Source organism: Trichosurus vulpecula, chromosome 3 (assembly GCF_011100635.1).
Source record: "Trichosurus vulpecula isolate mTriVul1 chromosome 3, mTriVul1.pri, whole genome shotgun sequence".
Taxonomy (NCBI): Eukaryota; Metazoa; Chordata; class Mammalia; order Diprotodontia; family Phalangeridae; genus Trichosurus; species Trichosurus vulpecula.
This window is the reverse complement of record NC_050575.1, coordinates 17,976,545-18,113,480: the sequence shown is the minus strand read 5'-3', so window position 1 is coordinate 18,113,480 and position 136,936 is coordinate 17,976,545. Positions and strand designations below refer to the sequence as shown.

The following is a 136,936-nucleotide window of genomic DNA, read 5'->3' as shown; positions in this document are numbered from 1 at the left end:
GGAATGGGGGCGGGAGTTGGGGTGGGGGAGAAGATAGCTTGATAGAAGCAAACTTTTCCTAGACATTAGAGCTCACCGAAGTGGAATGGACTGGCTCAGGAAGGGGATGGTTGTGAGCAAAAAGACTGCTGCTTGTTGGGGATGTTGTCAAGAGCATGTTCTTGTCCCAATAAGGTTTAGACTAGAACAGGGGTGGGGAACCTGCAGCCTTGAGACCATATGTGGCCTTCTAGGTACTTGAGTGCTGCCCTTTGACTGAATCTAAACTTCACAGAATAAATCCTTATTAAGGGGATTTGTTCTATGAAGTTTGGACTTAGTCAAGAGGCCACACTTGAGGACCTAAAGGGCCATGTGTGGCCTCGAGGCTGCAGGGTCCCCACCCTTGGACTAGATGGTCTCTGGCATTTCTTCTAACTCTTGGATTTTAAGAACCGGCAGACCTCCAAAGTGGAATGGGAAGGTTGAACTAGATCCCTAAGGTCTGAAGCTCTAAGGTGTATCACTCTTACCCTGGAATGTGCGTACTGGTTATCCCCAGCACCTTCACAGAATTGCAGAATTTGAGATTTGAAAGGGGTCTCATCAGCCACCTAGTTCAGCCCACGAACCAAAGGAATTAGCAAAATAATAAAATGATAATAATAATAGCTAGCACTTACATAGCCCTTGAAGGTTTGTAAAGCACTTCAAAAATATGATCTCATTTCATCCTCATGGCAACCCTGGGAGCTAGGTGCTTTAATTATCCTCATTTTACGGATGAGGAAATGTAGGCCCAAAGATGTTTGAGCAGGGGCTATCTTCTGCCTTTCTTTGTATTCCCAGTGCTCAGCACAGAGCCTGTCACCTAGCAGACATTTAATAAATGTTTGGCTGAGCTGACTGATTTGCCCAGTCATATGGCTAGTAAGGGTCTGAAGGCTGGATTTGAACTCAGGTCCTGCTGCCTCCAGGACCAGCTCTATACATTGAAGGCTTCCAAGGAGGGAGAACCCATCACCTCCTGAAGCAACCTCTTCCACCTTGGGACACCTCTGACAGTTAGGAAGTTCTTCCTGACATCAAACTGAAATTTGTCTCATTGCAACTTCTACCTGATTCTGTTCTCTGAAGTTAAACTGAATGAGACCAGTCCTGCCTCCATATGATAGCCTTTCAAATACTTGAAGATAACTATCACATCCCCTCTGAGTCTTCTCTGAGTCTGACTAAACATGACCAGTTCCTTCCACCAATACTTACCTGATATGGATTCCGGGCTTTTCCTCATTCTGGTTGCCTCCTTGGTTGCCATGTTCTAGACAATCTTCGGCTTATCCATTTCCTTAAACTGTGGTGTCTAGAGCTGAACACAGTACTCCAGGTGAGGTCTGATGAGGGCAGAATACAGTGGGACTGTCACTGATCCATTCCTAGAAGCCAGAACTCTCCTAATTCAGCCACAGATCACATTAGTTTTATTGACCCACATCCTACTGCTGATTCATATTGATCTTGCAGTCCGTGAAAACCCCTAGATCTTTTCCAGAACAACTGCTTTCTAACGATGCCTTCCTCATCTTACATCTGTGAAGCTGATTTTTTGTGCTCGAATATAAGACTACATTTATTCCTTGATGGGTACCCAGAGTCTCATCCAGTCAGATCACATGACACTCTTCCAGCGAGTGAGCCCCAAGCAAAATGCTAACCTCAGAGTATACATACACTTCTTCAGGGTCAGAGGGTATCACAACCATGAGACCCATGTGACCTAAGCCTTCCCATGACTTAAGCAGGTCGTCAAAGACTCCCGATGTCAAAGACTCTTGATTGAAACAAAGGCAGGACTCAAAGGCACTTGGTTGCCTTAGTGCTGAGAAGCACTCTAAAATAAAAGACAACAAAAAGTCCCACTTTACTTGCCATTATACTCTGTTATACAACAGATGAAACACGTATGAATGGTTTTTGAAATTTTCTTCTCTTCTCTTCTTTCCTTGTGCTTCCACTGTGCCCTTATTTTTATTGAACATCTCCCAGTTGCACCTGAGGCTACCCACCCCCAATGCCCCCTGGAGGGTGGTATCACCCACTTTGGGAACCTCTAAGACTATTTTATCTAGTGTGATAGATATCCCTCAGGGCACCTAGATGGCATAGTGGATAGAGCACTGACCCTGGAGTCAGTAGTACAAAGTTCTAATCTGACCTCAGACACTTACTAGCTGTGTGACCCTGGGCAAGTCACTTAACCCTATTTGCCTCAGTTTCCTCATCTGTGAAATGAACTAGAGGAGGAAATGGCAAACCTCTCCAGTATCTTTGCCAAGAAAACCCCAAATGGAGTCATGGGGAGTTGGACACAAGTGAAATGACTCAAGAACAATATTCTTCCCTGTGTTGTGTCCTCTGCAAATTTGCCTTTATCTAACTTGGGGTGCTCCACCGGAGACCTCCTGCCACCTCGACCTTAAACCATTTACAACTTCTCTTCGAGTGTAGCCATTCAACCAGTTGTGAATTGATCTAATCATAATATCATCTAGTCCTCATCTAACTACCTTCTCCACCAGAATAGCATCAAACAGTTTATCAAATACTTTGCTAAAATCAGGGTAAACTATATCCACAGCATCCCCCTCATCTGCTAGTTTGGTTATCCTATCGAAAAAGAAAATGAAATTTTGGGACTCGCCACATCTCTTCCTCTCACCACTTCTGTCATACTCAAACTTGGGTCCTTGGCTCCCTAAGCTGACTCCACTCCAGTCAATCAGGATCAATCAGAAGTTGTTAGGTGATTCCTATATGTCTCGCTTAGTGCTTGATGGCTCCGATAGGAGACAGAGCTGGACATTTCCCTCAGGGAGGCTATCATGACTGGAAAGATAGGACTCAAACACAAAAGAATTAAAGAACATTAAAGTAAAAATTGTGAGACACACACTTAATACACAGTGGTCATTGTGGGCTGAGAGGATCATACAACCTGTCAAAAACATCTCCCTGAGGCACAGGTCTGACCGTGTCAATTCCTTGCTTGGTGGCTCTCCATTTCCTGGATGATAAAATGCATACGCCTCAGGCCAGTATTTAAGGTCCTCCACAATCTGGCTTCCACTGACCTTTCCATTATTTTCCATCATATTCTACCTTCCAGCCAAACTGGCCCACTTGTCACTCCCTGATTTTGATGTGCGGTATCCTAATTTACAGATGAGGAAACTCAGGCGTGGGAAAGAAAAGCAAGTTGGTGTCATATCTGGGTTGGAGTCTGAACTCTGTGATCCCAAATCCTCCTCACTCTCTGAACTGTTGGTCTGAGAAAGGAACCTATTATGATCTATGATCCTATGACTAAACCTCAGGTCTCCAGACTCTCAGCTCAGGGCTCTTTCCATTGGCCCTAAACTAAGCCTAGTATGGGGGAGGGCAGTGAAGAGGACAGCCAGAATGGTGGCATGGATGCCTGGGTGGCCAGAAGTAGGTTTGGCCACACAGGGAAGATCCTTGAATGCTTAGGCACTGCTCAGCCTGAGTTGAGGACGCACAGATAAGGCTACTTCCACATCTTTTCTCTCACTTTGAATAGAGCCCTAGCACTCTCTTACTACATGGGTTGCACTTGTGCCTGGCCTTCTCTGCCACTGGGCTCAGAAGCCTGGAGCAGTTCCCTCTGAGAAATGACTTGCATTTCTTTTTCTTCCTTGCCCCCTATTACATCAACTTCCCTTCTTTCTTTTTTGTTTGGATCTAAATTCTATGCTGTAATCAGCAAAGCTATGAATTTTGAACCAAGAGGATGTAGATAAAATCTTGGCTCTTTCCTTTACTAGCTATGGGACCTTAGACAAGTTTTCATTTCTCTCAGTTTCAGTCTTATCATCTATGCAAAGAGATTTTTAAATCTTGTTTGAATCCCTCCATCCGAATTCACTTCACCTCAGTTTCTTCATCTGCAAAGTGGGCAATGATATTGCTGATACTATCTTTCTAAAATGATTCTTAGGTGGATTTTTATAAAGCTTTTATTTCTTCCATGTTCATCCCAGCCACGTTTTTTCTCCTGACTTACAGTTTATAGCTTCTAGAGTAGCAGTACACGTATGTATGTGCACATATATGTATGCATATATTATATATCTATTGTCTATATTATACATATGCCCATATAATATTCTATGTTTCCATATGTGTGCGTATGCTCATATATCTATGTATAGGAGGAAGTTGTGGTGGTGGTGGTGGTATATGTGTGTGTATCTAGACCTGCGACTTCATCATGGGGAGTTCCAGGTGAGGAAGCTCTCTCTCCCAGCTCAGATTAATACCTTCTCTTCAACTGAGAACTGAGAAAAACTCCTATGGGTCACTGAGAGGTTAAGGGACTAGTCCAGGGTCCTGCATCAAGTATGTTTTAGCAGCAGAATTTGGACACACATCTCTGACTCCAAGGCAGGCCATCTAGTCTCTACTCCACATGGCATCTAGTAATGATAGGAACATTAATCATTTGGATCAAATCTGAAGGAGGGGCCCTCCTTCCTTCAAAGCTCGGTTCAAGAGGCATCTTCTCCATGGAATCTTCTTTGACTCTCGCCCACCCCCTCAGATGAAAGCAATCTCTCTCCTTTGCCCTCCCCTCATTTTCCTATATATTGTATACACTAGTTATTTGTGTACTCCCTTCTTGTTCAAATGTGAGCTCTTTTGCATCAGAGCCTTTGTGGCATCTATCTTTATATCCCCAGCACCCAAGGCAGGGTTTTGCACATAGGCATAGGGATTAGACCTGTAATTTCATTGGTAGGGAGATTTTAGATAGGGAAATTTCCTCTACTAAGACAAGCAGTTAACATTTTTTTTCCCTTCCAATTTATAGTCTTAGAGAGTTGCCCAAAGCATGGAGTTCAGTGACTTATCCAGGGTCATATAGTCCATATAAGTTAAAGCAGGACTTGAACACAAGTCTTTCTGGCTCCAAAGCCAGCTCTCTATTCATTATGCTAAACTACCTTTTACTGCAGAGGATTAAATTGAATTCTGATGTCCTATGTGTTTCTTTTGCTCCTTCTTCTGAGCTTCACAGAAAATAATCTTCCAGCCCCAGCAGGGAGGATAAATAGCATGTCCTAATATTATAGCACCCTAAATTTTCTAGTTGTGAGTAACCTACTACTTCTTGAATTCCACTTTCTTCCCATGGCAGGAATTCCTTCTACAGCTTTCCTGATTAGAGAGTCATCCAGCCTCCATTTGGACACCTCCTGTGATGCATCTCCTGAAACAGCTCCCTCTATTGTGAGACAACTCAACATTAAATGGGTCTTTCTCTCATTGAACTGAAGTCTGCATGTTTGGAATTTCTCTCCATTGCTCTTAATTCTCTTTGGGTTAAGCAGAGCAAGCCCATGGATACCTAAAGACAATAGTCACTGCCCTCCATCCCCAGCCACATTTTTTCTCCTGGTTAAAATGATTCTTCCTACTAGTCCTCATGTGGCATGGTCTCTAATCTTTTCACCATCTCAGTTTCTCTCTTTTGGACTCATTGCAGCCTGAAGGCTGTTTGGTATGTCTTCCTCCTGTCTGCATGGTGTGACAGAGAAAACATTAGACACAATAACACAATAGAAAACAACATTGGGAGACATCAGATGTAGAGAGGCTGATCAGCAGAATAGAATAAGTGCACACCATCCAGAAGCAAGCAAATGGAGAAGTATAGTGTTTGATAAATCCAAAGCCCTCGGTAACTGAGATAAGTACTTCAACAAAACTTCTCGGAAAACTGGAAAGCAGCCTGGCAGTAATTACAGACAGACTTACAAGATAAGCTCCAAATGGATACATAACTTAGAGTTTAAAAAGTCACATTAAAAACAAATTAGAGGAACAAGGAAGGAAATACCTTTCATAATTAAAGAAAGGGGGAGAGCTCATGATCAAACAAGTTATCAAGTTACAAAAAAAATAGGTTTGATTAAATAAAATTTAAAAAGTTTTACACAAACAAAGCTAATATACTTAAAATTAGAAGGGAAACAGTTAACTGGGAACATATCTTTGAAGTATCTCTGAGGAAGATCTTATATGCAAGATATATAAAGAGCTGATTGAAATTTATAAAAACAAAATTCATTCCCCAATAGATAAATGGTCAAAGGATATAAACAGACAGTTTTCAAAGAAAGAAATCCAAGTTACCAACATGTAAAAGGCTCCAAATTACAAATTAAAGTGGCTCTGAGATTCCATCACACATCCATCAGATCGACAAAGATGACAAAAAAGGAAAATAGTAATTACTGGAGGGGTTGTGGGAAAGCAAGAACATTCATGCATTGTTGGTGGAGTTGTAAATTGGTCTAACCATTCTGAAAAGCAATTTGGAACTATGACTCCAAATAAAAGGTGTATTCCCTTTGAATTAGCAAAACATCTACTAGACCTATGTGATCAAAGACACCAAAGAAAGAGGATTTACAGGTGCAAGGAAACTTATAGAAGCTCTTTTTTTTAGTGGCAAAGAACAGAAAACTAAGGAGATACCCATCAATTTGGGAATGACTGACCAAATCATGGTATACAGATGTAATGAAACATTATTTACCGCCATGAGAAATGATGGAAGAGGCAGTTTCAGTGAAATCTGGACTTATTGTGAAGTGGTACAGAATGAAGTGAGAAAAACCAGGAGAACAATTTATGCAATGACTACTGTAAAGAAAAACAACTTTGAAGGACATAAGAACTCTGATCGATATAATGACCAACCCCAATTCCAGAGGAGCGGTGAAAAAAAAAGTGTGCTATCTACATCCTGGCAGAGACAGGTGATGGACTCAAGATGTAGAATGAGATGTACATTTTTTGGACATGGCCAATGTGGGAATTTGTTTTGCTTGACTATGAAGATTTGTTACAAGGCTTTTGTTTTTCTTTTTTCATTCTTTTTTTTTGAGGGAAGGGGGAATAGAATAGAGGGTTGAAGTATTAAAGTTGCTTTAAAAAAGTAAGAAAAAGAAAAAAGCCTATTGAAATTTATTTTTTTAAACGTAGAGAACAGAAAGAATCACAGACAAGCAGGACAGCTTTGAAATTTGCACGCTTTTTAAAACAAAAGCAAGCTCTACATAATAGAGATTTGCAGGTTCAAGTACAATCTTCTTTTTATGTATGTAAAAATGCCCATTTTATTTAGTCAGAATAAAAGAAAACAAAAAGAAATTTTGAGAAAGACCTCAGAATCCTACTTAATGCAGTGACTAATTATGTGTAAGACTGATAATAAAGCATGTTGCCTTCCTCTCTACAGAGGTGGTAGACTGCGGGAGCCGAATAAGACATTCATTGTCAATAGTATGTATGCATTGTTGATTTGTTTTGTTTCATTGTTACAAAGGAGGATTTTGGGGGGAAAATGGGGAGTCATAGAGAAGTGACAGCAATATTTTAAAAAAACTATTGATAAAATATTTATTTCCAAAAAGTTAAAAATAAAAAAGCACTGGCCTCGGAGAGTCCTAAGTCTGAAAGCTGACTCCAACATTTATTAACAACCTTTGACTTTCTTTGTAGCCTCAGAGCTTAGCACAGTGCTTAAATGCTTATTGACTGATTTTGTGATCCTAAGTTATCTTCTCTGGGCCTCAGTTTCCTTATCTGTAAAGTGGGAATAATCCTTGCACTATGTACCTCACAGGGTTGTTTTAAGGAAAATGCTTGGTAAATTGTAAAGGGCTTTCCAACTGTACCCTGAGTTCCAAAGTCCATTGGTATGGGACGCTCTCTTTGGGACTTGGGGTACATAAATGTAAACCCTTATTGCTATGATATCTAACAGAAATTCTCCACCTTAGTAGTTCTGGCATTTTGAAGCACTGAAGGAACAACTTCGGCCCTCTGCCAACTTCTCCCATGTAGTTTCCCAACCTACTCCCAAATACTCCCAAACTGCAGTTAACAGAGTAGGAAAAAGATTGGCCCTGCTTTATTTGGATTACTGTAATACCATTCAATGTGATTACTATTTGTTCAGTGCCTATTGTCTGTAGAGCTCTGTGTCTTTGTTCCAACCACCCAATTATACGCTCCTGAGCCAATGCCTTTGTGGAAGACCGAGACCCAGTCTAGCCCTTCAGGAGGCTACAATTGGAGGCAGACAAAGAAGGAGCAGGTGGGACCTCTTTTTGGTTAAAGGCAGACCCAGGACCCCAAGCAGACACTGAGAGAAAGGAAGCTGAGTTATTAGAGGCCCAAAGCAAAGGATAATCTCCCTGGAGAGAACAAATATTTACTTCTGTATTATGCCAAGCTGAGGAAGTATGGTATCATCAGGCGTCTGTTTATTTTGGACTTAACATCTCTCCAAGGGTTTCCCAATCTAAGAATGGATGTGGTCCTCATGATAATCCTGTGATGTAGGGCCAGGGTCATTAACCTCATCCTCTAAGGAGAGGAAAACAGCTTCAGAGACAGGAAGTGATTTATGCAAAGTCACACATCTGGTTAGGTGTAGAGCTGGGTCTAGAACCTAGGTCATCTTACTCCTAACCCAGGGCTCTTTCCTCTTCACTACCTTGCCTATTAAGAGTAAGAACATTTCCTCCTCCCAAACTAGTAACCTCAGCATCATCTTAGGCTCTTCCCTTGCCATCACCTCCCCCTCATTCCCATACCTATTTCTGAGCCCTATCTCCTCTCCATCTTTATATCTCTTGAGTTCTTGCCTTTGACCCTTCTTTCCATTCACACAAGTACCACCCAAATTCAGACCGTCCTCACTTGTCCTGGGTTGTTGTGATTACCTCTTTTCAACCTCTTCTTTGTCCGATTTTCTGCCTAGCTGCCTAAACAATCTTCCTAAGGCACAGCTCTGAAGCATATTACCCTCTCACTCCCAAACCTTCGATGACCCCTCCGACTCCAACCTAACATATCATATTGCCTCTACATTCCAATCAAACCAGACCATTTGGTCTACCTCCATTCATTGAATCAAACATTTCCCTGTGCTTGGAACACAATTCCTCTTCAACTTGATTCTTGAGAGCTAAGTTCTTATTTTCCTTTGGGATTCAGACCAGGTGTCACCTCATCCCTGAAACTTTCCTTGCTAACTCTACTTCTTCCCCGCCCCAAGATATTAATTTTCTTTCTGTCCTCCAATTATACTGTCTACATTTCTTGGGACATGTTGCAACCTTTGCAACAGGATATAAGCTCCTTGAAGGTATTTCATTTTTGTTACTCTAATCCTAATACCTAGCACAGTGCCTGCTATTAGAAGCTTAATAAATGTTAAGTTGAATTAATTAAATTAAATGATGGACTCAGCTAATACAGAGAAGTAGGAAGGGCAAGAGTAGGGGAAAATGTTGAGATTTTGGTCTTTAAACAGAGTGGGACGGAGGACAGATACAGCCCATCTCAGGCTCAAGCCAGGAAGACTTCCTAGAAGATGCAATTCTGCTCCTGTACATTTCCCTCCTCTAAGTCATTAGAGAGAAGTCTCCTTGTCTTATGCAGAGTTAGATGGTCATAACATTTAGGATTTAGATCTGGAAGGACTCTTAGAGATAGTCTTGGGGCAGCTAGGTGGCGCAGTGAGTAGAGCACTGGCCCTGGAGTCAGGAGGACCTGAGTTCAAATCTAACCTCAGACACTTGACATACTTACTAGCTGTGTGATCTTGGGGAAGTCACTTAACTCCAATTGCCCTGCCTTCCCCCTTCAAAAAAAAAAAAAGAAAGAGATAGTCTAATTCAGGACTTCTTAAACTTTTTCCACTCATGACCCCTTTTCGTCTGAGAAATTTTTACTCGACCCTTGGTATATAGGTGTATAAAATAGGCATGCAAATCAAATGTTTACTGATAATAAATCATAAAGAAATTTATTTTAAAACAATACCTTGTTATACATATAATTTTACCCTTTATTAAAGACAAAAGCAAGTTTGCATACTAATGAGCTGGATCTGCTCATTTGTTTTTACATAAAGAATTAAATATTGGCAGAATATTTGATACTGCAGGACATCAAGCATCTTCAACGTTTGCTCAGAGTTGGTCGATATTTTGATTTTATAATCGTCAATGCCGAGAAAGCTGCTTTGCATAAATACATAGTACAAAATGGCAGAAGTACGTTTAGGGTCATTTCAGAAATTGTTGGAAATTCTATCCTAATTCCAAGCCAAAATTCATTTAACGATTCTTTAGGAAACCCAAGTTTTAAATTTGTGTTGCTAGATAACTCAGAAAATTCTCCTTGAACTTTTAATGGCAGATGACTGACTTTCTTTAAAATTTCAATGGATATGGTTTATGAACCCAACTTAGCTTTTTAGAATAAAAATTTGAAGGGAAGTATTTCTGAAACTGTGTCTCCAGGCACTTCAGATGACCAATTATAACTCACAATTAAATCTTTGGAAAGATAATGTTCAATTATAAAATCATCTGTAGCTGTAAACATTTCTAAGAAACCATTTTCCACTCTATTCTGCCATATGTTAGGTTTTTTAGTAAAATATGTTACAATTTTTTCCTTGAAGTGACATGTTTAAATATTGAGTTTTTTTGAAAATATCCAACAAATAACAGTTTTGAAAGCCATGTCATTGTGAAAAAAAATAACAAAATTGAATTTCTGCTCAATCAAAAATATGACAACTTCATTTTTCAATTTCAATAATCTGTTTAAACTTCATCCTCTGGAGATCCACCTTACCTCAGCATGTAGCAATAAGCTTTTGTAGTCAGAGTCCATGGCTTTCCAAAGGTTTGACAACAAATGACTGGTAAGGCATGGCTTTTAATGAAGTTAATGATTTTGATAGTATCACAAAGCACATCTAACTCTGGTGATATTTTTTGGCTACGCGTGCCTCCCAATGGATCATGCAGTGAGTAAAAGTGCTATGTTCACTCCCACCAGCTTTAACTTTTGCTACAAATTCAACATTCTTGCCCATTTTTGCTCCAGCACTATCTGTACAGACTGCAATGTAATTTTTCCATTGTAAATCATTTGTGAAAAACCCATCAGCTTTAGGATATATATCTTCCCCTCTTGTGTGCCCTTCCAAAGGACAAAACAATAATTCCTCATGTATGCTTTCTTCGTAAACATATCTCACATAAAATAACAACTGTGCCATGTTAGAAATATTAGTTGTTTCATCTAACTGAATTGCAAACTTTGGGCTGCCATTAAGCCTGATTAATAGCTGCTGGAATTGGTCATTACTAATTTCAGAAATTCTTTTGGAAACTGTATCATTCAATAATGGAATTTTACTAATTTCATGCCTGTACTTTTTCCCATGAACTATTTCTAACATTTTAATAGCCGCAGGTAACATGAAATCTTCTCCTATCAATAGGATTTTTTCAGTTTTTGCAATTAAATAAGAAGTTTCATAAGATGCAAGTCAATGCTTTTCATTGACAGTAACAAATTTCTCAAAACATTGTTTTTCTTTATTTGAAGATTTTAAAAGTTATTCAAAATATTCCTTTGGTTTATTGTAGTGTGCTGCATGCTTGCTATTAAGATGTCATTTTAGTTTGGCTGGTTTCATGCTCTCTGCAGCCAAAACTTCATTACAAATTAAGCAAAGACATTTTTCTACACCATCATCATTATTAGAGGTAAATCCATATTGCAAAAATGATTTGACATATTTTCTTTTTCTTGTCAATTTAGGTGTACTACAACCTGGTAGTGAAGACTCTGCTGCATTGTCATCAGTATTTTTACCTCTTTTGTCTAAATTTAGCCACTTATCCATAACTGAAAAATATTTTTGTCCTAAAATATAAACAAATATTGCTAAGAATTTCTCAAATCAATACTAGCTTTAGTTTATGAAATTACATTTGTTTGTGCTTGATTTAAAAAATTAGTGTTCACACATACAGCAGTGATGGTGGAGAAATATCATTAAAGAGCTTTTGTCTTTACTTGCTACAATTAAACACTTACGTTTCTATAAAAGGAGATAACAGCAATTTTAAAAATTAAACATTCTAACACAATATAATTCAAAGAAATACTAATTTGATACTTACATGCTGAGGAATGATAACGGGAAAATATTAATTAAAGTATTATGTTTCTGTAAGAGCAGAGAGCTTTTTATTTACAGTAAAAACATTATAATTCATAACATATAATAGCCTCAAATCTGAGCTGAGGTGTTTCTGGCAGTGTTTGTTGGCACTGCCTGGTGGGATGGCATGCACAGTTCAGAGTGCTCATGTGTGTTCGAATTGAGCCTGCAGTGAAGTTGCTTGATGCGACATAGGAAAGCACTGCCAGAAACACCTCAGATTAATTACACGTTTGATTTTGGATTAATTTTTGGTCGTTGCTTGTTCAGAAACCTTTTACTGTTGCCAAATTTTTTGTGATCCTCACATCCAGTTACATGAACCCATATAGGGTTGAAATCCACAATTTAAGAAGCTTGGGCTAATTCACTTGCTCATTGATAAGTGTGAGATATCCAAGATATAGGGAATTACCAACATATGAGACCAAGACTGAGTTGTCCTGATGAATATCTGGCCACTGGACCCAGATGGCTCTGGAGGAGGAAGTAAGGCTGGTGACCTTGCACAGCCCTCACTCACTCAAATCAAAGTCATGTGCAAGTCATGTCTTTGTGTCCAGGCTCAGAGTGAATGTCAATAGTAAACTGTTTCTCTTTTGACCAGCAACCTTGATGGTCTTCCCCTCCCAGTGTGTTTTTTTTTAAGAGGGGCTATCACTTAACTCACTTCTTAAAGAGGCTTATTCACTGAATGGGATGGTCTTCCCCTCCCAGTCTGATTTTTTTTTTTAAAGGAGCCATCCCTTAACTCACTTTTTTTTTGAGATTTTTTATTTTTAATTTACAACACTCGGTTCTACATAATTTTGAGTTCCAGGTTTTCTTCCCCCTCTCCCTCTCTCTCCCCAAGATGGTATGAATCTGATATATCTTCTACATATAACACACTAGTCAAGTTGTGAAGAATTATGGCCAATGGAATGAATCATGAGAAAGAGGAAACAGAACCAAAAAAACCCCAAAAACAAAAACAAAAGAGAAAAAAAAGGGAAAGAAAAAAAAGGCGAGCATAAAGTATGCCTCAACATGCGTTCAGACTCCATAGTTCTTTCTGTGGATGTAGATAGTATTCTCCATCATGAGTCCCTTGGAGTTGTCTTTGCACCTTGTGTTGCTGAGAAGAGCAAAGTCTATCAGGGTTAGTCATCACAGAATCCATATGTCTGTGGTTGTGTATAATGTTCTCCTGGCTCTGCTCCGCTCACTCAGCATTATATCATGTAGGTTTTTCCAGGTTGTTATGAAGTCTGTATCATCCCCATTTCTTATAGCACAATAGTATATTCCATTACCTTCATATACCACAACTTGTTCAGCCATTCCCCAATAGATGGGCAGCACCTTGATTTCCAATTCTTTGCTACTACAAAAAGAGCCGCTATAAATATTTTTGTACATATGGGTCCTTTTCTTACTTGTGTGATCTCCCTGGGATACAACCCTAGAAGTGGTATTGCTGGGTCAAAGGGTATGAACATTTTTATAGCCCTTTGGGCATAGTTCCAAATTACGCTCCAGAACGGCTGGATCAGTTCACAACTCCACCAGCAACGTAACAATGTTCCAATTTTCCCACATTGTCTCCAGCATTTATTATTTCCCTGTTTTGTCATTTTAGCCAACCTGACAGGAGAGATGTGGTACCTAAGAGTTGTTTTGATTTGCATTTCTCTAATCAGTAGTGATTCTGAGCATTTTTTCATATGCCTATAGATATCTTTAATTTCTTCCTCTGAACACTGCCTGTTCATATCCTTTGACCTTAACTCATTTCTTAAAGAGGCATATTCACTGAATGGGCATTACCTCACTCAAGGTGAGAACCTGAAAAGGTCTTTGCCTAAAAGGGCCAAGGTCTCTCATTGCATCCTGGGCCATCTTCATTTTGCAGTGGATGGCTTGGTGGGCAGAACTAACAGGAGGGTTAGGGTTAGGGCTAGGGATATATTCAGAAATGAAAGTGATATATAAACGAAGTGTATCAAGAAAAATCAGACTGAATCAGGGGGTATGAGTGTATTATGATGAAACAAGCAATGAATTTGCAATTGGGGGGCTTGGATTTTTAATCTAGTTCTTCTGCTCTGTATAAACGAGCTACTTCAATTCTCTAGGCCTTAGTTTTGTCATCTATAAAGTGAGGGGTTTGGATTAGATGACCTCTAAGGGCCCTTCCAGCTCTAAATGTATGATTTTAGGAATGTCGAAACATTTCACAGCCCCCTCTTCTCCAGTAGTATAGCACCTCCTGTAAGCTTCTGTGGACCGATAAAGAAGGGCCCTGAGAGTGAGGATTGCCTATCCTATCTGTTCACAGTTTGGGTCAAGAGGGGCTGAGATCTTTTAGCGAGATCGCACCTGGGAGTCTATCCCTGGCAGCGGATATAGACGGCCCTTCCCTCAAGTAGTAGCATTGTTCTGTAGAAACTGTGGGAGAGGTTACAGTGGCTGTACTATCAGCATTTATTGATTAGGAAGATAATAATGACAAAATACTTAAAAAACCATTTAAAATGGACAGCACGGTGTAGTTGATAGAAAGCTAGCCCTGGAATCAAGAAGACCTGGGTTCAAGTCTCCTGACATGTACTGGCTATGACCCCTGGGTAAATCTCTGAGTGTTTGGCTCTCTAACCAACTCTCTAAGACTAAAATTTGCAAAGAAGGGGTAAAGGAAGTTCTTTCCCTGGAGCTTCCAATACAAGTTAAGACAAAAACAAACAAAAACCACTCCCCCAAACAGACTTCCCCAAAAGACCCCCCAAAAAAACCAACAACCAAAAAACCCCACCCCAAAACACTTTAAAATGAATTTTTATTTTATTAATCACAATAGTACCTACATGTATTTGAACACTAGTAATACGTATATGTGCTGACATATTACCAATTCAGTCAGTCAATAAACATTTATTAAATATCTACTATGTACCGCATACTGTGCTAAGCACCAGGGATAAAAAAAAAGAGGCAAAAGACAGTCCTTGCTCTCAAGGAGCTTACAATCTAATGGGGGAGGCAACAAGTAACAAATCTACATAATCAAGCTATATGAAGGATAAATAGGAAACAAGGAATTATTATTGTTGTTAAGAATAAAAAGGAAATAATTAAGAGCCATTGGGAAGGGCTTCCTGTAGAAGACAAGAAGGTTTTAGCTGGGACGTAAAGGAAGCCAGGGAGGCCAAGAGGCAGAGATGAAGAAGGCGAACATTCCAAGCATGGGGGTTAGTTGGTTGGTTGGTTGTTGTCCTTCATTCTCGAAGAGGACCAAAATGACATCATTGTGTTAGAGTTAAGGCTCAGTGTGCCTAACTGTGGCTGATCGGACCAATACGAGCTCAGAATGCTCCACCAGAAGTCAGGCACAAATAGTCCATATGAACATTAGGAGTGGAGATGTCTCTAAATTCATGTATCTCATGCTTCTTTTGAGCTACTGCAATTCTGCTTCACTCATAGAGCACAGCTGCTTTGATGCAGATACACCATGCTAGGCAATCCTTTACCAGCATCTCCCAAGTCAAGCAATTGATTCCAAAGTTCTTCACAGAGGCCTTGAGAGTGTCCTTGTATTTCTTCTTCTGACCACCATGTGGATGCCTTCCTTTGTGTTAGTTCTCCATCAAATAGTCTTTTAGGCAAACATATGTTTGGCATTCAAACAACTGGACCAGCATGGGAGATGGCCAGAGGAGATGCCTGGAGCCAAGAGATGGAGCATCTTGTTGGTGGAACAGCCAGGAGACCAGTTCACTGGATCAAAGAGCATGTGGGGAGTGGGTGCGGGAAGGGAGAATATTATAAGAAGTCTGAAAAGGGGCTGGATTATAAAAGTCTTTGAATGTTAAGCAGAGGATTTTGTATTTGATCTTGGAGGCCATAGGAAGCCACTAAGCAGGGGTGGGGAACTTGCAGCCTCAAGGCCACATGTGACCCTCTAGGTCTTCAAGTGCGGCACTTTGACTGAATCCAAACTTCACAGAACTCCCTGCCCTAGAGTTTATTGAGTAGGAGGTGACATGGTTGGACCTGGGCTTTAGGCAAATCACTTTGACAGCTGATTGGAGGATGGACTGGAGTGGAGAGAGATTTGGGCCAGGCAGACTCATCTGCAGGCTATGTCAACAGTACAGGTGTGAGGTGATTAGGGCCTGCACTGGAGTGATGGCAGTGTATGAGGAGAGAAGGGCGATTATTGGAGAGATGTCACAAAGACGAAATCAACAGGCCTTAGCTACAGCTTGGACATGGAGGGTGAGAGCTAGGGAGGGGGCCAGGATGACTCCTAAGTTGTAAGCCTGAGGGAATGGAAGGTTGGTGTTGCCCTCTACAGTGAGGAATAGGGAAGGTAGGAGATGGACAGGGAGACATCACTTTCATACTGGGAGGGAACTGGAGGAGGAGAGGAGCAAAGGAGGGTTTCATAAAGGAAGTGACTGTGGGATTGGGCCTTGAAAGAAGAGCAGAACTGCCACAGATAGAAGAGCTGGAGATTAGCAATGAATGGGTGGAGCCATTCTAGCTCTTACATTATGTGGGTGTAGAGTCCAATACATTCACATGTTAGAGATCTCTGATTTCATCAGCTGAATGGCCCCTTTCCCTCCGTAGGTCCCATCTCCTTTATACTTTATATCTTAATAGACTCAGGGAGTTTCTCAGAACCAAAGTCTCATATGAGAAAAAATGTTGCTCACAAGACAATAAAGCCATCTAGCTTTATGAAAGGGAGATAGTCACACTATGAGGGACAGCCAGGGAGAATGATGGAAACAGGTCAGGTCCACTAGGGCTTTGGTTGGAACTAGGCATCCCGCTGGGACCCTGGAGAGAATGGGCCATCTTTCTTCAAACCAGCAAGTCTGGTGGGTTTTTATAGGGTATTTATCTGGGTCTAGCAGCACCAGGCATTGGGGGAAGGGAGTAAGGAGCCTGGACCTGGAGGCCTGATACTGATTCTTGCTAATAGGAGGAGGGAAGACTATGGGGGAATGGGTGACTGGTCGATAGTCATACTCCTGTTGTCTGGAAATGGGTTTTGGGCCTTCCCTGCTGGTCTTACTGGGGCAGAATAACTCAGGATAGGGCAGTTAGGTGGTCCAGTGAGTGGAGCACCTTCCCTGGATTCAGGAGGACCTGAGTTCAAATCCGGCCTCAGACACTTGACACACTTACTAGTCGTGTGACCTTGGGCAAGTCAGTTAACCCCAGTTGCCCTCCCTTCCCCTCTCCAAAAAAAAAAAAAAAAGAATAACTCAGGAGTTTCTAAGCTTACTTGAGCTTTCTTTGTTTAGTGGCTAAGAGAGAGTACAAAGGTCATTATGCGTAAATGGCCAGTGGGGTAAGTTTCTGTGGCTATAAGCATTCATTCCCTTATCAATGACTGGCTGGTGATCAGCCTCTCCATCTCTCCTTGGTCTGGTCCTTAGATAACATACAAGCCATTACATGACTCTTATTCAAAGTCTTTTTAGAGGGATAAACACCTAACAGAACCCAGGTTCTGCTGGGAAAGCTTTCTAGTGTACAGGGGTCACCTCTATGCCACAATGAGGCATAGTAGGAAGTTGTAAGGTGAGGAATCTATAAATTTTAAAATTTATAAAGCTGTTTCCTCACTGTAGCCTTGTGAGGCAAGGAGTATAATGTTGGGGAAACTGAGGCTCAGATCTAGAAAATTGTCTTGTCCAAGGTCTAAGATGAAAACATGGCTAAGCCAGGACCTGAACCCAAGTCTTCAGACCTTGGGCTCTTCCTCATTTATGGTGCTTCCCCTGGCCTCAGCACAGCCAGAACTTTCACAATTTCTAGGATTAAAAACAACTTCTTATTTTTGCAATCATAGGCATCCCCATTGGGCAAGAACCCTTAGAAACCGCAAACTACACCAGGGCATTTCCACTAAAGGCTTCTTGGGTCTCATTTTGAATTCCTGGAAACCAAAACTAGCTTTTGTCTGTGAGAGCATCTTAGCAAGTGGAGGACAAATCCCTGCTGGCGATAGTAGGAGAGAATTCCTGCTCTGAGGAAAACATTGTATTAAAGACATCTGGGGGCCTTCCCTAACTCATAGATTCTGGAATTCTAGAATAACCTAGGAGCCCCTCCTCCTTACTCCAAACTCCAATTCTACCACTAGGAGCTCATGCTTCTGGTTTAAGCTTTGCTTTTTTCAGTTCTTTTTTTTTAAGGAAAGGAGGGAGGAAGGAAAGAAGGAGAGGAGGGGAGAAGGAAAGAGGAAGAAAGGGAGGGAAAGATAGAAAGAAGGAAATAGCATTTATTAAGCATTTACTATGTGATTGGCACTGTGCTACATGCCGGGGATACAAATACAAGCAAAAAAGGAACATGGGAGACCAGATGGCAGAGTAGCAGGAAGCAGTGCAATGAGTTCCCTCTAAAACTCCTCCAAATAAATCTAGAACATGTACTAGACTGAATCCTGATGGGGACATCCAAGAAAAAATCTCAGTGTCATTTTTCTAGCTCAGATTGGCATAGGGAGACAGACAGAGTAATCTGAGGACCCTGGGGACAGAGCACAGAGCATGCCTGTGGAGTATAACAGCACCCAAAGGCAGTCTGTGACCTAGGGCAAGAAGGCATCCCAGACCATACCCCAGACCCATACTGGGGCACCGCAGTGGGGACGGGTATGAATTGGCAGCTTTGTTATCTATTACCCAGTTCTGGGTCACGGGTCTAGGGAGAACTGAGGAAGGGACCAACTCCCTTGTGCCAATTCCCCTGCCTTCCCACCCCACCTCCAACATTTTCAGGCCCTGGAAAGTATTAAGAGAGAAGCAAGTTCATACACAAATAGCAGTAGGGTGTCTCAGATCCCAGCAGCAGATCAGATTATCCATTCTAGCTTCCAAGTGTATAGAGGAATAACCAGGGTGGGAATCCCAGACCCAAGGGAGCCTGCAGTTCTGTTATTCTGAACCAGTAAAGGTATCCAGCAGGCTTTTATTTTTTGACTAGGTAAAGAGGCCATTCTCTGCTTCATTTCTTACCTAGCCTTAATCACTGAATGGGTGTTGCCTCCATCAAACTGAGACCTGTTAAAAACCTTAGTTTAAAAAGGCCAAGGTCTCCCACTGAATCCTGGGCCAGCCAGATGGCTCCAGAGGAGAAACTGGGACTTTGCACAGCTCTCCCTCACTTAAATCCAATTCACTTGCAGGTCATGGCATCACTTCCCTGATGTCATGGTCCTCTTTGAGAATGAAGGGCAAACAACAGCAACCACCTCTGTGAGTGGCTAAATCCAACAGCAGTCTACTGTTGGTCAGACCCAAACCTTGGTAGGAATTTGCAGAGCACCGAGGGGCAGGGGGTGGGAGCAATAATCAGACTTCTCCCCAGATCAGAACACTTAGGAGCACTAAAATCTTGCAGATCTCCAGTCTGAGCTGTCCCTGAGACACTGGAATAATGCAACACTCAATACCCCAAAGCAGTAATGGGCCTAGCCTACACCTTCCCTTCAGAAGTACTTAGAATCTGGACCTAACCTTGAGTCCAAAGTCAGGAAGTGGACTGAGAAGAATGAGCAAATAAAAAAAGAATACTGCTATTAAGAGTTGCTATGGTGATAGGGACACCCAAGACACAAATCTAGACAAAGAGAATGACTCCAAAACATGTACAAACAAAGCCTCAAAACAAAACACAACTTGGGTATAAATTGAACCACAATTCCTGGAAGAATTGAAGAGTAAAAGTGTTTTTTAATCAATGAAATGAGACCTAGAGGTTAAAAAATGGAAAAGAAATGAGAGCCACAGAAGAAAGAATTGGAAAGGAAATTAATAGCCTAGCACAAGAAATACAAAACCTTGCCTAAGCAATAAACTCCACAAAAATTAGAAGAGAATAGAAGTCAATAATTACATGAGATAAAAAGAAAGCTAAAACAAAGTCAAAAGATTGAAAAAAATAGAAAAAATGTAAACTCACAGCAAAAACAATCGACCTAGAAAACAGATGGAAGAGAAAGATTTAAGATTCATTGGACTACCCAAATATCATGACCAAAACAAGAACTTAGTTATCATATATCAAGAAATCTTAAAGAAAACTGCCCAGATTAATTTGTACCAGAGGGCAATGTAGAAATAGAAGTGTCAGTTGATTGTTATCCCTTGTGCTCAAAGAGGACCAAAATGATATCACTATGTTGGGGGAGAAGTATAGTGTGTCCGACCAGTACAAGCTTGGAAGGCTCTACCACAAGTCAGACGCAAGTAGTCCATATGAACATTTGAAATAGAGATGTCTCTGTATTTGTGCATTCACATTTCTAGAAGTGTAACCACAGTCCCAAAGCCCATTGATGTGGGACTCTCTCCTCATTGGTGGAGATCAATGCCTCCATACATGTGTCAGAGGTGGGGCAGAGTTGGTGATAGCAGGGGAACTCAAATCTCTGCAGTCTTTTTTGGGTCACTGCAGGTGCTTCTGCCTTCAACCTTTCATTGAAAAAATGTAAGAAGCCAACCTCACTTTAGGTTGCTAAAGGAAAAGACTCTGAGAAAACACAAGAGGAGCTAGCAGTCTCCTTCATGTCCTTATGCCTAGCTTACTGCACTAGAGACTTTGGGGAGTTTCCTTTTGGGTGAGATCTAGAACTCTCTCTCTCTTTCTCTCTCTCTCACTGAGTTACCTTGCTCCCAATGAAAGAACTCCTTCACTCTGTATTGTTTGGTATATATTCTCCTATGTATACTTTCTCTGATTTCTATTTTTGCTACCAAATTGGATAAATGGGCTTCTTTGATAAGTGCTATGTATGTTCATTGTGGAGCTGGTATTTGGTAGGAAGGGTGTAAAGCCTTCAATATAAAACCTAACATCCTGCTTCTCCCCAATAATGAACAGCAATCAGAAGCTAGTGTGAACCTGAAAACCAGATGGATTTAATTCTAGTCTGGTACTCCCTCTCTCTGAGGAGGGCAGAGTAGCCTCTGGCCCCAACCTCCTGCTTCCCCTCCTGGCAGGAATTAAAGTCTTCCTTGGAGAAGGGGGGTGGAGAGGGGTTAAAGATGTCTATTCTGTCTTCCTTTGAGCCACACAATGACAGTCCCATGCTACATATGGGTGGGAAACCCCTTGCTACAGAAGGAATCTACCATTCACCTCCTGAAAGTCCAAAATGAAAGTTCCCAGGAACATTATGGCAAAAATCTAGAACTTCCAGGTCAAAGAAAAATAATGAAAGTAGGGATGATTTAGCAGCCACCACTATAAAGGAGCAGAGAGCTTGGAATATGGTATTCCAGGAGGCAACCAGTATAGGCTTAGATGCAGCAGGAGTGTAGGGTGTGTTCAGGGAAGACTAGTACCTCTGGTATGAAGGCTGCTAAGCCCTTTCCAGAGCTGCTTTCCACCTTTGCTGTTCACCTATTCCACCTAACTCTTACCTATGGCTCTAAGAAGCTGTAGCAAGTACAGCGGCCACACCTCGGTAAACCATTTTAGCAGATGAGCTTAAACCAGGTTGAGGGTAACCAAGCGGTCTCAGATCTGTTGGTGAGTTGGGGGGGGGGTGGTGTCTGCTCCAAGCATGTGAAGACTTCCGCTGGTGGAATGGACAGATGACAACAATCTATTCCAACAGCCATGAAGGCAGCTGAAGCAGGCACTGGGGAATGCTTAGAGCTTGATTTGGTCATCCACTGCATCTTGAGCCATCCCCAGTCATCTTGATTCTGTCCTGCCACTGGACTGTGATGACTCTGGAGGAGAGAGTGAGGCTGATGACTTCATGCATCTCTGCCTCACTTAAAGCCAATTTAAGCACAAATTGAAAGACATCACCCATACCAAAAAAAAAAAAGGAAGAAGAAGATGTAGTAAAATTGAACATAATTCTACAGGGGGAAGATGGACCTTTCTCTATTTCATTAAATAGAAGATTTCTAAGCATTGCTGATAAAAAGGCCAGGGCTGTGTAGAAACTTTGATGCTCAAACACAGGAATTAGGAGAAACAAAAAGTAAATAAACATGAATGAACAATGAGGAAGGGCTAAATAAGAACAAATGGCTTAATTCAGATATGGGAAATTATATATCTTTGAACAATATCGTTACCAGAGGTCATAGAGGGAGACTAGTTAAACGGAAGGCCTGGAAGTCTTGATCTTAAAAGAAGAGTGGAAAAGGAAGGGAAGAAGAATCCGCTTGAGGGAGAGGAAAAGGAAGGTTTGGGAAAATTATCTCACATAATCGAGGTATACAAGAAGATGTCTAGTTTGACAAGGATGAGGGTTGGGGGAGGAGTGACTGACGCTTGAATCTCACACTCATCTGAACTGGTCAAAGGAGAGAAAAAAACACACACAAAGTTAGATATAAAAAATAAATTTTATTCAATAGAGAAATAGGAAGGAAAGGGGGGAAGAGAAAGGGGGAAATTATAGGGAAAGTAGATTAAGGGAAGAACTAGTCCTAAGCAAAACAAACCCTAAGAATATATGGAATATTTATAACTCTTTTTTGAGGTAGCAAAGTATGGGAATCTGAGAGGGTGTCATAAATTGAGGAAACAAGTTATGGTATTTAAATGTTATGGAATACTACTGTGATGTTAGAAATGATGAAGGGAATGGTTTCAGAGAAACCTAGGAAGATTTATACGAATTGAAGGCGAGTTAAATGAACAGAACTGGGAGAACAATTTAATTTTTAATTAATTAATTTTTAACATTTATTTAAAAAAATTTTGAGTTCCAAATTCTCTCCTTTCCAGCCCCTCCCCACCCACTGAGAAGACAAACAATATGATACCTATTATACATCTGAAGTCATGCAAAACATATTCCATATTACTCATGTGGGGAAAAAGCAGTAAGAATAAAGAAAGTGAAAAAAAACATGCTTCAATCTGTAATCAGAGTTCATCAATTCTAGGAGAACACTTTATACAAAGACAGCAATATGATAAAGACAAACAACTTTGAAAGCATTAGGAACTCTAATCAGTGCAATCTCCAGCCATGAATACAGAGGATTAATGATGAAACATGCTGCCCACTTCCTGATACAGAGGTGAAGGACTCAAAATGAGAAATATTTTTTGGACATGACTAATGCAGAAATTTATTTTGCTTGACCAAACATGTTTTTAATAAGAGGTCCTCCTCCCATATTCTCAATGAGGGAAGTGGTGTTGGGTGGAAGGGAGAGAAGGCAGATTTTTGCTGATAAAAAAGTGTGTGTGTTTGTTTATATATATATATATATATATATATATATATATATATATATATATATATTTATATAGTATATACACATACATATTGTGGAACATTTTATACCATTTTATATCATTTTTGTAATTTCAATAAGACTCAGAGCCTGAACGAATTAACCAGAAGAAAAGCCTGATCCTAACAGTCTCTTTGTTCTCTGAGTAAGCTCAGAGATGCCTCTTCTTATGTCAACACACTCAGATAGAGCATTCCTTTCTCTGTCTGTGGCCATTAAGGGTGAATACCTTGACCTCAGACATTATCTTGAATTATGTGACTTTTCCTTAGCTTAATATTTTATGGGTATATACTATGTTATGGAATGTTAATGGCAAATTAAATACAGAGATCCTGGATTGTCATTTCAATTGACACTTTGTCAACTATCTGAATTGTTGTATTTGCAACCTATTCTATTAAGGAAAATCCTTGTCTTGTATCATAATTAACATACATGGGGGTCATAAAAGTGATGTAATGCAGGCTGCTGTGTTGGGACTAAAAAAATGTATTTAAGCTTTCTCATTTCTTTGTTCGGGGAGTCAGACTTAGTCTGGCCCCCATGCATGCCTGTATCTGCTAAGTTTAAAGGGAATGAATGAAGAAATATAAGTAATATGAATTTTTCTATCACCTAGCCTGTTGTTTCCTTTAACCAACTTTCAGGTTTAACAATATATACATACATTTATTTATATACACACATACATATAGACACATACATATATGTACACACACACGTATATGCACACATACATATAGACACATACACACACATATGCATATATTTTTTAAAACTACAAACAAAAAGAAAGACAGTCCCTCCCCTCAAGAAGCTTACATCCTAGAGGGGCAAGACAACACACAAAAAGGAGCTAACTAAAAAAGAGTAGATGGGGAGTAGTGTGGGGATGAAGGTACCTAGGCAGGGGCATGGTTTTGAAGTAAGGAAATCAAGAACATAGATAGAAGGGGAACGAAGGCTGGCTGGCCTCAGCCCCTCTACAGAATGGAGGCCCCAGGAGACACTTACCGAGGAGAAGACAGCCCTTCCCCCAGAAGCGTGAATACTTTGGTCTCTAACGTTCGAATGACCATAGGATTATAGAAATGGAAGGAACCTGAAATATCCTAGGCCCAACCTTCCCATTTTAAAGATGAGGAAACTGAGGTTCGGAGGAATTGAATGACTCCCTCAAAGTCATACAACTATTATATAGCAGATCCAGGATTCAAATTCAGATCTGTTGGCTCCAAATCCAGGAATTTTTCTGTGACACCAATCAACACTCCCTGGTTAGGGAAGCTAGTTAAAGAAGGTAGGTTAAGGAGGTCCAAAGGGTGAAAGGAAGATAATTTTTATTATATTATATATTTATTTATATAAATTTATATTATATGTGTATATATGTGTGTGGATATCTATTTACATAAATTTATATTATATATATGTATATATATATATATATATGTATACACACACACACATACATGTATATATTACCTCTGACTTAGACCAGGCAGGGACTTGGAAATATCTGTAGAACAGGCACTAACTATTGGCCATAGAGCTCCCTGACCAGCTCTCTCTTCACACTACTCAGAAATGCCTTGTCTCTTTACCTTGCAAAGAGACTTGCCCATTGACGTGCTAAAAGCCTCCTTTCCTCCTCCTGGCTTCTCCATGGCATCTACCACTGGCCTAGCTCCAACCTAGCCCCTGGTGGAGGGACCAACTGGACAACATCTGTCACAGTAGCAATCAGTGCCCTCTGGCAATGGGAGAGTGTTGTGTTTGGATAGAGGTCCCTCTTGAGTAGAAGGAAGCCTTATCCCACCCCTTACCTCCTGCCAGGACAACAGCCAACAAAGACTAATGACCTGTTGGAGCCATTCCCTGGGCCTCTTGAGCTTTTAATAGTCCTTACGTCTTAGAACAACACTTTTTTGGTGACAACAAATAGAGGAAGTGCTTTCAGGAACCAACCCAGAATAATATTAATAACAATAACTCATATTTCTATTAGGGTTTAAGGTTTAAAAAGAGCTTTCCTCATGACAACTTGGTGAGGTAGATACTAGAGTTCTTACTATCTCCACTTTACAGATAAGGAAACTGAGTTTCAAGGAGCAGAGTGAGTTGAGGCAGCCGTTGTAGATGTACGGTGACAAAAGCACTGGATTTGGGGTCAGAGGACTAGAGTTAGATTATCAGCTATTATTTACTTACAGAAATTTGTGCTGTTTCGCCTCATTTTAAAGCTCATAAAGGAAAATGTCATTAATTTTAAAAATTAAGCTCAGTTAAATTTTCGTTTTCTTAATTTGCTTGATGAAGTAAAAAATGTCCTTCATAGCAAATGTTTGCTCTGAAATAGCTAAGTAACTAAATAGAAATCCCCTGGGTACAGAGTCTAGTGAAATTTGCCGCTCTGTGTTCTTACTTAACCGCGTGACCTTGGGCAAATCACTTTTCCCTGGGCTTCAGCCGCCTCATTTGTAAAATTGGAGGGGTTGTGCTAGATGGTCTCTAAAGTCCTTCCCGGCTCTAAATTATTTGATCATATGCCCAAGGTCACACAGCTGGTAAATGTCTCTGAAGCCCAACCAAGCCACAGAGTGGAACATCGTCTTCACTTCTCCTTTTAATGAGAGGGTCATCTATTTTGGGGATGGGCCCAAGCTGGCCAGGCCTCATTCCCCTCTTCTGCTTCTGACTCTACCCTTCACCATTGGCCCCCTCCTTTACCTTTTTCCTCCCACTCCCCTCAGCTTTCTTTTATATATTGTCTTTCCCATTATACTATAAGCTTCCTTGAGTATAGGGACTAACTTTCTTTTTGTTTGTATTTGTTGTATCCCCAACTCTTAGCACAATGCACTTAAAAATATACTTCATTTGTCACAGTGGCTCTACTTTCCCCACTATCCTCGATACCCTCCTCTGGATGTACTCTAATTTGTCAAGGTCCTTCTTAAAATGCAGACACAGAGCTCACGTTTACATTCCAGGAGAAAATGCGGACAATCTGTTTCTGATTCAGGATATTCAGCTGATAAGGACCTGGGGTGATATTTCCTTCGGGGTCATTGGCCCCCATCCAACCTGGCTTGATTTAGGTCGGTTCCAGGGCTTACGGACCTGTTTGAGGGAAAGGGGATTCGTATACCTGCCCTTAGAGAGTCCCTATGCGTCTGAGGGGAGAGGCCCTTGATTACAAGTCGTATGAAATATAGTTGCCTGATCTCCCCGTCACGGGATGTTATTTTGGATCTTTCTTCGAGGCCCAGACAATCCTGGCCCAATATTCAGGAAACCCTGACATTCCTGATTATCATCCCTTTCCCTTCCCGAATGCCAAGCCTTGCTCCCTTGTCCCAAGTCACAGCTGGTAAGATAACAGGATGAAGGAACAAAAATACTCCAGCTTTATTTACATAACCCACACCCCAGGGCCTCTCCAGATGAACTATTTAAAAAAAGAGAGAGAGATGGCAGTATCAGAGCCTGGGATGGAGTCTGTGATTCTGTGGCTTTTGGTTTGATTAATTCTTAGCCAGTCCAACCCAAATATTCCTCCTTTCTAGACGTTAATATTCCCTCGTGTCTGTCCAGGTTCTTCGCACAGCGGGGTAGTCCTTCTCCCTCCTAGTCCTTTAGTTTGGTCCCAAAGACCTCCTCTTTGATCCTCAAAACTGTTACAACTCTTCTTATCACGGCTTCCTTATAGGTCTGATCTGTTTAACCATCACAAACACAAAAGGGCTTGTTTTCTACACCATCAGGGATGCCATTTCTGATTTTCCAGGTTTCCCCCTTAGAATATAAGCTCTCTGAGGGATGGGGACAATTTCTTTTCTTGCCTTTATATCTCCCAACATGTACCACAGTTTCTGGTAAATGGTAGGTGCTCGATAGCTACACAGTAATTGTTTCCACGTCTCAGGTCGTGTGGGGAGAACTCCCGCCTCGTCCATGAAGCCAACACCTACTTCTCCATCCTGCAAAGAACTTCCCTTTATTTGGCTTCCCATGGCAAGGACAGGAAACCTGTAATTTACAGTTTCAACATTTGTGTTTTCCAGAGTCCACGCTTCTGAGGCATGGGGTGGGGGTGGGGGTGTAAGGGTGGGGTGCGCTGCCAGCACGCATCAGGGTTTTCCACCTCAAACTTGTCAAAGGCCCCCTACTCTACCTGTGGGCTTCTTATACTATAAATCCCAAACAGGAAGTTCTCAGACTCTTACCACATAACGTGGTCTTGATTATTTCATATCAGAGATGGAAGATATCTTAGAATAGTGGTGTCAATCTTAAATAGAACTGGATTCCTGTGGGCTACATATTAACTTAGAAAGCTAAATATGAGAAGAAAATGACAAACGTTGGAGGAGATGTGGAAAAATTGGGACACTAGCACACTATTGGTGGAACTGTGAACTTATCCAACCATTTTGGAATTATGCCCCCAAAGTAATAAAACGGTGTATACCCTTTGACCCAGTAAGTAATACCATGACTAGGCCTGTTTCCCAAAGTGATCAGGGAAAAAGGGAAAAAAAAACCTGTAAGTTCTCAAATGTTTATAGCGGGCCTCTTTGTGGTGGTAAAGAACTAGAAAGTGTGGGGGTGCCCATCAATTGGGGAATGGCTGAACGAATTGTGGTATGTGCTTGTGATGGAATATTATTGTTGTAGAAGAAATGATGAGCTTGGTTTTAGAAAAACATGTGAAGACTTGTGTGACATAATGACGAGTGAATGAGCAGAACCAAGAGAACATTCTAACAGCAATACTGTTTGAAAAATAACTGTGAACAATTAGGCTATTCTGAGTATTATAAATACTCAAATCGACTACAAGGGACCCATGAAGAAACGTGCTATCTACTCCAGAGAAAGAACTGAGAAATAGAAGTAAGCATATGGTTTTACATAAGTTCATACATATGCTTGTATATGCCTGTGTGTATAGGTTCGTGTGTATATGTATGCGTAATATATATGGGTATGTGCTTGTGTGTGTGTGCATGCGTGTGCATGAAATAGTACGGGGGGGAGGGAGGGAAGGAGACAGTTCAAAACTTAAAATGTATTAAAAAAAGAAAGCCAAATATTATTTTCATTATATTGTATTTTAATTTATTTTGTTAAACGTTTCCCAATTACATTTTAATCTGGTTTCAGCGGCACTCTAAATCTCATGTGGCCTGCTGGCCCTGCATTTCACACCTTGGCAAAAGGCAACATGTTAGAGCCAAAGTGGTTCTTAGAGATTATCTAATCCTACTCTCCCATTTTACAGGTGAGGAAACTGAGTTTCAACCAAGGTAAGTGATTTGCCCAATGTCACAGATTCCTGAATGATTTTGCTGCCTCCAGCCTCTCTCCCTTTAATCCATTTTCACAGGATGCCAGATATTTTCTTAATTCACAATTCTATCATGTCACACACCATCCAAGAAACCTCTGGGGAACGGGCAGGAGGGGAGCATGGTGTTCCCAATGTAAGTGCTTTAAAAAAAGTTAGCTAAATTTTGATTGAATAAAGTCCAGACTCCTCAGCCATATATTTAAGGGCCCTCACAACCCGATGTCACCTTACCTTTCCAGCCTTAGTTTCTCCTCCTACCCCTCTGTGTTTGCTATATACTTCCACACTCATGATGGTCTGGTGAACATGCCTTTCTCCTTCCTTTCTCTGGGCCTTGGCTTGAACTGTTCTCCATATCTGGAACATCCTAATTCTCTGCCTGTTGAACTCTCTGCCCATCCTTCAATAGCCAACTCAGGTGTTATTCCTTCCCTAAAGATTTCCTTCAAAGAACCCAGGAATCTCAGAATTGCTGATTACCCGGACGGTGGACATCCTTCATCTCTGTGTCTGTCCCTTGATTGTGACCCTGGAGGTAGGTGTGTCCATATCCTAGCTCCTTAACAGATTGCGAGCTGCCCTTCTACCTCTGCCTCCTAGAATCCTTGGTGGCTTAGCTCAGCTGTCACTTCCTACCTAAAGTCTCCTGATTCTCCCTATTAGTGGCTCCTGGTCCCTTCAAATAATTTAATAATTGAGGACCAAGGATTCTTTCACGTTTCCCTTGTCTCCCATTACTTACTTGCACAAACCCCAGACTTAATTAGTGCTTGTTGATTTGAACTGAATCTACTGATATCAGGGACAGGGCCTCAGTTGGTCCTGTTACCGTTTTATGGATGAGGGAACCAAGATCCAAAGCCACTTGTACCAGATCTGGTACTCAAACCCAGGATTCCTGGCTCTATAATAATTTCCCCTCTTCTAGAAAATTCCTCAACACTGCTTCTGAAAAGGTAGTGTCCCTTCTCACCTACTTTGGCCTGGAGAATAGAAACTTTGAAAGAGTTGGGAGAGAGTTCTGGGGGAAAAGAGCCAAAATCTAGAATTATGCAGATGGATGGAGAGCTGTCCCCTGTGACTCAGGGCTCTGGGTAATTAGAATTTGCCGGGTAAGATTCCGTACCCCTAGACAGCCCAGGCCTGAGCCAAGGGGTTAGTAGGGGCTGGGGAAGGGAGGGTCTGCACCTCTGGGACGGCTCCTTTGGTACAAAGTCTCAGGAAATGGGGACTTTCAAAATTCATTTTCAGGAAATGTCCAAGGAAACCTGGCAGCAATCCCCCCTCTCCTGGAGTCAGGTAAACAGTACTAGCAAAAGTGCTCTCTGAGCAGAGTCCCTGGGCCCCTAGCTATCCCCTGCCCCAGAAGCTCAAAGACAGTCCATGGCAAGCAGAGAACGTCACAGTTTTCCTCCTTTTGCTGGATTAGGATGGGGAAATGAGGCCCACAAAGGCCGAGTGATTTGCAATATCTAATAAAGGAAACCGACGGCAGAACTGGGTAGAGCGCCCGGACTTCCTGCTGGCCAGTCCGCTAGGTTACCCTGGCTTTCTCAAACTGAGCCCCTTGGCCTGTCTCACCAGCTACCAGGTTTCACGGGATATGTCCCAAGACTAGATTTTGAAAGCCCCATTTTCCCAGAATCTGGGACTTTGAATACCAAGGAGGCTGTAATAGGGGTCCAGAGCCTGCCTTCCCCCAGCCCCTCCCTAAATCTTTGCCCCAATCCTATTATTCAACGAGGAATTGCGAGCAGGCCTGGGCTTGTCTAGAGGCCACATACTCTGACCAGGCAGAAAATTACTTTGTAAACCTTAGAGGCGATGTGAAAGAAATGTAGTGGGATTCTTTTTTCTTTTCTTTTCTATTGGGCCCTAAGCCTCTTCCTTCCAAAGAAAGATAAGGGTATGGCTTTGAGGGTAGGGTTGGAACTGAAGACTTGGCCGTGTTTTGTTTAGCATAGGACTGATTCAGAAAAGACTCAACAGACTAGGCCAGGTCAAATCTAATAAAATGAAATAGAATAAAGATAAATATGAACTTCTACAGTTCAGTTTATGTAAGAGAGGCCTGCCTACAGGTCGCCTCTATCTACCGAACCCTGCTAGTTTCGGTATTCCCAGACAGATGGCTTTGTTGGGGAGTGGGATTGCCCCAATTGGAGGCACCTTCACTTACCAGACTGATCCCCTAGGATGAGAAGATGCTGAACAAGCCTTCTGTGACTAGGCAGCCCACTGAGTTCAGTTGGAGTGTGTGTATGTAGGATGGTGACGGTGGTGTGGAGTGGAAGGGGGTGCTGCTCCTCTCTCTCAGCTCCTTTTTCACCCTGGCCAGAGGAATCAGGAGAGTCCCAGGTAAGGTGAGGCCGGGCCAGGCAGAGAAAAACGATGAACTTCAAAGACGATTCTTAAGTTTCTCCCAACCCTTCCTGCTGCCATTTTGCAAGTGAGTAGGTTGAGGCCCAGAAAGGAAAGAGAACTTGCCCAAGGTGACATAGAGAGTTAGTAGTAAGGGGAGTAGGCCAAGCCCCTCATTTTACAGATGAGGAAATTAAACACCAAAGACCTGGGGCAGCTGGGTGGCGCAGTGAATAAATAGAGCACTGGCCCTGGAGTCGGGAAGACTGGAGTTCAAATTCGACCTCAGACACTTGACGCACTTACTAGCTGTGTGACCTTGGGCAAGTCACTTAACCCCAATTGCCCTGCCTTCCCCCCTCCACAAATAAAAAACAAAAACCAAAGACCTTAAATGATTTGTCCAAGGTGACACAGATAGTAACTGTCAGAGGTGGGATTTGAGTTCAGGTCCTCCGACTCCACAATCAGAGTTTTTTCTATTATATCATTCTGCCTCTCAGATTCCCCTCCTCTAATCCAGACTCAAGCTGCTGATTCCCAGTCAATCCACCATTCCTCCATCATCTTTGGACCCTTATTGTCCTATCCTGACAATCCAACAATTGTTTGTATTGTGTTCAGTTCTGTTCTTTGTCCTCTCTGAATGAGTCTTCCACCCGACGAATATGAGATCCCCAAGGGCAAGACCTAAATCTGATCTTCCTCCATTCTCTCCAAAAATGAGACAGAACACAAGGCTAGGCACACTGTAGGTTTAACTTTTTAAAAAAAAGTATTCCCCATTGACTCAACAAAAATTCCAAAACTCACTGAGTGCTTGGGGCTGTGGGCAGGTAGGAGGACTGTGATAGTGGAAACAGTGATAAGAGATAAAATCTCTCCAGGGACTCCTCCTCTAGTTGGAGCATCACATAGGCACATGTCTAATTATAATACAAGAGCCGGGGAGGTAGTGGGGGAGGAGAACGAGACAAGAGCCCTTTCAGCTAAGAGGGATTTGTGGAGCAGCTTCTGAGGCGAGATGATGCCTGACATAGACTTTGAATGAGGCTTGGTGTGGGATAACTAGCAGAGTCTGTTGAAATGGTCTTCAGCCTCTCCTCTTTGTCTTCTTTCCTCCCACCTCTCCAAATCCGCCTTCCCCCTATGCCCATAGCTCGACTCTGCTCCCTTACGCAGGCTCTCTTGTCTTTCAGCCCAAATTACTCCTCACGTAGTCAATTCTCCCCAGCAAGGCCCTGCTTGAAGCTTCCCGTCACGGGGCCAAATAAATGATAACTTAATGCCAAAAAAAACATGAATAATAAATAACAGTGTTTGTCCCTTGGGAAGATGAGGGTCACTTTGAAGGAAAGGAGTCTTGGGGTTGATCATGCTGGAGCCAAAAGAACATTTTAAAAATTCCAGGCACTGTGACAGGCCAGTGGGGCAGCTATTTGTTCTTTGGAATTAGTAACAATTTCCTCTCCACTGATTTATAGAATCATTGAATTTGAGGGTTGGGAAGATCCCTGCAGTCATATAGTATGACCCATAAACCAAAGGGATTCTCCCTATAACATACCGGGGTCACCAGGCTCTGCTTGAAGACCCCCAATGAGAGGGATCCCACCACCTCTTGAGGCAGCTCATTCCACTTTTAACAGCTTGAATTGTTAGGACGTCCTTCCTGACATCAGGCCTAAATTAGTCTCTGTGAAACTTATTGTTCCTCAAGCCAAGGAGGATGAGTCTCATACTTGGAGACAGTTATCATGCCTCTTTCTCCCACCCACCTCTCTTTTTCAGGTTAAACTAGAAGACCTGAGTTCAAATCCAGCCTCAGATACTTACTAGCTGTGTGACCCTGGGCAAGTCACTTAACCTCTGTTTGCCTCAGTTTCCTCAACTTTAAAATGGAGATAAAAATAACACCTATCTTGAAGGGTTGGTATGAGGATCAAGCGTGATAATATTTGAAAAAGAACTTAGCACAGCACAGCCCAGAGCTGAGCATGATACTCCAGGTTAAGTCTGAGCAGGGCAGAGTGTAGTGGGACTCACTTTCCTCTTCCTATAAGTCACGTCTCTTAATGTAATACAGGATCACAGCTGCCTGGCAACTACGTCCTACTGCTGAGTCAGCTTACACTTCTTCCATACTGCACTGTTCAATTAAATAAGCCTTTCTTCAGTGCCTGCTTTGGCTAGGCACTGTAATTGGTGATGAATATTCAAATTCAAAATGAAAACAGTCCCTGTCCTTATATTCTTCTGGAATGTTACATTCACTACAGTAATCGGACTTTTTTTTTCCTTTCCTTTTTTTGGTCCATAACTGTAATTTCATTAAGTAAGGCAAAATCCTGGTGTGGCAACTGTCTCTATTGTTGCAAGAACTTCTCTGAAATATGTAATTTTAGAGAATTGTCTGGAGTACTACGAGGTTAAGTGACTGGCCTGGGTCATACATCCAGCATGTGCCAGAAGCGGGCCTTGAACCACCGTCTACTTGACTTCATGAATAGTACTCAAGCCACTTTCCCAAAGCTTATACCAAAGCAACGATATTGTACACAACAAACAACTTTGAAAGACTTGGGGCCTCTAATCAACATAATTGCCTACGTTACAATTCCAGAGGACCTCAAAATGAAACATGCTGCCAACCTCTTGCTAGAGAAAAAATGCTGGGTGTGCCTCAGCTGGTTCTGATTTTCAGTGGGAGCATTTACCCCTTGGGAAGTGGCAACTATTTCAAGTCAGGACTTAATTTATTGTCTTTGTTTGTTGTCTAGATTTTAAAAAGTGTTAGAACTTCTGGGTCACATGAGCAACAAAATGGAAAACTAGACATTTCATCTGATACCTATGACCTCTCAAACCTGTCCAAAACAGAAATTGTTCACCAAAGATAAAGCAATTCGAGCTGTCTCAATGATCCAGGACACCCAAAATCCAAAAGATTATTTTAAAAACACCACCTAAACCCCATGAGCTGACACTCACTGACCCTAAGCTCACTCAGCAGCCCTCCTCCACATTTCATATTACCAGCATCAAAGCTGCCCTAGCAGTCCCAAGGACCCAATACATGGATTGGGGCTTACAACAAAACCCAACCCTACACCCTGGTCCCTTCTACTTCTTTCCAGTGGTGTGGAGACTCTGGCTCCAAGCTATGAAAGTTTGGTTGGGCAACAAAACCCAACCAGCACAGGAGGCTGCAATTGTTTAGGTCCACAAGCCTGCTTGGGGTCACAATCCCAAAGAACCAGTGCTGCAAAGTTCTGAACTTCTGGTGCCAGAGCAGACAACAGCAACATGGTAGCCCTCTGAATTTCAAGTGCTGGACCAGAGAACCAAGGAAGAAAGGGAGAGAGATGGGACACTCTGTGTGTGTGTGTGTGTGCGCGCGCATGTGGTGGGGGAGGAGGGGTTGGGGAGGAGGTGGATGGAGAGGCCACTAAGCCTTAGGGAAAGAGCACAGTATCCAGCTGGGGCCAGTTATGAGCTCCTAAATGTCACTTGGGGCAGAGACCTAGGTTGAAGAACTATAAATTGTCCAGTGTGGGAGGAGACTGAGACACTTTGAGATCCAGGCCCAAAGGAAACCACTATCAGAGAGAACAGAGTCAGAAAATAAAAAATGGAAAATTGGGGGTGGGGGAAGTGAGGACACTGAAATAACTAAAGAGCTCAGGAAGAAGAAAACTCAATGACTTTGAACATATGCAGATAAATCAACAGGAAAAACATTAACAACAGAAGGAAATATTGCCTCTAGATCTAATAAACAAGTGCAGGCAACTTTGAATAAATACTGTACCACAAAGCAAAATGATCCAGTGCTTGATGAGATAGAGGACTCTGTGGAATCTGACAACATAGAACCATGATATGCTGTTTCTGAGTGCTTCAAAAGAGAAATGAGAATTATAAGAGCAGAGTGTATGGCCTGCACAGCAAAAGCAATGAGTAGTATAGAAAGACTGGAATCTACAGTGGCAAGCTTCACCAAAGAAACTTAAGACAGAGAACAATAGATTGGGAATATAAATACACAGAAGTGAAGGACAACCTAGAAGAGAAGCAAAAACCAAAATATTTTAAAATATGATTACTATGCAGCAAAACATACTGAAACACATGGTGGGGCAGTAATCAGGGAAGGGTATAAATCAATGGTGGACTGTACAACTCCGGTTGTGGTGGAGCAGGGGCCCTACCCAACCAGTGAGCAGCTTCATCTCTGACACCTACAATAATTGGCATTGTTCTGGGAATGAGGCACAATGAAAAAGGAAAATCCATGGGGCGAACTCTACAATGCAATGGCAGAAATGGCCTGGAGGGGAGATCCTAGAATGAAAATGTTGATTGCATGAGGAATACAGAGAGAGAAACCAGAAAATTGTAGGGGTAATGAATCAGAGAATGACAGTCTAGAGTAGACAGAAAAAGAGGCTGAGTGATGAAGAGAGTAAGAAAAATCCTTTTTGGAAAGAAAAAATGGTATTAAAAAAGCTAATAATGAACAGGAGTAATTGAAGGGGAGGAGAGGAAGAGAGAATCTATTTGACTAATTGAGAGGAAAAAAGCAGGGAGCAGAATCATATAACCAGATAAGAGCAGCAGATAAAACAGAACTAATAAACAAAATCTCAAAGGAAAAGTGTAACAAACAAGAGGAGAGGGTCAGGATTGAGGGAAAGAGAGCTAGTGGGAATAGGGTCACCTTAAAAAAGATTAAAGTAAAGTACCTGAAGAAATATGGTATTGTGTTTACAGCAAAAGAGAGGGAAATCATAACTTAAAAAAATATTAGAGATAGATAGAGGAAAATATAAACCTAATTCTCATAACTTTAAATGTGAATGGATTAAACAATCCAATAAAATGAAAAAGAATGAAAGATTGGATAAAAAAAACTACAGTTTGCTGCTGACAAGAAGCACATTTAAAAAACAAAGACATACACAAAATACAACTGAGGGGCTGGAAAATTTTTTTACTATACATCAAATGAATGTAAAAAAGCAGAAGCTGTCATCATGCTACCACACCAAAAAAACAACAATAAACATTCCAAAAACAAAAATAGATAAACAAGGAAATTATATTATGCTTAAAGGAATCACAAACAACAAACCAATATCAGTCATAAATTTAGATGCTCCAAATGGCTTAGCATCCAAATTCATAAAAGAAACATTGAGCTACAAGAAAACATAGACAGTAATAATAGTAACTTCAATCCCTCTCTCAGTTCGGGATAAATCTAACAGAAAGATAAACAAAAAGGAAAATATGGAATGGAACAAATTCCTAGAGAAACCAGAGTCAAAAGACTTAAGACATCTTCTAAATGGGACAGCAAAAAAATATACAATATTCTCAGTATCACACAAAACTTTAACAAAGAATGACCATGTACCAGGGCACAGAGAATTGTAAATAAAATAAAAAGGCAAAAATACATGTCCTTTACACCCCATAACACAATAGAAGCAATTGGTTCGGGGGCTACAAACAAAAGTTGCGGACCTAAATGGTGATTTAACAATGAAATCCTAAATAATGAGTGAGTCAAAGAACAAATCATAGAAACAATTAGTAATTATGTAAAAGAATATGATAATGATGAAAAATATACCAAAGTTCTGGGATGTAGCTAAGGCAATTATCAGGGGAAAAAAATCTTCTCCTTATAAAGTAACAAAATAGAAAAAGAGAGGATTAATGAGCTGAATATGCATTAAAAATTAGAAAGCTGACAAATAAAAAAAACTAAAATAAGAACAAAAGAGAGGATTTTTTTTAAACAATAAAAGGGAAATAGATAAATTGGTAACAAACAAAGCCATAGAAATACAAATAAAGCTTAAAGCTGGTTCTTTGAAAAGACCAATAAAATTGACAAGTCCTTAGCTAATCTGATTTAAAAAGAGAGCATAAAATTAAATCAATTAAGTGGCAGTTGAGTAGGGTGAAAACATAGCAAAACCAGAAGAAATAAAAAGAATAATCCCTAACTATCCCTATTTGCTGACGCCATGGTAGTCTCATTCCAAATGACTACAAAATGCATTAAATATCTAGGGTTCAATAGCCCACCAAAGTACACAAAAGCCTTGTATAGAGTCAATTACAAAATGTTCCTTAAAGAAATAAAAAACCCAACTTAAATAGCTGGAGGAATATTCAGTGCTCACGGCTAGGCCACGACAACATAATAAAAATGATAATATTACCCAAATTAATGTACACTTTTAACACTGTACCAATTAAATTACCAAAAGAATACCATGTAGAACTTGATAAAATGGTAACAAAATTCATGTGGAAAAACAGGAGATCTAGAATGTTAAGGGAAATGATGAAAACAAGCAGGGGCGAAGAGGGAATAAATAGCACTTCCAGACCTCAATCTATATTCAAAAGTAGCAGTCATCGAAGCCATCTAGTATTTGTTGAAAAATAGAGAGATAGATCAATGGAACAGACAAGGCAGAATCAGAAATAACAGAACTCAATAACCCAGTGTTTGGGAAAACAGGCAACATAAATTAGCCAGGAAAAAACTCTGTATTTGATTAAAAAAAAACCGGTAAAAAAAAAACTCTGGAAAGTAGTCTGATAGAAATACATTTAGACCAACACTTTGCACATACTCCAAATATTCCACAATATATTCTAAAATGGATATGTAACCTTAATATTAAAGATCACACTATTAAAAAATTAGAAGAGAAACAGATCATATCAATCAATCATCCAATAAACATTTATTAACTGCCTACTATGAGCCAGACACTACTCTAAGCATGGGAGATATAAGAAAAAAGGCAAAAGACAGTCCCTGCCCTCAAGTTGCTTACAGTCTAATGGGAGAGACAACATGGAAATAGATATACACAAAGCAAGTTGTATACAGGATAAGTAGGAATTAATTAATAAGGGGAAGACACGAGAATTAAGAGGGATTGGGAAAGGCTTCCTCTACAAGGTGGGATTTTAGCTGGGACTCGAAGCCAGAGAGATCAGCAGTTGGAGAGGAGGAGAGAAGGCACTCCAGGTATGGGAGACAGGTAAAAAAATACCTGGAGTCAAGAGATTGAGTGTCTTGTTCATGGAACAGACAGGAGATCAATGTCACTGAATTGAGGAGTACATGTTGGGGACTGAGGTGCAAGAAGACAGGAAAGGTAAGGGGCTTGATTATAAAGGGTTTTGAATGCCAAACAGAGAATTTTGTATTTGACCCTAGAGGCAATAGGAAGCCACTGGAGTTTATTGAGTATACCTCTCCCTGCTATGAATAGGAAATGTATGTTTTTTCAACTAATTAATTTTTAGCTTTTGACTTTCACTTCCATAAGATTTTTTTGTGTAGCAAATACATTTAAATTTTTTAAAATTTTTTTTAAAATTTAAATTTATTTATTTAACATATTTAGTTTTCAGCATTGATTTTCACAAGAGTTTGAATTACAAATTTTCTCCCCATTTCTACCCTCCCCCCCAACTCCAAGGTGACATATATTCTGGTTGCCATGTTCCCCAGTCAGCCCTCCCCTCTGTCACCCCACTCTCCTTCCATCCCCTTTTCCCTTCCTTTCTTGTAGGGCAAGATAAATTTCTACGCCCCATTGCCTGTGTATCTTATTTTCTAGTTGCATGCAAAAACTTTTTTTTTGTTTTTGAACATCTGTTTTTAAAACTTTGAGTTTTCTCCCCTCTTCCCTTCCTACCCACCCTCCCTAAGAAGTCAAGCAATTCAACATAGGACACATGTGTATCATTATGTATAACCCTTTCACAATACTCATTCCACAAGATTTTGAGTTCCAAATTTTCTCCCTCTCCCTCCCCTCCTCCCACCCCAAGATAGTGTGGATAGGCTCAACTTATACATTCATATTAGACATATTTTCACATTAGTCGTGTTGTAAAGAAGAATTAGAACCAGTGCGAGGAACCACGAGAAAGAAGAAACAAAAAACAAAACAAAACAAAAAAGGAAAGCAAATAGCATGCTTCAATCTCCATTCGGACTCCATAGTTCTTTTTCTGGATGTGGATAGCGTCCTTGCTTTGCTAAGAAGAGGTAAGTCTATCAAAGTTAGTCATCGAACAATGTGGCTGTTACTGTGTACAATGTTCTCCTGGTTCTGCTCACTTCACCCAGCATTAGTTCATGTAAGTCCTTCCAGGTTTTTCTGAAGTCCGCTTGCTCATCATTTCTTATAGCACAATAGTATTCCATTGCATTCATATACCACAACTTGTTCAGCCATTCCCCAGTTGATGGGCATCCCCTCAGGAGACTTATGTTTTAAAGCACAGAGACTTTAAAATTCTTTTTATTCCATTCTAAATTCTCTCCCTCTCTTTGCCCCCTCCTACATTCATTAACAAAGCAAGAAAACAATGAAACCTCTTTAAAAAATATCGTAAATATCGTAATGGAAAACAAATTTCTGCATTAGCAAGGTTCAAAGGAAAAAAAAAGCACGGAACAATCTATATGAGCTGATGCTGAGGGAAGTATTGAAAGTCGAGGAAAAAATTATACCCAGTAATTAGGACAATGCAAATTGAAAGAGCGACCACACATAAAAAAAACCTAAAAGTAAATGTGACAAAATTATAAAAATCAAACAGACTCAGCTAAAGAGATATGAAAGGACACACCCTCAACCCAGCTCTTTGAGGAGGTGAGAATTGCACAGGTTTTATACGTTGCACATGTTTTCAGACTTTTTCAATGTATTCATCAGCGGTGCTGATTTTTTTCCCCTCTCTATACTATATAATACTATAGAATGGCTCTCTGGCAGGGGGAGGAGGAAGTATACTTGGGATAACTGTCATGATGTAAGAAACAGAAGATATCGATAAAAATTTATTAAATAACAGAAAGTGACAGAGAAAATGTTAATGATGCAAATTAAACTTAAGAGAGTGTAGGACCCATTAAGAGAGTCGGTTGTTAAACATCTACTAGAACACCCCCAGATGATGGATTCAAAGTGAGGTTGTAACATATTGTTTTAGACACTGCCGACATGGGAATTTGTTTTGCTTGACTATATAACTTTGTAATGGGAGTTTTGTTTTTCTTGCTTTTCTATTGGGGTTGGGGAAATTTGGAGGTAGAAGGGAGAGATGGCAGATCTTTATTTGAAAATAAAATGAGATTGAATTTTTAAAAAAAAAATTTTGATTTAAATGTTTGCAGAAAATTAAAGAGAAATTTCAATTCAAAGAACTTAGGAGTTTTGCTCTTAATTCGCTATGATGGGAAGGAAGGAAGGAAATAAGTTTTAAGTGCCTATTGTGTGTGAGACACTGTGGTAAATGCTTTATGCATAGTATCTCATTTGACCCTCACAGCATCCCTAGGAGGTAGGTGCTGTTATTATCCTTATGTTACAGCTGAGGAAATCGAGGCAGATAGAGATTAAGTGACTTGCCCAGGGTCACACAGCTAGTAAGTGTCTGAGTCCAGATTTGAATTCGTCCTCCTGACACTACCCACTGTGGCATCTTCCTAGTATTTTGCCCCGGACGATGTGACTGCAAAGAATACAGACAGAGCTTGAGTTTTTATGTAGTTTTGTTATGTTATGTAGACTCAAACACAGAGTGCTTTATGCATTGTAGGATTTCCTTTTGAGACTCCAGTTTCGAAGAGGATTAAGAAGCCGAATCAAAGTTTATTTGCTCCTGATCCCCAATTACTCGATACCTTCAGGAAGCTCAGGGCCAGAAACAATGGGGAGGAGGCTAAGTTTTTGGTGGGGGTGGTGCAGTAGGACAAGAGGGCAGTTAAGTGGCATAGGGGAAAGAATACCAGGATTGGAGTCAGGAGAACCTGAGTTCAAAGCCAACCTCGGACACTTACTAGCTGTATGACCCTGGGCAAGTCATTTAACCCTATTAGCCTCAGTTTCCTCATCTGTAAAATGAGCTGGAGAAGGAAATGGCAAAGCACTCTAGTATCTTTGCCAAGAAAACCTTAAATGGGGTCACACAGTCAGACACAACTGAAAAGTGACTGAAATCTATCGACTCTATGACAAAATATAAACTTCTCTATTTTGCTTTTGAAATTCTTTACAACTTGGCTCCAGATTTTTCTTTCTGACTTCATTATAAGTCACTATAATTTATTCCCCTCACGGCATTCGGTTATTTCTAGTCCTCACACATGATACTTTCAGTTCTGTGTCTTTGCACTGTCTCTCTTCTACGCCTGGAATATGTTCTCTTCACCTTCACCTCATAGAATCCCTCTCTTCGTTCAAACCCAAGCTTGAGTACCACCTCCAGGAACCCTACCCTGATCTTCCCACCCGGCAGTGCCCTTCCTCCCAAACTACTTTGTATTTAATTGTTTTGTGTCTATTTTGTATTTCTTTTTCATACATCTACTCTGTATCAAAGTCCAGTGGCAAGACGAAAGTCAAGACCACTGGCAACGGCTCTGGATGTAATAATGTTGGGTATGTGGAGTGTTCAAGAGAGGACTAGCACCTCTGGTATGACCTTTGGTGTCCACTTGGCACCCAGCTCTCACCTGTGGCTCCAAGAAGCTGTAGCATGCACAGAGGCTAAAACCTGGTAAACCATCTCAGCAGATGGTCTAACCTAGGTTGAAAGTAACCAATGGGCCTCAAACCTGTTCGTAAGTTAGAGGGGTATCTACCCCAAGCATACGAAGACTTCCCCTGTGGAATAGGCAAGCGTGAACATTTTGTTGGCCTTGAAGGCAGCTGAAGTGGGCGCTGTGGAGCGGATAGAGCTTAGTCAAACACCAAAGATGCCAAGGTCATCCACTGCATCCAGAGCCGTTGCCAGCGGTCTTGACTTTTGTCTTGCCACTGGACTTTGATTCTGGAAGAGAAAGTGAGGCTGACAACTTCACACAACTCTGCCTCACTTAAATCCAGCTCATACGTGAATCAAAAGATATCACTCAAAGGATTTTTACTGTTTTATTATTTAACTATTCAATAATTTTACAATTTTATAATTTTATTAGTTTACTGTTATTATTTTACTATCTTACTCACCTCAAGGTCCTGTGGCTATGGGCTAGTGATGAAGCAGCAGGTGTAGATATACTAGGAGGTGTAGTTGCAACCCTGCATAGGTGCCTCAGGCCGTAGAGTTGTCTTCTCACTGGATTGAAGCAGCAGTGGGATTTGGCAGTCCCCTGGGTGTCTGAGCAGCTTTCTTAAGGACTGCACTGCTCACCTCCTGGCATGAAGAGGGTCCTTAAAAAAGTGCCCTAAAAATTGTCTGCTTCAACTAACCCTGGCCTGTTTACCATGGCAGGTGGATCCCACCCTGTGATCAAAACAAAATCACGTACAAAAACTTTTGTGAAGATGATTCCATTCACCACTGGTACATGGAATGTGTGCATGCTTATGGACAAGACGAAATCCAGTAGACCTGAAAGATGAACAGCTCTTGTTGTGAGAGAACTCAGCAGGTACAGCATCCAATAATAACTCTGAATGAAACAAGGCTGGCAGATAAAGGCCAACTTACAGAAGTTGGAGCTGGATACATGTTTTTCAAGTATGGCTGGCAGTGGTGGAGAGCTCCATGAAGCTGGTGTAGGTTTTGCAATCAGATCTAATCTAGTCAACAATTGTATGCCTCCCAAAAGGATTGAACTAAAGGCTGATGACAATGTGATTGCCACCTACAGAAAACACCAAGCCACCATCATCAATGCATATGCTCCCACCATGATGAACTCTGATGAGGTCAAAGAAGAATGTTATGAAGATCTGGAGACCCTCATTATCAATGTGCTGAAAGAAGGACAAGCTTGTAATTCTGGGTGACTAACGTCAGAATATGCACAGACTATTAGATATGTCAGGGAGTCATTGGGAGGCATGGAGTCAGAAACAGGAGCAGCAACGGTCACTTGCTTCTAAAGATGTGTGTCTCATGATCTCATCACCAATACTGTCTTCTATTTACCTAAATGCAATAAAATTTCATGGATGCACCCTTGCAGCAAACATTGTATTTAATAAACTATATCATTGTAAGGAGAAGAGACAGGATGTGAGAGTGACAAAAAGCGGCCGCAGAGTGCTAGACCCATCAATCATAGACTTATCCTCTCCAAGCTAAACATTTGGCATTCAACAAAAGTGGTGGCCCCAAGGCATGACAACTATTAGAAGACTCAATGTAAACAGATTAGAGTACTTCTCTGTGTGTGAACAGTTTGTTGCTAACTTGGAGGGGAAGCTGAGCCAACACAACATTGGTAACGATGGAGCAGAAGAGGAGTAGTTTTTAGATATGTGGTGTACATATGTGATACACATTTGCTTATCTGGGCCAGAACACTTGCAAGCATTGGGATTGATCTGATAAAAATGTTGGAGAAATTCAGAAGAAACTAAATTAAAAATGAGAACTCTATGGGGTCTACTGGCAGGATAGTTCGTCTTCTCTCAAAGACAGCATTTAACTCCATCAAAAGGAAAGAGCAAGCAAAGCTTAGAGAGATGCAGGGTTCTTGGTTCAGTAAGAAGGCAGATGAAATTCATTTTTACATTGATAAATAATAATAACAATCCAAAGTATGTTCACGATGCCTTGAAGGCTATTATTTATGAGCCAAAGACCTACTCATGCTGATAGAGCCACACTAGTCAGTGATAAAGTCGTGATCCTGGAGAGATGGCCCAAACGCTTCCATAGTGTTCTCAACAGACCATCATCAACCAATGCTGAAGCCACTGACTGTTTACCTCAGCTTGAAGTCAATCCCCTTCTAACTGAACTTCCAACTGGTGAAGTTCTGAACGCCATGAGACTCCTTTCATGTGGCAAAGCAGCTGGTGCTGATTTCATTCCAGCAGAGATCTACGAGGCAGGGAGCCCATTGCTCACACAAAACCTGACAGAAATCTTCCGGGCTATATGGCAAGAGGGAGTTATCCCTCAGGAGACCAAGATGTCTCTACTGTCCATTTACATAAAGGAAAAGGAAATAAGCTGTCCTGTAACAATCATGAGGGATTTTCTCTCTTGGTCATTGCCATCGAGGTTCTTGCCAGAGTTGCCCTTAATAGGCTGATCCTTTGCCAGTAGATGGTTAACTACCCGAGAGCCAGTGTGGCTTCAGAAAGGGCCAGAAAGGAATGGTTGACATGGTGTTTGCTCCAGAAGAAATGCCAGGAGTAGAACAGAGGTCTGTACACCATGTTTGTCAATCTAACCAAGGCCTTTGATATTGTCGGTTGTGAGGGCCTGTGGAAGATCACAGCAAAATTTGGTTAAGTTCATCAGTATCATTCGTTAGTTTTCTGATGACGTTTGCACAGGTTTTGGATAATGGATGATGCTCTTGTGCTTCCCTGTCACCAGTGGTCACCAGTGGTCACCAGTGTAGTGAAGCAGGGCTGTGTGCTTGCTCCCATGCTTCCTAGTATGATGTTTTCAGTGATATCGTCAGATGCCTTCGACAGAAATGAAGATGGCGTCAAGGTCAACTACTGCACTGACCATCAATGATTTAACTTGAGAAGGCTACAAGCCAAGGCTAAAGCTGAGGGAGAGCTGGTGCATGACTTTTTGTTCACAGATGATTGTGCACTCAATGTAGCCTCTGAGGCTGAGATGCAGCAGAGAATGGATTGATTCTCTACCACTTGTGCTAATTTTGGCCCAACAATTAACATTAAAATGCATTAAAGTACATCAAGTTGCAAAGAAAATCCAGACTAGTGAAAATAAAGATGTAATTTTTTCCCCATTTGAATTTACAGACACCCTGAAATCTACCCATGGACCTCAGGTTTAAAGCCCTTATCCTACCTATCCTTTGAAGTTGTTGGTTTTTTTGTTGTTCAGTTATTTCAGTCGTGTCTGACTCTGGGACCTCCTTTGGGATTTTCTTGGCAAAGATACTGGAGTGGTTCGCCATTTCCTTCTCCAGCTCATTTTACAGATGAGGAAACTGAGGCAAACAGGGCTAAGTGACTTGCCTAGGGTCACACAACTAGTAAGTGTCTGAAGCCAGATTTGAACTCAAGAAGATGAGTCTTCCTGACTCCAGGCCTGGTGTTCTATCCACTGTGACACCTAGCTACAAGACTATCTCTGCCACGGACTCTTCCCTGAGGAACCCTCTTGGTACCCATCTTCCCCTTCAGACCTCACAGATGACTTTGTTTTATACCTTTTTACTTAATCACATATTACCGTATATTATAATTATCTGCATTTGTGCCTTTTCCCCTAATTAGAATAATAATGTGAGATCCGCAATGGCAGGGTGCCATTTTATCTAAAGTCTCCTCCCCACCACCAGTACTGAGTATTTTGCATTATAGCAGTTGTTTAATAAGGATGTGATGAATTTAATTAAGACAGAGAGGAGGGGTTCGGGATTTAATGGAGGTCTGGAGGATGGAGAGAGCAGCAGTAACATAGAGATGAGGATGGTGGAGATCACATTGATGAAGATAAAGATGAAAGATGGTGCTCACCCACATCTGACCTTCCCCGAACTGCTCAGTCTGTTTCTCGGAGGTCACTGAACCTCAGAGGTACTGGGTTCAGGTTCCCTCCTGCTCCCTGGTACAGTGGAAAAAGCATTGGCAAGGGAGTCAGAGGACCTGAGTTCAAACCCCACTGCTGGCACTTGCTACTTTTATGAGTTGGAGCAAGTCATTTAAGCTATGTAGGCCTCAGTCTGTTCTTCAGTAAAATATCAAATGTTGGGCTATATGGTTCCTGGGGTCCCTTCTAGCACTAGATTTTTGATCCCTTTCCGTAGCTTCTCCTTTTCATGGCATGAAGACACTCTCTGTTCCAGTGTATTTGCCACTAAAACTGGCTCTTTGGGGGAGTGGCTAATAGCACAGCTTTGTAGGGGGAGGGAACTTGGGGGACACCAGGGACTCTCCAGCACTACTCTGCTTCCTTAACCACAGCCCTGAAAATTTCCCAGCCTCTCTGAGTCTTTTATGTTTTTTTTCAGACAAGAATCTTACACTATGATTGACATCAAAAGGCTTGGCCAGTCCTGTGGAGTGAGTCATCCTGCCCTCACAAGGGGGTGGTAGCCTCCAAAGGGGGATTTCAATCATCCATTCCAGAAAGCCAGTGTTACCCTAGGAACCTTGGCAGCATGAACAGCAGCAGCCTGTCAGACCCCCTTCTCTCAAAAGGGCCTTTCTTCTCCCACTTACAGCTCATAGGCTTGGGGCATTTCCCAGACCTCCAAGTGTGGCCAGGGGAGACCTAGTAAGATCAGTGGAACATTTACCATCCTCACGGCTTCCTCATTTCCTGGACACCTTGGCCCAAGGTGAGGACAATCTCAGGGGAAGAATAATAATAATAAAACAGGTGACATTTTTATGGAGATTTAGGGGAGCTGCCTGTCCTATCTTGCCCAAATCTGAAGAAGGAATTGGACCCAAGGTTACGGTGTTTATAGCTGAACTCACCCTCCCTCCTGCTAGGCCCCATTCTCTCTACACAAATAAACACCTGGGTAAGAAGGCAAGGGGATGGGGATGGGAATCCTTGTAGTCTAGGACTGGAATAGAACAGGACAGGATAGGATGGGATGGATGGGGTGGGATGGGATGGGATGGATGGGATGGATGGGATGGGATGAGGTGGGATGGTGTTTCAACAATCGGCCAGCAGCTTCTGTGGGGGTGTAAGATCCACCAACAGCCAGCACCCAGAAAGCTGCCAGCACATTGCAAAAGCACAGGTTCTTTTGGTCTGCTTTAGTAAGGAAAGCAAGGTTAAAGGGGTTGACAAGCTTACTTTAATTCAGCATACAAATATCATTCACTTAGTTCAGGGGAAAATGCCAATACAATTCGTAGTTACCAACATCTAGGTTCAGCCCAGGAGCTCATAACGTAGGCTGGCCCAGAGTCGCGTGCATCACCACTGCTATGGTAAGAATTCCTGCACAAATGGCCCTGTCATCCCTTCTTATAGGGCTTCAGAGTCATCAAGCGTCGTCTGAATGACCAGAACTTAGGCTCTGGTGATTGGTTCTTGAGTTGGCCCCTCCCCTTAGGACCCTGGGAGGTTCACATCCACATAGGTTAGGTTAACACCTAATAGGGGTTAGAGCCTGGGGCTTAGCACTTAGTAAGACTCAAGACAGATATGGCTCTGGAGTTAGCACCTCCCCTTAGCCAGCCCCATCTTGGGCCCCACCCCAGTCACCAATCCACATCCACATAGGTTCCACACCTAATAGGGGTTTGGGCCTGGAGCTTAGCACCTAGTAAGGCTCAATGAAATACACTGAATTACTCAAAGGAAACAAAGGCGAAACTCTTCAAGGGCACTTGGTCAAACTAAGTGTTAAGGAGCCCATTTTGCTTACCAACACAGATGGGATGGGATAGGATGGATGGGATGGAAGGGATGGGATGGAAGGGATGGGATGGGATGGATGGGATGAGGTGGGATGGGATGGAATGGATGGGATGGGATGGAATGGGATTCGATGGGATGGGATGGACTAGAGTAGAATAGAGTAGAAGAATGCCAGAACTAGAAAGTACTTTAGAACAGGGTAACAAGTAATACTAGTGGTGTCAAACTCAAATAGAAAGAGGGTCCACTAAACTGTACATGATTATTCTTGTAGGCCAGATATTGACTGAAGTATTGACAGTATATTGCTATATTGACAGACAATATTATTATTATCTGTGTTATTATATTTTATTTATTTTCATTAAATATTTCTCAATTATATTTTAATCTGGTTCAGGCTACAACTGGGAGTGTTGTGGGCCATAGCTGACACCTCTGGGATAGTGGAAAACACATGAGGACCTGGGTTAAAAACCTAGCTATGATACTTACTGGCTGGAAGACCTTGTCCTCTTCAAGGCTCAATTTCCTGATCTTTAAAATAAAGGGATTGGACTGGACTATGCCTAAGATCCCTTCTTAGCTCAGCATCTATGATCCTCTGATAGGACCCAGAGCACAAAGAACACGAAACGTCAGAGCTGGAAGGGAACTTAGAGATCATTAAACTCCCTCATTTTACACGGCAAAAATCTGAGGCCCAAAGAAAGGAAGTGAATTAGTGCCTGAGCCAGGACTAGAAACTAGGCCTCCTGTTGTTCAATTGTGTCCGATTCTTCGTGACCCCATTTGGGGTTTTCTTGGCAAGAATGCTGCAGTGGTTTGCCATTTCCTTCTCCAGCTCACTTTACAGATGAGGAAACTGGAGCAAACAGGGTTAGTAAGGCCAGATTTGAACTCAGGAACGTGAGTCTTCCTGGCTCCAAGCCTCACACTCTATCCACCCAGCTGTCCAGACCACACCTTTATAATTACTCAGATGATTAAAAGGTACCAAGAACACAAGATTCCACAGCGTCTATCATTTGTTTATTACAAAAGAATATTTGATTCACCAGAGTGAAACATTGCCTTACACGCTCTCCTCCAACTAGGGATCTCCCATGCGTGTGTTAAAATCTGACAAGATTCCTTGAAAGATGCCGCAAGGGTAAATTTGACAACTCTCTGGATATTAAAATCAAGTGAAGCATAGCTATCTGCCTGGCAAAGGTGTCTGCAGGGTCATGGTGGGGGCCTCGAGAAAAGTCCAGGTCAAAGAGGAATTTCCTATAGATGGGAGATCCTCCAGACCTCTGATTGGTAGATAACATTGTGCTGATTGCATCATGCCCCAGACCAAAGCAGAGCGCACTCAATGAGATCCATAATCACTCAAAAGAATTTGGCCTAACTGTTCACACAGCTCCAAGTGCACAGAGCTCTGGGCCCGGAGTCAGGAAGACTCATCTTCCTGAGTTCAAATCCAATCTCAGACACTAGCTGCATGACCCTGGGCAAGTCACTTAACCCTATTTGCCTCAGTTCCCTCATCTGTAAAATGAGCTGGAGAAGGAAATGGCATAGCACTCCAGTAGCTTTGCCAAGAAAACTCCAAATGGGGTCACAAAGAGTCAGACAAGACTGAATGACAACAATCCACACAGCAAAAACAAGTGGATGAGACTGCCTATTGTTGGATGGAGGAGACTGGGGCTCCACTCTTGGAGACTCAACCAAGTGGAACAAGATGATGTGTGATCCCTGGCTAACGAGGCAGCGTATAATGTCGGGGGAAAGTGTTAGAGCTGGAGCCATAGGTGAAATAAAATACAGCTAACTTTGAACCTAAGTAACTCCATCTTGGTTTTAATCCACCACAAGACTGCTATAGTTTGGTGAGAAAGCAATTGCTTATTTGTGGGTTAAAAACTCCCTGTAGCTTGTAGCCTGTTCAAATACATGTTTTTAAATTAAACTATGCTCCGTGTCACCTCTATCCTACTCTAATCATCTTGTTTTAATTATCTGAATCCTGTATCACCTGTCTTGTTAAAGGAGAAGTATCTTAGTGAGAATACTTTGACTCCTCTATATTTCTAATGGGTTTTTTTGTATTGAGAATATTTTTACTCCCATATTTTCCCGTATCCTATTAGTAAAATATTTTGCTATGACAGAACACCTTGTTAGAGCCAGTTAAAAGGACTGGAGCATCGATCAAACAAAGGAATATCTTGAGCATTTCCCCTTTGATTTTCTGGATTTTTTTCTGTATAAAAGGTGCTCTATAGGAAAACCAAAGTGAATTTGCATTCAGAGATTCTGATTCTCTCAAGGCTGCTCCCTTGCAAAGTTAAATGTCTTTGAACTTCAGTGATCTTCTTGAAGGTTTTTTTAGGTACCATAACATAGGACATGGGTTTGAATCCTGACTCTTCTACCTCCTACTATCTGTGTGATCTTGAATAAATCACTTATGCTCTCTGGGCCGCAATCTCTTCATATATGGAAGGTAGGTCCTTTCCTGGTCACAATCTATGGCCCTATGATCCTAAACCTATGATCCTAAGTGAGATGGTTAACACTGTAAAAACCTGGAAAGGGGTGAGGTCATTGTGTACTGCACATCACGGAAAGCTTTGTGGAGGAGGAGGAACCTGAAATGGGTCCTAAGGGATAGGGAATGTTGGGATTGGTCAAGAGAAGGGTGGGGGTGTGTGTGCACTCGCATGTGTGTCTATGGGTGGAGGCAGAGAAGGGGTGTGTGCTGGTGGAAGGGGTTGAAGCATAAATCAGACTAGAATAAAAAGTTCATGGAAGGGGTGGAGGTGGGTTAAGTCCAAAAAAGGGTCTGGATTCTAGAAGATCGGTATTAGGAGGCTGCCCTTGATCTTTCAGGCAGTGAGACTCCATTTCGAGGTCTCTGACAAGGGAGAAACTGAGCAACAATCCTTGGGTTACAGGGAACTTGTAGGAGGGCTAGAGAGCTGACACAGAACTTAGAACACAGATCAGGGAAGGCCCTTAGAACATGGGGCACAAACTGTCAGAGCTGGAAAAAACCTTTAAGGGATTGCCTAGTCTAATTCCTATATTGTATAGATGAGAAAACAGGCCTAGAGAGAAATGACTTTGTCCCAGGCTACACCCTGCAGAAAGCACAGTAGATGAAGTGTCAGCGAATGCACGTGATCGTTCATTTCTTGCCCACGCTCAGCTCTCCCCTCCTCTTGCTAAGTCCTCTGTGTTTCTGTTTTCCAATCCCTTACCTCTCCCTTCTTTTTTCCAGGAGGGTCTCAGTGGCTCTTGAAGCTTAATGATTAATAGTGCTGATGGCCCATTGGGGTAGGGGGTGAAGGGAGGGGGAGTCTGGGGCTTCCAGGAATCTGGCTCCCTTCTCCAGCTGCTGACCCCAGCTTCCCAACCAAGTCTCTAAGTGAATCATGTCACAGCTGGAAGGAACCCTGAGACTTTGGGTTCAGAGAGACTGGGGTGGGTGGCGGGGGAGGGGAGTGGGTTTTCGGGTGAGGGGACAAGGGGACTGTTGGTGCCAGAACTATGTGGTATCATCAAAGGAGTCTATCATCACTTCCCCCATCAGCTGGCCCCCAGACATCTAACAGAAGGGGCTGGGCCGGACACACAAGCCTGGGGGTGGTGCGGGTTCCCTGCCCCTTCCTGCCATTCTCCGGTTAGATGCAGAGGGCACCGGGGCCCCTTGTCTTAATAGCAGGATGTAGCTCAGCTCTAGTTCCCGAAACCCCTTTCCCCCTTTTCCCAGATTTGAGACATTGGTAGTGGGAAAGTCAGCTCTGAGGAAGGGGCCAGCTTCCGCACCTGGGTGAAGGTGTGTGGGTTTCTTTGCATGCCTGCCAGAAGCACCTTCCTCTGCCAATGCAAATGAAGCCTGTGTTTCCCAGTAGCCCTACTCTGGGCTTTGGGGGAGTGACTGCCCCTGCGGCCCATGTAGCCACACCCTGCCGAGCAATGCTGTTTCCTCCAGGGCAGGGAAAGTTGCAGGTAGAAGGAAAAGGGGGCCAGGGGAGTAATGATAGCCGGCTTTTATATAGCTCGATGGTTTGCAAAGCGTTTTACATATATAAAATCTTGTTTTGTATATAAGAGTAAGGACTCAGATGCTCCCTCCACCCTCTCTCAGTCAGCTGGCATTTGCTGAACAACTTCCATTGTGAGAAAGTGTTACTAGGGTCTCCTTTGCTGTAGCTCCTACCTCTTTCTTTTCTAGGATCAGGGGCTGTGTCCCACCCAGGCTCTATGCCCTCTTGGGGACAGAGAGAGCAGCAGATCTCCAGTACTGGGACACCAGGCCCTGCCACCTTCCCCAGTTTCTCTAGCTCCAGGCTCAGCTCCAGGTTAAACAGCCTGGGGCCCTGGAGGCTTTTCTCAAAATTTCCCTATTCTTCCCCAACCAGGCTTCCTGCCCAAATCAGGGAAGTGATAGCAACCAGGAGAGTTTGTCTGGGCTATAAGGGAGAATAATGTAAAATATAGGGAGAATAGCATAAAATAAACTGGGAAAGGTAGGTTGGAGCCAAATGATAAAGGGTTATAGTTAAACACCAAACAGGAGTTTTATCTTATCCTAGGGACAATAGGGAGTCATTGAAGCTTCTTGAAGTGAGAACAATAGAGGCAAACCTATGCTTTAGGAATATCAGTTTAGGGATAGCTGGGTGGCACAGCAGATAGAGCACCAGCCCCAGAATCAGGAGGACTTGAGTTCAAATATGGCCACAAATAGGGCTGTGTGACCCTGGGAAAGTCACTTAACCCCAATTACATCCCCCCCCCCTAAAAAAAGGAATATGTTTGGCAGTTGGGTGAAGGAAAGAATTAAGAAGGGAGAGACTGGAATCGGTGAGACTAGTGGGGCGGGGGGCAGCTACTGAAATGCTGTTCACTATACACTACATGAATGAATGAAGCATTTATTAAGTGCTTACTCTGTACAAAATACTGCTCTAAATGCCAAAGATCCAAATAGAAAAGCAAAGCAGTTCCTGTTTTGTATTGTATGTATTCTAATACATTCAATGTCCTAACACCATGCTTTTGCAAAGGTCTCCCATGCTTGGAATATACTCCATTCTCACCTCTGTTTGTAGAATGCTTAGTTTCTTTCAAAATTCAACTTCAGTGTGAGTGGCTTATAGGAAGCCCTTCAGGACCCCCCTAGTTGCTAGTGCCCTTCCTCCCAAAACAACTTTGTATGTATTTTTTATGTATCATGTCATTTTTTTTAGCTATATATGTTCACTCCTCCAGCTCCACCCTATCAGAAGTAAATTCACTGAGGTTTATGTCATTGTGACGGGGTGCTTATGCTTGGACCCTAACTCTAACAGCCTCTGCTTGGGTGCCTGTGCCTGAACCCCAGTTCTAAAACACATTCTGTCCCAGGCAGTTTCTCTCTAGCTAAAGGGCAGTGTGCCCCAGCTTATCTCTGCTCCTTCCTCAATAAGCAGCTGTGCCTAACTATAGATTGATTCCCAGATGCTGATAATTGACTGTACACTGAGTACACCATTTTTGCTACTTACTGACCTTTCTAATATGTATCCTAGACATAGTATTTTGTCTAACAAGACATTAGATGAGAAGCTACATAGAGATTGCTAGTTAGACCTGACTGATAGTTAACTTGGTGATGTTACACAGTAAAAACCATACCCCCTAGTAGCCCCCCCCTTGGGTTATTTCCCAGGGAACTCTGGGTAATACACCTGTGCAGTAGATACTAAAAGTGCATGTTCCTTTAAAAACTAACCACTCCTTAACCACGCTTTAATTACTCCCTAATCCCACCCCAAAACACCTAATTGACATGTTTCCCTGCTAAACCTTTTATAAAAACTTCCCCTGCACCCCTCTGAGATTATAGGTTCCCTAAGAACTCTTGCCCGCTGTAAAGTGTAATAAATCTTTGCCACCTTGACTTAAAGAATGCTTGAAATCGTGAATTCATTCCAGATGGCCCTGATCCTCTCCAATACTCAGGTCCTTGAGGGGCATTCCCCCTCAACTGGGAACTCCAGTCCTGGGGACTTTAGTTTTGGGATTCCCAAATCCTTGTTTTTTTCCCCCTCAACGGTTGTATCCCCAGCATCTGGCACATGCTTATTAAATGTTTATTGAATTGACTAGTCTAGGTGAGAGAGGATAAAGGTTTGGACTAAGGTGATGGCTGTGTGAATGGAGAGAAAGTAACAGATTTGAGACTTGTTGTGAAGGTAGAAATATGGAGGTGATGACTAACTAGATAGGGGGATGATGGAGAGTGATGTATTGAAGACTCCAAGGTCATAGATCTGGTCACTGGAAGGATGAAGTTGCCCTTGATGGAAAAGAGGAAGTTTGGAAGAAGTATATAGATTCAAGGAAAGATAATGAATTCAGTTTGGCTTATGCCTTTGGGTCATCCATTTGGAGATGGCAAACAGGCAGCCGGAGGTGCAGAATTTGAGTACGGGATAGAGCTGAGGGTTAGAAATGTAGATTCAGGAGTTATTTGGATAAAGATCATAACTGAACCCATAGGCTGATGAGAGAGACAGAGACAGAGGGAAACAAAGAGCTCCCTCAGGACTTAGCTACATTTGAGGGACACAATGTAGTTGACCATCCTTTGAAGCATCCTGACAAGGATCAATCAGACAGGTAGAGAAGAACCAGGAGAAAGTGATGTCCCAAGAACCTGGGGAAGAGAGAGGCTCTAGTAGATGGTGGTCAACTGTACTAAAAGATAAAAAGTCAAGAAGAATTGTAAAGAACAGTTAAGAGATCTTTGGTAACTATGGAGTGAGAAATTTCATTTAAACGTGAGGTTAGAAACCAAATTGCAAAGGAAGAAGTGAGAAATGTGGGACAGAGCATAGATGGCTTTTCCTAGGTTTTTGTGAATAGTGTGGGAGGGGAAGGAGGAAGAAAAGCAAAATGATAGCTTGAGGGTAAGACATGTTCAAGTGTGGGTGTTTAAAGGATGGAAGCAATCTGGAGATATGTTAGAAAGCAGAGAAGGAGATTGAAAATTAGAGAAGGAGAAAAGGTGATGGGGCAAACTCCTGGAGGAGAACCAGAGATAGGGAATGGAGGGATGGCCATAAGTAAGAGAGTTGGGCTTGGCAAGGAAAAAGTTAATGTCTTCCTCAGAGGTAGAAACAAAAGAGAAGAAAAGGGGGATTTGAGGTATAGAAATTAAGGAGAAATAGGAGCTCGAGATGGATTCCCTCTATAGAATATGAGAATTAGGGGACAGACGGAGGTAGAGGTGGAAGTAGCTTAAGGAGAGAGTTTGGAACAGGTTCTGTGGGGGGTTCAATAGGGAATCAATCAAGGAGGAGAGAAAGGATTGCCATGTAGTGGTGAAAGCCCCGTCAAGATCGATCAGCTGGTATTAATTTGTTGTGGATTCAACAATATCATGTGACTTTTTCCAGGACACTTATGGACAGGTGCAAAGAAGGAAAGATGGTGGGGATAACCCAGAGTGGGCTTTGGAAAGGCACAGGCAAAGATGGGAGAAGGGGGCAAGGGAGTCAAGGGGAGACTTTCCTAGTGTGTAATTGAACTTGTCGACTATTATAAGGTCAAGATCTTGAAGGGAGGAATGTTATGCCAGAAGAGGAGTGATAGACTAGGAAAGTGGGCAAGGGGGTTGGGGGGGTATGACTAGAGATCAGAATTAGGAAGAAGAATAGGTTTAGGAGAAATGAGATGGAGGTTGAGACAGAAGGATAAGAGGTTGTAGTCTAAGAGAGGAATATTCAAGTTCTGAGCCACGTAGGTTTAATATTCATAGATGATAGGGAAATTGAGGGCATTGCAACCATCTCCATATGCCAGAGTAGGGAGGAGGCTTGAGGGAGTAGTGTTAGGGGCAGAACTTGAACTCAGGTCTTTCCTAACTCCAAAGCAGCCTCTCCAATCACCAGTTTTTTCAAAGAATTCTCATCTAATACAATTTTATTTTTAAAAATAAATATAGAACATTTGGCATGTGAAGGTGGGCTCCTCATGGAGTTGGTTTACATGTCATGACTGGGAAGAGTTCTCTGCTTCCTAGAGAGGATGGATGATTCAGGTATTTATATCATATCCCCCTTCCCCCAACTCCTGCGCCCCAGGAGCTTTGGGCATGACTGGTTGGAGCTACGGGCATTCTAGGGGTCTTCTCTCCAGTCGTCCCTGTCAGGCTCTGCTTACATGCAGGGGAAGGAAGCCCCTGGTCTCAACCCAGTTCCCTGATTTCACCCCAGTTAGAACTGAACTTCCCATATTGGACCACACGTAATACATAACAATATTACTTAGGCAATGTTGGATATTACAACTTCTTATGGCATCTTACCCCCATGCTAGACTGTGAGCTTCATAAAGTCAAGGACCTTATCTTAGCTAAACTTTTTATCTCTCCCAGTGCTCAGATAGGACACAGTATGGTTTAATAGATGTTGAATTAATTACCTACATAGTTGTCTGTGTTGGTATGTGATTCAGTACAAGACTGTGAGTACCACAATGGTGGGGACATGAGCTTATCTAAACTCTCTGTCTCCCAGGGTCTCCGTTCTTCCTCCATATAGAGGGCACTTGAAAAATGTTTATTCTATTGTATTTTGTCTTCCTAGAATTTCGCTATTTGTGTTTTCCATGTCTGGGCTCAGCATTGCCCTCGCCTGGCTCCTGTTTAAAGGAAAGAGTCCCTTCTTTGGAGAAGCATACACAGTCTTTCCCACTTGAGAGGGAATATGTTTATCTTCTAATTTCTTAGAAATAGGCGGAACCAGGTGCTTAGGAGCAGGAAAGGGGAATCTTGAGACCTAACTGGAGGAAGCAGAGGGAGACACTGGAATGGAGAAAAAAGGAAGGTCAAGAAGGGGAGACCAGGGTTGCTGAACTAACACCTTCCCCTTATTCTCGGCGGGGAGGGACATCTGTGCTTTCTGGAATCCCTCTGTCCCTTTCCCCAGTCCTTGGGGTCTTCAGCTCCAAGAAGAGCCCGCTCTAAGGGGGTCCGTCGTCTTCCACCTGTAAGAATACTGGATGTGGGACCCCACAGGCCCTGCTTTTCCTCTCATCCATGCTGATTTCTAGATGCAGGTGAGGAGCACTTCCACAGATGCGGGTACATCAATCTCCTCAAAGAGCGCCTGGCCCGGGAAAGTCTTTGGTGCCTTCTTTAGCAGAGCCTGGGCATGACGAAGGAGGAGCTGGTTTTGTCTTCGGCCCAGATTCCGAAGGGCTAAAATGGCAGCCACGTGCTCCTGCCTGCAGAGACGCACAGTGCCGGAGAACAGAAGTGAGTCGTGGGATTGTGGGATTTTGAGCTGGGAAGAACCTTTCAGATCTTCTAGTCCCTCATTTTACTGACCTCCCTTAATGCTAATGCCTTTCCTCTAAGATTAGATCCCCCCGTCCTCAGTTTCCAGCTTCCTTTTGTCTTCTCCCATTAGATCATGAGCTCCTTGAGGGCTAAGACTGACTTTTTCTTATTTGTGTCCCCGGTGCTTAGCACAGTGCCTGGCACATAGTAGGTGCTTAATGTTTGTTTAATGACTGAGGTGGGAAGAGAAGCGAGTAGAAGATTTCGACAGATACAGTCTTCGTTCCCCAACAGTAACAGTGGAAGATTTAACGTAAACCAAAGCATATATCACCCGATAATCAAGTTTGCAAATGACACAAAGCTAGGAGGAAGGCATTTCTTAAAGGCCTACAATGAGCCTGATGGGCAGCTAGATGGTGCAGTGGATAGATGGAGTGCCGGGCCTGGAGTCAGGAAGACTCATCTTCCTGAGTTCACATCTGACCTAAGATACTTACTAGCTGTGTGACCCTTAACGCTGTTTGCCTCAGTTTCCTCATCAGTCAAATGAGCTGGAGAAGGAAATAGCAAACCGCTCCAGTGTCCTTCTTTGCCAAGAAAATCCAAAATGGGTCCACGACGTCAGACGTGACTGAAAAACGGCTGAAGCGTGCCTGACCCCGTGCTAGGGGTTTTACGAATGTTATGGATTTGATCCTCACAACAACCCTGGAAAGTAGGCCTATTATTGTCCCCTTTTCCCTGAGGAAATCGATGCAGACAGAGGTTAAGGGACCCGCCCAAGGTCACACAGACAGTTAAGTATCTGAGGCTACGTTGGAACTCAGGTCTTCAGACTCTAGGCTCAGCGCTCTACGTACTGTGTCACCTAGCTGCTTCCCTCGGAGGGCTAATAAACTCTATTAGATTGAAGTCACGGCTAAGAGTGAGGGGCAAATCCAATAAGGCGTAGCCTGGCTGAGATAATGCAAAGTCTTCTCCTGCACAAATACAGGAGGGGGAGGGCGTGGCCAGACAGCAAGTCATGGGAAAAGCATTTGTGGTTTGAGTGGCCCCCCCGGCTATCTGTGAGCCAACAGCTGCGCCCAGGGCTAGGAAGAGCTACAGTTTCAGACTGCATTAGTGGAAGCATCCTTTGGAGGAGAAGCAGTGTGGCTTCTTGGAGAGAGAGCCAGGGTTCAAGTCCTGCTTTTAATGCGTCCTGGCTCTATGGCGCTGCGCAGGAGACTGTAAGCCGCAGATCTGCAGTGGTAGAGAGAGCTGCCCGAGGGACCACTCCCTCCGGCGGAAGGCACGGAGGGAGAGAATAGCTATTTAAGCATTGGCTAAGCCCTTGACTTACTTACAGTCTCTGCTTGACACAGTGATGAAATCCTTGGTCTGGACCAATCAGAATAAGGGATATGAGAGTCCTGCTGAGCCCTGCCCTGGTCAAAACCCATCTGGAGTCTTGTATGAAGTTTTGTGAGCCACATTTTAGGAAGTATGTTGTGGCAAACGAGATTGCGTCTAAAGGAGGGACAACCAGGACGGTCTGGGGCTATGGAGAGGACCTGGAATTGTTCCACCTGGAGAAGAGAAGGCTTAGGAGGAATATTGTCTTCAAGCATCAGGCAGCTAAGAATAGAGTGTTGGGCCTGGAGTCAGGAAGACTCATCTTCCTGAATTCAAATCTGGCCTTTACAAGCTGTGTGACCCTGGGGGGCAAGTCACTTTGCCCTGCGTGCCTCAGTTTCCTCATTTGTAAAACGAGCTGGAGAAGGAAATGGCAAACCACATGAAGAGAATCCCAAATGGGGTCACAAAGAGTCAAATACAACTGAAACGACTGAACGCCAACCACATGTGGGTGCACAGGGTTCAAATCCTGCTTTAGATATGTGATCACTTAATCTCTCAGCCTCAGTTTCCTTACCTTTAGGTGGGGATAATAACAGTCTACGTCCCAGGGTTGTTGGGAGGAGCAAATAGAATCATATGCCTGGTACACAGTAGGTGTTTAATAAATGCATATTTCCTTCCTTCCTTCCTTCCTGCCTAATGATTTGCAAGGCTTTTTACTCATTGAAACCCTGGGAAGGATAGTTAGTGCAAGCCAACTTTAAAGCCCCGTGTTAGTGCTTGTTGTTCAGTTATGTCCAACATTTTGAGACCCTGCAGACCACACTGTCCATGGGGTTTTCTTGGCAGAGACACTGGAGCGGTTTGTCATTTCCTTCTCCAGTGGTTTAGTGCTGGCTATTATTAAGTATCTGGAGAGTTATTGTGTGGAAACAGGAACACGTTTGTTCATCTAGGCCCCAGAGGGTAAAACTAGAAACAAAGAGAGTGGAGGCAGGTAGAATTATGAGGAAGCAGATTTTGGCTCAATAAGAGGGCAAATTTCCTGGTTAATCAGAGCTGGGACATTCGACGTCGGTAGACAGCAAGCTCCCTGTTACTGGAGATATTTGCAGCGGAGGCTTGACGGATCCCAATCAGGAAGGCTCTAAAAGGGATTTCTGCGGTGGCAAGGCTGGGCTCGGAGAGACCAAAATAGATGTATTTACTCAGTTCTCTCCCAGCTCTGAGGTACTATTAAGCTTAAAGATATCCCCCTGGACGTACCTCTAGGAGTGGTAGAGGGAGGAGGTTTGAGAAAGATCAAACTGACTTTCTTGACTTAACCTCCCCCAATAGGAACAGGCCAAATGCCCAGAACCACCCCTAATGTCCTGTGGAAATCTTATACTCATAGCACATCAGAGTTGAAAGAGAGCTTCAAATCCCGCCACTCAATTACCCCTACCCCCATTTTTCAGAGAGGGAAACTGAGCCTAAGAGAGAAAGCATGACTTGCCCAAGGTAGGATGGAGCAGTGTCCAACTCATAAGCAAATGAATGAAGAACACAGAGGAGGAAACATGACGTAGTCACCAGAGTCCTCGATACATAATCAGAAGACCGAGGTTCCAGGTCCTGCCATGCTGACATGTAATGACTACTGTGTCTATAGCACTTTTTGAAGTCTTCACAGTGTTTTACAAATATTATTTCATTTTATCCTTACAACTACCCTGGGAATTAGGTACTATTATTATGCCATTTTTTAGAAATGAGGCAACTGAGGCAGACGGTGATTAAGCGACTTATCAGGGAAATACAGCTGGGTGACCATGGGCAAGTCCCCCCCACCCCCCGCCTAGGCTTCAGTCTCTCTGTGTGAGGTAAATAAAATGTGAAGACTTCACAGGGAAGATATGTATAAATATATATCTATATCTATACCAGGAAATGTTTAAAAATCAAGAAATAGGAAAGTGAAAAAAAAATTCTGAGGCTGTGACAGTCTGATGGCTCAGCCTCTGGGAAAGTTTACCTTGAAACTTTTTGTTCTTTCTTCTGGTTCTGGTTTAAAGATTTGCTCAGTAAGAACAGGGTCATAATGACCTGTTTTTCTCTACTGTAAAGAATGGAGAGGGTCTCCCCCTCCCCTTATCCTATTCTCCTTCTTTAGATTTATAGATGTCGCCTCAGTTGTAATCATTAACTAAGGGAATGGGATTTGGAGCTTCTGTGCCTCAGTTTCCCAGTTCTTTGTCTAGCTTTTGAGATCAGATTGTAAACCCACCTTCTAGCCAATGGGGAGAAGGGTCAGAGGTGGATGGGAATTCTCTTATGTTAGGTATAATTATGGGTGTCTTGCCCCTTGTAAAGCGCCTCCCTTGCTGGATTCGTTCTAGCGGGGGATGCCCAATTCTCGAGTATTGAATAAAATTTATTTCTGTTCCCACTCTGAGATGGCTCCTTATTGACTTAATTGGTGGGGGTCTTTCATCCCACACATCCCCATCTGTAAAATGAGAGGGAAGGCCTATAGATGATTACTAAGGTTTCTTACAATTCTAACATTCTGTGCTTGAATATAGTCGATGAAGAGGTTTCGCCGTTCAAGGCTAGAGCCTTTTCTCTCCCTCTGATCAGAGGCCGTGAAGCCCCCTCATACTAGGTACTCCCTGATGGCAGGGTCTTCATTTCTTCATTTCTCTTCTACCCCCCAACTCCCAAGGTCAGGGGTTGCCTGAAAGCTAGGACCATGTCACCCCCTTCAGACTAGGGGGCTGTCAGGAGACAGAAGACTCATGGGAAGGAGAGCAAGAAGGACTTCCTGAGAGAGATAATGTGGGGACTGTTAATCTGAAATGTGGAGCAGAGCTTTTTTTTCTTTTTCTGGAGATGCGGAGAGGTTCCACCCTATCTCTAGACCAGAAGTTACCTCCCTCCTTAGAACAAAGAGGTGCCAATCTGGGAGATGTATGTCTCTCCAGGGAAAGGCCTGGCCAGGCTGGGACTTAATCACTCCCTGATAAACTCTCTAAAGTTCCAGGGGAAGCACACTAGGTTTCAGCCACCATGGTCCTGTTCTGATTTTATTAACCCACTGTCCTCCAAGGTCTCCCTACATGTGAGGCCACCCAGGGCAAAGGGAAGAGCCTGGGGTGGAAGTCAGGAGCCCTGAGTTAGAAGATAACAACATGATGGGACTTTGAGCTGGAAGTGACTTTAGAGATCAGTCTTTTTAATTCACAGACGAGGAGGCTGAGGCTCAGAGACAGAAAGGAGCTTGTCCTAAGTCACACAGCTGCTAAGTTACAAATCCAGAATTCAAACCTAGATCTTCCAACTCCCAATCCAGGGTTCCTTCCCTTATTCAATGCTGCTTTTAGATCTGCCACCAACTTCCCTTTCTGGACCTCACTTCCCTTGGCTGGAAAAATGAGGACAAACATCTCTGCCCGGCCCAGTCAGGGCTGGTGTGAGGGTGAAGGGAGCACTGGATGGGAAAGGGTGCTGAGACACAGGGGGCTCTGCTGGCAGGGGTGAAAGCGCCCCACATCCAAAGGCATGCCAGCTCAGGGGTCTCAGTGTTTGTGGATGACTCTAGGGGGAGCCTCCAGATGCAGGGCAGCACTAACCTGATGTCCGGGTAACCCCTGATGAGGTCTTCGATATGTTTTCTAATGTCCTCTTTATAGGTCTCACACAGGATGTGTGAGATGCAAGGGATCGCCAAACCCAGCCAAGAGGCTTCCGAGCCCTGGGAAGACAAGGAACCAGACAGAAGAAAAAGGGGTGAGCATGAGGAAGACTGGGCAGCTAGGTGGCACAGTGGATAGAGTGCCGGACCTGGGGTCAGGAAGACTCATCTTCCTGAGTTCAAATCTGGCTTTGGACACTGACTAGCCGTGTGACCCTGGGCAAATCACTTCACCCTGTTTGCCTTGGTTTCCTCATCTGTCAAATGAACTAGAGAAGGAATGGCAAACCACTCTAGTGTCTCTGCCAAGAAAACTCCACATGGGTCCCAGAGAGTTACGCGTGACTAAAACGACCAAACGAACACGAGGGGCATCTTCTGTATCCTCCTCTGTAAAATGATGGGGTTGTGTTAAATAACCTAATGTTCCCCACTTATCAGATGTACTATCTGCCTGAGACAGTCCATGTTCTACGTTCCAAGGTCCCTTCCTCATCACATTCTAAGATTCTGAGGTCCCTTCGAGCCCTGATAGCCAATGTTCTATTGCTTCCCCCTCTCAAGTTCTGTGTTTTATAATCCTTTCCAGCTGTAATATTCTGTGTTCTAATGATATTAAAGTTCCTTCCAGTTCTGATGTCCCATAAAGCTACGATCCCTTTGTATAAGGAAGGCGCTGAGCTGTCCCTACTCAGCCTGGGGGATTCCTTACACTGTGCTATGTTATGCCTGGACCTGCAGGGGAATGGGGGCAGGGGGAAGGATTATTAGTATCATAAGATTTAGAGCTGGAGGGGTTACAAAACAGAATATAAAATTTCAGAGCTGGGGTGGGGGTAGTTTAGAATGTAGACTATCAAGGCTAGAAGGAACTCTGGCTTTTGAACGCAGAACACAATACACAGTAGGATCTTAGAACTTAGAGAGACCTTAGACATCATCTTATAGAGAAAACCAAGGCCTTGAGAGGACAAGTGACTTGTCCAAGGCTATATAGGCAATAAGTAGGAAATCGGTCTCAAACACTTACTAGCTGTGTGACCCTGGGCAAGTCACTTAACCTCTGATTGCCTGACAAAATGGATCCACCAGAGAGGGAAATAGCAAACCACTCCAGCATCTTTGCCAAGAAAACACCAAATGAGGTTCACAAAGGGCAGGACATGACTGAAAATGACCGAATGACAACAAATTCTCACTACAGTACCAACCACACCCCATCAGCAGCCAAAGGACATAAATTTTGGGTAGTACCAGACTTTGAAAGGTAGAGCCAATGGCATCCGATTCGTGGATCATCTTCTGGGCACTGGCCATACGATCTGCTCCTCGAAGCCGTTCTCGTGGCCTCAGCACATGGGCCACATATTCCCGAATCACATAGCAGTGGGTTTCCTGAAGACACTCCTGGGAGAGGAATAGGATAGTGGAGGTCAGCCTCAAGGCTCTGTAACTCTTTCCTCCCTTCCCAGCTTTCGGTCTCTCAGTCTTTTCTTTCTGAGCCCCCTCTCCCCATGCGCTCCACATCCCTCCGCAGGACCATCCCTGGGGCCCCTGAACCACCTGACTGTGGGGCTGAACCAGGTGCTTCAGGTGCTGGGCAAAGGCGACAGTCTTCTCCATGATTGGCTGTAGCTTGTCGGAAGTCACCCAAGCCTTGCTGCCCACATCCTTGAATAGGACCTGTGGGGCAGAGAGAGAACCCAATCATACCCTGCTCGCCAGCCTACAGGATCATTAGACCTGTCTCTTCCACTACACTGTGACACCCTTCTTCCCTCTCTCCTCACCCCACCTGCACGTTCTAGGGCCTGATGCAGCACCATGAAGAGATAGTCTCCCCCCACCTCTCCCAGTCCAAATCCTCCCTAGCCTTCAGGATCTAAGCTGTCTCACTTCCTCCAGGAAGTCTACTTAGATCCTCTATCCCCCTCCTGACCTCCAGACCTTCTTTGCCACACAATGTGTGTATGCATGTATGTGTGTATGTATGTATGTGTGTATGTATGTATGTATGTAAATGGAATATATGTAAAGCATTGCTGCCTCTATTCCAGACAAATGGGGCTCCTGGTTGCTCCTCAGTCTTGCACTGCCTTCTCCTGACTTGGTGCATTTCCAGAGGCCAAGCCTTTATTTCCTGAGCAGACGCCAGCATATCTCTGCTTGTTGAAATCCTCTTCCTTCCTCAGATGTCCCCATTTTGACCCCTGTTTGAGAGTAAGCCCCCCCTCCACGGACCCCTCAGACTTCTTTGCACTTATTTCTACCTCTTTCATCCTAGCTGTGTACTTGTTATTCCCCACGTTAGACAATAAAGGCCTTGAAATGTGTTCCCGTCTTGGGTGTCATGGCTGAGCCTCCAGTCTCCCCAACTCAGGATCTACCTCTTCCTTCCTCACCTTCCCCACAGGTAAGGCCAGAGTCACAATCCAGATTTTTGCAAAGCCTTTTTGATCAGCAGAAGGTTGAACTTTCTGACGCGATTGACAATGTCAAGGCCAAGTTACAAAGTTTGATTTTGGCCAGCAAGCAACCGGAAATTGGACAGATGTCACCTGATTCCAATGATTCAGAAGGAGCATCTTGTTCTGAGACTTTAGGTAGTGCCAAAGAAGAGAAAGAAGCTTTATACCACTTCTCAAGAAATAAGCACCAGAGAAAGAAGCTGAAGCTTCTCCATGCCATGAGGTTGATGAGGCTTGCTGCAGTTACAAGGCTCGCTGCCCTTCTGATACACGGGGCTAGAGGCTTCATGCTGACTATTTATCAGAGCAAATATTGCTTGACCTACTCCTTTAATAAGCCAGAGGTCAAGTTAATGTATGTGTGTTAATTAAAAATAAAATCAAAGGAAAAAAGACTAAGTTCATTGGAGGTAGGGCCAATGTTAGATCTCTCTTTGTGTACCCCAGTGCCAAGCACAGGACCTTAGTCATGGCGAGTGATTAATATATGGCTTTCAAAGAGTGATCCTGTCCTGGTCTCTGACTATATTCCATGTGGGCAATTTTTGTCTCTCCAACAAAACTGAGACCTCCCTGGGGGCACGGGCTCTGCTGATGGCTTTGGTGTTGGGCGTCATGCCTGGATTAGACTCCCTCCTCACTTCTACTTCTCAGTATCCTTAGTACCCTTTTAAGCCTCATCTCATGTGGCTTCTCCTATACAAAGCCTTTTCGGATATTATCTAATTATTGGTGCATGGGCAGCTAGGTGGTGCAGTGGAGAGAGTGCCGATCATGGAGTCAAGGAAGACCCATCTTGAGTTCAAATCTGGCCTCAGACACTTAACCTTGTCTGCCTCAGTTTCCTCATCTATAAAATAAGCTGGAGAAAGAATTGGCAAACCACTCCAGTATCTTTGCCCAGAAAAGTCCAAATGAAGTCACAAAGAGTTAGATATGACAGAAATGACTGAAAAACAATAAAATTATTGGTGTCCCAATTTAGACATAGAGAGATAGATATAGAGATGAATATACATGTAAATGTAGGTATGGATATATACCCAGAGAAGGGACAACTTACACAGGAATGGGGGAAAAGGAGAGGGGGAGAATATGAAATTATAATGACCTTATAGTATCCCTACTGTGATGTATATGTTCATATATGCATACATAGACACATATTAAATATTTATACATAATCACATGTCATATATAATATGTATATTAACTTTATGTGTATATTTTATAAATATGTATACATATGCACATGTACGCGTAATACAAGCCACATATATATGTGTATATGTTACATATATAAATATAATGTACATAGTCATACACACGTTATTTATGTGTGGCATAAATTATGTCTATACAATGTATTATTTATACATGTATAATATAGACATATTTGTGTGTATATTTCATATATGTATATTCATAGATATGTAATGCATAGTCAATGCATAATGTAATGTTATATATTACATATACAATACAATGCACTATTATATATTTATACATATATTATACATAGAAATAGATATGTATGTTATATGTACATATGTTTAATGTATAATATATACATATATTATTAATGTAACATATACATATTCTTTATATATAATGAATATGTTTATTTTTACCTAATATATAATATGTAATTGTGCAAAGATTTGGCAACTAACCAATTGGATATGGGCATGAGAAGTGAAAGATCAAAGATGGCTCTGAAGTTTTGAACCTGGCTGACCACGAGAATAATTGACTAGGCAGAGGAATCAATGGCCCCCCTCTCCTAGGCTGTCTCCTGTTCCCCAGTTCTGGGATGCTTAAGGCTTAAATTGCACCCAGTTGGTTGCTGAAAATTTCTAGCAAGCTCTTTGATGCAAAATAGTTATAATTCCACCTTCCTCATTCTGAACTGATTAAATTTCAGGGACTTCCCATCCTCTTGCTACTAGTTCATGTTCCTTTGCCCCGAGGTGAAAGCTGAAGCAACAAACCTTTTGTCTGAAAATCCTACATAAACCTAGCTCTGAACCTTCCACTATAGGACACATCACACTGTTCGTCTGGGCCACCAACCAAAGCATGTTGCCCTGTAAGTGGGAGTGGCAGGCCTCACGTTATTCTATCCCTCACTGCATTGCTGTTCATCTGTCCAATCCTTTGCTTGGCTGTATCAATAAACCATTCTAAACCCTTAGAGTAGCTGCATGCTATTCATTAGAATTCAACTTCCCTCTTAATTTGCATGATGGAAATAGTGCCTAGGACAGGAGGAAGTTTGGGAGAGAAGATGGTAATCTCCTTTTCAACAGATTAAATTTGAGGAAGTCCAGGTACAGATGCCCCACAGATAGCTGGAGATGTGGGGCTAGATCGTGGGAAAATTTAGTGCTGAATATATAGATCTGGGATTCATCTGTATAGAGATTATAATTGAACCTATAGAAGTCAATGAGATTAACAAGTGAGGGGGAGAAAGAGAGAGAGAGAGCGAGAGAGAGAGAGAGAGAAGAAGAAGAAGAAGAAGAAGAAGAAGAAGAAGAAGAAGAAGGAGGAGGAGGAGGAGGAGGAGGAGGAGGAGGAGGAGGAAGAGGAGGAGAAAAAGGGAAAGAGGAGGGGTAAGAGTGGGGAGAGAGAGGAACAAAGTGAGAAGAGGGAGGAAGAGAGAGGAGAAGATGGAGAGAGGAGGGGGCTGTAGCTAGGTGGTGCAGTGAGTAGATCACTGGCCCTGGAGTCAGGAGGACCTGAGTTCAAATCCGACCTCAGACACTTGACATACTAGCTGTGTGACCTTGGGTAAGTCACTTAACCACAATTGCCCTGCCTTCCCCCCTCCAAAAAAAAAGAGAGAGAAAGAGAAGAGAGGGAGAGAGAAAGGGAGAGAGAATATATAGAGGGCAAAAAAGAGTATCTAAGACTAAGCCCTAGGGAATACCTTAGAGACTGGGAGAGGGATAATGAACCAGCAAAGGAGGCTTGAGAAGGTGCTGTCAGGATGGCCAAGAGAAGACAGTAGTTTAAGGGAGTTGGGGGTGGGGGGGAGGAGGCCTGGATAGGCTGATCACCAGGAATCTCATCGTGCTCTTTAACTCAGTCTTGGATACTCAACACCTTCCCAGCTTCCTCAGCTCCTTCTCCCTTCTGATTGGAGGGCTGGAGGGTAGAAAATCAAACTCCTCTGAAAGAAAGCTTCCCTTCATAGAGGACTGAACCTGGTCTTTGCTTTCCCTCTACTCTACTTTCCCTCTGCAGCTCTGCTTGGTCTGAACTCCTTGGAACATAATACCCTGACTCCACAGACCTCCTGGCTCCCCCTGCCCAACCCAATTTTCCAACTTCCTTTTGTGTGTTGTCTTCCTCCATTCCTTTGTAAGTTCCCTGATGGCAAAGAACTTTTATTTGTATCCCCAGTGCTTAGCATTTAGCCTGGCACATAGTAGGAGCTTAATGATGTTTATTGAATTGAATACATCAATAGTTTCAAAAGCTGGAGAGAAGTCAATGAGGAAAGGGATGGAGAAAAGGCCATTAAATTTAGCAGTTAAGATACCACTGGTTATTTTGGAGAAAATGGGAGGCCGAAGCTTGTTGCATGGAGTTAAGAAGTGAGGGGATGGTACAGAAATAGAGACAGCAAGTAGAGGCAACTCTAGGAACTTGGCAGTCAGGGAAGGACAAAGGCTGGGCAGGGTGGCAGGGTCAAGTCAAAGGTTTTTAAGGAAGGGTAAGGCTTGAGCATGTTTGTAGAGAGCAGGGAAGGAACCCGTGATGATGAGAAAGAGAGAATGATGAATATAGCAAGTTTCCAAAGGAGGAGATAAGATAAAGGAATGTGAGAAATGAACATTTCTCTCTGGTGTTAGTAACTAATTATTCAGTCAGAACCAAGGTTTTTCCCCTTTTCTACTTCCTCATCCAGAAACCAACCAGTGTAAGATATCTCTGTTAAAGATTTACCCAGGCCAAGATCTAATCAGATAGTAAAAGAAATTCTGATTTGGGGCTAATGGGTATATTTTTGCTCACTGTGTTTGCTCAGACAGGCCTGGGAAAATGTGGATCTTCTCTTCTCTCAGAAGGGTGGTATGGAAATTGATAAGTCTCTCTGGCCAAGGTTTGGGTAACCTAAATCATGTGCCCCAAGACCCTCAGTATAATACAGCTCAACCTCTCATTGCAATGTTCATTTTGTCATTAATTGTTGACCAATCAGAGTTGATTGCCACTCCTCAGGAACACCTACTCTTTGAAGGGCATATAAACTGTGAACCCACCACTGTGAGGGGTCTTTGCTCTAAGAGAGAGCCAGATGAACTTCTTGTTATTCATAGATATGCCGGCTTTATTAATGAAATGATAACATTGCCCAGAAATGATGTCTCTCAAAATTTTTTCGATAGTCACAGGCACAACAAAAGGAGTTAGCTTTGGCAAGGAGAAAAGATATTTGCCTCATTCTCAGAGACTTCAGGGAAGGGGAAGAGGGTGGGTGAAGACATAGACAGGTTTTGGAGTATGGAGAATGGGAGAGAAGAGGGCCCACAATGGATGACTTCAAACTTGTTTGCCAAGTAAGAGACAAAGTCATATGTTTAGAGCAGAGGGCATGGAGGTATAGTTGGAGTCTTAAAGAGAGAGAAGTTTTCAAAGCAGCTTTTTTGGCTAGTGCGATGAAGACTCAGAGATGGTTTAACGGATTGCTGTGCAGTAGTGAGGGCCCAGTTTAGTTTAGATAATAAGGATTTGTAGACCCAAGCATACACTGTTTCAATGCCTCCTCTGATACACTGCTTCCTCTTATACATTGTCTCCATCCACATATTATTTCTTCTCCCACGCCAACTCCTTTTGGATACCACCTCTTGTCACAGGACCTAGGCAACTTCTTCTTTTGCCTCTCTTACAAAAGGGCTCTTTGTAAATAGACATTTTCTCCAATGAGAGGAAAATGAAAAACTTTCCCATATCCTTCTCCGTCTTTACCAGAAAACCCCTGCCACTTGCCAAGGTCCTCCACCCTGGCCTTTGTCAAAGATCAGGGTGGATTCTGGCTGGTCAGCAATCCCATGCATCCCTGCTCATTCCATAGCTGGGTCTACCTCTGGGTCCTGCAGTCATCCTTATGTATGGTGTGGTGACCCCCATTTCCATCTGATACCATTGGAGCAGATAACGAGTCTAGGAACTTAGAACCAAAGGCCTTACCTGTGTTTCTTGATGTAAATGGACCAGCATTCGATTTTTGAATCTTCTAATTACCTCAGACAGGGTATTTCCCACATTCTTAAAGCTGCTTGAGAATTTGGCCGGTAGGTTGGTCCTGGAGAGAAAAAGCCAGGAGCAAGTGAGCCTCCTAGCACCAGCCAAGAGGCAGGAGTCTGGGAAGGGGAGAAGGCCTTATCCCTCTGTGTCCACTCAGTCAGATACTCTTCTGTACTTTGAGGTCTGTAATTGCCACCCCTTTATCCTCTTGAAACAACGGTCCAAGAGCACAGTGAGCCTCATAGAATATTAGAACTGGAAAGGACCTGGAAAGACTTATATGAACTGATGCTGAGTGAAGTGAGCAGAACCAGGAGAACATGGTACACAGTATCAGCCACAGTGTTCGACGACTGACTTTGACAGACTTAGCTCTTCTCAGCAATGCAAAGACCTAAAACAATTCCAAAAGACTCATAATGGAAAATGCTGTTCACATCCAGAAAAAGAAATATGAAGTCTGAATGCAGATCGAAGCAGACTATTTTCTTTTTTTGTTTTGTTCTGTTTTGTGTTTTTCTCTCTCATGGTTACTCCCATTCATTCTAATTCTTCTGTACGACACGACTAATGTGAAAATATGTTTAAAAGGAATGTATATGTAGAGCCTATATTGGAATGCCGGCTGTCTTGGGGACGGGGAAAAAATTAAAACATATAGAAGTGAATGTTGATAACTAAAAACAAATTAACTTAATAAAAAAGAACTGAAAAGGACCTTTGAGACTACTGTGTTTTAGATTTAGGGCTGAAAGGGATCTCAGAACACAGCTAGTCTGGGATGGAGCCAAGATGGCAGATGGAAAGCAGGGACTTGCTTAAGCTCTCCCTCAAATCCCTCCAAATACCTGTAAAAAATGGCTCTGAACAAATTCTAGGGCTGCAGAACCCAGGAAATAGCAGAGGGAAACAGGTTTCCAGGCCAGGAGATGGTTGCCGGGAAGGGTCTATCGCATGGTGCTGAGAGCTGAGGGCAGCCCAGTGTGGGCCATGCTGGGACAGACCAGACCCGGAATCAGCCAGCCAGAATAGGCATTGGGGCCATGAAATAGTGAGTGGTGGCAGTTGCCAGACTTCTCAACCCACAAACGCCAAAGAGCAGATTAGGGGGCTACTGCAGGATTGAGTTCAGAATGGTCCGGCTGCCAGCTCTGGGGGTGGAGGAGGTGGTGCAGTGGTGGTGGTAGCAGTAGCGGAAAGGTCCTGAGGCTGCTTCCAGAGCTCCAGCATTAGCCACTTCCTGAGTCCCTGGCTCACACAGTGGGAGGAATCTAGCCGTGGATCAGAGCGGGAGTACAAGGAGCACTTTGTGGGCACAAAGGCAGATTCTCTTGCTGTGCCCTGCTTGGATCTGGATTGCGGTCCTGGTTGGCAGTTCTTAGGGGAGGAGGAGCGCTGCTGGGACAGAGCCTGGGGTGACGGTGGAGTAGAAGTACCTCTGAAAACAGCAGTGCTTGGACGCTAAAGCTTGGGACAAAGTACTCTCTACTCTACAAGAAGTCATACCCCAACGAAAAGCTCAAGGGTCAAGTAGTTGGCTGGGAACACGGCCAGGCAGCGAAAATGGACTCAGATTCAGACTCAGACTTTGGAATCTTTCTTTGGTGACAATGAAGACCAAAACATACAGCCAGAAGAAGTCAACAAAGTCAAAGAGCCTACATCAAAAGCCTCCAAGAAAAATATGAATTGGTCTCAGACCATGGAAGAGCTCAAGAGGGATTTGGAAAAGCAAGTTACAGAGGTAGAGGAAAAATTGGGATGAGAAATGAGAGTGATGCAAGGAAACCATGAAAAACAAGTCAATGACTTGCTACAGAAGACTCCAAAAAATACTGAAGAAAATAACACCTTAAAGAATAGACTAACCCAAATGGCAAAAGAGCTCCAAAAAGTCAATGAGGAGAAGAATGCCTTCAAAGGCAGAATTAGCCAAATGGAAAAAGAGGTCTAAAAGACCACTGAAGAAAATACTACCTTAAAAATTAGACTGGAGCAAGTGGAAGCTAGTGACTTTATGAGAAACCAAGATATTATAAAACACAACCAAAGGAATGAAAAAATGGAAGATAATGTGAAATATCTCATTGGAAAAAGCACTGACCTGGAGAATAGATGCAGGAGAGATAATTTAAAGGCCATGATCTAAAAAAGAGCCTACACATCATCTTTCAAGAAATTATCAAGGAAAACTGCCCTGATATTCTAGAATCAGAGGATAAAACAGAAATTGAAAGAATCCACCTATTGCCTCTTGAAAAGATCCCAAAAAGAAAACTCCCAGGAATATTGTTGTCAAATTCCAGAGTTTCCAGGTCTAGGAGAAAATACTGCAAGCAGTCAGAAAGAAACAATTTGAATATTGTGGAAATACAGTCAGAATAACACAAGATCTAGCAGCTGCTACATTAAGGGATTGAAGGGCTTAGAATATGATATTCCAGAGGTCAAAGGAGCTAGGATTAAAACCAAGAATCACCTACCTAGCAAAACTGAGTATCATGCTGCAAGGCAAAATATGAATTTTCAATAAAATAGAAGACTTTCAAGCTTTCTCAATGAAAAGACCAGAGCTGAATAGAAAATTTGACTTTCAAATGCAAGAATCAAGAGAAGAATGAAAAGGTAAACAAGAAAGAGAATTCCTAAGGGACTTACTAAAGTTGAACTGTTATATTTACATTCCTACATGGAAAGTGATGTGTGTAATTCATGAGACCTTTCTCAGTATTAGGGGAGTTGAAGGGAATATAGATAGAGGGCACAGGATGAAGTGAAATGAAGGGATGATATCTAAAAAAAACGAAATAAATTTAAGCGGTGAGAGAGGAATATATTGAGAGAGGGAGAAAGGGAGAGATAGAATGGGGTAAATTATCTCACATAAAAGTGGCAAGAAAAAGCAGTTCTGTTGGAAGGGAAGAGGGGGCAGGTGAGGGGGAATGAGTGAATCACGCTCTCATTGGATCCAACTTGAGGAGGGAATAACATCAAAAGCCCAATTTGGTATCTTAGCCCACAGGAAAGTAAGGGGAAGGGAATAAAAAAAGGGGGCATGATAGAAGGGAGGGCAGATGGGGGTGGAGGTAATCAAAGGCAAACACATTTGAAAAGGGGCAGGGTCAAGGAAGAAAATTGAATAAAGGGGGACAGGATAGGATGGAAGGAAATATAGTTAGCCTTTTACAACATGAGCAATGTGGAAGTGTTTTACAATAATGATACATGTGTGGCCTATGTTGAATTGCTTGCCTTCCTAGGGAGGGTGGGTGGGAAGAGGTGAGAGAATTTGGAACTCAAAGTTTTAAAAGCAGATGCTTAAAAAATTTAAAAAAGGGTTTTGTTTTTGTTTTTTTTTTTTTGCATGCAGCTGGGAAACAAGATATATAGGGAATGGGGCACAGTAATCTATCCTGCCCTACAAGAAAGTAAGGGGAAAGGGGACTGGGGGGGGGAATGCGGTGAAAGATGGGAGGGCTGACTGGGGAACGAGGCAATCAGAATATATGCCATCTTGGAATGGGAGGGGAGGTTAGAAATGGGGAGAAAATCTGTAACTCAAAATCTTGTGGAAATCAACATCGAAAACTAAAATATAAAATAAAAAGAAGAAAACAACAACAACAAAAAAGAACACAGCTAGTCAATCCTCTTCATTTTCACATGGGTTCCTTCCCATCCTCTCCCCATAACTGCTCAGGTAACTGAGGCCCAGAGATGTTAAAGCACTTGCCCAAGGTCACAAGGCTGTGTAAGTAACAGAACTCAGATGTGAACCCCAGTTCTCTGATTCCAAATCTAATAACACTTTTCACTTCCCCACACTGCTTCTCTCAATTAGTCAAAGACCATGGAGGCAGAAGAGTGCAATGAAATGCACATTAATTTTCTAATCATGGCTCTTCTATTTATTAGCTTCTTTGATCTTGGGCAAGTCAAGCCCCCTTCTTTGAGAATCCAATTTGTCTAAGATGACTTTTGTTGTTTATCTCAAGGAGCTGTTTAGAGGAAAAATGCTTAAAGCCTCTATAAATAAATAAAAAAACACCTATTATTACTATTTTACAGATAGGGAAACTGAGGCCCAGAGAAAAGAATTGACTTGTTCAAAGATAGTCAGTGACAAAGCTGGAATTGGAATCCAAGTTTGCTGCTTTGAAGGCCTGGGCTCTCAGTATTAACTAGGCTGCCTTCAAGTAACCTTGTTAATTGTCACTGTTACAGGCCGGGGAATGGAACCTTGAAGGGGTGGGAGGGAATCCTGGGGTCAGTTTTGATGGAGAGAGGAAGAAAAGATCTGCATTGAGAGAGGCTATCTGGGTAAGGGCCACAGTGACTACAACTTGGACCCTGAAAAAGAGTACTGCACACAGGGAATTACCTCCCCCCACAAATACGGGGCCCTGGATCTCCAGACAAAAAATCTCCACCCAAGGTTCCCTAAACTTCCCTTGCTCTGAGAATGACAATGCTAATTTCATGTCCATCTGTTGCCTACCAAGAAGGAAGGGCTCTGGGCTGGAAAATCCCAGAATTGTAGGCTTGGCTCATCTGTAAATGATTATTTTGGGGTGTGCCTGGGAAGCATGTGAAAGAAAAAACCTCAAAAGGGCAGCTGGTAGCTGGAAGAGGAGAGTTTGGCATGGCCTACTCTGTGGCTGTTCTGGGCCCCACATCACAGAGTAAAGAATATCAGAGCTGGAAGGGAGATTGGAAGCTATCTTGTCCAACTTCCTCATTTTTACAGAGGAAGGTAATGTCCATAGGGAAGAGATAACTAGGCCAAGGTCATGCAGAGAATCACTGGCCAAGCTAGACAACAAGGCAGATTGGATGGGACAAAACGGAATGCGAGGCAGAGAAGTGCCACTTGTTTGTTCAATCAATCGGTCATCCAATAAGCATTTACTGAGCTCCACTATGTTCCAGCCACAGGACTAGGTGCTAGCAATGAAAAAGACAAAACAAAACTGTCCCTGCGCTCAAGAAACATGATGATGTATACAGATACAGGTATATATGAGACACAAACAAATTCAAGGTAGCCTAGGCACAGAAGGAAGACCAGGAGATGCCTTCTGCCCAAGATGGAGATTGAGCTGAGTCTTAAAAGGAAGCCAGCGGTTTTGAGAGATGGAGATGAGGAGGAAGAATATTCCAGGCATGGGAGATAGCCACTACGGATGTGGAGATGGAAGATGGAACAACCTGTGTGAAGAATAACAAGCAGGCTAGGGTGGCTACTAGAGTAAGTGGAGGGGTGGGATGTGTAAGACTGGAAAGGTAAGAAAGGGCTAAGGTGTGAAGAATTTTTAATGCCAAGCAGGATTCTATATTTTATTCTAGAAGTAATAGGGAGTCATTGGAATTTATTGAGCAGGGGATGACGTAGTCAGACCTGAGGTTTAAGAAAACCATTTTGGCAGTAGTGTGAAAGATGGACTGAAGAGAGAAGAGACTTGAGTCAGGAAGACCTGAGTTCAAATTTGACTTCAGACACTTACTAGTTGTGTGACCCTGGGCAAGTTACTTAACCCTGACTGCTTCCAAAAAGAAAAAGAAAAAGAAAGTTGAAGCAGGGAAACCAATTAGGAGGCTGGTACTTTAGTCTGCTCAAGAGGTGATGAGGGCCTGTGCTAGGATGGTAGCTGTGTGATTGCAGAGAAGGATAAGTTGTGGCAATAAAAACAAAATTTGGCAACTGATTGGATATTCTGATGATGGAGAGTGAGGAGTTAAGAATGGTGATGACCTTGAGAAGCTGTGTGATGTTTCAGAGGGGTGTGGGTCCTACATGAAAGAAAGTTCTCTTTTGGATATGTTGAGTTTGAGATGCCTAGGAGACATCCACTTCAAAGTGTCCAAGAGGTAGTTCATGATGTTGGACTAGAACTCAAGAGAGAGAGACTGAGACTGGATATATAGATCTGGGAGTCATTTTACAGAGATAATAATCAAATCCATGGAAAATGATGAGAGACTGAGACTGAAAGAATAGAAAGAAAGGAAAAGATCCAGGAAAAATACTTGGGAGACACCCAAAATGAGTGGATGTGGAATGGGTGTTAGCAAAAGAAACTGAGAAAGACTGGTCAGACAAATGCATGCACTAGATTTGATGTCAGAGGATAGATGTTCGAGTCCAGCCTTTGCCACTCATTAATTGTGTGTCTTTGGGTATATCACTTTCCTTTGGGCCTCAGGTTCCCACCTGTACAATGAGAGGTCAGACTAGATTTCTTCCCTTCTAGCTCTCAGATCCTCAGTCCTATATGATATATTATGAATTATGTGACCTTGGGCAAGTCATGTAACTCGTTGGGCCTTAGTTTCCTCACCTGTAAAATGGACTACTTGCCTCATACATTTTTAGAGGATATGAGGGGTCTTGAGGAAAATATCTTATAAACCTTATAAATCTTATTATATAACCCTTATAAAAGCTATGCTGTCTTTCTTAAAGAGCTATTGAAATTTTAGTATTTTATTAGAGACAACATAGGATAGTATAAAAAGCAATAGATTTAGATAATAGGTAATAGATAGGCAGCTAGATGATGCAGTGAATTGAGCACTGGGCCTGGAGTCAGGAGGTCCTCAGGTACTTACTAGCTATGTGACCCTGGGCAAGTCACTTAACCTTGTCACCCTCAGTTTCTCATCTATAAAATAAGCTGGAGAAGGAAACAGCAAACCCCAAGAAAAGTCCAAATGGGGTCACGAAGAGTCAGACACAAACGAAACAACACAATAAATAAAAAACAATAGACTTAGATAAAAGATAATAGATAAAAGCGGTAGACCTGAGTTCAAATTAAGTTACAATTTATGTGACATTGGGTAGGTAACAGCTTCTCTGGGCCTCAATTTCCTTAACTGCAAAAAAAAAAAAAAAAAAATAAAGGAGTAAGAAGAGGAAATAGATGATCCCTAATGCAATTTCTGAGGTCGCTAGTTTAGCTCAGTGGATACAGTACTGGGTCTGGAGTCAAGAAGTTCAGTCATTCAGTCCTGTCTGACTCTTCATGACCCCAAGGACCATAGTGGGCCCTTCTACCCTCCACTATCTTTTTTTTTTCACTTAATAGTATTTTATTTTTTTCCCAATTACATGTATAGTTTTCAACATTCACTTTTATAATATTTTGAGTTCTAAATTTTTCTCCCTCCCTTCCCTCCCCCACCTCCCCAAGACATTGAGCAATCTGATATAGACTATACATGTCCAATCCTATTAATACTATTTCCGCATTAGTCATGTTTCTACCATCTCTTGAAGTCCGTCTAAGTTCATGTTTGTCATTCCCATGATGCTTTCTATCCAGCTGTTCTCTTTTCCTTTTGCTTTCAATCTTTTCCCAACATCAGGGTCTTTTCCGGTAAGTCCCATCTTCTCAAAGCATTTATCCATAAGTTCAAATATGGCCTCAGACAATCACTAGCTATGTGATCCTGGGCAAATCATTTAGCCTCTGCTTGTCTTAACCCACTGGAGAAGAGAACGGCAGACCACTCCAGTATCCTTGCCAGGGAAACTCCAAATGGGGTCCTGAAGTATCAGACGTGACTGAAATGACTGCCAACAACACTGACGAAATGTAATTTTTAAATCCTCTGCCTATGAATGCCTTGGCCTAAAGTGCTTGGCCCTGCTTTACTTGCCCTCTCAACCTCTGCAGCACTGCTGTGCTCTATGCATCTCTACGTTCAATCCACTGTGAAGCACTGTTTGGTTACCTCCATTTCTCAAATTTATTCCTATCTATACTCACACTGCCACGCCCTCATTCAGGCTCCTTTCACCTCATTTAGTCAAAGCTTTCTACATTGCCCCCCTGCTCCGCTGCCTCCATTCCCCCCCTCTTCAGTGCATCCTTCCAGATTGCCAAAATCAAATTCATAATGCCTATCTCTGAGCCAGACCCTGTGTCTGTTTTGTATGTACTTTGTATAGGTAACCAAGAGTTCAAGCCTGGATCATTTCCATAAGACTTTCCTCACTGGTGGAAAGTTTTATGCAAATGGTCCAGGGCTGAATGCCAGGTTACTTCTATTTTATGTCTATATGTTGTATATTTTATATGTGCACATTGTCTCCCCATTAGAATGGAAGCTCCTTGAGGGCAGGGAATGATTCACTTTGCCTTTGTGACCCAGTGACTGATGCTTATAAATGCTTGTTACCTGATGTCCTTCCCTGATCAACAACCTGCGATGGCTCCCTATTTCTCCTCTTACTCCATGCAGCACAAGCCTCTTTGCCTGGCATTTAAGCTCTCTGTAGGCTGACTTCTACATCTTCTCTAGGCTTATCTCATACTACTCAACACATCTCTATGTCTCATCCAGCCCTATTTCTTCATTATGCCATACATCCCTTAGGCACACTTCCACCTTTCTTTGTTTTTGAGCTATTCCTCTCACCCAAAATGTCATTCTCTTTCCTTGGGCAAAGCGATAGTGATGCCCTTGTCCCGAACCTGGCTCTCCCTTAAGGCTCACTCAGCTCATGCCACCTCCTTCAGGAAGCCAGCCCTGATTAGGCCAGTGCACGATGGTTCTTCCCCTCTCTGAATTTCTCCGTCCTTTATGGTATCCCACACTGGCCTGATTGGCTGGCCCTATCCCATGTTCATGTACCCCTCTCCTCTAGCTAGACTACAAGCATTCTGAAGGCAGGGGCTGGGTCTCTTTCTCTCGTCTGCTCCATATTGTGATCTTCCTGAGGGAATGACCTGGAATGGTCCCCTTCTATAATTGATAAGAACATGGGAATTTATGGACCTCCTTGAACTTCTGGCTATAGAAGGTTTGGGGATTCTTCAGTCCATTCGTTCTTAGTATTTTAGACTAACGATTCCCTGAGGCCTTCTGCCACCTTGAGGCCTGGATGAGTATTGCAGGTAGGGGAGACTGGTCCCCAGGAGTCTAGAAATAGAGACTAGAGGGCTATAAGAAGCTGGTTTTGGGGGGAAGGAGGGCAGAAGTGGCAGGGGGAGAGGGGGAAGGGGTTGGTGGTGAGAGGGGGAAGGGAGGTAACACATACGATATGTTTGTGAGATCCCAAAGCAACAACCCTGGTGGTATCTGTATGGGACGTGGGGGTAATGGAGGAGTCCTTACAAGATCTAAAGTGGATAAAGACCTTTAGAGATCATCTTTCTGGTCCACTTCATTTTACGGATCAAGAAACTGAGTCCCAGCGAAAGAGAGTGACTTGCACCGCTAAACAGTCACTGCAGAGCTGGTACCCAAGCCTAGGTCTTCTGACTTTGAATCCTGCAGGGGGATGGATAAAATTTAGCTCCCCAGGCTCACAGGCTAGTGGGCAAGTGAGGGGCAGGGGGATATTTTTGAGCTTCACCCAACTGGAAAAAGTGCCAGATAGGGAGCGAAGGCGTCTAGGTTCACATTCCACCTTTGCCCCTGGCTCACTTTATGAGCCGGAGCAAGTTATTCCCTTCAAAGGGGGATAAAAATTGTGTGTCTTCCTTCATAGGGGTATTGTGGAGAGGGCATTTATGGTCCTATAAAATGCCACAGAAATGGGGTCTGTTGGCATAGAAATCACCAAAAGGGGTAAAAGATCCCTAGGAAAACATAGGACATCTTTCTCCCATGGCTCCTTCCTTCCCTCACCATAGAGTTGGAAACATGGGACTCGGACAATTGGCTTTTTCTATGAGTTGCTCTCTCTGGATCTCAGTTTCTTCATCTGTAAGTTGAGATCATTGGCTCAGATAAATCTGTCTAAATCCCGTGATTCAGGGCAGCTAGGTGGCGCAGTGAGTACAGCACCAGCCTTGGAGTCAGGAGGACCTGAGTTCAAATGTGACCTCAGACACTTGACACACTTACTAGCTATGTGACCTTGGGCAAGTCACTTAACCCCAACTGCCCTCCTCCAAAAAAAAAAAAAACTAAACTAAACTAAATCCTGTGATTCTTGTTCCTACCCAAGTACTGAAGTGGTACAGCTTCAGAATATGAGCCAGACACCTCCTGAGAAATCATCTGGGTCAATGCTCTCTCATTCTGCAGATGAGAAAACTGAGGCCCAAAGATAGAGAGGGAGTCAGCCATCATCACAGTGCTAGTAAATAGCAGAGCCAGGATTTGAACCCACATCTCTTGACTTCCAATCAAGTACTTTTCTAAGATAACACATCTGCTCTCTTGGAGTGGATTCCTCAGTTGGTGATGAAGGTAGAAGACGAGAAAGCTCTCCAGCATTGCCTGGAGGCCAATCTTTAGTGATCTCAAGATGGTGAAAGATTCTGGGCTCCAAGACCTAACTCCTTTCTAGAGGATTCTGTGGTAATAGTGGGAGGAACTGCCCACCCTCTCATCTGGCATTCCACTCATGTCATTGGGTGGCTGAGCTGTCAGTCCAGTATTACCCACACCTAGCATTGTGGTTAGAACCGATTGGAACTTTCTTATCTCTCCTGGCTGGAGCACCTGCCTGTGAGCTCCCACAGACAAGCGGCTGACGCAGGGCCCAGGTCTGCTCTTCCTTCCTCTGCCTCCTGAAGAGCTGCATGAAAGAGCCATGGCAGTAACTTCCATTTATTGCACAAAACGCTGCGAGCTACATGCTCCAAATATCATTAACTGCCTATTACAGATGAGGTTCATAGAAGAAGATCATTGTCCAAGGTCACCCAGTGAATTATTGACAGGCTGGGGAAAGGGGAATCAAAGGTTCTTTTCCACTGAATCACACTGACGAGGGATAGAGGGAGAAAAGAGAGACATTGGAACAGAAAGCCAAATCTTCATCTGCCATTCTGCCTACTCTTAAATCTATTCTTCATACTGCTGTCAGAATAACCTTCCTATTGCATAGAGCTAATCACATTTCTGCTAAAAAAAAAATCTTTGTTGGCACTCTACTGAATGCCAGTATAGGCTTTGCATCCAGATATTGGAGGCCTGTTACCATCTGGCACCAGCCTGCCTCTCCAGCTTTATCTCCTATTACTTCCCTCTACACACTGTACTCCAAACAAACACCTAATTTCTATTCCCCAAACACATCTAGCCCTCTTCTGCCTCCAAGCTACTACTTTCCCCTACATGTGGAATGCCCCATCACCTCTCTCTATGTCTGTCGAATCCACAATTTCTATTCCTCCTTTAAAACCCCATTCAAACCCCTCTAGGAAGCCTTCCCCATAACCCTTATCCCTGAGGCCTCCCAGAAACCTGTGCTGTCTTACTAGGTGCTATTAATTATTTCACTTCATTATGGCCTTGTCCTTCTATCTATCACACTGTAAGCTCCATGAAGGGAGGGACCATGGCATGCCTAAACTTGGCATCTCCCCTATTGTTGAGGATAGCGCTCTAAGCACAAACTTCTGTTGAGTGGAAGATGACTTAGGAGGGATTTTGGCCTTGGCCAGAGGCTGACTTAACAGCCTTCTTGTACCCTTCCTCCCCAAGCCCTAGAGAGGGTCCTCCCCTGTCCTTCCTCCCCAGACATTGAAGCCTACTTCAGCTCCTGGAAGGCAGTGATGTAGGCACAGAGGTAGGGCAGGAACAGGGTCTGATCCTTCGCAGAGTCTGAATCCAAGAACCTCTTCTCAAACCTGCACAGGGAGAGAGGGAAAGAGGGAAAAATCCTGTGGCTGCTTGGTCCAAACCAGGGGTCGAAGAATCATAAGATTTAGAGTCAGAAGAGGAGCTAGAGACCATGTAACCCAACTACCTCATTTTATAGAGGGGGGAACTGAGGCAGAGAGGAGGGGGAATGACTTACCCAAGGTAATACAGATAATGTCAGAGCCAGTATCAAACTCAGGTCCTCTGGCTCTAAACCCACTGTGTTTTCATAACATGATATGATATGATATGATATGATATGATATGATATGATATGATATGATATGATATATGCCATGACATAATGTAATATAAATGCCATGGGGTATTTGATATTGTTTATAATAAACATAACAGTTTCTTAAAACAACCAACAAATACGCCAGAATACATTGGGATAACACTAAAAGGGTCAGAGTGGTTTCAGTGGTGGTAGTAATCACTGGCTCTAGCGATCAAGTGTAGCAGGCCATTAGAGACCAGTTCCAGGTGGCAGAACGAGTGTTTACTGGTTGTGTGATCCTTAAAAGGGAAGCACTGCTGTCCCCTCACTGTGCAGGAGAGAATTCACAAAGAGGTAGGTGGGTTGCCGATGGAGGAGAGAGCAAAGGCTGCCACAGCTGTACCACACCGCCTCACCTTCCACCGTGTGTAGGGGCATAAACCATGCAGATAGCCACCCAGGGCTGAGATGAGACAGAAGGATGATCTATGTGTGCCAGAAACAAAGGTGGAGATGGTGATGCTTCTTCTCTTCGCCCTGCTCCTTTCCTCTCCCCTTCCCAGCGAGACCAGGTTACAGAGTGGTTCCAACGCTTATCTCTGTTCTTTCAGATTTATTTACATTTCTCTCTAATTAGACCTAAATGACCAGCTTAGGTAAAGCAGTGAGTGATTCATGGGCTTCGTTATTATAAAGGAGGTCAAAGAGAAGCAGGGGCCATGATGGCAGGGTATGCAGATGAAAGAAGCATGAAAGATTTGAACTTTAATCACAAACAAAGGTATTCTTTTAATACAACATAATTATAATATCTGGGCAGCTAGGAGGTGCAGTGTATAGAGTGCCAGACTTGGAGTCAAGAAGACTTTTCTTTGTGAGTTCAAATCTGGCCTCAGACACTTACTAGCTGTGTGACCCTGGGCAAGTCACTCAACTCTGCCTCAGTTTCCTCATCTGTAAAAATGAGCTGGAGAAGTAAACAGCAAACCACTCCAGCATCTTAGCCAAGAAAACCTCAGAATGGGGTCACGAAGAATCAGACACACCTGAAAAATGTCTAAACAACAACAAATTCATAACATCTTAAAAGAAGAAGAAAAAGAAAAAAGGAAGAGAAAAAAATGGCACTTCCCTATTGGACATGTCGAGCTGGGGATGCTAGAGCTAAATGGGGAGAATCTTAATGATTTTTATGTTTTATATACTTCTTAAAATAGAATTTTTTTTAAAAAAGCAATAAACTGGTTTCTCTTTTTTCTTACACCAAAATAGGAGTTAATAGCAGTTACTGCCTGGTTGGAAGAGGGTGGGAAGGAGAAGAAGGGGCTGGGCTACCTTGGCCATTATTCTGCTACATATTCAAGGATTTCCACCTTGCTGGGGAGAGCTGGGAGAGCTAGACATGGTAACCAGGTGGGAGGAAGAGGAGGGGATGGACTGGAACAGACTGGCAATTTCCACCTTCTAAAGGTGGGGGTCAGAGAAGAGGAGAGAGGGCAGGCTGTACCCCAGCAGCTGTCCAGCAGGTCAACTTTTCCATGTTAGGCAAAGAGTTCCTCACAGACATACTGTTACCCAGAAAACCTAGGTTCTGGTCCCACCTGGGTCACTGACTCTCTTTGTGACCTTGAATGAGCTTTGTCCCCTTTCTAGGCTTCAATTCCTTCTCTTCAAAATGGAGACGCAGTAATCCCTTTCCTCTCAGGGTTGGTGTGAGAGTCCATAGATCATAGGATTTAGAGATAACAGGGACCTTGGAGCTGATAAATAGTCCAATGTCTTCATTTTGTAGGTGAGAAAATTGAAGCCTAGAGGGGACCTTTGCCCTAAATCACATAAGTGGTGAGTAGCAGAGGTGAGATTCAAACCCAGATCCTTTGAGTTTAAATCCAGGTTGCTTTCCACCTAAGGACCTGAAGAAGATACAAGGGTGATGGGTTGTAATAACTCTTTTAATCTTTAATAGGTGAAGAAGAGGAAATTCACCTGACCTTCACCCAGCCAATCCCAACATGGGCTTCCCCTAGTCCCTTCCCTAATCCCAGGAAAAAGGAGGACTCCAATGGGGTGTGAGGGTGGGGTGTAATTCTGTCTGCGAAGCCTGGGTTCAAGCACTTATGCCCCAGCCTCAAACAATTCCTGGGGTTACAGATGTTAAACTGAGACCCCGAGGCCCCAGGCATCAGTGAGTACTTGGTGATATTTCTTCCTCCCCATCTACTCCCCCTTCTTCCCCTCCCAAGGAAAGGCAGGAGTCCCCGCTTCAGGGAAGCCCTCTAAGGAGTAAGGAGCCCAGCCTTTGGGGGAATATAAGACTGACCTGAGGATGAATTCATTCAGTAACTTCTCCAAGATCTGCAGTGTGGTGGCCTCCAGCCCCGAGGAGATGGCCCGGGCTGTGTTCACATGCTCCCCAATCAGCTGGGAAGGAGGCCAAGGAAGTAATACATCAGCTGTACCTGATGGCGGCCCCAGTTTATGACCGCCATATTTCCTCCCCCTTCAATCCATCCTTTATGATCCACTGCATTAATTCTCCTTATATATGGACCTGGTGATGTCATTCCCCTGCTCCAAAGTCTTTCCTGGCTCCCTATTACTTTCAGAGTAAAATTCAAATGTCTTTACCTTGTGTTCCTGGTCCACTGCAATCTGGAGTCTTTCTACTTTTCCCACCTCATCTTCCTTCCACACACTCTAGATCTAACTAAACCGACCTACTCTGTCTTTCGAATCCCCTGTACTCTCATGCCTCCCTCTTCTTTTTTAATTGTTGAATCTTTTAAATGAACTCATTCGCCATTTAAAATTAAATTCTCATGCTATCTCTTCCAAGAAGAACATCCTCGATTCCCTTCTCTATCCACCCTACTTCTCCACTCTTCCCTCCGTTTCTAACTCTGACCCCATTACCCCAGGAACAATCTTGTGCTCAGATTTCCCCTCTGGATTTTGTTTTATACTTTGCTAATTATACTTATTGGGGCAGCTAGGTGGTACAGTGGTTAGCGAGCTGGGCCTGGAATCAGGAAGACTCATCTTCCTGAGTTCAAATCCAACCTCAGATATTTACTAGCTGTGTGACCTGGGCAAGTCACTTCACCCTGTTTGTCTCAGTTTCCTCAACTGTAAAATGAGCTGGAGAAGGAAAAGACAAACCATTCCAGTATGCTTGCTAAGAAAACTCCAAATGGAGTCAGAGAGTCAGACATGACTGAAAAATGACTTAACAGCTCAACAAAATACATTGTCTATTATAGTTATATTTAAATATATATTTAGTGTATTTATAATATATATATAAATAAAAGGAAGAAAAAATAAAATATATATATATATATATATATAAGTATAAATTATATTTAAATCTTATTGCCCTTCTAGCCAGTAATGATGGGAGACACTGTGTTACTGAAACTTTGAATCCTCCCCAACAGCAAGCCTTTTGCTCTGCATACACATCAGGGGCTTGGTGAAATGGATTGAATTCCTGATTACTTACATAGCCCTTCAGCACAGACAAATTGGCTGTCAAAGCTGTGTCCCTCTTCTCAAATTGGGCGTCCTGGCTGTCTCTGGTGACCCTCAGTCATCTCTTAGAGATTAGCTAATCGTTATCTCCCCCAGAGACTCTTGCTCTGGGATTGTGGATAACTAAGACTTCCTGCCCCTGGGGATAAGAACATGGGGCTCCTCAGCCTGAAACCCCCTGCTCTCCCTGCACTCAATTTCTCTTAGAGTCTCACCGTGCCAGCAGAGGCTGCTAATAATAGCTGGCATTTATATAACACTTATTTTAACATTTGTAAAGCACTATATGAGTACTACCTCCTTTGTTCCTCTTGACAGCCCTGAAGAATTGCTGCTATTTTTATCCCCCTTTTACAAATGAGGAAACTGAGGATGGGAGAGAATAAGTGACTTGTCCAGGGTCATACAGCCAATATTTGAGACAGGATTTGAACTTGGTTCTTCCTGACTCCAAGCCCTGTACTCTACCCACTAGGCCATCCAGCTGCCTCCAGATGATGGAGAGAGACCTGGCAGCTGGAAGGGGCACAGAAGACCAGAGTTTTAAGGAAAGGATGTATGTAAAAACTGAATTTGAGTTTGGCGGTATACGGCCAGGACGACTCTTCATTTCCCTACTGTGTTCCATCTGTAATATGGGCACGTGGAATGGCAGACAATGGCAAATATAGAACAAGCTCTGTTATAGAAGTGACCTGGCTCAAGGTCAATGTGCTCTCTTAGCTAACACATGCTCTACTGGCCTCAGACATTCAGTTTTGTGTATAAGTGATAGGCTGCCATTTTTATGGGAAAAATAAGAGTAAATAAATCATAAGGGTTTAAAATAACACCTATTTGCCAGGAAAATTCGGTGTTTCTGTGAGCTGATAACAAACTCATACTATTCCTAAAGAGACAGAGAAAAGAAAGAAAGGGAAGAAGGAAAGAAGGAAAGAAGGAAGGAAGAGAGGGAGGAAGGAAGGAAGGAAGGAAGGAAGGAAGGAAGGAAGGAAGGAAGGAAGGAAGGAAGGGAGGAAGGAAGGGAGGAAGGGAGGAAGGGAGGAAGGAAGGAAGGAAGGAAGGAAGGAAGGAAGGAAGGAAGGAAGGAAGGAAGGAAGGAAGGAAGGAAGGAAAAGAGAGGGAAGAAGAGACAGAGGTAGGGAGGAAGAGACAGAGGGAGGGAGTAAGGGAGAAGAAAAAAGGGGAAGAGACTTGGCCTAAGAGTCAGAAGACCTGTGTCCAAGACCTTACTGAGCCCCTCACTGTGATCTTGGACAAGATGTTTCCTTTGTCTGATCCCACCCTTCACAACACACGCGCGTGTGTGCGAACACTTGCTCCCTTTCCCCCCAGTCAGTAGAAATGCCAGCTCTCTCTTCTCTACCTTATCTGTTCCCAAGCAACTACAGTAATAATAGCTAGCATTTCTATAGCATTTCAAGATTTGCAGAGCGCTTTACGTATATTATCTCATTTTATCTTTACAACGATTCAGGAGGTAGGTGCTATGATTAGCCCCATTTTATAGGTGAGAAAGCTGACGCTCCCAGAGGTCAAGTGACTTTTTAATAGACATATGGCTAGTAAGGCAACATTTGAACCCAGGTCTTCCCAATTCCAGGTCCAGTACTCTGGCCACTGCTTCATCTAGCTCAGGGGTGGGGAACCTGCGGCCTCCAGGCCCGATATCTGCTTAGAACACAAGTAATAGCTCTTGTTTTTATAGCACCTCCAGTTCTAAAAGGACTTAGCTCATATGTGAATATAGGAAAACACAGATATCATTGCCTCATTTTACAGACAAGGAAATGAAGGCACAGAGAAGTTAGGGTCACAGAATCTTATCATCTTGGGAGTTGGAAGGGGCCCCCAGAATCGTCCAGCCCAGGGGTGGGGAGCCTGAGGCCTCAAGGCCCATTGGCCCCCTAGGTCCTCCAAGGGCTGCACTTGAGGACTCTGCGAAAGGGCCACATGTGGTCTAGAGGCTGCAGGCTCCCCACCCCTGGTCCAGTCCAACCTTCTTTGCCAGTAAAGGAGTGTCTCTCTACAGCCTGTCAGGCAGGTACGTAGCACCTGTGCTGCAGGTCTAGCCTGAGGCAACCTATCTGCATTGCTGCACAGCTACAATTATAAGAAAGTTCTTCCTTCTTCCTTCCTTCTCGTAGAACTTCCCTTCTGTCCCTGGGCCAAATAGAATAAGCCTTAAAAGAGACTTGCCCTGTTTGGCTCCAGGGGAGACAGCTAGAAACAGAGACGAGAAGCCCTAGAGAGGCAGGCTTAGGTTCGATGTCAGAAGAAAATCTTGCCATGCTAAAGTTGGCCAAAGGGATTTCCATAGTCAGTGGACTCCCCTTCACTGGTGGTCTTCAAGCAAAGGTCTGAAGACCTACCTATCTACCAATTTGGGGGGGTGGGGCTATCATAGAAGTGACTCTTATTCTCATACAAGATGGATTAAATGGCCTCAGAGGTCCCTTCTTTTTTTTTCAGGGGGGAAGGCAGGGCAATTGGGGTTAGGTGACTTGCCCAAGGTCAGCTAGTAAGTGTGTCAAGTGTCTGAGGCCGGATTTAAACTCAGGTCCTCCTGACTCCAGGGCTGGTGCTGTACTCACTGCTCCACCTAGCTGCCCCAGAGGTCCCTTCTTCTGAGACCCCTCTTTTTTTTGAGAGCCATTCTATCTCTAAAGAAGCAGTATGGGATAGTGGACACAGCGATGGACTTGGAGTCAGGAAATGTGGGTTCAAGGTCCAGCTCTGACAGTGTGTGACTCTGAACAAGACACTTCAGCTTTCAGAACCTGTTCTCTCATCTGTAAGATGGGAGTGATAATACCCTTCTTACTCACAGGGATGTTGTGAGGACACGGTGAACCTCACGTGAGCAGGAGCCATTATTACTGAGAGGGAAATTCTCCAGGGATCTTAAGTCTTCTCATCTCCAGGCTAGCCATCACCAGGTTTTGTCTTTTCTTTAAATCGATCACCGCATGGCTTGGTCTTGACTACTCTGACCATCTTGTTTGCCTTCCTGCAGACCCACTTCAAGTTGTCAATGTTTTTCCTAAAGGTAGTTTCCTGAATGAAACTCCTGATGGAGTGTGGCCAGGGAGGAGAACATTAAGAATCATCACCTTCCTCATCCTCAGCACCCCTTGCCCCGGCTCGAACCCCTTCCCAAATCATTTCTCACTTCCTTGGGTGACTTTAGGCAAATCATTTAACTTTTCTGAGCCTCCATTTTTTCATTTGTAAAACAGGCATAATATTTGCACTCTATCCCTGCATTGTTGTGAAGAATGGGCCTTGGAAATCTTCAAGTGCTACAGGAATAGAAACTGTTAATCAACTCTGTTATTGTTACCCACCATGTGAATGTCGATGGAGATGGGGGAGTGGTAGAGACCCTGAAGCGGGGTGGGGACTTCCCTTTCTGACCACCGGTCCAGTTCCAGCTTCAGAATGCCATCAAAGCAGGTGTTGATCTTGGTCTAAAGAGGAAAAGGAAAGAGGAAAGACATTCTCTACTTCTCTCTCTTTCTCTGTAGTATTTCTGTCACTCTGTTTCTATCTCCCTCCCTCTTCTCTCTCCTTCCTGTCTCTCTCTACTTTCTCTGTTTCTCTGATTTTATTTCTCTCCCTCTTCTCTCTCTCTCTCTCTCTCTCTCTCTCTCTCTCTCACACACACACACACACACACACACACACACACTCACACAAAATCTCTCTCTCTCCTCTCCTCTGCCTCATAGTGCCTTTTATCTCTAAATTCTTTGACCCAGTGTTGCCATCAGTTGGAACAGACAGACACACTTTCCCTTCCCTTGAATTTCTGTGCTCCCCAAGAATAAAGCCTAATTTTGTGAGTGCAGAGAGGTTTATGAGAATCTGTTTCCTGGCTACAGGTCATGGTTAGGACAGTACCAATTCTCCTGAGAGAGAACAGAGCCAAATGCCAGGATGCATCTGTATCAGACCCAAGGTTTCATACATCACTTTGCCCCTTCCCTCGCATGGTCCCAAAGCTAAAGCAGCCCTAAGACCCTCTCTATTCTGTTTCTGGTATCTAGTTCAAACTCTTACTTGTACAGCATTCCTTAGAGGGGGTTATCCAGGCTCTGGGTCACTAGGGGGGTGGAGTGGATAGAGCACCGAGCCTAGAGTCAGGAAGACTCCTCTTCACGAGTTCAAATCTGGCTTCAGACACTTATTAGCTGGTGACCCTGGGCAAGCTGCTTAACCCTATTTGCCTATTTCCTCATCTATAAAATGAGCTGGAGAAGGATATGGCAAACTACCCTAGCATCTTTTCCCAGAAAACCCCACTCGGGGGTCACAAAGAGTCAGACATTACTGAAACGACTGAACAACAGCTCTTAAACACCACAGCTCTTAAAGATTTAAGAACTCTGGAGTCCATAATAACCAGCAATGACTCTGGAGCACCAGTGCTGCCTGTCTCTTGAGAAAGAGGTGATCGACTCAGGATGCAGAATGATATATTTTTTTAACATGGCCAATACAGGAATTTGTTTTACTTATTTATGCATATTCAACGCAAGGGTTTTATTTCATTTGTGTTTTCTTTTTCAATTGGTGTTGGAAATGGGAAGAAGTAAAAAGTTTTTATTCATGGAAAACCTACAAAAATGAGAAATGGCGTTGAATGGGGGAAAACATTTGCATAGAACATGTTTGATAAAAGTTTGACAGTCAAAATTATAGGGCATAGATTAAGAGCCAAGTAGACCAAAAATATGAGCAAATGGTCTTCAAAAGCAGAAAAGTAAACTATCAACAACCATATGAAAAACTGTTCAAAATCACTAGAAATAAAAGAAATTGACCTAGCAATTGACCAGGATGTGAAAAAATGGAAAAATTCAATGTGGCAAGGGTTATGGATAGGTAGGCACATAAATTCACTTCTGATACAGCTATAAATTAATCAATCAACCTGAAAACAATTTGGAATTACACAAGAAAAGGTACTGAATTGTTTATGTCCTTTGATGTAGTAGACACACTACTAGGTTTATACTACAAAGAGGTCAGTGACTAAAATAACGGAATATGAGAATACATTCTTTCATTTATTATAATAATGTAAACGAAAATAATACTAAATAGCACAAAAAAATCCAGGTCAAATAGATCAGAGAATGGTTATTCCAAATTATTGAAGTTAATGTGCATATTCTTCTCCTCTATTAACAGGCAGCAAACTACATAAACGAAATGTGGCATATCATTAGCCACAACCATTCTATTAGGCGGTTTTCCTAACTTCTTTTGAAAATGAGAAGGTACTGTGGGGAGGAACATGTCATTTTGGGGGAAATAACTAGTCTCAAACAAAATTGTTGTTTGTCTTTCGTTTTCAAAGAGGACCATGACATCAGGGAAATGATGACATGATTTGCAGCTGACTTTGATTTGAGTGAGGGAGGGCTGTGCAAGGTCACCAGCCTCACTTTCTCCTCCAGAGCCATCGGGGTCCAGTGACCAGATGTTCATCAGGATGACTGGAGATGATCCAGGATGCAGTGGGAGACTCTGGTCTTTTTAGGCTAGGGCCTTTTGAGATTCTCACTTTGAGTGAGGTAATGCCCACTCAGTGAATAGACCTCTTTAGGAAGTGAGTCAAGGGATGGCCCCTTTAATTAGAAAAAAAAAATCAAGCTGGGAGAAGACTCTCAGGGTTGTTGGTCCAAAAACAGTTACTACTGACATTCGCTCTGGGGCCCAACATTCTAAATTTAAATTAAATTAAATATACCATTAAAAATTAAATTTAAATAAAAATGAAATACATCAATTTCTGAAGAATTAAAAAAAAGAAGGTGAGTGAATGTGGGAAAATTTTGAGGAGCCTGAGTAGGGACATATGGTAAAGAGTGTTTGGGTAAAGACAGAGGCAGAAACAAAAGCAATGTGTCATCAGGGTATAATACAGACCACCTGAACAAAATGAGATCCCAAATCTGGCGTGTAGGCCTGGTACAGTAATAATGGGACAATTAATGCTAACTGGACATCTGCTAGAGGATAATCTCTGCCAAGAACAGAGGCTAATAATGTCTTGGTGAGCCTTAATGACAATACCATTCTTCAGAAGGTAGAGAACCTAACAAAAGCAACAGCTGTTGTAGATCTGATTCTTATAAGAGAGAGCCAGCTGCTGAGGCAGAGACTACGAGACTCCTAGGAGCAAGTGAGCATGCCACCTAAGGGCCCTTCCAGTTCTCACATTCTGTTATCCAATCTATGAATTTCTCTTGTCCTGGAAATTAGTGAAAGTTTAAAGCCCTGGGAATAGATGCAAAGCGCCCCTAGATACTCTCTTCTCTCTGGGTTTTTGTGACACTGCTCTCTCCTGGTTCTCTTCCAACTGTATGATCTTTCCTCCATCTCCTTTGCTGGTTTGTCATCCATCCCATAACCCGTTTCCCCAAGATTTTGTGCTAGGCCCTTTTCGCCTCTCCATCTACAATATCTGTCTTGATAAATGCATCAGCTCCCATGAATTTAACCATCAGCTCTAGGCCGATGACTCACTAATCATATATCCAGCCCTGTTCTCTCCTGAGCTTCAGTATTGAACGACCAATTTTCCATTGGATGCATCAAATAAGATGTCCTGCAGACGTCTCAAATGCAACATGTCCAAAATTGAACTCTCTTTCCCCTCGAACCCTCTTCTCTTCCAATTTTCCCTATTTCTGTCAAAGGCATCACTATTCCTCAGTCTTCCAGATTTTTAACCTTGGCATTATCCTTGACTTTTCATTCGCCCTCCAAGGCTATCTCCAGTTGTCCTGATTTTTTTTTTAATTTAAATTTATTTATTTGACATATTTAGTTTTCAGCATTGATTTTCACAACAGTTTGAATTACAAATTTTCTCCCCATTTCTACCCTCCCCCCCACTCCAAGATGGCTGATATTCTGGTTGCCCTGTTCCCCAGTCAGCCCTCCCCTCTATCACCCCCCTCCCCTCTCATCCCCTTTTCCCTTCCTTTCTTGTAGGGCAAGATAAATTTCTACGCCCCATTGCCTGTGTATCTTATTTTTTAGTTGCATGCAATAACTTTTTTTTTGAACATCTGATTTTAAAACTTTGAGTTCCAAATTCTCTCCCCTCTTCCCTTCCCACCCACCCTCCCTAAGAAGTTGAGCAATTCAACCGAGGCCCCACATGTATTATTATGTATAACCCTTCCACAATACTCATGTTGTGAAAGGCTAACTACATTTTGCTCCTTCCCAACCCATCCTGCTTTATTGAATTTTCTCCCTTGACCCTGTCCCCTTTCCAAAGTGTTTGTTTTGATTACCTCCACCCCCATCTGCCCTCCCCTCCATCATCCCCCCCTTTTATTTTTTTTTATCTTCCTCCCTCTTCTTTCCTGTGGGGTAAGATACCCAACTGAGTATGTATGGTATTCCCCCTCAGGCCAAATCTGATGAGAGCAAGGTTCACTCATTCCCCCCTCACCTGCCCTCTCCCCTCCTCCCACAGAACTGCTTCCTCTTGCCACCTTTATGCGAGATAATCCACCCCATTCTATCTCTCCCTATCTCCCTCTCTCAGTATGTTCCTCTCTCATCCCTTAATTTCATTTTATTTCTTTTAGATATCTTCCCTTCATCTTCAACTCACCCTGTGTCTGCTCTCTCTCTTTTACATATATATATAAACACACACACATATATATACACATACATACACATACATACATATACACATAGATATATACATACATACACATTCACTTATATATATACATAAACATATACGTATATATATGCATATTCCCTTCAACTACCCTAATACTGAGGTCTCATGAATCATACACATCATCTTTCCATGTAGGAATGTAAACAAAACAGTTCAACTTCAGTAAGTCCCTTGCAATTTCCGTTTCTTGATTACCTTTTCATGCTTCTCTTGATTCTCGTGTTTGAAAGTCAAATTTTCTATTCAGTTCTGGTCTTTTCACTGAGAAAGCTTGAAAGTCCTCTATTTTATTGAAAATCCATATTTTGCCTTGGAACATGATACTCAGTTTTGCTGGGTAGGTGATTCTAGGTTTTAATCCTAGCTCCATTGACCTTCGGAATATCGCATTCCAAGCCCTTCGATCTCTTAATGTAGAAGCTGCCAGATCTTGGATTATTCTGATTGGGTTTCCACAATACTCAAATTGTTTCTTTCTGGCTGCTTGCAGTATTTGCTCCTTGATCTGGGAGCTCTGGAATTTGGCAACAATATTCCTAGGAGATTTCTTTTTGGGATCTATTTGAGGAGGCGATCGATGGATTCTTTCAATTTCTATTTTGCCCTGTGGCTCTAGAATATCAGGGCAGTTCTCCTTGATAATTTCTTGAAAGATGGTATCTAGGCTCTTTTTTTGATCATGGCTTTCAGGTAATTCAATAATTTTTAAATTATCTCTCCTGGATCTATTTTCCAGGTCAGTGGTTTTTCCAAGGAGATATTTCACATTGTCTTCCATTTTTTCATTCCTTTGGTTGTGTTTTATAATATCCTGATTTCTCATAAAGTCACTAGCTTCCACTTGCTCCAATCTAATTTTTAAAGTAGTATTTTCTTCAGTGGTCTTTTGGACCTCCTTTTCCATTTGGCTAATTCTGCCTTTCAAGGCATTCTTCTCCTCATTGGCTTTTTGGAGCTCTTTTGCCATTTGAGTTAGTCTATTTTTTAAGGTGTTGTTTTCTTCAGCGTATTTTTCAGTATTTTTTTGGGTCTCCTTTAGCAAGTCATTGACTTGTTTTTCATGGTTTTCTCGCATCCTTCTCATTTCTCTTCCCAATTTTTCCTCTACTTCTCTAACTTGCTTTTCCAAATCCTTTTTGAGTTCTTCTATGGCCTGGGGCCAGTTCATGTTTTTCTTGGAGGCTTTGGTTGTAGGCTCTATGACTTTGTTGTCTTCTTTAGGCTGTATGTTTTGGTCTTCTTTGTCACCAAAGAAAGAATCCAAAGTCTGAGACTGAATCTGGGCGCGTTTTCGCTGCCTGGCCATATTCCCAACCAACTAACTTGACCCTTGAGTTTTTCAGTGGGGTATGACTGCTTGTAGACTAACAAGTTCTATGTTCCACGTTTGGGGGGGAGGTGCCAGCTCTGTCAGACCCGCACTGCTCCTTCCCCAAGAACCCCTAACCCGAACTGGGCTTAGATCTTCGGCAGGCTGTGCACCCCTGCTCTGATCCGCCACTTAATTTCTCCCACCAGGTGGGCCTGGAGCCGGAAGTAACAACAGCTGTAGCTGCCCCACCTCCGCTGCCCCTGGGGCTGGAAGCCGAACCGCGAACTCCTTCCACTCCTGCAGCTTTTCCCACTAACCTTCTCCACAGTCTTTGGTGTTTGTGGGTCGAGGGGTCTGGTAACTGCCGCAGCTCACATATTCAGGGCGCTAGGGCCCCCTCCGCCCAGCTTCTGGTCTGGATGGTCCACACCGCTCAGGCTGGGCTCTGCTCCACTCCGTTCCCAGCTCCCAGCTCCCAGCTCCCAGCTCCGTGTGGAATAGACCTCACCCAGAGACCATTCAGGCTGTCCTGGGCTGGAGCCCTGCTTCCCTCTGCTGTTCTGTGGGTTCTGCCGTTCTAGAATTGGTTCAGAGCCATTTTTTATAGGTTTTTGGAGGGACTCGGTAACGGAGCTCACTCTAGTCCCTGCTTACCAGCCGCCATCTTGGCTCCGCCCCCCAAGTTGTCCTGATCTTTATCTTGCCACTGGACCCAGATGGCTCTGGAGGAGAAAGTGAGGCTGCAGCCTCCCTCACTTAAATCCAATTCACTCCCAAGTCATGGCATCAACTCTGTGATGTCATGATCTTCTTCAAGAACAAAGGACAAACAACTACCTTCATTCTCCCTCACTCCACCTATCCAATCAATTGCCACATCTTGCTATTTCTACCTTCACATCTCCCAAGTCCAACCCCTTCTCTCTACTCAGATAGCGAGCATTTTAGTTCAGAACCTCCTCAGCTCTCACTTAGATTAATGCACCAGCCTTCTCTTTGGTCTTCCTGCCTCATCTCACCCCTACAGTTCGTCCCGTATACATCAGACAAATTCATTTTCCTTACCTGCAGATCTGACTATGTCTCTCCCTTACTCAATCAACTCCAGTGATTTCCTATTGCCTCTGGGGTAGAATACAAACTCCTACTTTTAACTTTCAAAGCCTTTCACAGTCTGGCCCCCACCTACTTTTCCAGCCCCATCGATGCTACTTCCCCTGTGATCTAGCCAAATTGGCCTTCTCTCTATTCCTCACACAAATATCTCACTTTCTATCTCTATGTCCTTGCCCCTGGCCATCTCCCCATGTCTGTAATGACACCTCTGCCTCATAGAGTCTTTCTCTTCTTTCAAGCTGCAGCTTAAGCACCAATCTTCTGCATGAAGATGACCCAGCTGGTATGGCTCTCCCTACCAGAGTACCTTGTATTTAATTACTCCATATTTATTTGTCCTTATTCCTTTTATATTTGTTCTGCATGTAATTATATACATACTGGGAAGCTAGGTGGCTCAGTGCTGGGCCTGGCGTCAGAAAGACTCATCTTTGTGAGGTCAAAGCTGGCCTCAGACACTTACTAGCTGTGTAACCTTGGGCAAGTCACTCAACCCTGTTTGCCTCAGTTCCTCATCTGTAAAATGACCTGAAGAAAATGACAAACCACTCAAGTATCTTTGACAAACAAACCCCAAATGGGGTCACCAAGAGTCAGACATGACTGATAACAACTGAAAACAAATATATCTACTTGTCTTCCCCATTAGAATGGAAGCTCTTAGTGAGCAGGACTTGTTTGGTTCTTTGCGTTTGTATTCTCTGCATCCAGCACATAGTAGGCACTAAATAAATACTTGCTGATGGGTTGAATCACAATAAAGGAGTTGATGGCCTGGGAAGCTGACACTCTGAAGTCCAGGCTTGGATCGTTGACCTGGGAGCCCTCACAGCAGAACCATAGCTACCAATTTTGGAGACAGGGCGAGTGCCACAAAGCCTTTCCTGAAGTAAGCTATTCATCTGGCAAATTCATCTGGAAGAACTTCAGACCTCAGAACACCACACACCGTGGATGCACACAGTAGGACATATAAGGCCTCTGTCAGGGTGGCTGCCAACTGTGGAGGGAGGAGGACCAGGGCAGACAGGGAGGATCTTCTATGGGATACAGATGGCTCCTGGGGTAGGGAGAGTGACAGAACCACAGCATGACAGATTTAGAATTAGAGGAGATATCGCATCCAACCTCTTCATTTTTTACATGAGGAAACTGAGGCCCAGAGAAGTTGCATGACTTGCCTGAGGTCAAACAGGGAGTAAGCAGAAGGACCAGGATTTGAACTCAGGCCTTCAGATTCCAAATCCATCTTGGCCCTCCTGTCATTAGAAAGATAGAAGGCTGTGGAATGCCAAACATACGGCATATATAGTCACAGTTGTCCTGTTGGTCAAGTTTTATCAAATTTTTGTTTATTAAAACAGAAGATTCAATGCAGCATGGTGCCATATTGGGAAATGCTTACAATTTAAAAAAAAACCATAGCTGAGGGTTAATTAGATGAAAAAGGAACCTGGTGAAGAAAATTCCTGCTGGTGTAATTAACCTCAACATAACCCATTCCTCTGATTGTTTACTGTCAAGACATTCTTCATCGTATCTCATCTAAATTTCTTCCTAGGATCACAGCTTTTCAAGCTTGAAGGGAATTTTTAGGTCATCTAGTCCAACCCCACATTTTTCAGACAAAGAAACTAAGGCTAGGGGCAGCTAGGTAGCGCAGTGGATAGTGTACCAGCCCTGGAGTCGGGAGGAGCTGAGTTAAAATGTGGCCTCAGACACTTACTAGCTGTGTGACCCTGGGCAAGTCACTTAACTCCAGTGCCTCAAACCCTCCCCCCACCAAAAAAATTAAATAAAGCAAAATAAACTGAGTCCCAGAGACTTGCTGTGGTGAAGCAAATATTAAGAGGAGAAGTTGGGATTTGAACTGATATATTCTGACTCCAGGTTCACCTCTCTTTCACTAAACCACACAGCTTAAGTTTGGGCTAACAGCTTCGAAATGGCAGCTTCCTCAAACCTGATCGAGGAGATCCATATTAAAATTCACACAGAAACAAATCTTTCTGACTAATCACAAGGATATAAGACTGACAACAATTGGTTGCCATGGGTCAGGTGACAGCCGCTGGAAATCCTCTGGCATATGTTGTGCAGGCCTGCACTAAAGACTGGTAGCATCTGGGAGCTTCCTATTCTCACTAATTATTTTCTTACTATCTAAAAGTTAAGCTCATTTGTTTTACCTAATGGGGGTAAATGCTGTCAATACTCTCTAAATCCAAGCACCCCAGGGCAAAGCCCTGATGACCCACCCTTCACCCAGTTCACTCCACATAGGAGCTGACTGTCCATGTCTACCCTCCCTTCCCCGCACCAGCCATAGACGGCCCAGCCCTTGGATCTTACCTCCAGGAACTTGGTGTAGTCACTTTCCAGCTTTTCCCATACCTCGGGTGCCAGCAGCTTTGGCATTGTAGTCATATCTAGTGCCAGGTCCGGGGAGCCCAGGAAGTCCTTGCTAGGAGGACACACAGATATGGCCATAATCCTGATCTTGCCATCACCCACCAATGCAGCACTTCCATGTTCTCTTATCTGATCACAAGCATTTCACTTCTCCCTTTTCTGTGCAACTCCAAACTCCAAATCCTGTTCTTCATCCTTACCAGGACCTCCAATCCCTCCGTCCTTCAGTTCTGTTCTAGACCATCACCCCCATATTGTCTATACTCTGCTCCCTTCTCCATCTGGACCCTTTGGTGCACCGGTTCAACTCTACACTTTTCTCTTCTCTTGAATTCCTTGCCCCCTTATCCTATTGAAGGTCTTGCCCTCTCAAGCCTTAGCTTTGGATTACTCCCACCACCACTGTGATACCTGAGTAACCAGCTATTGCTAGAAAAACCAGCCCCTAACTACAAACCCCAGTTTTGCATACTAAAGAGTGGACTCAGACCTTTTGGAGTCTAGCAAACGTCCCTGGCCTCTGTGACTCCTCCAAGGAATGTCAATAGATAAGGTTATCCCACTTAAAGATAACCTGTCAGAATCTGCGATCTGTCAGGACCTTTGTTCCTCTACCCCCAGACCACCCTGTGACCTGGCATGTAAATTCCCTATATAAACTACCCTTTCACTTCAAAACGGGGCCATTTTGATTTGGGATGAATTCCCCGAATGGCCGCCGGCTAATAAATTCTCCATTTAAAACTTATACTCTGTGGAGTGTCTCACTCGCTTCTGGTATAACACTACTGCCTTTGCTCTTCCATGCTGCTGAATGAAGCTGGAGAAAGTCATGAAGCCGTGCTGACTGGGTCTCCTACAAATTCGTGTTCCATAACTTCACCCGGGCCCTCACTGCATCAAAGCAATGCTTTATATCTCCCTAGTTGACTCTCTATTCCACTCAACACAGTGGCTTTTCCAAGCCTATTCATCCCTCCTCAGGAAGGGACCGATCCCTCCCCACTTGAGAACCTTGCCTCCTACTTCACTGTAAGAAATCGAAGCCCTTCGTCAAGAGTACCCTCTTGTCCTGTGCTGTCCTCCTCCCACCGCCATGTCCTCCTTCGCTCTTGTCCCGCGTGAAGAGGAGGCTCTTCTCCTCACCTTCACATACTCAAGTGATCCCACTCAATCATGTCTTCTCCGAAGATTGTCCACCCCATTAGCCCCACTCTCCCATGTAGCTTCCCTCTCTCCCTGTCTACTGGCTACCTTCCTATTGCCTTCCAGTATGCCCATGGCTCTGCCATCTTCCAAATGCTCTCACTTGACCTGCCCATGGCTGATAGTGACCATCCCATCTCTCCTCCCTTTGGTGGCTATATCCCTTGTCTACTTCCTTTCCTCTCTTTTCTTAATTCTACAGTCTGCCTTCTGATCATTAAACTGAAACTGCTCTTTTCAAAGCCACCAACAGTCTCTTCATTGCCAAATCTAATGGATTTATTCATTCCTCTTCTTTCTTAACCTCTATAGCGTTTACAATCAATTCCCTTCTTAGGTGGTGCGGTGGATAGAGCACTGAGCCTAGAGTCAGGGTGACCTGAGTTCAGATGTGGCCCTTACTAGCTGTGTGACCTTGGGCAAGCCTCTTAATCTCTCTTTGCCTCAGTTTCCTTATCTGTAAAATGGGGATAACAGCAGCTACCTCTCAGGGTTGTTATGAGGATCAGAGGAGATAATAATTTTAAAGCACTTGGCACAGGCCTGGCACACAGTAAGTGCCATATACATGTGAGCTATTAGTATTATTTTCTTTGGTACTTTCTTCTCTCTAGGTTTCCATGTCACTACTCTAGCTTGGTTCTCCTCCTACACATCTGACTATTTCTTCTTGGTCTCCTTTGCTGGATTTTCACCCAGGTCACAGTCGCTAATGGTGGGTGTCCCCTAGGACTCTAGCCTGGGCCTTCTTCCCTTCTCCCTACAGACTATTTTGCTTAGTAATCTCATAACCTTTCGCGGATCCAATTATCACCTCCATGCTGATGATTCTCAGATCTACTCATCCAGCCCTAAATTCTCCCCTAAAGTAAAGAAACGGTGGGATTCCCCGGTGACGGAGGAGCCCCTTTCTTGGCTGCCTGGCTGTGTTTACCCTTCCCTTCTCACACTCCCTTCCCTTCTCACACTCCCTTCCCCTCGGACATCACCTTGGCCATTAAGTAAACTAGCTCTGCCCGGGATATTCCCTTTAATCGTGGCATTCTCTTCTCACCAAGATTTTGAGCTAGAGAGGACCTCAGGTATCACCGAGTGCCACCTCCTCATTTTAAAGAGGAAAAATAGAGGCCAGCCACAGGAAAGGATTTGTCCAAGATCACACTGGAAGCTAGTAGCAGAGTTTGAACTAGAATCCAGACCTTCTGACTCTTAGCCCAGGGCATTTCCCAACACAAGCCACTTGCCACATCCTGGCAGGACGGGGCCTGCCCAGTCAGAACAAAGGACCATTCACTCAGCGTCTAGGAGGGGTCGATACAATTTGCAGGGCTGTGGGAGGGCAGAGGAACAACCTGCCTAACTGAACTGTCCTGAACTCCTAAATATTCTTTCCCACCTCTGGGGACACTTGGGCTGATTTTGGAGACCGCACCCCAAGGGGCAACCTGGTTGCATCCTCATACGGGAAGGATAGATGGGCTGGTAGTCCTGATCATATCTTGTTTCTTCTGGCCTAGGTTTTCATCGTTCTTAAGGTGATTCTGTGGTACTGGAAAAATCAGTTATCGCTAAGGAGACCCCTGAGAAACCCCAGTTTTCATGATAAAGAATGGACTTAGACCCTCTGGCATTTAGCAAATGTTCCTGGGGCTCCGTGACTCCACCAAGGAACGTCAATAAGATTATCCCACTTAATGATAACCCCTCAGAATCTTCTGATCCGTCAGGATCTTTGTTCCTGTTCCCCCCACCCTGTGACCCGGCCTGTAAGTTCCAAGAGATAATTAACCTCCGTACCCTGTATTTTCTATATAAGCCACACCTCCACCCCAACTTGGGGCCATTTTGATTTGGGTGAACCCCCGAATGGTCACCGACTAATAAATTCTCCATTTAAAACTTATACTCTGTGGTGACACGCGTGTCTGGTACAATAATTCTTCTTTTGTTGGGGGAAGGAGGGCTGGGGGGGGGGAGCAAGGGCAACAGGGGTCAAATGACTCGCCCAGAGTCACACAGCTGGTGTCGGAGGCTGGATTTGGATTCGGGTCCTCGTGACTCCAGGGCCGCCTTATGGCGACTTTAAAGGGAGCTCAGACAAGCTGGAAATTTTCACTTAAACGTCTTTCCTTTGCCAAGATTTTAATAGGGAGTCCACGGATCCTTTGGGGCTTGAGCCAGCTCAAGGCAAGGAGAGGTGAATGACGGACGGGTGACTCAAACAAGAAACGGGAAGCGTGCCAAGAGCAGAGAGGTTAAGCAGAAACCGCTGGAGCGAGGACTAGAGCGGAGAAACACGAGAAGGGGGAAGTACTCTAAGACCTGGAGTTATCTTCAATGGGCTGGCTGTGACAAGGGAAGCTGAGGGGAACGCTGCTCTTTGAAGGAATCCTCTGTGTCCTTTCTCTCTGGCCATTTAGGAGCCAAGGGGTGGTTCTGTGGATGGAGCGCCGGCCCCTAAATCAGGAAGCCTTGAGTTTAAATCTTACCATTAGATCGTAAGCTCCTTGAGGACACGGACTATCTTTTGCCTCTTTTTGTATACCTGGTGCTTAGCACGGTGCTGACACATAGTAGGGACCTAATAAAGGTTTATTGATTGAGTACGAGCTGTGTGACCCCGGGCAAGTCGCTTACCCTCTGTTTGACTCAGTTTCCACAACTGCAAAATGGGGATAATAATAGCTCCCACCTCCCAGGGTTGTTGTAAGTCTCGGATGAGATAGCACTTGTTTAAAAAACAACAGTGCTTAAGGAAGCTGGCACACGGTAGGTGCTGTATAAATGCTTCAATTGCTTCCTTCCTCTCTCCCCCTTTGGGTCTGTTACACTCCAGGGGGAAAATCTCCTCCTCTACATTTGCACACCATTCAATCGGCGCTCTTGAAAAACACAGGGAATTGAGAGTCAGACACCAGGCTTGCCCAGTGAATCCTCACACCGTAGGTACTCTGCCTGTAGGAACCCAAACAGCCCCAGGAGACCAGCAGAAACACTCGAGCTCCAGAATTACTGTCACAGACTGAGACTGACCTGGGTTTCATCTAGAGGGGACAGACACCAGGAAGGACATCCCACTAGTTCCCCCAGAGAGTGACTGGGAGAGGGAAGCGAGACTCTGGGACTTTTCAACCTGTCTCACAATAAGGTGGGAAGGTTTCGTTGCTGTTTAATCATTTTAGCATGTCCATCTCTTTGTGACGCCATTTGGGGTTTTCTTGGTAGAGATACTGGAGTGGTTTGCTATTTCCTTCTTCAGCTCATTTTACAGATGAGGAACTGAGGCAAACAGGGCTAAGCAACTTGCCCAGGGTCACACAGCTAGTAAGCATCTGAGGCCAGATTTGAACTCATGAAGATGAGTCTTCCTGACTCCGGGCCCAGGACTCTATCCACTGCACCATCTAGCTGCCCCAAGGTGGCAAGCAGAAGGGTGTTATTGACTGGTCTACAGAGGATTGTGTGGGCTGCTGTTAGTGAATGCTATGTACTCATTTCTAACATTCTGATTAAAGTTCTACACGATATATTCTTGAATGAATCAAATGAAGTCTACAGCCAGCCTCTCATACAACAAAAGCGATCAATTTTCCTACTAGGATGGGGGTTGAGCCAAGATCTGATTGGATAATCTACATATATAAACCTTAAATCAATGCAATAAATAACACCCATTGAATATCTCCAATTTATCTTGTCTACAGCTTGTTTGTACATACTTGTTTGAATATTGTCTCCCCCATTATACTGTGAGTTCCTTGAGAGCAGAGACTGTATTTTTGTCTTTCTTTGTACCCCTAGCAGTTAATGTAGTGCCTGGCACATAGTAGGTTCTTAATAAATGCTTGTTGATTGACTTGCCTTGCATGATACAGACACCCCAGCTCTGGCATCAGAGGACCTGACTTCAAATCCCCTTCTTGGATGCTTACTATCTATATGACCTTGGGCAAGTCACCTAACTTCCCTGGGCCTGTTTTCTTACCTATAAAATAAGGATGCTGGCCTAAATGGCCTCTGAGGTCGTTCTCTGATCATACATCCCTTCCAGCCACATGCTCCATGATTCTCCCCTCCACCTCGTCCTGCAGGTGCTGAGTGACTCACCTGCAGTAGACATTGGCTACCCAGTCCATTATCACATAGAGTTGCTCAAAGCCCTGGGCCTCCTGCAAGAACTCCTGAAGCCGGGCAGACACAGCTCCATGGAAAGCATCCACATAGGTCTTCCACACAGGGAAGTCCTCTGGGTAGCAGGGCTGCACCTCCTGCCGGATCTTCACCAGGTCCTGCTTGACCACCCTGCCGAGGACCGAGAGGAGGCTGGCCAGGCTAGGTTTGCTCATGCCCTGGCCCACCTTCCCCACCTGATCTGAGGCGCTCTTCTTCACCGCCTCCTCCCATAGGGTCCTCCACTTCCGAGGAGCTCTTAGGAAGTCGCCGTCAGGCAGGTCCCCCTTGTGAACCTCCTCCTCCTTCTCAATCAGGGGTGCCAGGCACAGAAGAGCCTCTGAGTCCACGCCAGGCTGGCTCAGCGTCTCCCCCACAATGTTCCTGATCTCGGCCGCCATCAAATCATAATGAACACAGATGTCCATGGCCTGGCGAACATAGGTGGTCACGTCATCCTTGAACCTTCCTGAGCGCTGGTCCTCCACAAGTCTGGCCTCCAGCTGGCATAGCTGGGAAAAGGCCTCCAGCAGCTGCCGTTCAGCGATGAGATCACACACCGGCTTTTCTGCCCAAAGAGAGTAATGGTGAGTACCTGGCCGGGGACACGGTCCTGGCCTGGAAGCCAGGAGACCAGCTCTGACAGCTGGCTCACTTCCCGGCAAAGTGACTTCTCTTGGAGGCTCATAGTTTCCTCGTCTATAAAATGAGATAACCCCTGCCCTAGCTCATGAATTTGTCCTGAGGATCAAAGCCATTTGAAAAAAACATTTGTCAAGTACCTGTTTTGTAGGGGAAAAAAAAAACCAAAGTCATGTCTAACTCTTCACAGCCCTTTCTCCAGCTCATTTTACAGATGAAGAAACTGAGGCAAACAGCATTTTTCTTCTCTGTATTTCCAGTACTTAGCATAATGCCTGGCACATAGCAAACTCTTAATACATGGTAAATAAATTGGAGCTATTATCATTTTTATTACTTAGTAAATATTCATCATGTGCCTACTATGTGCAGGCATGATACTAGCAGAGGACGCAAAGCTATATGGCAAAGTTGCTACCCTCAGGAAAGGTTCCTGGGAAGGTTATAACATTTATACAGATGAGTATAATACAAGGCAGACAGTGACAGGAAACAAGGAGAGAAGGTGTTCTAGGAAAATCTGGGAAGGAAGGGAGAGAGCGCTTTCAGCCAGAGGGAATCAGAAAAGCTTGCACAGAAGCTGCGGTACCTGAGGTATGTGCAGGGATGATGGATGACCTGCCTGAAGCCAGAGAAGCAAAAAAATAAATAAATAAATAAAAGAAAAGGCATATTAAGTTGGGGGAAAGCTAATAGTCTAGTTTGGCTAGAGCTGAGAGTATGTGAAGGAGAAGAGACAGAAACAAGGCTGGAGTCCAATTGTGGTGAGCCTTGAACGTCAGAGCCAGATTGTGGTGAGCCTTGAATGCCAGGCTAAGGAAATTAGTTGATCCTATAAATAGGTATCCTCTAAAGGTTTTTGAGAAGAGATGTGGCCTGCCTCATGAAACCTGTACATTAGGAAAAGGGATTAGAGAGGGGAGAAACTGGAGGCAGGGAAACTATTACGGGTCTTTGAAAATAGTATAAGGAAAAAGCAACGAGGGCCTACACTAAGGTGGTGGCCGTGTGACGAGAACTGAAAACACACGGTAAATTGCAAAAGCATAAATAAAGCCCTCCAGAAGCCGTGAACTGTCAGAAGTACACGGGAGGGATTACCTTCCTCCACCTCCATTTTGGTCCCTAGGAGTTCTTTTCCAGAGGACCCCTGGGATCCCTTTGGTAGCCTTGGAAGTTGGTTAGTCACCTCTTCCTCATTTTTCCTGAAAGACCAGAAGCGTGAGCTCTTTCGATGAAAGTTGCCCTCCTCAGCTACCTGGCTGCTGGTGCTACCTTCCCTCTTGCTCATCCTTGAAAAAGCCCTCTTGAAGCTGGCCAGCCCAAGAACATTTTCATCCTCCTTTCCAGGGCAAGAGTTTGTGGAGTCAACACTAAGCTTCCTATCCCTCTGGCTCTGGGTTGGAGAGCAAGGCTTGCTGGGGGTTCTTTGTCTCTCTTGCTGGGGGTCCTTTGTTCTTGCTGGCAGGGTCGTGCTGAAGGAATCTGAGGAGAAAGGGAGAAGAGCTCCATTGAGACTCAACCAGGGAGCAGGATTCTAGATTCCCAAGTTATAGGATCATAGGCTTTTGAGCTTGAAACTACTTGAAAGATTATTTCCCTCCAGCTATAATTAATAAAAAATATCACTGGGTGACTCTGGGGACATCAGCCAGACACAGAGTTCACAGGATCACAGAGAACCAGAAGGGACCTTAAGGACTGTTGAGTCTAACCTCTCATTTTACAGAGGAGGGAACTGAGTTGAAATCATAAAATCCCTTGCAAACTGGATGGTAAAGCACTTTATAGCATATAAAGTATATTTCTTTTTGAATATTTGAATATTTAAAACATTTATTTATAAACTATAAAATGCTGTGCAAATATGTAATGTATCATGATTAGGACTTGTCAGCTCTAAAAGCCTTGGCCAGAGATTTCAGAAAAACCTGAAAAGACTTAAATGAACTGATGCTGAGTGAAGTGAACAGAACCAAGAGACCATTATATACAGTAATAGCAGCACTGTGTGATGACCAGCTATGATAGACTTAGCTCTTCTCAGCAATGCAACGATCTAAGACAATTCCAAAGGACTCATGATGGAAAATGCCATCCACATCCGGAGAAAGAACTATGGAGTCTGAATACAGATGGAGGCATAATATTTTCTTTCTTTTTTTCTTTCTTCTTTCATAACATGACTAATGTGGAAATATGTTTAATATGATTGTACATATATAACCTATATCAGATTGCATCCTGTCTTGGGGAGGGGAGAGGGGAGGGAGAAAAGAATTTGGAACTCAAAATCTTATAAAAGTGAATATTGAAAACTATCTTTACATATAATTGGAAAAAATAAAATACTGTTAAATGGGGGGTGGAGCAAGGGAAGCCTTGGCCAGGTCAGACCTAATTGCTTGCCTCACCTGCTTCAGACTCCTCCTCCTTCAGAGACTCTGTTTCAGAGGACACCTGCGGTCTCATCTGAGCACCACTGGATGGCTTCTGAGACTTGTCTGCCTCTTTCTCCTCCACCTTTTGGAAAGAGCTGGGGAGAGAAGGTGAACTCCTGCGGAAAGGCCTCTTCTCTACCATGTGGTCCCCAGATTCCACATCTAGAAAACTCTTTCGTGAGAAGGCCTTCTTGAAGCTTCCTAGCCCCAGAGAGCCTTTCTTTTCCTTCCTGCGACTCAAGTTGGAAGACTCATCGATCTCCTGGCCACAGCCCTGGATCAGAGAGTCCTTGACAGGGGAACTCCTCTGCTCCTGCTTCTGGTCCCCCATGCTTGACAGAAGCGCTCTAGGAGTCTCAAAGGAGTCTGGGAACAAAAAGAAGAGGCCAGTGAGCCCTGGTCATTAGGGATCCCAGGAGATGCCCATTCCTTCCTTCCTAGTTAACCCAGCCATGGTTAAGAACTCAGCCTCTTCTCAATTATTTGGGTGTCATAGGATACTAGCATTTAGGGAGCTGATCCCCAGATACTCTCACCCTGAGGATTTCTTTCCAGAGAAGTACATTGTAAGTTCCTTAAAGGAAGGGACATTTGGTTTTCTTCTTCATATCCCCATAACTTAAAACACTGCCTTGTTTTCTATTTGTTATCCAATTTCTCAGATGCCACATTTTAGGAAAGTTATTGACAAACAGGTAGCATATAGAGAAGGGGCCACAAAGATGGTTAACAAACATTGAGAACTGTCTCCTGTAAGAATAGCTGAAGGAACTCAGGCCCAGAGAGGAGCAGGGACCTGTAAAGTTATGCAGCAAGTTATTGGAAGGAAGAGTCGGGGCTGGGAAGCAGGCAGGCCTCCTGGCTGGCAGAGCAGTATTCCTTTCGTTGGCATTGTTCTTACGCTAATAACGCTTCCTCTTGTCACCCTCACACAGGAAGCCAGAGGAAGAGGGAGAAAGCCTACCCCCCATCTGGTTTCTCCATTACATCTTTTCTGATCTATTCCCCTAACAAGCAGCTTCCCTTGGGAGGCAGGACACACAAGAGGGTCTTCTGCCCCTCAGACGCTAGGATACCTCCTGCCCATCCCATAACAGGCCAGTGCTTCATGCAGAAGCGAGACAAGGACAGAATTTCAGAGAGAAAAAGATTGGAGACGACATAGGCAATTTATTGGTCTTCTTAGGAAGAAGTCTTGGTACCTCTTCTAATCTCCTCCTGCCACAACTTTAGGAGGAGATGGGCAGAATCATGTCTTTCAGAGACACTGAGTTTTAAGGTTCTGCAGAGGGCTTCAGCCTGGAATGAAGGGTGGGTTCAGGTCCCAGGCTAGACTAGACGGGTGCTATGGATGATGGGCTGGACTGGCAGGGGACAAGGTCCCACACTTACCGGGAAGAGGCAGAGAAGGGTAGTCTCGTGCTCAGGAGAGAGATCAGCAATCAGTCTATAACTAGATGACTGGGAAGTTTTCTTGTATAGGGCAGCCCAGCACAAAGGGGTGGCTTATCTGAGCTGGGCATGAGGGAAGGAAAAAGGGAAGGAGGGAAGAGCGAGCTGTATGCCAATTATGTCTATATTTAACACGAATGGGGACCAGCTCCTGCTTAGATAGTTGTGGACAGGGAAGCCAGAGGCAAGGGAAAATATATTGTTTCTCTTTGTTTCCAGGACTTGGGCAGCCCCAAAAATGAGGAGCTACAACCCTGGTACAGTAACTGGGACCCCAATATAGCAGGTGAGAGATGGGTCCATCTATATTCCATCCCCTAGAGAATCAAAGCTGTGGGAATCCAAACCCCATTCTACAGCCAATTTGGGTCTCTACTTCTCTATCCATATGAGATTGAACAAATCACTTCACCTCTTTTGCTCTCAGTTTCTCCATCTGTAAAGTGAGGAGATTGAATTAGATCTGGGGTTCTTAACCTATTTTGTGCCATGGGCCTCTTTGGCACTCTGGATGCCTTCTCAAAATATCATTTTTAATGCACAAAATAAAATGCAAAGGATTACAAAGAAAACCAATTATATTGAAATACAGTTGTCCAAAATACTAGAAAAAAAAACAAGTAAGCAAGTTTACAACCACAGATTAAGAACCTCTGGATTATATGAGAAAGTCTCTTCCAAGTCTGAAAATCATTTTTCTTCCTTCCTTCCTTCCTTCCTTTATTTCTTCCTTCCCTCCTTTCTTTCTTTTTCTTCCTTCCTTCCTTCCTTTTTTCTTTCTTCCTTCCCTCCTTTCTTTCTTTTTTGTTCTCTCTTCCTTCCTACCTACCTTCTTTCTTTCTTCTTCCCTCTTCCAATCCCATTTGACTAGCTCTGTTTCTGACCTGGGCCCCACCTCCCACAAGCTTAGTGCAGTCCCCTGACTTAACCCACTACAGTTTAGAACTCCTGAACTCCAGCCTCAGTTTCCCTCCTAGCAGGGATCACAGGGATTACAGATTACCATGATGTCTGCCTGAAAGAGTATGCTTTAAGTTTCCTTTTAGTGCTGACATTATATATTCTGTGATATGAGAGAGACAGGAAGAATGCACTCAGTGACTTATGTAGCTTCTGTGACTTTATAGGTAGTGGAAAGGAGAGAAAATGATCCAGGCTCAGCCATCTTGAACCTTGTGGTCTAGAGGGGAGAGAGGAGGAGCCTTAGGGCCAAGGATACTCTGGGGAGGATTAAAGAGTGGGTCTGGGCTTTCCCAAAAAGGAACTCACAGCCTGACCAAGAAAAGGACTGTTTAAGGCTAGAATCTCCAGAGACTGCCTGGTAGCCTAAGGTCTTTTTGACCTTAGCCCAGGGGAGGGGAGACTAGACCTTCTGGGAAGTCTTTTTCTAGGAGACATAATAACACTGTAGTCTCCTTTCTAACTAGACAGGAGGGGAAGGAGGGAAAGATGTGGTCAGGAACTCCAGAGTATCCTTCTTGTTCTCCCAGTTGTTTCCTGCCCTTCTTGTAACTGATATCGGTCCCGTGGTTTAGCAACACCATGCATGGTCACGGCTTGGGGAACCAAAGCTTCAGAAAATTGACCAAGTTACCCAAGCCTCCTCCTGCCTCAAGTCAACAAGCCCACTGTCCTTCCTAGCACCCTTCTCTACCTCCCCAAGGAAGGCTTAAGGAGAAGTCTGGTTCCCCTCACACGTGTCCTTCTTCCTCCTCTTTCCTTCTCTGGTCCTCCGTTAGCATTCCAAGGATAAGAAACCTACAAGTTTGTATTAGAAAACAAGTGTTGGAGTCCAAAGTGGAAAGAGTCCCAGCTAAAAAACTTCTCTAGGAGCATGAGTTTCCCTGACCACGTGTATTCCCATGTATCTGTTTTCTCCCACATATTTCCTGGCCACACACATTTCCCATATGTATTTTCTCTCCTAACCCAGTGGTATGGAAATCTAGGGCAGAACGTACTCCTGTGGGTATGGGGAAATTTTCCCTTGTCGTTTATTTTGCTAAACTATTTAATTAATTTTTGGGTGTCCTCTGGTTGGTCTGACAAGGAATCATAGGAAGGGGGGCTCATAAGCCATGGTTTTGAGTGAATGCTAAACCTCCCAAAGCCTGGCTTAAGCTTGGGATAGCTCTCAAGGGGCCCATAACTTGAAGAAGCCTGGGTCATGACAGTGGGCCATGTTTAGATCGTATTTTAAAGTTTAAAGTGTTTTCTTCACTATGACCCTGTGAGGTAAGTAGCACAAACATTCCTATCATTTTGCAAATAAGGAATCTGAGGATCAGAGCAGAGGACTGGCTTGCCCAAGGTCATAGAGTCAGTATCGGAGGCCAGGCCCAGACCCAGATCCTCTGCCTCCTAATCTGGGGTTCCCCCCTTACAATCATATTAGCCTCTTACTCTAGGCTTGTCACATGAAAGCCCAGAATTTCAAATCCAGAAGGGGCCTCACTGGGCATCTAGCCTCACCCTTCCATACAAGGCATCCCTCTGCGACAGCCTCCACAAATCATGACCCAGCCGATGCTTGAAGACCTCTAGTTTTGGGAAACTCATGACCTTCCGAGTCAATCCATGATACTTTGGGACATCTGTAATTATTTCCTTCCATTAAGCTAAAATTTACATCTTTTTCGATTCTCCCCACCCCACCCCTGCTTCCGCCCCCACTGTTACTTCTAGAAGCCATCCGGAACAAATCCCATCCTTCTTATCCTTCATAAGAACCAAAGGTCATAGATTTAGAGTAGGAAGGGATATTACAAGTCTCGAGTCACCACCGCTTTGTTTTACAGATGAGGAAACTGGAGTCAGGAAGACCTGAGTTCAAATCTGACCTCAGACACTTACTAGCTGTGTGACCCTGGGCAAGTCACTTAACCTCAGTTTGCCTTAGTTTCCTCATCTGTAACATGAGCTGGAGAAGGAAATGGCAAACCGCTCTAGTATCTTTGCCAAGAAAACCCTAAACAAAGAATCAGATGCGACTAATAGACCCCCAAAAAATAAATAAGTTCCAAGGTTATACAGGGAATAAATCACAGATCCAGGATTCAAACCTGGGTCCTCTGACTCCAAATCCATTGATCTTCCCCCTACACCCCACAGCCTCTCCGATCCACCCCTTCTCTTGTCCCTGCAAAACCAGGAGAATTTGCCCCAACTTAAGGACGCCCCCACTCATGCCTGGTAACACTCAAGGCCCAGTTCAAACGACACCTCCTCCAGGCAGCTGACCCGGACTCCTCTCCCATGGGACATGACCTCTCTGACTTCTGTATTCCTCTCACCATGTTCTATTTTTTTTAATCTCACGATACAGCAAATATTTATTACGCTTCTGGTCCGTACATAGTCCTGTGTGGTGATAGTGTAGATAAGCCATCATGGTGTTTTCATGGAGCCCCGAGTCTAGTGGAGTGGGGGGGGGGTGAACAGGAAATCAGGTGGGCACCCGCACAGCTAGCGATGCCACACAGTGGTGGAGTAGAGAGAAGACTGTTTGGGGTCAGTAAGACCTGGGTTCAAATCCTGCCTGTAATAGAAGCTATACAAGAGCAAGGAAGTCACTCCATCTCCCTGACCCTCAGTTTTGTCATCTAAAAATAAGGCTAATAATACCTTTGGTATCCACCTTGTAAGGGCTCTGGGGCTTAAATAATAGTAATACCAACAGCCAACATTTATGTAGTACCTACTGCATACCTGGGCACGCGCTAAGCGCTTTATGTTTACTATCTCATTGGATCTTCACCACAACCCTGCGAGGTAGGAGCTATTATCATCTTCATTTAACCAGAGGGGAGCTGGCCAGCCCAGGGCCACACGGCTAGTGAGTGTCTGAGGCTGGATTTGAATCCAGGTCTTATACACGATACTTAAGCAAGCCTTGTAAGTGCCAGTTATTGCACGATCATTTGGTAAATGCAGAGTTTCAGAGTAAAGTGCTGTGTGAGGCCCGTGCGGATATCTTATTTACTCTGCTAGACTGAGCTCCTTAGAGACGGAAAATGGGTGTCATTCACCCATCGCCCTCATTTGACAGAAGAGGAAACTGAGGCCCAGAGAGCCGAAGGGGCTTGGCTGAGGTCGCAGAGCGAGGCAGCAGCAGAGATGGGACGGTAAGCCAGGGCTTCTGACTCTCAGCCCAGGGGTCTCTGCCGCTCCATCAGCCAAGGAAGAAGACAGAAATTCCTTCCCACCCTATTGCCCTTGGCCTGGAGGAAGAGAAGAGGGAGGACAGGAGAGAGGGAAGAAGATGGGAATGGGGGCAAACGACAGAAAGAAGAGGAAAGAGGCAGAGTCTTTCGGACGTCTGTGGGAAGTCTAAACTTTTCTGACCTTCCTGAACGCCCGGATTTTCATTTGGCTCCTATTCCTGGAAGAGGATGGGGAAACCCAGGATTCCTGTCCAGGTTTCATTTCCCAACTTCTTGCCTCCCCCAGGCCTCTGGCCTCAGCTCGCTCCCTCCCTCCAACCAAAGAGCCAGACATTTCATTTCTTCCCGCTTCCTTCCCATACTTTTCTCCTTTCGTCTCACCCAACCCCCCTGTTCTTCCCTTCCCTTTCTCCTTCTTTTCTCAAATTCAGGGTATGATTCAGATTCCACCCAATTCTCTCTGAGCTTTTGGTGGGGAGAGAAGGGGTGGGGGACCAGGGGACACCCCTGACCCTGTTGAGTGGTCAGATATGATCCAGCCCTGTCATTTCAACATATCAAAGCTCCTACCCAGCCGTTATTCCCTAGCCCTTTCTTTTACAGAAGGAGAAACTGAGTCACGGGGAATGGAAAGACTCATCCAAGGCCATAGACTCAGTGCCAAGGCAGGATTAGAATACAGGCAGAAAGGAGGCCTTGTGCTTCTCCCTCCCACCTTGCCCTTTGCTGGGGACTTGTCTGTCTTCTTCCTCCTTTTTGACTTCTTCTCCCTTCTTTCTCCTGCTTTCTCCTTGTGTGCTGATGTAGTGGAGACAGCCTGAAGGGCAGCTATGTGGCACAGTGGATGGAACACTGTCCCTGGTCTTGGAATCAGGAAGACCTGAGTTCAAATCTAACCTCAGATGCTTACTAGCTGTGTGACTGTGTAACCCCGGGACTTCTGAGTCCTTGTCGTAACTCAGTAACTCCCTTCCTCATTGTGTGGTCTTGAACAAATCCTTTCCATAATGGGTAACATTTATTTCACACTTAAAAAAAAAGCAAGCCGTATGAAATGGAGATTCAGGGTTTCGTGTATAATTCTTTTTTGCATTTCCGTGTGCATGGAAAGGATCTCTTTTTAGGTATTTAAGTTAGAAAAATTAAAATAAGTTTAAAAGATTAAGGATAATAAACCAGTCAAAAGCTTATTGGAAAAATAAAATAAAAAGCAGTCATTTCTTTTACCAGATCCGGGGTTCTTAACCTTTCTGTGGCATGGACGGCTTTGCAGTTTGATGAAGTGTATGGTCCTCTTCTCAAGATAATACTTTTAAATGTGTACAGTAAAATCCATAGAACTACATAGAAAACCAATTATATTAAAATAAAGATATCAAAATATATGATTTTTTTTAAAAAGCAAGTTTATAGACCACAGGTTAAGAATCCTTAATCACCCTGATCACTAGATGGTCTCTAAGGTCCTTCCAACTAGACAGTCTCTGTTCTTTCTCTTTCCACCCCAACACACACACTGACATGGCTTTGAATTTTATGTCCAATATTCTCTCCTGAGATTCCTTCCAGCTCTGGTATCTATTGAGTCTCTCTCCCATTCCCTGCACCCCCAATGCCCCCTGCACAAGACAAAGTGCTGGCCAGGGCTGCTTAGATCCTCTGCAACCACCCTACCTTGAGTGAGGAAGCAGCTGCTCCTGGCAAAGGCTCCTCCTTGGCTCAGGACATAGCTGAGATTGAGCTTATTGCATTGTGGGTGGGAGAGGAGAAGTGAGGCTGGCCCAGGAGGAGGTGTTACCACCTTTAGACTCACCAGGAGCCAAAGGCCAGCAAGCCCTTCTTGGGATAAGAGGGCAGAATCCTAGATCTGAGCTGGAAGGATCATATGATTATGGCAATTAGAGCTGGAAGTGATCTTAGCTCATAGACTGGAACAGCTAGATGTCGCTTGAGAGACCATTTAGTTTAGGGGCTCCCAACCTAGAGTATGGCTCAGGGGTGGGTGTCAGAGAGCACAAGAAACTTCATAGGGGGATACAGGAAATATTTGGTAAACAAACATACGACCATATATATATATACATATATGTAAAATGTATGCAGTATATTTGGAATTTCATTCAGTTTTCCAAAAACAGTAGTTAGTGAAAAAATTTGGAATGGAGAGAAAACAGTGAGGAGGAAAAGAAGGGCCACCATGGGAAAGGGAGGTAGTGTTATAGGGCATTTGAAAGATATGAAAGAGACAATTAAAGGAAAATTCTTGCTGACCAGATGAATGAGGTTTGGATGCAAAACCCTTTTCATAATGAGCTGGAAAAAAATCAGCACGAAGAACCGTATTAATGATCTTGTCTTTACAAGCTCCTTGTGATAGCGTGAAACTCCAAATTCACTTCTCATCATTGAAATTACAAAACCCTTGGCATAGGAGAAGCATGCCCTGTGTCTTATGAAATGTGCTCAAGGCTTTAATTCCATTGAAAACAACATAGCCCAGCGAATCAGAATCCTCAGTCCTGTTCTCATTCAAAGAGAAAGCAAGAAAGGAAATGGAAGCTGGGCACGATTTGTGACTCTTTCAAGAGCCACAGAGAGAAATACCAGCTAACGTCTATCCAGCACTTACAGTTCTGGTGGAGGAGTTTTCTACAGATGAGGAAACTGAGGCTGCAGGAATTTAAATGACTTGCCCAAGGTCATACAGCAAGAAAGTATCTGAAGCAAGATTCAAACTCAGGCCTTCCTAATTTCAAGTCAAGCACTCTAGCCACTGCATCATCTGGATAGCTGAGAATAAGTGAGAACCTCGGGTCTCGCTTATTTACTTGACTATTCTGATAAACATTTAACAACATTATGATTATATTATTATGATATTATATGATTCTGTTAATATTAACAACATTATGATACCCCCAAAATGTTACATGCCAACTTTTTCTTTATGAAAAATTAACGTTTTATTTCTTATATGCATATGTATATCAAATTCTAGAATTTTTTCCTTTTATATTGAATAGGAAGTATTCGAAGATTTATTGAATTTATTGATTTGTTGAATTTATTGAAAAAAGGTAGCATTTCTCCACAAGAAGGTAAGTGAAATATGGAGAAGGAACACAGCTCATTACTTCAATAGATGCCTGAGCCCCACCGTGTGCCCACCCGTGGGCTAGCTCAAATGTAGGGAGATAGAAAGATAGAAACCTGGACGCTTGTCCTCAGTCTAAACCTGGTCTGAGAGACAAGACACGCCCAGGAAACAGTGTAGTGGAAAGAGACAAATGTTTAAAAAATGCTTGCAAGAGAAGAGAAGGAAGTTCAGAAGGAGATACTGACAAACATTATTGTTTACGACATTGTGATAAATTTAAAGTATACTTTAAAAAACCCTATGTAATAGAAGTCCAAAGTTTCATAGATAACCCTCTTCTGTGCTTTGTATGTTGAAATATTCATGCTTGGAAAGTTCATACTTTTTTAAAAAAGACTTTTTTTTTTAAGAAATAGCACTGAATTTGGAGTCAGAGGACATGGGTTTGAATTGTGGCAGTGCCACACTTGCTGTCACTTGTGTGACCTCAAGTATGTCACTTAATATTTGGGGGCAGTTTCCTCACCTACAAAATAAAGAGATTGGACTATGTGGTAGGAACACTAGTCTTCCCTACTCCACCCATCCCAACCCTACTCCCTTATTCTCCATACAAGTTGGGCTAATTTTTCTTTAAAAGATGCTGAAAAGTTTAATGTGAAGGTATATGTAGAACCTATATGGGATTATATGCCGTCTTGCGGGGGGAAGGGGAGAGGAGAAAATTTGGAACTCAAAACCTTGTGGAACTGAGTGTTGTAAACTAAAAATAAATTTAAAAAAAAGATATTGAAACCATCTTCAAGAATTAATTAGCTCAGAATGTCTAAAGACTTGGACCATTGGCATCACTATACTGGTCACCTGAGTATAAAACATCCACAAGGATCTCCAGCCTCTCTCTCTGATGCTTGGCTAGCAGACCATCATGGGCAACTCAGAACAAAGGGGAGGTTCACTCAGTTGAATCCACTCCTGGTATCCTTGTTGAATATCTTTCCTCTGCTATAGCTAAATAACTCTCTTTTCTTTAACTGTTGAATGACTTACAAGTGGCTCATGTAGTTCCGTCATCAAACTAAGTTAACAGGAGACTGAGCTCAATTAGGCCTGGACTAGATAATCTCAGGTCCCCTCCAGCTCTAAATCTATGATCCTATGATTAGGTGGCCTCTGAAGCCTATAATTCTAATAAGAGAAGAGGACAGCACCATGGGCAATGGAGTTTTCAGCTGTAGGGCTCAAATAGTCACAGCTACCAAAGTTCTGAGGGGAGAGAGAGCCCTGAGAGGCTGGAATAGTCTGAGGCAGCTCCATGGGGAAAACGGGATCCAATAGGGATCCAAAAGGGAATTAAGAATTGAAGGGAGAGTGAGGAATGGTATTCCCAGTGTAGGGAATGGAGTAAAATCTGACTTGAAGGAGACCACAAAGGTGATCTAACACAGCCTCTATTTGAGCAAGAATCCTTCCACAAGGTCTAGGTGGACCATTCTGCTTTGGGATTTCTCTTTTTCCTTAGGAGGAGAATAAATCCATATCCCTTCAACTTAGTCCAATTACTCCTAGTTTTCTCCTCTATGACCAAGCAGAACAAGTCTAATTCTTCTTCTAGCAGGGCAGCTGGTGGTACAGTGGAGTGAGCATAGGATTTGTGGTCTGGAAGAGGTGACTTCAAACCCTGCCTCAGTCACATACTAGCTGTGTGACCCTGGGCAAGTCATTTAACCTTTATCTCAATTTCGTCATCTGTAAAATAGGGATAAAATAGAACTATGGCAGGGGCAGCTAAGTGGCACGGTCGATAGAGCGCTGGGCTCGGAATCAGGAAGATTCATCTTCATGAGTTCAAATCCAGCCTCAGACACTTACTTACTAGCTGTGTGACCCTGGGCAAGTCACTTAACCCTGTTTGCCTCAGTTTCCTCTTCTGTAAAATGAGCTGGAGAAGGAAATGGCAAATCACTCCAGTATCTTTGCCAAGAAACCCCCAAAATGGGATCACAAAGAGGCTGGACACGACTGAAACGACTGAACAACAACAACCTTATGTGGTTATTGTATCAAATCAGTTCCTATATGTAAAGTGCTTTGCAAACATTAAAGCACCATATAATGATTTTACTATTACTGCATGATAGCTGTTCAGACACTTGAAGAATACCATCATACTCCTCTAAATCTTTCACTTCCCCAAGTTAAATATCCCTAATTCCTTCAAATGACCTTTTTCTTTTTTAAAAAAAAATTCTATTTTATTTTCAGGTCTACATTCTTTGCCTCCCAATTTCTTCTCCTCCTACTACTGAGAAAGCAAGAAAAATAAAACCCCTGCTACAAACATGTATAATCGAGCAAAACAAATGCCCACATTGGCCTTAGTCCACAGAAAATAGTCAAATGGTTGCCCATGGCACAGTCTTCAATCTCCCTGCCTCTCTGCCTGCCTTCCCTCTTTAGGACACCTTCTAATGTCTTCCCTAAAGTGTGAAGTCCACAAAACTCCAAAGAAAGAGAAGGCAAGACAACTGTCAGCTCCCTCTTCTGTACATCATACCCCTCTTAGTGCCACCAGCCTAAGAGTCGGCCAGATTTTTTGCTGCCCTTTCAAACGATTAATTCGTGTTGAGTTAACTAAGACCCTTAGCTTTTTTTTCTTAAATTAAATTTTATTGACATCCCCTATTTTGATATCACTGTCACTTCTGGGTATTCTACCCCCACCTGCCACCCTTCCTCACTCTGGAATAATCACCATTGTTCCCTTCTGACAAGGAAAAATAATTAAGTAGAAAGAAGTAGTGATAGGGCATGGCCAGTTGTGCCCTTGTTATCTCTCTGGCCTCTCTGCTTCCAGGAGGGAAGTTTCTGTTTCATTCATTATCTATTCTCCATGATGGGTTTTTTTTTTCTTCAGTTAACACAAAGTTCCTTTCAGTGCTATTTTCACTTACATTGTCATAGTTGTGTATGTATGCATTATGCCATGTGTTTCTTCTAGATCTGTTTCTTTCACTCTCTCTTTTTTTTTTGGAGGGAAGAAGGCAGGGCAATTGGAGTTAAGTGACTTGCCCAAGGTCACACAGCTAATAAGTGTGTCAAGTGTCCAAGGCAGGATTTAACTCAGGTCCTCCTGACTCCAGAGCCAGTGCTCTACTCACAGTGCCACCTAGCTACCCCTGTTTCTTTCACTCTCAGTTCTCCCTTACTTTTTCAAACAAACAGTTCCCTCACCACACCATCTTCACCTCATTGATACATCAGCTGATTTTGGGGGGACCCATTTGTAAGTATTTGCATTTGTTCTTATCAGATTCAATTTCACTAGGTTAGATACCTTGTTCTTACCTGTTGAGATTCTTTTTGGATCTTGAATCTGGATGGCACAATGGATAGAGCACTGGACCTGGAGTCGGGAAGATCTGAGCTCATAATCCAGCCTCCAATACTTACTATCTGTGTGACCCTGGACAAGTCACTTAACTACTGTTGGTCTCGGTTTCCTCAACTGGAAAAAGGGAATAACTGATCTCCCAGAGAATCAAAGGAGATCCTTAGCATAGTGTCTGACACATAATAGGTGCTTAATAAATACTTATTTCTTTTCTTCCCTCTCTCTCAGCTTCATTATCTTCTGTTAATCTGTTAAGTAGGGTATATGATATCTATGCCTACAGCCAAGTTAATTAGTAAGAGTGATAAACAACTTGAGAGCCATAGAATCCTCTAATGGAAGCCCCCCTTGTTATTGACATAACGACATTCTTAGGGTCCAGTCCTCTGGCCATCCCTGAATCCAGCAAAAACAAAGGCTAGGAGGCCAGGATGAGCCTAAAGTATGTAAGGGACAGTGAGATTATTCTGGATGGAATATAGAGTATTAAAGGGGGAGGAAGGACAGTACTAGGGGGATAGATCAGGCTGGACAGAAAGATTATAGCCATGATATGGAGAGTCATGAAGGCTAGGCTGAGTGGGGATTTGGTCTCACGGGAAATGAGGAGTCCATATACTTATTTTGTTATTGACAGTTCTCAGTTATCCAGTCTGTGAATTATCTGTTATTGAAGGGATCTTAGAGATCATTAGTCTTCATCATTTGATAGAGGAGAAAGAGACCAAGTGGGGGGAAAGGAGTTAGTGGCATAGCTGGAATTGGAACTCAAGTCTCTTAACTCTCAGGTCCAGATTCTTTCCATTCTATTGTTGAAACTGACAGTGGATTTGGGAACTCACAAGTCTGGAGAGGCAGCATGTTTTGGTAGAAAGAATACTGGCCTTGGAGGCAAAAAGTCCTAGTCCTGACACTTACCAGTCGTGAGACCTCCAGCAAACCACTTAGTCTCCTTGATCCCTAGCTTCCTCAGGTCAAGTCAAGTCAAGTCAAAAAGCATTTCTTATGCACCTACTATATGCCAGGCACTGTGCTAAGCAGTGAGCATAGAGAGAAAGGCAAAAGTCAATTCTTGCATTCAAGGTGCTCACAATCTCTTAGGGGAGATGACAGCATACAGGACAAAATGAAGTCAATTAGAGGGACATCATTAGCATTAAGGGGAGGAGAACCAGGAAAGGCTTCTTGCAGAAGGTGGGATCACAGGCTATGTTGGAGGGGAATAAGGTGTAAGAAGACTAGGAAGGCCAAGTTATAAAAAGCTTTGAAAGCCACTATCTGGAGATAATAGGGAGCCACTGGAGTTTATGGCATAGAGGGGTAATATGGTTAAACCTGCACTTCAGGAGAATCATTTTAATAGCTAAGTGGAGAATGGGCTGGAAGGAGAAGAGACTTGAGTCAGGGAAGCCAAACAGCAAGCCACTGCAATAATCTAGGCACGAGGTAGTCATCTGTGAAATGGGGATAATATTTTCACAGTGCTTATATTACAGTTGGCATGAGAAAATAACTTTATAAACATTAGAACAGCATAAAAATGTGAGGTGGCATTTTTTCTTAGCAGTATCTACATTTTCTTTTTTGTTTGTTTATTTTATTTTTTTTAAATAATATGAAAAATAAAATAATGTTTTATTTTCCCCCAGTTACATGTAAAAACAATTTTTAACATTGATTGTGTGTGTTTTTTTAAGTTTTGAATTCTCTGTTCTATCCCTCCCTGTCTCCCCTCCCCCTCCCTGAGATAGTAGGCAATCTGATATGTTATACATGGACAATCATATAAAGCATTTCTATCTTCGTCATTTTACGAAAGAAAATTTGAAAGAAAGGAAGGAAAGAACAAAGAAAGAGAGGAAGAAAGAAAGAAGGAAAGTGAAAATAGTATCTGTATTCAGACTTTATCAGTTCTTTCTCTGGAGGTAGATAGCATATTTTCATGAGTCCTTTGGGATTATCTTGGACCATTGTATTGCTGTGAATAACTAAGTCATCTGTAGTTGATCATCATATAATATTGCTGTTAGTGTCTACAATGTTCTCTTGGTTCTGCTGACTTCACTCTGTATCAGTTCATGTGAGTCTTTCTAGCTTTTTCTGAAACCATCCTGCTCATCATTTCTTATAGAATAATAGTATTCCATTACAATCGTCTACTACAACTTATTCATCCATTCCCCAACTGATGAACAGCTCCTCAATTTCTAATTCTTTGCCACCACAAAAAGAGCTGTTATAAATATCTTTGTTCATGAAAGTCCTTTTCCTTTTCTTTGATCTCTGGGATACAGACCTAATAGTGGTATTCCTGGATCAAAGGGTATGCAGTTTTATAGTCCTTTGGGCAGAGTTCCAAATTGTTCTCCAGAATGGTTGGATTAGCTCACAACTCCACCAATTGCACATTAGTTTCCCAGTTTTCTCCCATCCCCTCCAACATTTACCATTTTCCTTCTCTGTCATATTAGCTAATCTGATAAGTTCCTATATTTTCAAAGAAACCTTTCAGCCCTAAATCCTATGATCCCTTTAATCCCACACTCTCTGTGTTCTTCTGTGACCTCCCTTTCTCCCAAAGGCCATAGTCCTGCACTGGTACTTTTATTGTTGGCAGGAGAGCGAAGCATAGACTATGTCCCATGTCCTATGTCTCAGAACAGTGAGGGAACTTGCAGCTGGAACTCCTTGTTCAAAAGCCTTTGAAGGGTGAGAAGTTATTGATCCTGCCCCTGCCCTGTACCTGCATAGCTGGGTAGCTGGAAGACCAATATAGCCAGGCCCAGGTCCAGCCCTGGCAGCTGATCTGATTAATAATGATAAATGCTTTCTATTGATATGCAGCACCCTAAAGGGCAGGGCTACTAATAGAAGGGTAGAGAAGGCCATTAGCCCAACCCGGGAATTATCAGTATCCTAGACCTTGTTCCAAATCCACAAAGTTGTTGACTCAGGAACAATGGAAAGCCCCTAGAACTTCAGTGCAAGCCTCAGCCCTTTTTATATGCTAAAAATATTTTTTTGTACATGTGGGTTCTTTTCCAGTTTTTATGATCTCTTTGTGATACAGACCTAGAAGTGGAATTGCTGTGTCAATGGGAATGCAGAATTTTATCTATGGTACCTTTTAGCAGGACGTAGTTTCCTTCTTTATCTCTTTTAATTAGATCTATTTTTGTTTTTGCTTTGTCTGAGATCAGAATTGCTACCCTTGCTTTTTTTTTACTTCAGTTGAGGCATAACATATTCTTCTCCAGCCTTTTACCTTTATTCTTCTGCTTCAAATGTGTTTCTTGTAAACAACATATTATAGGATTATGGTTCTTAATCCACTATGCTATTGCTTTCTCTTTTATGGGAGAGTTCATCCCATTCATATTCACAGTTATGATTACTATCTGTGTCTTTCTCTCCATACTATTTCCCCTCTCTGCCCACCCCCATTTATGTTTTTCTCCCTTTCTCCTTTTCCCTGCCTCACTAGAGTTTTGCTTTAGCCCACCACCTCCCCTCAATCTTCTCTCCATTCTATCAGCCCCCTCCCTTTTCTTCCCCTTTCTCCTCCTACTTCCTATAGGGTAAATTAGATTTCTATACCTAACTGATTATGTTATTCTCTCTTTAAGCCAGATCTGATGACAGTAGGGTTGAAATAATGTTCATCTCCCTCCCTTCTTTCTCTCTACTGCAATATGTTTTTGTGCCCTTTCATGTGATGTAATTTACCCTTGTCTGCCTCCTCCTTTCCTCTTCTCCCAGTACAATCCCTTTTCAACACTTAATTAGATTTTTTTTATCATCACATCAAAGTCAACTTATACCCACACCCTCTGTTTATGTACACCCTTTTTAAATGGCAGAATAATAATGCACTTCTCAAGAGTTACAAGTGTCATCTTTCTGTAAACAGTTCGCCCTTATTAATAATATATTGTTTTTTTTCTTTCCTGTGTACCTTTTTATGCCTCTCTCAAGTCTTGTATTTGAAGATCAAATTTCCTATTGAGCTCTAGTCTTTTTATCAGGAAGATTTGGAAGTCCCCTGTTTCATTGAATATCCATATCCTCCCCTGAAAGATTATGCTTAATTTTGCTGGGTACTCAGCCCTTTTTATCAAGAGTATTATAGCAGACTAACTGATCTCCCTCCCTCCTTCTCCCCTCTCTCTCTCTCTCTCTCTCTCTCTCTCTCTCTCTCTCTCTCTCTCTTTCTCTCTCTCTCTCATCTCTCCCTTCTCTAATTAATTTAACCCAATCCCTTCTAACAAGCTTTAAATGCCTACTACATGTGAGGCATTATACTAAGCCCTGGGGATACAGGAGACAAGAAAATTAGTTCCTATTGTCAAGGAACTTATACTCTATTGGGGGGATACAACATGTAAAAAAACACATAAATATTAATCATTTGAGGAGGGAGAAAACACAAGAAGAGAGATCAGACAACCATTCTCAGAGCAATTTGGAACTCTGCCCAAAGGGCTATGAAACCGTGCATACCCTTTGATCCAGCAATACCACTACTAGGTCTATATCCCAAAGAGATCATAAAAAAGGGAAAAGGACCCACATGTACAAAAATATTTATAGCAGCTCTTTTTGTGGTAGCCAAGAATTGGAAATTGAGGGGATGCCCATCAGTTGTGGAATGGCTGATCAAGCTGTGGTATATGAATGTAATGGAATACTATTGTTCCATTAGAAATGATGAGCAGGTGGATTTCAGAAAAACCTGGAAAAACTTACATGAACTGATGCTGAGTGAAGTGAGCAGAACCAGGAGAACATTGCACACAGTAACATTATATAACGATTAGCTCTTCTCGGAAATACAATTATCTAAGACAATTAAAATGCTATTCACATCCAGAAAAAATAAAAACCAAACTATGGATTCTGAGTGCAGATCGAAGGATACTATTTTCTCTTTTTTTTTTTTCTTATGGTTTTTCTCTTCTGTTCTGATTCTTCTTTCACAACATGACTAATATGGGAATATGTTTAATATGATTGTACATGTATAGCCTATATCAGATTGCATGTTGCTTTGGAGGGGGAGAGGAGGGAGACGGCAAAATTTAGAATGAAAAATCTTCTAAAAGTGGATGTTGAAAACTAAAAATAAATAAATATTTTTTTAAATGAGGGGTTAGAAAGGCTTCCCATAGTGGGTGGTAGAAGAGCTGAACCTTGAAGGAAGATAGGGATTCTCAGAGGCAGAAGCAAGTAGAAAGTGGAGGTGGCTGATGGAAGGCTGAGTTCAAGGAAAAGTAGCTGAGCCATTTTGACTTGGGACATAAAGAGTCTGATGCGGGGTAATGTGAACTAGGCCTACCAAGGCAGGCTGGAGCTACAAGGTAAAGGGTTTGAGGAGAGGATTAATGACAAGGTGTGGTTGTTCAGTCATGTCTGACTCTTTGTGACCACATTCGGGGTTCATACGCAAATCAAGACATCACCTGTGATGTCATTGGTCCTCTTGGAAAATGAAGGATGAACAATTACGACAACAATAGACAAGGTCAGACCTATGCTTTAGTAAGATTGTTTTGGCTACTGTATGAAAGAGAAGATGAATCGGTTAGGGGACAGCCTAGAAGTTGCGAGCCCAGTTAGCTGTCCATGGCAATACTCAAATTGAAAGGTAATGAATGCCTGAGCTGAAGTGGCAACCATGTGAGTACTGAGGAGATGGATGTCAGAGATGCTTTGGAGGTAGAAGTGACAAGAGTTGGCAACTGATTCGATATGGGAGTTTGGAGGGACAGGGACAGGGAAGCAACTGGTACTGACCTCAACAGAAATAGAGAAGTACTGTATAGTGAGGAAGAGGGTGTGGGAGATAATGAATTTCATTTTGGATATATTAAATTTGATGTGCTTCTGGGACATACAGTTGAAGATGTCCAAAGGGCAGTTGGTGATGAAGGTCTGGAGCTCAGGAGAGAGACCGCACAGACCTGGAAGTCATCTGCACAGAGATATTGACTGACTACATGGGTGAAGTCACCAGGACTAGGGACATGGAGAAAGAATAGAAAGGGATCTAGGATAGCTCCTTGGGGCAGAGAGGTTAGGGGACCAGATATGGAGTAGATTTGGTAAAGGAAACCTAGAAGGAGCAGTCAGCAGCCAAAATCATCTTCATAATGCCTAACATGTCTGACCGTGTTATTCCCCTGCTCTGAGATCTTCACTAGCTCCCTGTTGCTTACAGGCTCAAAAGCAAAGCTAGCTTCACCTAGCTTTCGGTGCCTCCACAGTCAAACGCCATCTCACCTTTAGTCACCCAGCTCATGCTGCTTCCTCAGGTATATTTGATTCTTTAGCCACCTGACCAAAGTCCTGATCCCTAAGTATACTGGCGTAATTAGTAAGGCAAGTGACATTAACTAGCCGTGGGACCATGGACAAAAATCATTTTCTTGACTTGAGGTTCAGTTCCCTTGTCTGTAAAATGAGGATGATAATTATATTCTTACCTAAAAGGGCTAAACTTTGTACCAAAGAAGAAAACACTTTGTTAACCTTGGATTAATACAGAAATGGGATTTATCGCTATTATTTTTCCTAATTAGTCCCTCCTTCCTGGGATTCCTTTCCCACAAACCCTTTTTCCACTATCCAAATCCTAGTTGTCTTTTCAGGCCTTGCTCAGAGATCATCCCCTCCAAGAAGCCACGGTTTAACCTCTTAGCCAGAAAATAGATCCTCTTTCTAAGATCATGGTTGATCATCTCAGATAGAAATGATCATCTGTCAGCAACTCGGACTTTGGAGCCCCCATACCTCTCCTAGGAAAAGAGCCTGCTGGGGCTTCTAGCTCACTCTGCCTCTCATTGGGTCCCTGTATCACTTCTTGGCTCTGTCTGACCACTCCTTCTTGGTCTTCTTTGCCAGATTCACGTCTCACCTCCTTACTGTAGATAGAACCCAGTTCCCTGTCCTGCCCCCTCTTCTGTTGTCTCCTAACTCTTGTCCTCATCAGTTTCTATAGGCCCAATTGTAACCTCTCCAGAGATGTCCCCTAGATCTATACAGCTAGTCCTATTCTCACTCCAGAGCTTTAGGCCCTCATGATTTAGAACTAGATGTTTCACAGGAGCCTCAAACTCAACATATCCAAAAATCTAACTCATATTTTGTTCACCAAATCCACTCTTCTTTCTAATTTCTCTACTTCTGTTGAGGGCACCCTTATCCTTTTATTCACCCAGGTTCACAGCCTCAGAGTTATCCTCATCTCCTCACTCTTATCACCCCATTATGTTTAATTAGTCACTGTATCATGTCATTTCCACCTCCAGAAGACCTCTCACTTCCATCTCCTTCTCTCCACTCACACGACCACCTCCATAACCCAGGTCTTCATCACCTCTTATCTGGATTAGTGCAATAGCATACCCCTTAGTCTCCCTGCCTCACATCTCTCCCCTCTCCAATCCATCCTCCAAAGTAGATGCCAAATTAACATGTGAAGTACTTCACAAACCTTGAAGAGTTGTAAAATGTTAGCTATTATTATTTTATCTGACCCACTCAAGAAGCACCAGTGGTTCCTAATCGCCTCCGGGGCTTGACATTTCGAGGCCTTCCCAGCCTGCCTTTCCAGTCTTGTTATATTACTCTCCTTCACGCACTCTTCAATTCTGCCAAACTGACCTTGAATTTCCTCCCACTTGACATTTCATCTTCTGTCTCTGTAATGCTTTCACATTACACACACACACACACACACACACACACACACACACACACATAACACACTCATATGTGTACATCTTATTTCCCCCAAAAGAGTGTAACCTCCTCAAGGGGAGATACTGTTTTTCTCTTTGTAGCCCTGTCGCTTAGTATGGTGCATGGATGGTACACTGTGGGAAGTGCTTCACTATTGATCAATTGACACTCCTGAGGGGTGGGACTATGGTCTAGCCTCTGTCTCCCTCATAGCATAACCTCATATATGGTCCTACATAGGTGCTTAAGGAACATTTATGCTTGCCTGATAGACATCATGATATACTAACATTGATGGACTGACTAACAGAGTGGAGATAGGCTAATGGATTGAAAATTAATGGACTGATGGATTGAGGGCCTGACAGGCTGATGGACTAATTGTACCAATGGCAGGAAGCTCATGGCACATTTTAGACCAGGGATAGGCAGTTGACCTTGGATTGAGTCTTGTCGTTAAGGAGGCAGATCTCTCTTCCCCATTCTCTACCCCAGGCCTCTCTTGTCTTCATTCTTTTACTCTCCTCCTTTCCTCTTTTCCAATCTGTGCCTTGGGCCTGTCAGTGACCCTTTCTATTCTTTCCAGAGTCTCTAGGGAGGTTGGCCTGAGTCTGAAGAAAGAGGTTTGGGCCCAGTCTCCTAATGAGGAAACTTGTTGGGGGTGGGGGTAAGAGGGTGGGGAGTCTGTGTGAGGAATCTAGGAGAAAAGGCATGGTCCTGGGGTGAGAAGGGTTGGTATGTGCTAAGATCTATAACAAAGTTGAGTCTGGGGGAGGGGTACTCTTGGAATGTGTGTGTGTGTGTGTGTGTGTGTACATGCATGCCTGACCGCATGTGTACTAGGTGGTAGAGCTGGACACTGAGAAAGAGTCTGGGTGGAAATTCCCAATGCTGCGTGAGCTGCTATGGGCTAGTGGCCAGACCATACTGTTGGCTCAGGGAGATAAAATCATAAACTAGTGCCAAGACCTGGCCCCGAGATAGCAGTCAGGCCTCCTGAGTCTCCTCCCCCTGCTTTGTCCCTGGCTTGGGGGGGTGAGGGTAAGATTAAGGAGATGACCTCAAGGGCCTTGTGGCCTTAGAGGGTCCCAGTCCTACTTTTCCCTCCTCCCCTCCCCCATCTCATTCTTCTCTTACTTCTCTTTGAGTGGAAAATGGCACCAGAGGAAAAGTTCTGGACCAGGAGTCAGGAGACTGAGATCTTCTGACTCTGCTACTTCTTAGCTTAGTGATCCTGAACCAATCTCTTAATCACTCCTGGCCTCAGTTTCCTTTAGTATAAAATGAGAATGATAGCATTATCATAACTTGCTTATTGCCTCACACGTTCAAAAACACAATTAGGAGCTACTGTTTTCTCAGAGCACTCCATCTGGGTCTACTGCAACCAGGTAGTGCAGTGCATAGAGCACCTGGCCTGGAGGACCTGGAGCACCTGACCTCAGGAAGATCTAAGTTCAAATCCCACCTCATACACTTATTAGCTGTGTGATCCTGGGTAAGTCACTTTGCCTTAGTTTCCTCATCTATAAATTGGGCATGATAATAGTTTCCACCTCCCAGAGCTGTTGTTATCTCATATCAAATGAGATAATAATTATAATAATATAATATATAGTACTATATATCATATATTATAATATATCAATATAATCATTATATAGCAAAATCTTGAAATTTACACCGATTGAATAAATGACCAAGAAATCCGAAGAGAAATTTCAATGAGTGACTTCTTTCATCCCAGAATTGCACAAGGTCAACAGAAGCAACAGGGAAATAGGAAACAGAGGAAACACCTCCTGCTCCCCAACACACACACACACACACACACACACACACACACACACCTGCCATTGCCAGCACAGGGGAACCTGTGATTAGAGATAGGGACATATATAGCCCGTAAGGATATATGTCTGAAGGCAGAAAGAGTCCCTGAGAAAGTCAAAAGGCCAGGGAGGAGGGTTGTTGGGAGCCCTGGAGAATGACAGCAGACAGCAACACAACAACCAATCACTAGCAAGTGACAAGAGCCCTCAGACCCAGATAGCCCTGGCCAAAAGGCTTCAAGGCTTCCCAATACCAGCTGGGAACCTCAAAGATTCAAATGGGCTAGCTCCAAGTGGGCAGTAAGAGCAAAAACCCAGGTGACCCAGAGAGAGACCACACGCCACCCAATAGTGCAGAAGAGAACAAAGAGCCTGGCCCTTAGATGAAGCCCCAATTCATGAATTAAAGCAGGAGAAATGAGTAAATCAAAGAAGACACTGAAAAGTATCAGAAGTTATGGCAACTCTGAATCCATAACTATAAGCTACAACAGCTATAAGCAGAGACTCAAATGAAAAAAAAGGATTGTCCATGAGAATTATATAAATACCTTCAAGAAATAAAGAGATACAAAATGAAATGAAACCTCTGAAGGAAAGAACTGAAAGGAAACTAAATAGCTTAGAAGAGAAAATAGTAAAGCTTAGAAGAGAAAGTGGTAGGAATTCCCCAAAACTAGAATAGACCAATCAGAAATCAATGGCTCCACAAAATAGTAAGAAATATTCAAACAAAATCAAAAGATAGTAAGATATCTGATATGGAAAAAAAAAAAACCTAACCTGGAAAACAGGTCAAGGAGAGATAATTTAAGAATCAATAGACTTGCACAAACAAAACTAATGCAGCCAAAATTAGAAGGAAAACAGGAAATGGGAAAAAATTTACAGCAAGTTTCTCTACGAAAGGCCTCATTTTCAAATACATAAGGAACTGAGCTGAATTTGCAAAAATATATGTCATTTGCGAATCGATAAGTGGTCAAAGACAGTGTTCAGAAGGAAAAATCAAAGCTATCAATAGTTACATGAAAAAATGTTCTAACTCACTCTTGATTAGAGAAATGCTAATTAAAAGAACTCAGAGGTACCACCTCACATCTATCAGATTGTCTAATATGACAGAAAAGAAAAATAATAAATGTTTGAGAAGATATGGGAAAATCAGGACATTGATGCATTGTTAATGCAGTTGTGAACTAGTCCAAATATTCTGGAAAACAATTTGTAGCAATGCCCAAAGAGCTATAAAACTGTGCATGCCCTAAAGGGCATAAAACCCAGCAAGACCACTATTCGGTCTGTATCCCAAAAAGATCAAAGAAAAAGGAAAAGACCTACGTGTGCAAAAATATTTATAGCATGTCTTTTTGTGGTGGCAAAGAATTGGAAATGGAGGGGATGCCCATCCATTGGGGAATGGCTGAACAAGTTGTGGCATATGATTGTGATGGAATACTGCTGTGATATAAGAAATGATTAGCAGGTTGGTTTCAGAAAAACCTGGGAGTGATTAATATGAACTGATGGAAAGCGAAGTGAGCATAACCAGGAAAACATTGTCCCCGGTAACAGCAATACTATAACAATTATCACCTGTGAAAGACTTAGCTACTCTAATTAAGACAATTTCAAATGACCCATGATGAAAAAATGCTATCTTCAGGAAGAGAATTGATCAGCTATGAATACAGGTTGAAGCATACTTTTTTTTTACACTTTATTTTTCTTGTTTGTGTGTGTGTGTGTGTGTGTGTGTGTGTGTGTGTATGTTTTCTTTTGCAACCTGGCTAATGTGTATTTATGTTTTGTATGACTTCACATGTAAGCACACAATAATTTATACATAATTGATATCATATTCACAAATAATTGACGTCATATTGCTTGCCTTCTCAAAGGGTGGGGGAAGGGGAAAGGAGGAAGGGAGAGAATTTGGAACTCAAAAAAAATTTTAAATGAATGTTAAAATTCTTTTACACATGATTGAGAAATATTTAACAAAATAAAAATATAATTTTAAAAAATCATTAGACTCCCTGAAAATTATGCTCCCTTCAATATGTAGGACACTATATTTCAACAAATCATACATGAATGCTACCCAGACCTATCAGACCTACCCAGAACTAGAGGATAAAGCGGAGATAGAATCTACATATCACCTCCTGAAAGGACCTCCAAAATGAAAAGTCCCAATAATGACATTAGCTAAAATCTAGAACTCCAACATCAAAGAAAAAGTACTGTAAGCATCTAGAAAGAAACAATTCAAGCACCAAAGACCTACAATCAGTATCACATGAGACCTATCAGCTTCTGCTATACAAGAGGACAGAGATCTTCGAATACAATATTCTGAGAGAAAAAAAGATAGTGGCTTCTAATCAAGAAAAATTTACCTTACAAAGCTGAGTACAATCCAATAGGGAAAAGATGAGGAATGGACCTCTCATGTAATAGGAGAGTTTCAAGCATTTCTGATGACCAGAGCTAAGTAGGAACTTTGAAATAAAATCACAAGGAGTCAAAGAAACCCAGAAAAATAAATTTGTTTGAAGAATTAAAAGGAGTTGTATGATGATGTAGTGCTAACATTCTAATAGAGAAAAAAGAAAGAAATTTCCCTTCAGAATATTAATGTTTTCAAATGGTAGTAAGGGAGTTAACTAAGAAAAAGAAGACCTGTGGGTAGATTTGGTGTTGTTCTGAGGGCTTGGAGAGGGAAAACAGAAAGGAATTTGAAAAGAGGAATATACAAGTGTAGAAAGGAAAAAGAATGGATTATCACTTGGGATTTCTTATAATTGGGATGAGTGAGAAGGAAAATATACAACCATGGTAGAAGGTGAAGGAGAAATTGGATCAGATGAATCTTACTTTTATCTGAATAGACAAAGGTTCAACATACACACACATATACTAAGAACTTGGTGTAGAAATATATCAGACTCTCTAGGGAAAAAAGAAGGGATAAGGTTAAGAGAAAGGATGACACCAGAGAAGAAAAGTCATAAGCAAAACACATTTTCTAATGTTACAGGGAAAGATTAAAAGGGAAGAAGAGAAAACAATTGGAATCTAAAGGAGTACTTTATAATTCCTCTTAGCCAATTGGGGGATGGCTGAGCAAATTTTGGTGAATGAATTGCATATAATAGAATATTGTTATAGTGAAAGAAATTCTGAAAGAGAATTTCAGAGAATACTGGGTAGTTGTTTGTTCTTTGTTCTCAAAGATGACCATGACATGGGGCAGCTAGTTGGCACAGTGAGTAGAGCACCGGCCCTGGAGTCAGGAACCTGAGTTCAAATCCGGCCTCGGACACTTGACACATTTACTAGCTGTGTGACCTTCAGCAAGTCACTTAACCCCACTTGCCTTGCCTTCCCCTCTCAAAAAAAAAAGATGACCATGACATCAGGAAGGTGATGCCATGACTTGCAAGTGAATTGGATTTAAGTGAGGGAGGACTGTGCAATGTCACCAGCCTCACTGTCTCCTCTGGAGCCTTCTGGGTCCAGTGGCCAGATATAGATCAGGACAATTGGAGATGGCACCAGATGCAGTGGGAGACCATGGCCTCTTTAAGCTGAGATCTTTCCCAGGTCTCAGTTTAACTGAAGCAATGCCCCTTCAGTGATTAAAGCTAGGTAAGAGATGAGGCATACACACACACACGTATGTATGTTGTTTGTATGTAAACATATATATGCATATACACACATACATGTGTCCATACACATACATACACACTCACACACTATCTATATCTATAGATGTAGTGTGTGGGTGTGGGTGTGGGTGTATATATGTGTATATACATATATGTATATGTATGCATATACGTACACACATATGTATTTATGTGCGTGTATATATGGGGGGTATATATGTACGTGTGTGTGTGTGTGTGTGTGTATACATATATACATAGGGAAGATCTTCAGGGTTTCTGGCCAAAACAGAAACATTTGTTATTTACGTTTGGTCTGAGCAATCAGGGCCCAAACAGTGACCCTGTGAACTTGGGCTGGGACCTATTGTTGGCCAGTCAAGGAGAGCCAAAGTGATTTGAGTTTATGGCACGGTCCTTAAGAAATAAATTTAGCTCATAAACCCCAAGATACAATGCGAGGTTTCAGCTATCAAGATTTACATTCTTTTGGGCAGAACACCCGCAGCCATGGGTATGATATGTGAACAGAGGGAGAGGAAGGGGCAAGGTAAGGCAAGGTGGAAAGAAGGAGCTATGTTGCCCAGTGCCAGTTAGTCCCCAGTGGGTAGTATGGATTCACACAAAGAAGTCAGCAAAGTCAGGAGAACAATTTCTATAAGGACAGTAACACTATTTTTTTTTAAAAAAAGGCAATTTTGAAAGATTTATGAATTTCTATCAAAGCAGTGACCCACAATGTCTCCAGAGGACCTACGATGAAGTACGTTACCCGCATCCTGACAGAGTGGTGACAGACACAAGGTACAGAGACGCATTTTGGGAAATAAGTACTCTGGGAATTGATTTTGGCTTGGTTGTGCTCACTTGTTTAAAAAAAGGCTTTTTTCCCTTTCATTTAATGGGGGATGGAGGGATTAAGGTTAAGGATTAGGGATTAGTAATAGTGACATCCCTCCCCCAAAAAGGAGGTACATTAAAATCTTAAAAATTCACAGAACAGAAGGCAATTCAGAAGAAAGCACAGATAAGCAAGACGGTTTTTAAAGTAGCTTGTAGAATTTATTATATACTTTTTTAAAAGCAAGCTGTGTGAAATAGGGATTCACTGCTACACTGAGAGTCCTCTTTTTTCTGTCATTCTCTGTGTATGGAAATGCTCCTTTTTGATGTATAAGTTCAGAATGAATTTTTTTATTAATAATAATAAAGTAGAGGCTCCATGGTTTAATGGATGGAGCAGTGGACTTGGAGTCAGGAAGACTTGGGTTCAAATCCCACATCAGACAGTTGCCAACTGTATGATCCTGGTCAAGTCACTTTACCTGTCTATGTCCCCATTTCCTCATCTTTAAAATGAACGTTGGACTCAGTGGCCTCTAAAGTCTTTTTCAGCTCAAAAAGTACTTTCCTCATAGCAACCCTGTGAGGCAGGTAATGCAAAAATTATTATCCTTATTTTATAATGACGAAACTGAGCTGGGGTGGGGGCAGGGGAAGGGGGAGTGATGTTCATCACACCGAAAATCAGTGAGGGTTTCTAACTCCCAAATTAGACCTTTTCCCTTCCAGAATATTGCCCTACCTCCTCTCATGAATATCAAGCTGCATTCTCCTCCAGCAAGATTTCCTTGTCCAACCCAACACTCACTGACCACTGATGTCTCCTCAACTCCTACAGAGCTGATTCAACATTTCTTAAGATCATCAGTTTAGAACTGGAAAAGTTCCCCCACCTCAGGCCGGACTGCTGGTAGACCCGCTGTACAGGTGAGACATTGTGGGGGCACAGGGCGCCCAGGTAAGCCCCCCATTTACAGATGAAGAAATGGAGGTACAGATAGGGTTCAGGGTCACATAGCTATCAAGTGCCTAAAGTGAGATTTGAGCCTAGGTTTTCTTGATTCTTGACCGAACAGCTCGGTGCCACAGTGGATAGAGTGCTGAACCTAAAGTCAGGAAGACTCATCCTCCTGAGTTCAAATCTGGCTTCCGACATTTACTAGCTGTGTGACCCTGGGCAAGTCACTTAACCCTGTTTGCCTCCATTTCCTCATCTGTAAAATAGGTTAGAGCAGGAAATGGTAAACTACTGCAGGATCTTTGCCAAGAAAACCCCAAATGGAATCATGAAGAGCTGGATACGACTGAACTGAACTTCTTGATTCCAAGCCCCTTGCTCCAGCCACTACTCCACACTGAGTGCCTCAGTGCGCTCAAACTAATACGGCTTGTGAGCAAGCCTCCCCACCAAAATCAACAACAGACATTAATTAAGTCCCTGCCTTGTTCAGGTCCATGTACTCACTGCTGGGGATATGAAGACAGACACCATCCAGACCTTGCTCTCAGGAAGCAAACAATCTGGCAAATGCCACATTTACAGTTAAATATGGTACAAGGTGTAATGTGATTGGGGCAAAGGAAAGGTCCAGACAGGATCGTCTAGGAAGAAGAGAGGGAAAGGTGGAGGGAGGACTCAGGTAAGGTTTCCTGGAGGAGGGGGCACTTAAGCTGAATATCTTACCTGCTTCCTTCAAAAACAGGTTAAGGATCTGTCATTCAAGATTCCCACTAACCTTTCAGAGATTAAGGTACAGAAGTACAGATTGCCAAACCTAAGAGGAACCTTAGAAATAATCTAGTCCAAATCTTTCCAGACACGTCAAATAAATTAACCAACATTTATTAAGCACCTTAACCACCCTTGCCCCACCTCCTACACCCATCCTCATTTATGTGGCTGCTAGTTCCTAGAGGCAGTAGCTCAGGCAGGGCAGTTCACTCTGTGATGGGCACCAGGAAACTAGTTGCCAATTCCCTAGATACCAAAGGGATACCCTCTCCACTCTCATTCCCTCGCACCCTCCCACCTATGCAGAAGAATGGTGCTGCACCTACCAGCTCTACAAAGAGGTCAGGTCTCCAGTGAAAGTCAAGCTGAAACAGCTGTTCAACTTCTTGGCCCCAAGTGGCAGCCAGCCCTGGGATGGGAGGTCTGGGAGGACCAGTAACTGTGGGTCTATTCTCCTTCTTTCCCACACTACCTTTCTATGTGTCTGTTCCTTCCTCCTTCTCTCTCTCCTTTTGGTTCTACCTCTTTCAGTCTCTTTCTGTTTCTCCAGCTGCTTTCACTTTCCAAAGTGAAAGCAAACACATCGGGAAACACGGCAACTTCTATGACTTTTGCCTTAATTGAGTCCAAGATGGAAATGTTTAATTCCTATGAGTATAAATCAAGTTATCCTTGGAGAAAACAATCTGGGGTCACAAGGTCACAGATTTAGAGCTATAAAGTACCTAAAGGGCCAATTAGTCCAGTGCCTCAATTTTACAGATGAGGAAACTAAGACTCCAGGACTCACTTCAGTGACTTGCTCAAGGTTATGCAAGTCAAAACAAACAAATGAATGAAAAAGCATTTACTTGTTCGGTCATGTCTCTCTCTTTGTGACCCCATTTGGGGTTTTCTTGGCAGAGATCCTGGAGAAGTTTGCCAATTCCTTCTCCAGCTCATTTTACAGATCAGGAAATTGAGGCAAAGAGGGTTAAGTGACTTGCCCAGGGTCACATAGCATCTAAGCTTGGATTCAAACTCAGGAAGATGAGACTTCCTGACTCTAGGCCCAGCATTCTATCCACAATGCCATCTAGCTACCCAGAAAAGACCTTAGGAATCATCTGTTATAAGGCTTCAGCACATAGTGAGTGTTCAGAGAGTAAAGAATATCAAACTGTCAGAGCTGGGAGGATCCTCAGAGACCTAGATCTAGCTTCTCTCACTTCCCTTACCCACTGCTAGAATTCCCTGACAGGATGTCATCACTGGATTATTTCCTTTTTTAAAAAAATATTTTACTTTTTCCAATTACATGTAAAAACAATTTTTAACATTCATTTAAAAAAATTTAAAGTTCCAAATTCTCCGCCTCTCTTTCCTCCCTTCCACCCTCCCTGAAATGTTAAGCAATTTGGAATGCATGTTCAATCATGTAAAATACTTCCACATTAGTCATTTTGTACAAGAAGACTTGAACAAAAAAAAATGAATGAAATAAAAGAAGGAAGGAAGAAACTGTATGCTTCACTCTGTATTAAGATAATATCAGTTCTCTCTTTAGAGGCAGATAGCATGTTTCATCATGAGACCTTTGGGATTGTCTTAGATCATTTTAGAAATATTCATCTATTTCTTTTAGGTTGTCAGATCGTTGGCATATAATTGGGAAAGTAGCTCCTAATAATTGCTTTAAATTCATCTTAATTGGTGGGTGAATTTGCTCTTTTCATTTTTGATACCGGTAATTTGGTTTTCTTTCTATCTTTTAAACAAAATTAATCAATGGTTTGTCTATTTTATTGTGTTTTTTTAAATAAAACTGGCTTTTACTTTTATGTATTAGTTAAATGGTTTTCTTACTTTCAATTTTATTAATCTCTCCCTGGATTTTCAGGATTTCCAATTTGGTGTTTAATTGGGGATTTTTAATTTGTTCTTTTTCTCGCTTTTTTATAAGTTGCGTGCCCAATTCAGATCTGCTCTTTCTTTATTTTATTGAAGTAAACTAAAAGTTTAGAGTTATATATTTACCCCTATAGCATCCTATAAATTTTGGTATGTTGCCTTGTCATCATTCTCTTTAATAAAATTATTGGTTGTTCTTATGATTTGTTCTTTGGACCACTCATTCTTTTTGTTGTTTTTGTTGATTCATTTCAGTCATATCTGACTTTTCAAGAACCCATTTGGGGTTTTCCTGGCAAAAATACTGGAGTGGTTTTCCATCTCCTTCTCCACCTCATTTTGCAGATGAGGAAACTGAGGCAAACAAGGTTAAGTGACTTGCCCAGGGTCACACAGCTAGTAAGTTGTCTGAGGCCAGATTTTAACTCAGATCCTCCTGACTCCAAGGAAGATATCCTGACTTTGGGGCAACTAGGTGTCATAGTAGATAGAGCACTGGTCCTGGAGTCAGGAGGATCTGAGTTCAAATTCAGCCTCAAACATTCACTTGCTGTATGACAACTCCAGTATCTTTGCCAAGAAAACACCAAATGGGGTCATGGACCGTTGGACATGACTAAAATGATTCAACAACAACAACAAACAACAACTTCCTGACTCCAGGCCCAGAGCTCAGTCCACGGTACCACCAATTTTTTTTTAATATAACTCAAGAGTTTATTAAATAATATGCAAACCACAAGGATGTATTCCTACAAGATTGTGACAAAAATGTGTATGCTCCACTTTACTGTCATCTTGTGCTTTCAGTTTGGTCTGGTTCATTCATTCAGTCAATTGCTAAGTGCCTACTCTGTGCTAGGCATTGTGCTAAGCATTGGGGACACAAAGAAAGGCAAAAAACAAACAAAAAAACCATCCCTACTCTTAAGGACTTTGCAGAGAACATTAAAACAACTATGTACAAACAAGAAATTTGAGATAACCAAAAGAGAAAAGGGGCTAGCTTTACATGAATCAGGAAAGGCTTCCTGTCAAAGATGAGATTTTAGCTGGGACTTGAAGGAAACTGGGGAAGCCAGGAGATGGAGAAGAGGGGAGAATTACACAAATGGAAGAAAGCGAGTGAAAAACTCTAGAGTTGGGAGATAGAGTCCCAAGTGAGGAACA

The 136,936-nt window shown here is 43.0% G+C and overlaps 1 protein-coding gene across 3 annotated transcripts; it reads right to left on the bottom strand.

The window, feature by feature from the left end:
• Positions 1 to 30,796: 30,796 nt before the first annotated feature.
• EXOC3L4 (exocyst complex component 3 like 4) lies at positions 30,797 to 134,453 on the bottom strand. 3 transcript variants are annotated; one of them, XM_036749770.1, is made up of 13 exons: positions 134,203 to 134,453; positions 105,920 to 106,312; positions 104,607 to 104,990; positions 102,801 to 103,431; positions 97,428 to 97,539; positions 88,275 to 88,397; positions 83,717 to 83,817; positions 81,065 to 81,160; positions 69,510 to 69,624; positions 63,403 to 63,522; positions 63,094 to 63,246; positions 61,778 to 61,899; positions 30,797 to 31,074 (listed from the first exon to the last, which is right to left on the bottom strand). In XM_036749770.1, the coding sequence occupies exons 2-13, from the start codon at positions 106,275 to 106,277 to the stop codon at positions 30,936 to 30,938; spliced, it is 2,454 nt and encodes an 817-aa protein (XP_036605665.1). In that variant the 5' UTR covers positions 106,278 to 106,312; positions 134,203 to 134,453; the 3' UTR covers positions 30,797 to 30,935. The 3 variants fall into 3 exon arrangements, with proteins under 3 accessions (XP_036605665.1, XP_036605664.1, XP_036605663.1); XM_036749768.1 differs by lacking the exon at positions 30,797 to 31,074 and adding an exon at positions 56,587 to 56,764 and having other exon boundaries at positions 134,203 to 134,452; XM_036749769.1 differs by lacking the exons at positions 30,797 to 31,074; positions 134,203 to 134,453 and adding an exon at positions 53,577 to 56,764 and having other exon boundaries at positions 105,920 to 106,277.
• Positions 134,454 to 136,936: the final 2,483 nt, after the last annotated feature.

Excerpts from the sequence above, each read along its gene's own strand:
- EXOC3L4 (XM_036749768.1), bottom strand. The coding sequence starts at position 106,277 with ATGGGGGACCAGAAGCAGGAGCAGAGGAGTTCCCCTGTCAAGGACTCT. Across the intron at positions 83,818-88,274 it reads TCTCCATCGACATTCACATG|CTGATTGGGGAGCATGTGAA; the intron begins GTGGGTAACAAT and ends CCTCCTTCCCAG. Across the intron at positions 56,765-61,777 it reads AGGGGTTACCCGGACATCAG|GCAGGAGCACGTGGCTGCCA; the intron begins GTTAGTGCTGCC and ends GCGTCTCTGCAG.